Source organism: Lolium perenne, chromosome 6 (genome assembly GCF_019359855.2).
Source record: "Lolium perenne isolate Kyuss_39 chromosome 6, Kyuss_2.0, whole genome shotgun sequence".
NCBI lineage: Eukaryota > Viridiplantae > Streptophyta > Magnoliopsida > Poales > Poaceae > Lolium > Lolium perenne.
Genome location: NC_067249.2, coordinates 149,214,236 through 149,355,848, shown reverse-complemented (window position 1 = coordinate 149,355,848; position 141,613 = coordinate 149,214,236). Strand labels below are relative to the sequence as shown.

At 44.1% G+C, this 141,613-nt stretch overlaps 10 protein-coding genes and 4 long non-coding RNA genes across 46 annotated transcripts in view; 8 read left to right on the top strand and 6 right to left on the bottom strand.

Annotated features, from left to right (window-relative positions):
• LOC127307224 (uncharacterized) overlaps positions 1-4,408 on the top strand; it is a 7,330-nt gene extending 2,922 nt beyond the window's left edge. For 7 of the 22 annotated variants that reach the window (XR_007855313.2, XR_007855316.2, XR_007855311.2 and 4 more), the window contains 7 exons: positions 108-140; positions 239-845; positions 971-1,378; positions 1,889-1,958; positions 2,912-3,038; positions 3,166-3,291; positions 3,888-4,408. This is a non-coding gene — a long non-coding RNA (uncharacterized lncRNA). Of the gene's footprint in view, positions 141-238; positions 846-970; positions 1,379-1,888; positions 1,959-2,239; positions 2,398-2,897; positions 3,039-3,165; positions 3,292-3,887 lie in introns of all 22 variants that reach the window. The other 15 variants (XR_007855322.2, XR_007855321.2, XR_007855314.2 and 12 more) reach the window with 10 other exon arrangements.
• Positions 4,409-8,013: 3,605 nt separating this feature from the next.
• Positions 8,014-8,694, bottom strand: LOC139832528 (uncharacterized). Its single transcript, XM_071822308.1, has one exon. It carries the CDS (start codon positions 8,692-8,694, stop codon positions 8,014-8,016), a length of 681 nt encoding a protein of 226 aa, XP_071678409.1.
• A 27,978-nt stretch (positions 8,695-36,672) lies between these two features.
• On the top strand, positions 36,673-38,717 carry LOC127307226 (uncharacterized). The gene is made up of 2 exons (XR_011747317.1): positions 36,673-37,468; positions 37,574-38,717. It is a non-coding gene; the product is annotated as an uncharacterized lncRNA (long non-coding RNA).
• Positions 38,718-44,281: 5,564 nt separating this feature from the next.
• LOC127310306 (uncharacterized) lies at positions 44,282-45,712 on the top strand. The gene is made up of 4 exons (XM_051340990.2): positions 44,282-44,355; positions 44,451-45,196; positions 45,284-45,445; positions 45,545-45,712. The coding sequence occupies exons 2-4, from the start codon at positions 44,462-44,464 to the stop codon at positions 45,710-45,712; spliced, it is 1,065 nt and encodes a 354-aa protein (XP_051196950.2). The 5' UTR covers positions 44,282-44,355; positions 44,451-44,461.
• A 482-nt stretch (positions 45,713-46,194) lies between these two features.
• Positions 46,195-48,026, top strand: LOC139832070 (uncharacterized). Its single transcript, XM_071821499.1, has 6 exons — positions 46,195-46,609; positions 46,698-46,893; positions 46,989-47,087; positions 47,285-47,550; positions 47,627-47,702; positions 47,825-48,026. Exons 1-6 carry the CDS (start codon positions 46,521-46,523, stop codon positions 47,930-47,932), a joined length of 834 nt encoding a protein of 277 aa, XP_071677600.1. The 5' UTR covers positions 46,195-46,520; the 3' UTR covers positions 47,933-48,026.
• Positions 48,027-48,267: 241 nt separating this feature from the next.
• Positions 48,268-50,483, top strand: LOC127310307 (replication protein A 32 kDa subunit B-like). The gene is made up of 8 exons (XM_051340991.1): positions 48,268-48,330; positions 48,435-48,542; positions 49,341-49,438; positions 49,532-49,573; positions 49,687-49,764; positions 49,848-49,920; positions 50,220-50,314; positions 50,408-50,483. Exons 1-8 carry the CDS (start codon positions 48,268-48,270, stop codon positions 50,481-50,483), a joined length of 633 nt encoding a protein of 210 aa, XP_051196951.1.
• A 23,426-nt stretch (positions 50,484-73,909) lies between these two features.
• On the top strand, positions 73,910-75,901 carry LOC127310309 (uncharacterized; the record flags this gene model as incomplete). The annotated part of the gene is made up of 4 exons (XM_051340993.2): positions 73,910-74,137; positions 74,263-74,369; positions 74,474-75,330; positions 75,425-75,901. Coding segments are annotated over exons 2-4 (1,341 nt in total), but the record flags the coding sequence as incomplete, so codon positions are not given.
• A 15-nt stretch (positions 75,902-75,916) lies between these two features.
• On the bottom strand, positions 75,917-78,898 carry LOC127307227 (uncharacterized; the record flags this gene model as incomplete). Its single annotated transcript, XM_071822306.1, has 4 exons — positions 78,671-78,898; positions 78,439-78,545; positions 77,478-78,334; positions 75,917-77,383 (listed from the first exon to the last, which is right to left on the bottom strand). Coding segments are annotated over exons 2-4 (2,331 nt in total), but the record flags the coding sequence as incomplete, so codon positions are not given.
• A 780-nt stretch (positions 78,899-79,678) lies between these two features.
• On the top strand, positions 79,679-82,603 carry LOC127307228 (uncharacterized). Its single transcript, XR_011747316.1, has 3 exons — positions 79,679-80,192; positions 81,434-81,515; positions 82,165-82,603. It is a non-coding gene; the product is annotated as an uncharacterized lncRNA (long non-coding RNA).
• On the bottom strand, positions 80,995-83,675 carry LOC127307229 (ubiquitin-like-specific protease ESD4). 4 transcript variants are annotated; one of them, XM_051337958.1, is made up of 6 exons: positions 83,375-83,675; positions 81,966-81,993; positions 81,770-81,892; positions 81,557-81,693; positions 81,396-81,472; positions 80,995-81,317 (listed from the first exon to the last, which is right to left on the bottom strand). In XM_051337958.1, the coding sequence occupies exons 2-6, from the start codon at positions 81,966-81,968 to the stop codon at positions 81,298-81,300; spliced, it is 360 nt and encodes a 119-aa protein (XP_051193918.1). In that variant the 5' UTR covers positions 81,969-81,993; positions 83,375-83,675; the 3' UTR covers positions 80,995-81,297. The 4 variants fall into 4 exon arrangements, with proteins under 4 accessions (XP_051193918.1, XP_051193919.1, XP_071678847.1 ...); XM_051337959.1 differs by lacking the exon at positions 81,966-81,993 and having other exon boundaries at positions 83,375-83,674; XM_071822746.1 differs by lacking the exon at positions 83,375-83,675 and having other exon boundaries at positions 81,966-82,169.
• A 5,385-nt stretch (positions 83,676-89,060) lies between these two features.
• LOC127307230 (protein FAR1-RELATED SEQUENCE 5) lies at positions 89,061-92,754 on the bottom strand. 2 transcript variants are annotated; one of them, XM_051337961.2, is made up of 6 exons: positions 92,611-92,754; positions 91,758-92,010; positions 90,994-91,684; positions 90,449-90,906; positions 90,049-90,333; positions 89,061-89,951 (listed from the first exon to the last, which is right to left on the bottom strand). In XM_051337961.2, exons 1-6 carry the CDS (start codon positions 92,640-92,642, stop codon positions 89,262-89,264), a joined length of 2,409 nt encoding a protein of 802 aa, XP_051193921.1. In that variant the 5' UTR covers positions 92,643-92,754; the 3' UTR covers positions 89,061-89,261. The 2 variants fall into 2 exon arrangements, with proteins under 2 accessions (XP_051193921.1, XP_051193922.1); XM_051337962.2 differs by having other exon boundaries at positions 90,449-90,511; positions 91,586-91,684.
• A 3,230-nt stretch (positions 92,755-95,984) lies between these two features.
• On the top strand, positions 95,985-101,248 carry LOC127307232 (uncharacterized). 5 transcript variants are annotated; one of them, XR_007855336.2, is made up of 7 exons: positions 95,985-96,436; positions 96,554-96,680; positions 97,392-97,470; positions 97,564-97,673; positions 99,655-99,812; positions 100,134-100,551; positions 100,836-101,248. It is a non-coding gene; the product is annotated as an uncharacterized lncRNA (long non-coding RNA). The 5 variants fall into 5 exon arrangements; XR_007855333.2 differs by having other exon boundaries at positions 96,361-96,680; positions 100,134-100,343; positions 100,477-100,551; XR_007855335.2 differs by adding an exon at positions 99,120-99,294 and having other exon boundaries at positions 96,361-96,680.
• A 23,648-nt stretch (positions 101,249-124,896) lies between these two features.
• On the bottom strand, positions 124,897-128,291 carry LOC127310311 (UDP-glycosyltransferase 82A1). Its single transcript, XM_051340995.2, has 3 exons — positions 127,742-128,291; positions 126,346-126,459; positions 124,897-125,811 (listed from the first exon to the last, which is right to left on the bottom strand). The coding sequence occupies exons 1-3, from the start codon at positions 128,217-128,219 to the stop codon at positions 124,997-124,999; spliced, it is 1,407 nt and encodes a 468-aa protein (XP_051196955.2). The 5' UTR covers positions 128,220-128,291; the 3' UTR covers positions 124,897-124,996.
• Positions 128,292-132,670: 4,379 nt separating this feature from the next.
• The window catches only part of LOC127307233 (protein ILITYHIA), a 12,358-nt gene continuing 3,415 nt past the window's right edge, over positions 132,671-141,613 (bottom strand). Inside the window, exons 7-24 of one of the 4 annotated variants that reach the window (XM_051337965.2) lie at positions 141,582-141,613; positions 141,435-141,505; positions 141,094-141,170; positions 140,970-141,006; positions 140,671-140,840; positions 140,333-140,516; positions 140,181-140,255; positions 139,850-139,969; positions 139,711-139,770; positions 139,046-139,135; positions 137,665-137,740; positions 137,408-137,586; positions 136,965-137,067; positions 136,549-136,709; positions 135,708-135,946; positions 134,765-135,608; positions 134,513-134,682; positions 132,671-133,116 (exon numbers count right to left, since the gene is read on the bottom strand). The exon at positions 141,582-141,613 is cut by the window's right edge and continues 95 nt beyond it. In XM_051337965.2, the coding sequence (XP_051193925.1) occupies positions 134,524-134,682; positions 134,765-135,608; positions 135,708-135,946; positions 136,549-136,709; positions 136,965-137,067; positions 137,408-137,586; positions 137,665-137,740; positions 139,046-139,135; positions 139,711-139,770; positions 139,850-139,969; positions 140,181-140,255; positions 140,333-140,516; positions 140,671-140,840; positions 140,970-141,006; positions 141,094-141,170; positions 141,435-141,505; positions 141,582-141,613 (2,677 nt within the window). In that variant the 3' untranslated portion in view covers positions 132,671-133,116; positions 134,513-134,523. The remainder of the gene's footprint in view (positions 133,117-134,512; positions 134,683-134,764; positions 135,609-135,707; positions 135,947-136,548; positions 136,710-136,964; positions 137,068-137,407; positions 137,587-137,664; positions 137,741-139,045; positions 139,136-139,710; positions 139,771-139,849; positions 139,970-140,180; positions 140,256-140,332; positions 140,517-140,670; positions 140,841-140,969; positions 141,007-141,093; positions 141,171-141,434; positions 141,506-141,581) is intronic. The other 3 variants (XM_051337967.2, XM_051337964.2, XM_051337966.2) reach the window with 3 other exon arrangements.

The following is a 141,613-nucleotide window of genomic DNA, read 5'->3' as shown; positions in this document are numbered from 1 at the left end:
AGGAGTAATAGTTCTATAATTAATGAATAGTAGAGCCTGGACAGAGGCAGGGTATTGTCATTTAGGAATGCATGCTTGTGCTCACTTGATTTCCTTGTTAACTGCAGTGATGCCCGTTTTCCTCTACATCTCAATCAGAGGTACTTTCAAAAGCCTCACTACTATAGAAAAGGCTTAAAGAGGTTAGAATTATGGCACATATGAATTCACTAAGAGTTCTTAAACTTTGATTTTGCAGAAGTTCTATTTGTACACATGTGAAGTCCATCTTCCCCTGAAGCTGCTAAATCCCATCCCCGGTGTAAGGGAAGTGCATCTCTGTGTTTGTTGCCTACTCTATTACAGTTTAGGAAATTTAATTGGCTACTAAAAGAGAGTAAAATCAGTGAAGATCTACTGCTATGTATTTTTTTTGCTTTGATTGATTTGCTGGTTGGTTGGTAGTTGGTAAAAAATCGTAGTAAGCATCAAGATAATTCAGAAGTTCCGAACTTTTAAAAAAGTGTAGTCCAGTCCGGCGCATGCTAGAAGTTCATCTTGTGTTTGTCTCGCTGCAATTTGTCATCTAGTAGTGTGCATGGCTGAACTATCTTTATTCTACTAGCTGTCCTGATATTCTGTATTCACAAGCTATAGGATGTCATGTTGGTGTGCCAATTCATCTATTATTACATATGTATGAAAAAATCACCTTCACAGGGCATGAGCACTCAAATTATTCCTATTTTACCTCAGGCGATTTCACCCGGGAAGTTCAGCGCGCCCCCATCGGGAGTCCACCGTGCTCAGAGCTCGCGCGCCGCCCCTACGTACGCCCGAGTCCTACCCCCTTCCTGGAAGTGCAGGTGCGTATAAACAGGCAGAACACTGTTCAAATATCAGAATCACACGGTGTTTGACATATATTGTGGAAACATCGATACATAGTGAAGTTTAGATGATGAACATCTGAAGTTCACTTGATGAGCAGTGAAAGTTCATGGAGAGAGATCATGGGGCGGTCGACTATCTGGCTATGGTTTCTACGTTCATGTGAAAATGGGCAACATAATTTTTTAGTACGGTTATTCGCCCCTTTACCTTGATATGGAGCATGTCATTGCAGACAGGAAAGCAGCAGGGCACTTTACACGATGCTCAATAGTAGGCATACTCCAACACTAGACAAATAATCATAGAGCCGCATCAATTCCATGATTCATGCAAAAAGAATCATTTGTTTTTATCTGGTCATTGACTAACAAATTTTTTAAACATCATACTTGCAGTGTTTGGTTCAAAAGTTCTGTTATTTGGGACACAAATCTGACAGACAACAACCTCACCCATAAAAAATGAAAAAGAAGTAGTTCCAGATGGACGCCATGGAAGTTCACTGGTTAGTTAAATCACCTCTCACCTCTTAGGACAGTCCCTTTCTTCTGTATGTATTTGATATAGAGGCAGAGGTGGATCCTTCTACGGAAGAAAGGTAGTTCACATTGTTCACCATTGTGAGTTCACTTGTTATTTTCTTGGAGTTCGTTTTCTGACTAGCGCTTTAGTTCAAAAGCGAAACAAAGAAGATACATTGCTTTGAAGTTCACCTTTGTCTCTCTGAAAAGTTCAGTTTTAAATTACCAGAATGTTCCCCTTTTTGAATAAATAAATTTAGTTTACTATAGAAAGGAAGTCCACCTATTAAACAATAATAGGTTATTAGCTTAAAAAAGAAGTTCAATAGAGTATAGGTTATTAGCTTCAAAAATCACGAGGTTCAGTTTTGTATTCTTCAGAAGTTCTGTTTAGTATTTCTTCTGAAATTCAGTTCAAGGTCATGTAAAATAAAAATTAGAAACTTCACATTCTCTATTACATACAGTACACTTTTTTGGTATTGGTCGTGCAGGTTCATTTGACAGGATGCAAAGTAGTACAGCCGTCGGGTGCTCTTGCTGCAATGTTGCTGATACGAACTGGTAAGCATTACAGCTGTCGGTTTCTTGCGGACCTATTGGTATGAATATTAGTTTCCCAGCCCTTTTTCCCATGTCGATATGGATGCACTAGTAATAAAATGCATATGTATGGATGATGCATATATGGCCAACTCTAGTACTTCACTCTTAAAAGCTCCAGTAGTTACTTTTTATGAAAAAAATAATGTTTCTGTCTTGGATGTATGTGTTGAACTAAATAGAAAAGGACGGTGGTTGCCAAGTTTACATCAGTAACGTCAGTTCACATTTTGTTTTGCAAGGAGTTCATACTTAATATATCGGAAAGTTCACGTCTTCCATGTAAAAAAAACTCACATGTTCTATCATTGGAGCTTGCTTTGTTTGTGTCCAAATATTATTAGTGCACCAATTCGGTCCGAGCGGTACACTCCAGTTGATGGAACTACAACACTCACATGTAAGGAAGTGCACTCTTTTAATTAGCTCAGGGTGTATATTTTTCGTTGGGAAGTTCAACTAATTTTAATCAAAAGTTCACATCATCGCTAGAAAGTTTATTTCTTGCTGTCAAACATTTTACTTCATCGATGAACAAAACTGTAAAGTTCGTTGTAGAAAACAAAAGAAGTGCATTCCCTTCACTATATTAAGATATCGAAGTCTAGATGAGTGTTACTAGATGACAATATGATATGGCTATGAACTACTGGTCAACTATGTGCCTTTATTATAATCCCAACTTTTCTGAGTTTTAAGTTCACTTCTTATAATCCGGGAAGCTCACTTTTTCTAATCCGTGAAGCTCACTTCTCCTAATCTGTGAAGCTCACTTCTCTTAATTCGCGAAGTTCACATCTACTGCTATTTTCATTTTATATATTACTGCTAGAATATTTGTGCCTCGGGGATGTATGATTCTTGTATATGCAATAGTTTTATCTTATGATGATGCAATAGTTTTTATAATGCAGGAACAGATGTTGTCTTCAGCGGGAACAGTTCGCCTGCATATAAGTTCACTTCTTATCTTGATACAGTGACATTGGTGCAGTTCACTGTAAGCCATTGTGCGGTTCAGTTGGTTGCTGTTTGTCAAAGGTACGCTACCTCCTCTGAACTCCAATAGCTTTGCAGCATCTTTTCTTTCCAAAATGAAGTGCAGCATTTAAGAGATACTATCTATGATGTTTGTGTCACTAGGAAATTCACTTTTACTTTTTTCCAGGGGAGTTTGCTTTGTCTGAAGGCGAAGTTCAGTTTTCTTTGCGGAACAGTTCGTTTCATAATCAACAAGCTATATATTGATCAGATATTTATTTATTTATCAGAACATAAGATGCACGGAGCCAAGGTAATGTTGAACCACTTTCCAGGGGCTACTTTTACAAACATAATCAGCTAGCTATTCATTAATCAGCTAGCTATTCACTAATGCGACATTATATTGAACATATCTTTTCACTCTTTGTTGTGATATTTCAATGTTAGTTAGTAGAACATGCTACATTATCTTTAATAGAAGTTTATATAGTTCAAGGAAAAAAGGAGTAAATATCTGTAATGAATGCTGAAGTATTAGGCAAAAAAGTATGCTAGTACTAGGAGCAATACACTTCAACGGCGCAGTATTCTCAATTTTTTTGCTCAGTTCTCTTAAACTGCAAGTAATTTATTTTTAAGAAAGGTACACTCTTTTGTTGCAAAGTGCAGTTCGTTGGCCGTGGAAGTTCATTTTCTTTATTGTGAAAACGCAGATTATTTTTAGATACTAATGCTAGTACTGGTGTTCATCTTGTAGAATCTAGTAGTGCTCTCTCCTTTGAATACTCACCTTTTTCTGATTTGTTTGGAAGATAGCTTCAGCAGTTTCTGATCAACTCTATGTTCTTTCATTATAATCAAATATTTCGAGTTTTTTATTCACCTAATTTTATCATTTGGTGCCAGGTACTTGAGAAGCCCACTCGCATCGTCCGAGCATCACATGCATATACAACAAGGACTCCCTGATCACCGCCAACCCGATGAGGCAATGCCGCAGAGGACAAGGACATAAATGTGGTGCTAGCCTACGCTACTTCTAGGAGGTGGATGCGGCTTGGCGGTCGCTCCCTGTCCATGGCGTCCTTCAAGCCCAAATGTCGCGCCGCGGGGGCGTCTGTTGTAGGAACATTCCCAGGACGGGCACGGTGCTGAGTGAAGCTTACTGATACTAATTTGTGGAGTTAACTTCTCTATTCGTGAATTTTGTGTGTCCTGATACTTCAATTTAGACTATTCCCACAAGATGGATTTTTATTTGAGTCTACTAGATAGATTGGCCGTGAAGTTCGCTTCTGATATTTGGGTTGACGGGTGGATGACTTTTGTATATTAATTATGTGTGAAGTTCACTCTTATGCATCTAGAGCAGTACACTTCTTGAAAAAGATGTTCAGTCACGTATGAAAAAGATTATTTCTTCGGTAGGAAGTTGTGCATTGAGTGAGCGTGTAGTGAGCAGGTGCCAGTTCCCTACTTGGCTATGCATGATTGTGATTTCTATTTTATTCTTAGCATATTGGTGTGTTTGTGCTATTGCTGAGTAGTTGGCATTGTCTTATAAAATTGTGTAAAATGTGCTGCAGTACACATGCTATGCATTCACTTGTCTTTGTCAGTACATCTGGACTTGTGCGTATATATCTTTGATGTAAAATCCACTTGTTTGGCTTTGGTATTAAACAAAGAAGTTATATTTTTTATAGGGAAGTTCGCTCTTTGGACTTCACCAGTTCACTTTAAAATAATGACAACCCCACAAAATAGTAAAGAGAAACAAAATAACCGAAAACTCCATAGAATGAACTTTTCGTCAAAGTATAGTGAATTGCATGCAGCAACTGTTAACTAGTTCAGCATTAGCAAACAAGCTCAAAATTTATTTTTTGTTAATATTAACTTTGAACACGGGGGGAGTTCACCACCAAGAACATACTAGAAATGTGCTTTTGTCAAACTTCACTTTGTGCGCGAAAGTTCACTTTGAACATGTACGAAGTACATTTTAAGCATGACTGAAACTTTTGATCCGCGAGCGGAAGTTCACTAACAGATATCAAGAAGTTCACTTCCATATTCGAGCAGCTCATCTACTCTATTTTTCTAGGAGGAAATTATATGAACAGAAATCATTCGTACAACCTCTTATTACGTAAATCGACCGGCGCCACATACAATTATCATTTATATAACTCTATTAATAATCCAACACACCGCAAATGCCACACTTAATCAATCTAGATGAGCCAATATTGAAATGTTGTCATGTCGGCGTTATATCTAATTTTGCATATTTCTGAAATTAAACTTAAACCGTTTAGAATTTGGAAAAATATTACATATGAAAAAGCTGCGCCTAATCAATATCTTTTCAATGCAATATCATTTGGAACATTCCGACGAGTGGTTCGAAAATAAACCCCAAAAAATAGTACGAAAAACCGAAAAGTTTTATTCATGAAAAAGGTGCGCCTAGACATCAGCTTTCCAACGACATATCATACACATCAATCCGATAAACGGTTTGAAAACTGGACCCCATAAACTACACGAAAATAGAGAAATCCGTGAAAACGTTGTTTTGTATATTTAAAATTAGTTCTAAACAGTATAGAATTTGGGAAAACGATGAACATGAAAAAGTAGCGAAATTTCCGTACGAATCCAATGGTATATTTTACGTATCAATCCGATAAGTGGTTTGAAAATCAACATAAAAATACTGTCCGCACAAACATGCAATTCTGGTATTCCGTCGAGAAGTTCACTAGAAACAACCAGGAAGTTCGCTATATTTTCTGAAGTTCACTTCAAACTAGACTAAAGTTTCGGAAGTTCGCCCTGTACAATATTGAAGTCCGTCGAGAAGTTCAGATTCATGGAAGAAGAAGTTCACATCCATGTACCGGGAAGTTCAGAAAGGGTTCGAGAATACCGGTTCACATCCATATATATATATATATATATATATATATATATATATATATATATGAGTACGGATTTGCTGCAATGGTGGGTAGCTACCCATACTATAGGAGCCGTTGGATGGTTTGCATCTTAAACGGTCACCTAACGACTAGTTGACGGCCTGACTCTAGGTAGCATGCTCCTGATCAAAAGGACGTGGGTCCTACTATATGCTGCTATCCTTTATCACAGTGCACTTGATTTGAAGATCGTTTGGGTAAGAAAAAGATGAGAAAAAGTAACAGATACTTTGTCAGTAAAAAGGAGAAAAAAGATGAGAGAGAGCGACTAGCAAAAGAAAAAAGAGAGAGAGAGCGGCAGGCCTCGCATAGTTATGTCTTGCAATAGAATATTCATGTTTCTTATAATATATGCATCCTGTCTGACCCTCGGTTCAGTTGGCTTCTGATACAAAGTTGTGTTTAACTAAGTATGGCCTAATTAATTAAGAGTCATTATTTCCTAGTACATGCTGTAAGAATATAGTGTAGAAATCATCACGGATTGCTGCCCAATTCCAGTCCCTAACAAAAAAATTAAGAAATGCAACCAATTTTCTTGAGAGAAAAATAAAATAAAATTTCATGACTTGTTTTATTAACGGAACAACTCTATTTTGCCTTTATGACTTTTTAAGGGAAGAAACAGCTCTATTTGTCCGGTATTGCAAACACGGAAACTAGTGCTATCATGACTTTTTTTCAGGGAAGAAAAACGACTATTTCCCTGATACTGCAAACACCAAAACTGGTGCTACTGCTCCTGCCACCGATATACTCTAAGTTGTTTTCTAATTGAATACAAACCTCCTAATAATAAGCTAAAGTGTGACATTAAGGTTTCACATGAACATTACATTACACTGTCTGTGTTAGGCAAGAAGGCCTTGAGTCACCACCTGCTGCAACCTAACAGCTCCTCCGTACTAAAATAATCACCCGACCGTTGTTGTCATCCTTGTAGTTGAGGTTCGGGCTTGGATTTGGCTGAACAGCTAATCGGAATTCCAAATGGTACAACTGACACAAATATTGATCATAGTAGTACACGAGCGGGAGCGCTAATCCAAGAAGAAAAAAGCATTATCACCATATGCGTCAAAGACTCAAAGCTAAAATTTCTGGAAAAAAAGTGCCACAGAGATAAATAAAAAATAATTAAAAAAACAAGAACTAGATTAGAATCTGCTCAGCGACAAGCATGAAATCGCTGCAAGAAACGGGCATAGACAGTCCTGGAGCCTGAGAGCAACAGTAAGGAGATGTTGACAGACTTACAGATGGACGAAGAGAACATTAATCAAATCAAACCAGCTAACAAGTACATCACATATAGCTAATCGAATCAGCTGAGCTAAAGAATCCATCACACACACATCTCGGTATTCCTTACCGGAGCTGCCGATGGAGAAGCATGCTCCATCACCACTACTAATTCCTTTTTTGTTATTAATAGTGGTTTTCATATATGAATATGTGAGCACTATCCATGAATTCCCATTTTGACTTCAAGTGAAGAACCTTGCCAATGTCCTATCCATCTTGACTTCAGGTCAGTGGCGGTGGCAGAACAATTCGTCCACCACGTCATCGCGACCCTCGAGGCCTCGATAAGGTGCTTCGTGGAACAGGGAGCACACCGCCCACCATCTCCCAGGACCTTCGTCACCTCCAGGGCGCTGCGGCGCACCGCCGCTTCCAGTCAAGCAAGAGGTCCCTGATGGTACTATTGGAGAGCAACAATAAGGAGATATATTGGGCTGCCTGAGCCTACCGTACGACAGATCGATACCCCAAAAGACAAATTAAAATGGCATCAAGAAAAAATTGTATGATTAGACCAGCTCAAAAGTCTATCAAAAACTGCTATTTCAGCTCAGCCCAAGAACACATCGCAAAAAAGAACGAATCAATCTCAGTCTCCCTCACCGATGCTTGTGGCTAATTAATATATATTTCTTTTTTTTTTCAAGAATACACCCTGGAAGGTGTATCAATCATATAGAAGAGTGCCAAGATGGCAAAGATTGCGCTACCACAAGTGGGGCAGCTCCCCAAACACACGCCTACTCTCCGTCCTGCCACGGTACAACGGTCGGATCAAGAAAAACAAAGAAAGTGCCACGGAAAAGCTTGGCTAGGCGCCACCGCTCGAACTCCTCCCGTACTTTGTCCCTGATGGCACCATGCGAAGCCACCGCTCCGTTGAAGACCACGTCGTTCCTATGCCTCCAAATGCACCAGAAGACAAGTATGATGGCAGTCCACATGTTCCGTCTGTGAGCTGTCGGACAAGCCCGGGACGTCCACCACTCCAGCAGATCGGTGTCTGGGTCCGGGAGCCACTCCTCCCTGCCCCAACACCTAAGAGCCCATGCCCAGGTCTCCCGCGCCACCACGCAACCCAGCAGCAAGTGCTGCAAGGTCTCCGGCTCCTGATCGCAAAGCGGGCAGGCCGACGGACACGGCAAGCCCCGACGTCGAAGCCTATCCGCCGTCCAACAACGGTTTTTCGAGGCCAGCCATGCGAAGAACTTGCAACTGTACGGCGCCCTAGACCGCCAGATCTCCTCTGAGATGGGGGCCCTCACCTGGCCCGCAAAGAAAGCTCTGTACGCCGACTGGGCGGAGTAGATGCCATCTGTCGACCACCTCCACAGCAACACGTCCTCCCGCTCCGGGACAAGCTGGACGTTCGCCAGCCTCTGCCACAACATGAAGAACTCTGGGAGGGCTGCCTCATCCATTGTCAACACCCGGATTTTTAAGTCCAGATGCCTATTATGCCATACATCGCAATCCCAGGAATATTGTTGTTGCGAGACATAATAGTTGAATATCATAGAGTCATCATTTATTACAACACATAATCGTCTTACACAGGTGGATCACATGATCCAATATTACAATAGTAGTTGATCTATCAATCAACGAACATCACAAATAGCGGAAGCGAAGTAGTAGTGGCTATCTAATCCACAGGCCAATGCTTGACGTCAGGAGCAGTCCTAGTTGTCGTAGACGTCCTGCTGTCCATCTTCCTCGTACTGCTGTTCACCTTCATAGTCTGGCCATTTGAATAGCCAGGGACAAAGCCATGAGTACTTTAAAGTACTCGCAAACTAATACTAGTGTAAGCACTATCAATTTTAGTAAGGGGATACTAAGCTCTAGGTTTATTTGCATAAAGCCAAGTTTATTTCATAAACATTTAGAAAAGACTCTTTATTTGCTAAACTAACTCAAGTGGGAACATTAGTGTCATTCCCACAAATCTGTTGTGATTCAATTCAAAGTCACCATTCACCTTTCAAATTCAAGTCACAGGTCATATGTCACATTTTTGAAAATGGTCTGATGACGAAACAGTATGGCCTTTCCAACCATCCATAACCGTGGACATGGCTATTCGAATAGTTCTACACTCTGCAGAGGTCGTACACTTGTGCCATAACATTTGCAATAATCCGTCAGGGTTAACTGGCCCTGATTTACCATACTCCGTATGCGGACTACCAACCATAACCTTTCACTTACATACTCTAGTATGAGCACCTCTCCCCATGAGCTTGGCCTCCCGGTGAAAACCGCAGTCAACCCGGGAACTGCACAGGGCTTGGGCCGTACATTCACCTCATATTAACATCATTTCTCATCAGTTCTTTTGTGGTAGAGGCAGCCTCCAGCCTAACCCCGATGACGCTTGTTTAGAGGGAACCCATACTAAAGCACATAAATTTCCAGTTAAGCCCTTACCCATGTTGGGTATTGTGGGGGTACTTTCAAATTGGAATGGTATCGCATCCGAACCCAACCATCAGTTTTTTGTAAAATTCACCAAGTCATTCACAAGTCATATTCACCTTCAAAATCTTTCAATAGAATGAATCATCATTCCAAGGTTTTCAAAGTCATTTCACTTCACAAGTTCCCAACTATTGTAGTCACTTTGAATATTTAGCACTAGCAACTAGTTATGAGATGTGCTAAGTATCTTGGAGCTTGCTAGGCTAAGTGTGATGCCCTTGTACTACTCCATAACTAAACCAAGTGAATCATGAATCAAAAAGATACTTTGATAAACAAAATTTGTAAAGCTTGTAAAGTAAAAACTTGGGATAGGAGCATTAATCATAAAATAAAAAGGTGGGGATGCCTTGCTCTTGTAGAGCTTTGCACTTTGCAAGAATATTAGCTTGCCTTGATTGGTGAGGTGATCAAAGTTTTCTGGCTCTTCCTCCTGGTAGAATACCTCCTCTTGATAGTCTCCGGTACTAGCGTCTATAGATGAATACGAGGATACAATCACCAAACAACACTTAAGTAATCTGAATTAGCCTTATTGGCTCACACAATTGATCTAGCACCACTACTTACATTTATTCACAAAGTATACTAGGGTTTCTTTATTTAACATTAGGAAAATAATTTCCTCTCATTGAAAATTGGAAGTAGGGTTTCTCTTTGGTTTGGAGAAATAATTTCCTCTCATTGAATTCTTCTTAAGATTTAATTTCTCTTATGAATAGTATATGACCTAGGTTGACCCAAGTCAACCTCTTCATACTTATCATTTGAGAAAATGATTTAAATGAGGTTCCATACCTCATGTAATTTAATACTAACATGGTAGTGATTTAATGCCACCAAATAATTCAATATGAGATTATGAGACCATGGTCACTACCTCATGTTGAATTACTTGAGAACAAGATTTAAATGAGAGGAATACCTCTCATATGATTTAACACATAGTTGTAACTAATTTAGTAAAAACTACTATTGAGGTGATTCAATATTCTCAAATAACCAGGGATGATCCCATGTTGACCAAGGTCAACACTTCACACTTAGTATTTGAGAAAAGGGATTTAAATGAGATTCCTCATCTCATGTGTTTTAAATACTAGTGCAATTTAAATACTATGTTGGTTTAAATTCTACAAGTGAGCAAGTATGAGCCTAAGCATTTAAAGGTCAAGATATTACTTCACATCACTTGTGAGAATGAATTAAATGAGGTGCTACACCTCATAGATTTAAATTCTAAAATTTGGGTATAGGTTATATGAGCTAGTATTGACTACATAGCCAATATTTTGATTCTAGCCCATGATCATGTACAGAACATATATCATATTTTTACATAATAAATTAGGGTTTGTTAAATGTGAATTATTGCAATTGGAATCAATTCAAAATTCAAATTGGTTGATTTTTAAGATTTATTTGAATACAGAAAAGTATCTGTTTTGTTATTTTTGCTATTCAAAAACTACACAACCTATAGGGTTGAATCCAGTAGGGTTAGTTAGAGCAAATCATAAGCTTTCCAGAACATTTTGATTTGCTAAAATTGAGTTTGTAGAATTTGAACTATTCAAAGTTGAAATTGGCAGCAGTATTGGATTTGAACTAAATGGATTAAACCAAATTTGAATTACTGGGCGACGCGGGAAAACCTAACGGGCCTAAATGAAATAACCAGGGTAGCACGGCCCAGCAACACAGCCCGTGTGCGCGGGCCGCCTGACGAGGTGGGGCCTGCCTGTCTGTGACTCTTAAACGCCGAAGCGGTACCTGGCAACGTGCGCCGTTGGATCAGATGGAGATCGCACGGCTGAGAGTCGTCGTTGTCGACGGGGGAGGGGAGCTCGCTGCGCCGGCGAGGTAGGGGGTCGGCGGCGCGATGGAGGCTCCCGCGGGGTTCTGGTGGGGGCGAGGCGGCGTTGTCGACGGCGAGGAAACGTCTGGTAGCGGTGGTGAGGCCCGGGGCGACGTAGATCGGCGACGGTGAGCTGCGGCCTCCGGCGGCTCCGATCTTGAAATTCCGGCGGTGGAGGTGCTAATCGGACTAGCTAGTGATGCGAGGAGAACCAGGAGTGAGAGGGGAGGAGAGTTTGTGAAGAAATGGTGCCCGGAGCTTCTCTATTTATAGCGGGAGAGGTGATGCCGCGGGTGCTGAGAGGGGTCGCTCATGGCGTGGCGTTTCTGGACGGCGAAGGGGCAAGCTACGATGCGCGTCGGGTAGGCGACGGCTAGGCGGAGCTAGCGCGCGTGATGGCATGCTAAATGATGGTCTGTGGCGTGCTAGCGACGGAGGTGTCCTTGCGGTACCGCGGCGGAAGGTTTTGATCATGGCGACGTCGACTGGTCCTCCGCAGGCGAGTGGGCATGTCTAGCGTGTAGCTGGAGTGATGAGGATGCGTGATGCAGAAATAGGGAGGTAGGGGAGGACGAGGGCGACTGGGCAAGGTGGCGTCCTGGCGCGTCCAGGGTGTCGTCTGGGCGCGCTCACCGCGTGCGCTGGCACGCCGTGGCGAGGTACTGGGCGCGCGCGTTCTGGCCACTAGCGTGCGAGGGTGAGCTCGGGCCGGGTACTGGCAGGGTCCTGGTGCTCCAGGGAGGCTCATAGACATGGTGTAGGGAGGAGGGGAAAGCCAGAGAGAGATGGAGTGAGTGTGGCCGGCATGGGTACGGCATGAGCTTTCTCTCCCCATTTCTCACTTTAATCTACCAGTGCAAGGACAAGCACTGATGCAGGGGATGCAGGAGGTCACAATGATCACAAACCAAAAGTGGTTTGGCCCAAAATCTGTTGGGTAAAGAAGTGTATTGCTATTCTGGATTAATGCCTGCAAGGTGTTCGACTAAATGGCCGCAAGAAAATAAAGTTTGAATTTCGAAATTCTTTTTGGTGCACTTCATTCTTATATTTAAAGTGATGGAATGGTGGTGGTGGTGTCCATTTTGATGAAGGTTTGCAACATTTCAAATTGGGGTTGATCTTCACATTAATTCAAAGTCTCCACTTGGCACCTCTTTGCTGGTCAACCTGGTCAACATCAGTGATGATGGTCAACATAAAAGTTGTTGAACTTGACATGGTCTTGGATGACATGGTCATAGTTGACTAAGTTTGGTTGAGGAAGCAGAAGATAAATGGGTGCAAAGTGGTGAAGATAATAAAATTGGGACATATGACCATTATCATATGTGAATTGAATTTGAGATTTTCTTTGATTTGATTCTTGTTTCTTTGATGCATTTGTGTTTGTTTATCATATCTAAGTATTCTACAAGCAAGAGATCAAGCAATGGTGGCCTTGGTTGAAGATTTGCAAATTTGGCTAAATGTATGTGAGGGAATTTTGGGGATTTTCTCACTATGTGAATTCTCTCCATTTGATTTGACTTTGGTTGACTCTAATGTGATTCTTATGGGTTTAGAAACATTTTCCAACCATTGAAACCAATTCAAATGGTCTTGTTCAAAGATTTGCAAAAATGCCCATAACACATAAGAGAGGATGTGTTAAATTTTACTAAACTTGTAAATTGTTGATCTTGCTTTACTTGGACATTGGTTAGGGTCAATTTAGCATTAGATTAGGTTTAGAAAAGGTTTCACATCATTTGGTCAAGGTTTAAAGTCATAGGGCAAAATTTGGTGAAATGGCTATGTGCCACATATGCCTCTATGCATATGTTGCATTTGAATTTTAATTTGACTTGGATTGGCCCAAATGGTGTTGTTGAGTGTTGAAAGGGTATATGGAAGTGATCCAACCATTCACCACAAGTATTAGGGTCAAGGATCTCAAATTCACAAATTTGCTATTTTACTCATATATGCCTCTATGGCATTTTTAGTTCCTTTTTATTTTCTTTGAAAACCACTTGAATTTGATAAGTGCTAGGTAAGGTGTGTGAAGGTTTTCCAAACCTCTAAACAAAGTGGGAAGGTCTAGGGTAAAGATTTATAATTATAGCCATAGGCACATATGCCTCTTTCTTATTTAATTTCCTTTTATTTTATTTTAACTTGGGTGATGAAAGGAGGGGTGAGGTTTAGGGTTTAAGATCACTATGTATCATACTCTATTTAATAAAAGTTTTTGTTGGTTCCAAAGATTTGGAACTAGTGAATTTTTTTTTTTTTGAAATTCTTGGGATGTTACAAACCCTTCCCCCTTAAACAAATCTCGTCCCGAGATTTTAAGAAAAGTTAGGTTCCTAAGAGAGATTGAGCATTTTGATTAACAGGAAGACATACTTGGCATGGTCTGGGGTGCTTCCTGAGCTTCAGTGGCAGTCATGTGGTAGAGACGGCCATTGTTGTTGTTCTGGTTCCTTCTACCGGCGAAGCGACGCTGTTGCTGGGCAGGTGCAGCGGTGTTGGCGGCAATCTTGGCAAGCTTCTTGGGGCACTCATTGGAGTAGTGACCCACAACTCCACATTCATAGCAGTTGATGGTGGACTTGTCCTTGGGAATGACGGGGGTAGCATTGCTTCCAGTCCTTGGGGCAGTATTGGTGTTGTTGTTGTTTCCATTGTTGTTGCTGTTGGGGTTGTTGTTGTTGTGGTTGCCTCCGGGCTTCGGGGGTCCTCCGTTGTTGTTGGCGTAGTTGGGGCGATAAGTCTGAGCAGGTGGCCTGTTGTTTCTGGGGGTGAATCCTCCAGAGTGGTTGTTGCGGTGTTTCTGGGCATTGTGGGGCCCATTCTGGTTCACCATCCTGCGCTTGCGGTTCTCATTGGCTTGGTGCAGCTTTCCTTCCATCTGTATGGCTGAGTCCACGAGGGCTTCCAAGTCAGCGAACGGGATGTTCACTAACACAGTTTGCATCTCGTCATGCAATCCGTTCAGAAATCTCTCCTTCCTTTTCTCATTGGTGTCGGTCTCATCCGGGGCGTACCTTGACAGAGTGAGAAACCTGTCGCGGTATTCCACCACGGACATCCTTCCTTGTTTGAGTTCACGGAACTCGTCTCTCATCTTCTTGATCAGTCCTTGGGGCACATGGTACTTGCTGAACTTCAGCTTGAAGTCTTCCCAGGTCATCATCTGTCCTGCATTCATTGCACGGGCACTTGTCCACCAGGCTCTGGCAGGTCCTGACAGGTAGTGGGTGGCAAACAGTACTTTTTCTGTGGCTTCAACTCCCGCAACTTCGAGGTTATTCTCCATGGTCTGGAGCCAGTCATCAGCATCAAGGGGCTCTTCGGTCTTGCTAAACATCGGAGGGTTGGTGTTCTGAAAATTCTTCAGCTTTGACCCAGGGTGATCATGATTTCCGTGGCCTTGATTGTTCTGAGCTATCTGTTGCAGTGCGGCAAGGTTTGCTTGGCGTTCAGCTCTTTCGGCTTCCCGGTCTGCCATCATTGTCTGCAGCAGTTGCATCATGGCATCCTGGGTGGCGTTGCGGGTTGGTGGGGCCATCTGGACATTGAGGTAGATGATAAGATAAGAGGGAAATTTCTAGGGTTTGTTTTGTTAAAGTTTAAAGAGTTCATAATATTGAAAACTTGAGTAGTGTTGCGGGGGTAAAAACCAACAACACTTTTTCATTCATACCAAGCATCACATATTACAAAGCTAACACACCGTTGGTTTGAAGAACCATTCATCGCTGTACGATACAAGGGGGATCCTGATACAACTCACACCTACTTAAGTGCTGGGGTGATACTACTCTTCAGGGTGGAATTCTTCGTCTTAATGGGTAATGTGCTTGGCGAGAGGCGAGGGCGTTGTCCAAATCCCTGCGGGTTTTGTACATCCTGAAGTCCTGGTGTGCTACATAGGGGTTCATCTCTGTGTGCGGGGGCATGGTCATCGGTCTTCCCATGGGGTCATGTCTTGGGTAGTAGATGAAGCGAGTGTTCTTGATCTTGTCCTCATTTTGTCCGCACAGACGGAAAATTGCTTCTTGCATAGCTCTGACTAGTCCTTCCTTCCAAGTGTTTCCCGTTACAGAAAACAAGATGGTTTCCCATACCGGGGCTCCAAGCTTTCTTCGTAGGTCAGTAGAAACGTCCCACCGAGGTAGTTCTCCTAACTGAGCTTTGAGGGGTATTCCGAAGAACTCGGGATACGGGTGGCCTAGGTATTCCACTAGTTGCTTCAAATCTTTTTCGAACGTTAGGTCTCCTCCGCGACCAAGCTGATAGAACTCCCATTGGTACTCCATCTGTGAGCAATGAGGAGGAGTAAGTTAATGAAGTGATCAAGTGTGCAAAATTTTATGTACAATTATAAAGAAAAGTAGAGCATGGATTTATTCTTTTGAAAGGATCTTAAGGTAAGGGTGAGAATAAGTTTTCAGAAATATTCACTTTCTTTGTTTTGAAACTAAGTTTTTAGGACGTCCATTCTAACTAGGGTCTCCTAAGGTCAAACAATGGCTCTGATACCAACTTATCAACACCCGGATTTTTAAGTCCAGATGCCTATTATGCCATACATCGCAATCCCAGGAATATTGTTGTTGCGAGACATAATAGTTGAATATCATAGAGTCATCATTTATTACAACACATAATCGTCTTACACAGGTGGATCACATGATCAAATATTACAATAGTAGTTGATCTATCGATCAACGAACATCACAAATAGCGGAAGCGAAGTAGTAGTGGCTATCTAATCCACAGGCCAACGCTTGACGTCAGGAGCAGTCCTAGTTGTCGTAGACGTCCTGCTGTCCATCTTCCTCGCATCTTTGTTCACCTTCATAGTCTGGCCATTTGAATAGCCAGGGACAAAGCCATGAGTACTTTAAAGTACTCGCAAACTAATACTAGTGTAAGCACTATCAATTTTAGTAAGGGGATACTAAGCTCTAGGTTTATTTGCATAAAGCCAAGTTTATTTCATAAACATTTAGAAAAGACTCTTTATTTGCTAAACTAACTCAAGTGGGAACATTAGTGTCATTCCCACAAATCTGTTGTGATTCAATTCAAAGTCACCATTCACCTTTCAAATTCAAGTCACAAGTCATATGTCACATTTTTGAAAATGGTCTGATGACGGAACAATATGGCCTTTCCAACCGTCCATAACCGTGGACACGGCTATTCGAATAGTTCTACACTCTGCAGAGGTCGTACACTTGTGCCACACCATTTGCAATAATCCGTCAGGGTTAACTGGCCCTGATTTACCATACTCCGTATGCGGACTACCAACCATAACCTTTCACTTACATACTCTAGTATGAGCACCTCTCCCCATGAGCTTGGCCTCCCGGTGAAAACCGCGATCCAACCCGGAACCGCACAGGGCTTGGGCCGTACATTCACCTCATATTAACATCATTTCTCATCAGTTCTTTTGTGGTAGAGGCAGCCTCCAGCCTAACCCCGATGACGCTTGTTTAGAGGGAACCCATACTAAAGCACATAAATTTCCAGTTAAGCCCTTACCCATGTTGGGTATTGTGGGGGTACTTTCAAATTGGAATGGTATCGCATCCGAACCCAACCATCAGTTTTTTGTAAAATTCACCAAGTCATTCACAAGTCATATTCACCTTCAAAATCTTTCAATAGAATGAATCATCATTCCAAGGTTTTCAAAGTCATTTCACTTCACAAGTTCCCAACTATCGTAGTCACTTTGAATATTTAGCACTAGCAACTAGTTATGAGATGTGCTAAGTATCTTGGAGCTTGCTAGGCTAAGTGTGATGCCCTTGTACTACTCCATAACTAAACCAAGTGAATCATGAATCAAAAAGATACTTTGATAAACAAAATTTAGTAAAGCTTGTAAAGTAAAAACTTGGGATAGGAGCATTAAGCATAAAATAAAAAGGTGGGGATGCCTTGCTCTTGTAGAGCTTTGCACTTTGCAAGAATATTAGCTTGCCTTGATTGGTGAGGTGATCAAAGTTTTCTGGCTCTTCCTCCTGGTAGAATACCTCCTCCTCTTGATAGTCTCCGGTACTAGCGTCTATAGATGAATACGAGGATACAATCACCAAACAACACTTAAGTAATCTGAATTAGCCTTATTGGCTCACACAATTGATCTAGCATCACTACTTACATTTATTCACAAAGTATACTAGGGTTTCTTTATTTAACATTAGGAAAATAATTTCCTCTCATTGAAAATTGGAAGTAGGGTTTCTCTTTGGTTTGGAGAAATAATTTCCTCTCATTGAATTCTTCTTAAGATTTAATTTCTCTTATGAATAGTATATGACCTAGGTTGACCCAAGTCAACCTCTTCATACTTATCATTTGAGAAAATGATTTAAATGAGGTTCCATACCTCATGTAATTTAATACTAACATGGTAGTGATTTAATGCCACCAAATAATTCAATATGAGATTATGAGACCATGGTCACTACCTCATGTTGAATTACTTGAGAACAAGATTTAAATGAGAGGAATACCTCTCATATGATTTAACACATAGTTGTAACTAATTTAGTAAAAACTACTATTGAGGTGATTCAATATTCTCAAATAACCAGGGATGATCCCATGTTGACCAAGGTCAACACTTCACACTTAGTATTTGAGAAAAGGGATTTAAATGAGATTCCTCATCTCATGTGTTTTAAATACTAGTGCAATTTAAATACTATGTTGGTTTAAATTCTACAAGTGAGCAAGTATGAGCCTAAGCATTTAAAGGTCAAGATATTACTTCACATCACTTGTGAGAATGAATTAAATGAGGTGCTACACCTCATAGATTTAAATTCTAAAATTTGGGTATAGGTTATATGAGCTAGTATTGACTACATAGCCAATATTTTGATTCTAGCCCATGATCATGTACAGAACATATATCATATTTTTACATACTAAATTAGGGTTTGTTAAATGTGAATTATTGCAATTGGAATCAATTCAAAATTCAAATTGGTTGATTTTTAAGATTTATTTGAATACAGAAAAGTATCTGTTTTGTTATTTTTGCTATTCAAAAACTACACAACCTATAGGGTTGAATCCAGTGGGGTTAGTTAGAGCAAATCATAAGCTTTCCAGAACATTTTGATTTGCTAAAATTGAGTTTGTAGAATTTGAACTATTCAAAGTTGAAGTGGGCAGCAGTATTGGATTTGAACTAAATGGATTAAACCAAATTTGAATTACTGGGCCACGCGGGAAAACCTAACGGGCCTAAATGAAATAACCAGGGTAGCACGGCCCAGCAACACAGCCCGTGTGCGCGGGCCGTCTGACGAGGTGGGGCCTGCCTATCTGTGACTCTTAAACGCCGAAGCGGTACCTGGCAACGTGCGCCGTTGGATCAGATGGAGATCGCACGGCTGAGAGTCGTCGTTGTCGACGGGGGAGGGGAGCTCGCTGCGCCGGCGAGGTAGGGGGTCGGCGGCGCGACGGAGGCTCCCGCGGGGTTCTGGTGGGGGCGAGGCGGCGTTGTCGACGGCGAGGAAACGTCTGGTAGCGGTGGTGAGGCCCGGGGCGACGTAGATCGGCGACGGTGAGCTGCGGCCTCCGGCGGCTCCGATCTTGAAATTCCGGCGGTGGAGGTGCTAATCGGACTAGCTAGTGATGCGAGGAGAACCAGGAGTGAGAGGGGAGGAGATTTTGTGAAGAAATGGTGCCCGGAGCTTCTCTATTTATAGCGGGAGAGGTGATGCCGCGGGTGCTGAGAGGGGTCGCTCATGGCGTGGCGTTTCTGGACGGCGAAGGGGCAAGCTACGATGCGCGTCAGGTAGGCGACGGCTAGGCGGAGCTAGCGCGCGTGATGGCGTGCTAAATGATGGTCTGTGGCGTGCTAGAAACGGAGGTGTCCTTGCGGTACTGATGGCGTGTATTTCACACGTTCGTTGGGCAACCCCAAGAGGAAGGTATGATGCGCACAGCAGCAAGTTTTCCCTCAGAAAGAAACCAAGGTTTATCGAACCAGGAGGAGACAAGAAGCACGTTGAAGGTTGATGGCGGCGAGATGTAGTGCGGCGCAACACCAGGGATTCCGGCGCCAACGTGGAACCTGCACAACACAACCAAAGTACTTTGCCCCAACGAAACAGTGAGGTTGTCAATCTCACCGGCTTGCTGTAACAAAGGATTAACCGTATTGTGTGGAAGATGATTGTTTGCAGAAAACAGTAGAACAAGTATTGCAGTAGATTGTATTGCAGAAAAGAGAATTGGACCGGGGTCCACAGTTCACTAGAGGTGTCTCTCCCATAAGACGAACAGCATGTTGGGTGAACAAATTACAGTTGGGCAATTGACAAATAAAGAGAGCATGACAATGCACATACATATCATGATGAGTATAGTGAGATTTAATTGGGCATTACGACAAAGTACATAGACCGCCATCCAACTGCATCTATGCCTAAAAAGTCCACCTTCAGGTTATCATCCGAACCCCCTCCAGTATTAAGTTGTAAACAACAGACAATTGCATTAAGTATGGTGCGTAATGTAATCAACAACTACATCCTTAGACATAGCATCAATGTTTTATCCCTAGTGGCAACAGCACAACACAACCTTAGAACTTTCTGTCATCCTTTGTCCCGGGTGTCAATGCAGGCATGAACCCACTATCGAGCATAAGTACTCCCTCTTGGAGTTACAAGCATCTACTTGGCCAGAGCATCTACTAGTAACGGAGAGCATGCAAGATCATAAACAACACATAAGCATAACTTTGATAATCAACATAACAAGTATTCTCTATTCATCGGATCCCAACAAACGCAACATATAGAATTACAGATAGATGATCTTGATCATGTTAGGCAGCTCACAAGATCCGACAATGATAGCACAATGGGGAGAAGACAACCATCTAGCTACTGCTATGGACCCATAGTCCAGGGGTAGACTACTCACACATCACACCGGAGGCGACCATGGCGGCGTAGAGTCCTCCGGGAGATGATTCCCCTCTCCGGCAGGGTGCCGGAGGCGATCTCCTGGATCCCCCGAGATGGGATCGGCGGCGACGGCGTCTCAGTAAGGTTTTCCGTATCGTGGCTCTCGGTACTGGGGGTTTCGTCACGGAGGCTTTAAGTAGGCGGAAGGGCACGGCACAGGGGGCCCAAACCACAGGCCGGCGCGGCCAGGGGTGGGGCCGCGCCGCCCTAGGGTTTGGCCACCCTGTGGCCCCTCTTCATCTCGTCTTCGGACTTCTGGAAGCTTCGTGGAAAAATAGGCCCCTGGGCTTTAATTTCGTCCAATTCCGAGAATATTTCGTTACTAGGATTTCTGAAACCAAAAACAGCAGAAAACAGCAACTGGCACTCCGGCATCTTGTTAATAGGTTAGTTCCAGAAAATGCACGAATATGACATAAAGTGTGCATAAAACATGTAGATAACATCAATAATGTGGCATAGAACATAAGAAATTATCGATACGTCGGAGACGTATCAGCATCCCCAAGCTTAGTTCTGCTCGTCCCGAGCAGGTAAAACGATAACACAGATAATTTCTGGAGTGACATGCCATCATAATCTTGATCATACTATTTGTAAAGCATATGTAGTGAATGCAGCGATCAAAACAATGTATATGACATGAGTAAACAAGTGAATCATAAAGCAAAGACTTTTCATGAATAGCACTTCAAGACAAGCATCAATAAGTCTTGCATAAGAGTTAACTCATAAAGCAATAATTCAAAGTAGAGGTATTGAAGCAACACAAAAGAAGATTAAGTTTCAGCGGTTGCTTCCAACTTGTAACATGTATATCTCATGGATATTGTCAACATAGAGTAATATAATAAGTGCAATATGCAAATATGTAAGAATCAATGCACAGTTCACACAAGTGTTTGCTTCTTGAGGTGGAGAGAAATAGGTAAACTGACTCAACATTGAAAGTAAAAGATTGGTCCTCATAGAGGAAAAGCATCGATTGCTATATTTGTGCTAGAGCTTTGATTTTGAAAACATGAAACAATTTTGTCAACGGTAGTAATAAAGCATATGCATCATGTAAATTATATCTTATAAGTTGCAAGCCTCATGCATAGTGTACTAATAGTGCCCGCACCTTGTCCTAATTAGCTTGGACTACCTGGATTATCACCGCAATACATATGCTTTAACCAAGTTTCACAAAGGGGTACCTCTATGCCGCCTGTACAAAGGTCTAAGGAGAAAGCTCGCATTTGGATTTCTCGCTTTTGATTATTCTCAACTTAGACATTCATACCGGGACAACATAGACAACAGATAATGGACTCCTCTTTTAATGCTTTAAGCATTTGACAACAATTAATTCTTTTCTCATTAGAGATTTGAGGATATTTGTCCAAAACTGAAACTTCCACCATGAATCATGGCTTTAGTTAGCGGCCCAATGTTCTTCTCTCACAATATGCATGCTCAAACCATTCAACTCAGTGTAGATCGCCCTTACTTCAGACAAGACGAACATGCATAGCAACTCACATGAAATTCAACAACGAGTTGATGGCGTTCCCCAGTAAACATGGTTATCGCACAACAAGCAACTTAATAAGAGATAAAGTGCATAATTACATATTCAATACCACAATAGTTTTTAAGCTATTTGTCCCATGAGCTATATATTGCAAAGGTGAATGATGGAATTTTAAAGGTAGCACTCAAGCAATTTACTTTGGAATGGCGGAAAAATACCATGTAGTAGGTAGGTATGGTGGACACAAATGGCATAGTGGTTGGCTCAAGTATTTTGGATGCATGAGAAGTATTCCCTCTCGATACAAGGTTTAGGCTAGCAAGGCTTATTTGAAACAAACACGAGGATGAACGGTACAGCAAAACTCACATAAAAGACATATTGAAAACATTATAAGACTCTACACCGTCTTCCTTGTTGTTCAAACTCAATACTAGAAATTATCTAGACCCTAGAGAAACCAAATATGCAAACCAAATTTTAGCATGCTCTATGTATTTCTTCATTAATGGGTGCAAAGCATATGATGCAAGAGCTTAAACATGAGCACAACAATTGCCAAGTATCACATTACCCAAGACATTTATAGCAATTACTACATGTATCATTTTCCAATTCCAACCATATAACAATTTAACAAAGAGGAAACTTCGCCATGAATATTATGAGCTAAGAACACATGTGTTCATACGAACCAGCGGAGCGTGTCTCTCTCCCACACAAGCATGATGTAATCCAATTTATTCAAACAAAAACAAAAACAAAAGCAAACAAACAGACGCTCCAAGTAAAAGTACATAAGATGTGATGGAATAAAAATATAGTTTCAGGGGAGGAACCTGATAATGTTGTCGATGAAGAAGGGGATGCCTTGGGCATCCCCAAGCTTAGACGCTTGAGTCTTCTTGATATATGCTGGGGTGAACCGCCGGGTGCATCCCCAAGCTTAGAGCTTTCACTCTCCTTGATCATGTTGCATCATACTTCTCTCTTGATCCTTGAAAACTTCCTCCACACCAAACTCGAAACAACTCATTAGAGGGTTAGTGCACAATATAAATTGACATATTCAGAGGTGACACAATCATTCTTAACACTTCTGGACATTGCATAATGCTACTGGACATTAGTGGATCAAAGAAATTCATCCAACATAGCGAAAGAGGCAATGCGAAATAAAAGGCAGAATCTGTCAAAACAGAACAGTTCGTATTGACGAATTTTAAAATGGCACCAGACTTGCTCAAATGAAAATGCTCAAATTGAATGAAAGTTGCGTACATATCTGAGGATCATGCACGTAAATTGGCATAATTTTCTGAGCTTCCTGCAGGGCAGTGGACTCAGATTCGTGACAGCAAAGAAATCTGGAACTGCGCAGTAATCCAAATCTAGTACTTACTTTTCTATCAACGGCTTAACTTGGCACAACAAAACACAAAACTAAGATAAGGAGAGGTTGCTACAGTAGTAAACAACTTCCAAGACACAAAATAAAAACAAAGTACTGTAGGTAAAAACATGGGTTGTCTCCCATAAGCGCTTTTCTTTAACGCCTTTCAGCTAGGCGCAGAAAGTGTGTATCAAGTATTATCGAAGGGTGGTATTTCTACAACGGGGTGTGGGCTTTTCTCAACCAGGCATAGTATATTAGATACATAAGTTTTAGCATCTCCCTTTTCATTAGTCTTAGGCGTGCTACTCTCATCAAACAAATTTTCAGGAACAAGCCAAGCATAATTATTTTCTAGTGCATCATTCATAGCTAGGAGCTTACATGGTATTGGTGCTTCGATCTCCCCTCCATCATCAATATTATTAGTGTATATTATTCTATCCATATCCATCTTTTCAAGGAGACTAACAAAATTAGTGGGAGAATCAAGCATATTAAATTTAGCAAAGACCTTTCTAGCTTCTCTTGCTAGACCACCAAATTCTCTAAGAAGGGTTTCTAATACAAAATCTTTCTTTTCCCCTTCTTCCATATCACCAAGTGTGAAAAACATGTGTTGGATTATAGGATTAAGATTAACAAATTTAGTTTCCAACAAGCGAACTAAATGCGCGGCAGCAATTTCATAAGTAGGCGCAAGGTCTACCAAGTGTCTATCCTCAAAATCGTCAACGGTACTAACATGGGTGAAAAATTCTTCTATATTGTTTCTCCCAATTATAGACCCACGTCCTACCGGTATGTCTTTTGTGGTAAAATTAAAAGGGAACATGATGAAATAAGTAAAGTAAATGCAAGTAACTAATTTTTTTTGTGTTTTTGATATAGCAAACAAGATAGCAAATAAAGTAAAACTAGCAACTAATTTTTTTGTATTTTGATTTAGTGCAGCAAACAAAGTAGTAAATAAAATAAAGCAAGACAAAAACAAAGTAAAGAGATTGAGAAGTGGAGACTCCCCTTGCAGCGTGTCTTGATCTCCCCGGCAACGGCGCCAGAAAATATGCTTGATGGCGTGTATTTCACACGTTCGTTGGGCAACCCCAAGAGGAAGGTATGATGCGCACAGCAGCAAGTTTTCCCTCAGAAAGAAACCAAGGTTTATCGAACCAGGAGGAGCCAAGAAGCACGTTGAAGGTTGATGGCGGCGAGATGTAGTGCGGCGCAACACCAGGGATTCCGGCGCCAACGTGGAACCTGCACAACACAACCAAAGTACTTTGCCCCAACAAAACAGTGAGGTTGTCAATCTCACCGGCTTGCTGTAACAAAGGATTAACCGTATTATGTGGAAGATGATTGTTTGCAGAAAACAGTAGAACAAGTATTGCAGTAGATTGTATTGCAGTAAAGAGAATTGGACCGGGGTCCACAGTTCACTAGAGGTGTCTCTCCCATAAGACGAACAGCATGTTGGGTGAACAAATTACAGTTGGGCAATTGACAAATAAAGAGAGCATGACAATGCACATACATATCATGATGAGTATAGTGAGATTTAATTGGGCATTACGACAAAGTACATAGACCGCCATCCAACTGCATCTATGCCTAAAAAGTCCACCTTCAGGTTATCATCCGAACCCCCTCCAGTATTAAGTTGTAAACAACAGACAATTGCATTAAGTATGGTGCGTAATGTAATCAACAACTACATCCTTAGACATAGCATCAATGTTTTATCCCTAGTGGCAACAGCACAACACAACCTTAGAACTTTCTCACATCCTGTCCCGGTGTCAATGCAGGCATGAACCCACTATCGAGCATAAGTACTCCCTCTTGGAGTTACAAGCATCTACTTGGCCAGAGCATCTACTAGTAACGGAGAGCATGCAAGATCATAAACAACACATAAGCATAACTTTGATAATCAACATAACAAGTATTCTCTATTCATCGGATCCCAACAAACGCAACATATAGAATTACAGATAGATGATCTTGATCATGTTAGGCAGCTCACAAGATCCGACAATGATAGCACAATGGGGAGAAGACAACCATCTAGCTACTGCTATGGACCCATAGTCCAGGGGTAGACTACTCACACATCACACCGGAGGCGACCATGGCGGCGTAGAGTCCTCCGGGAGATGATTCCCCTCTCCGGCAGGGTGCCGGAGGCGATCTCCTGGATCCCCCGAGATGGGATCGGCGGCGACGGCGTCTCAGTAAGGTTTTCTGTATCGTGGCTCTCGGTACTGGGGGTTTCGTCACGGAGGCTTTAAGTAGGCGGAAGGGCAAGTCAAGAGGCGGCACAGGGGGCCCAAACCACAGGCCGGCGCGGCCAGGGGTGGGGCCGCGCCGCCCTAGGGTTTGGCCACCCTGTGGCCCCTCTTCGTCTCGTCTTCGGACTTCTGGAAGCTTCGTGGAAAAATAGGCCCCTGGGCTTTAATTTCGTCCAATTCCGAGAATATTTCGTTACTAGGATTTCTGAAACCAAAAACAGCAGAAAACAACAACTGGCACTTCGGCATCTTGTTAATAGGTTAGTTCCAGAAAATGCACGAATATGACATAAAGTGTGCATAAAACATGTAGATAACATCAATAATGTGGCATAGAACATAAGAAATTATCGATACGTCGGAGACGTATCAGGTACCGCGGCGGAAGGTTTTGATCATGGCGACGTCGACTGGTCCTCCGCAGGCGAGTGGGCATGTCTAGCGTGTAGCTGGAGTGATGAGGATGCGTGATGCAGAAATAGGGAGGTAGGGGAGGACGAGGGCGACTGGGCAAGGTGGCGTCCTGGCGCGTCCAGGGTGTCGTCTGGGCGCGCTCACCGCGTGCGCTGGCACGCCGTGGCGAGGTACTGGGCGCGCGCGTTCTGGCCACTAGCGTGCGAGGGTGAGCTCGGGCCGGGTACTGGCAGGGTCCTGGTGCTCCAGGGAGGCTCATAGACATGGTGTAGGGAGGAGGGGAAAGCCAGAGAGAGATGGAGTGAGTGTGGCCGGCATGGGTACGGCATGAGCTTTCTCTCCCCATTTCTCACTTTAATCTACCAGTGCAAGGACAAGCACTGATGCAGGGGATGCAGGAGGTCACAATGATCACAAACCAAAAGTGGTTTGGCCCAAAATCTGTTGGGTAAAGAAGTGTATTGCTATTCTGGATTAATGCCTGCAAGGTGTTCGACTAAATGGCCGCAAGAAAATAAAGTTTGAATTTCGAAATTCTTTTTGGTGCACTTCATTCTTATATTTAAAGTGATGGAATGGTGGTGGTGGTGTCCATTTTGATGAAGGTTTGCAACATTTCAAATTGGGGTTGATCTTCACATTAATTCAAAGTCTCCACTTGGCACCTCTTTGCTGGTCAACCTGGTCAACATCAGTGATGATGGTCAACATAAAAGTTGTTGAACTTGACATGGTCTTGGATGACATGGTCATAGTTGACTAAGTTTGGTTGAGGAAGCAGAAGATAAATGGGTGCAAAGTGGTGAAGATAATAAAATTGGGACATATGACCATTATCATATGTGAATTGAATTTGAGATTTTCTTTGATTTGATTCTTGTTTCTTTGATGCATTTGTGTTTGTTTATCATATCTAAGTATTCTACAAGCAAGAGATCAAGCAATGGTGGCCTTGGTTGAAGATTTGCAAATTTGGCTAAATGTATGTGAGGGAATTTTGGGGATTTTCTCACTATGTGAATTCTCTCCATTTGATTTGACTTTGGTTGACTCTAATGTGATTCTTATGGGTTTAGAAACATTTTCCAACCATTGAAACCAATTCAAATGGTCTTGTTCAAAGATTTGCAAAAATGCCCATAACACATAAGAGAGGATGTGTTAAATTTTACTAAACTTGTAAATTGTTGATCTTGCTTTACTTGGACATTGGTTAGGGTCAATTTAGCATTAGATTAGGTTTAGAAAAGGTTTCACATCATTTGGTCAAGGTTTAAAGTCATAGGGCAAAATTTGGTGAAATGGCTATGTGCCACATATGCCTCTATGCATATGTTGCATTTGAATTTTAATTTGACTTGGATTGGCCCAAATGGTGTTGTTGAGTGTTGAAAGGGTATATGGAAGTGATCCAACCATTCACCACAAGTATTAGGGTCAAGGATCTCAAATTCACAAATTTGCTATTTTACTCATATATGCCTCTATGGCATTTTTAGTTCCTTTTTATTTTCTTTGAAAACCACTTGAATTTGATAAGTGCTAGGTAAGGTGTGTGAAGGTTTTCCAAACCTCTAAACAAAGTGGGAAGGTCTAGGGTAAAGATTTATAATTATAGCCATAGGCACATATGCCTCTTTCTTATTTAATTTCCTTTTATTTTATTTTAACTTGGGTGATGAAAGGAGGGGTGAGGTTTAGGGTTTAAGATCACTATGTATCATACTCTATTTAATAAAAGTTTTTGTTGGTTCCAAAGATTTGGAACTAGTGATTTTTTTTTTTTTTTTGAAATTCTTGGGATGTTACATCCATGTCCGGCCCACAGTCCCTCAGCCATTGGCCGGCCAGTCCCTCTCTCACCGAGCAAGCGGTGATCCTCCTACGCGAGACCATCTTGGCCACATTTGGTGCAATCTCCGCAACACTCGAACCGTCCAGCCACCGATCAGACCAGAACCGAGCTCGCTCGCCGTTGCCCAGAACATAACAGGTGGCCGCATCAAAGATAGCGGTGCAGAGGCTGGGGATCTGAATGTTTAACTCTGCCCAGGCCTTAGAGGGGTCCACCTTCTGTAGCCAGGCCCACCGGCAGCGGAGAGCAAGATTAAGCAAGCGGAGGTTCGGAATACCTAGCCTGCCGAGGTCCGTCGGGGAGGTCACCTTGTCCCAAGCGACCAAGCAGTGACCGCCCTTGACCTCCTGCCGCCCTTTCCAAAGGAAGGCCCGTCATATCTTGCGCAGCGCCTCAACAACCTTCGGCGGGATGTCGAGCGACATCATGGTATGCACTGGTATCGCCAAAAGCGTGCTCTGGACAAGAATGGTCCTACCCCCACGGTTGAGGAGTTTGGCGCACCACGGTGGAAGCCTGCTGGCTGCGCTATCCACGATCGGCTGCAGCTGGGCTGCCATCACCTTTCGAAGCCCAAGAGGGAGGCCCAAGTACTTGAACGGGAAGGAGGCAACCTCGCAACCAAGGATAGAACTAGCCAGGGCCACTTGCTCCTGCGAGCACCGAATGGGATGGAGCGAGCATTTGGCCAGATTGGTGCGCAGCCCCGACGCCACCCCAAAGTCCTCCACAATCTGCGTGCAGGTGCGCAGGTCTACCTCGGTGGGTCTGATGAAGGTAACCACATCATCGGCATACATCGACGTGCGATGCCGGAAGCCACTAGCCGAGAGCTCGGTGAGCAGGCCCACATTCGCCGCCCTCTCAAACATGAGGTGGAGAACATCCATGACCGTGTCGAAGAGCAAAGGGGAGAGAGGGTCACCCTGTCGCAGACCCCGACGGTTGTAGATGAGCTCTCCAGAAGCGCCATTCATCAGCACGTGGGTCGAGGCGGAGCTGAGCAGCCCCCCGACCATCGAGATCCACTTCTGGCCAAAGCCCAACTTGGCCAAAACCTCGAGGAGGAAGGCCCAATCCACGGTGTCGAAAGCTTTTGTGATATCCAACTTGAGGAGGATAGTATCCCGCTTGAGCGCGTGGAGCTTCCGAGCCGTATTGTGAACCAGCTGAAAGTTGTCATGGAGACAGCGTCCACGGATGAAGGCACTCTGCTGTGGGCCAACCAGCTCAGGCATCCTCGGCGCCAGGCGAGAGGAGAGGACCTTGGCCATGAGAGAAAGAGATAGAAAACATGGGGGAAAAATCAAATCGCTGTAGTGATGTACGAGAATGTACCTCTCTGAATCCAAGTTAGACCAAAGAAATTCAATGTGTCTTTGCCTGCTCCAATAATATTCGTGGAGCAAAAAAAAACAGAAATAAGAAAAGATATGGCCGATAGCTATGCAACATGGAGGAGAGCATGGAAGAGAAATTCAATACTATGTTTTTCTTACTCCGGCCGGATGGAAGCTAGTGAATCCATGCTGACGCGTGACTGAGAAAGCAACGCGAGTTGCCAGATCCAGCTGCTGGAGACTCGGTAATGCAAGGCCGGACTCGACGTGGTGGAGATGGAGTCACGGTGGCTCACCATGGAGTTGAGAGGATAGAGAGGAAGAGCTAGAATCTTGCCAGAACAAACAAAGGAACGCAGAGATAAAATCGAAAATAAATAACGGAGAACCAGATTGGAAAGTTGCCTAGTAACGGGAATGAAATCTCTGCAACAAAAGGCTAGTTAATAGTCTGAAAATCCCGTTCCCATCAAAATCACAGATATATACATCGTCTGGAATACAACGCGAACAGAAAAAAAAAAACAGGCAAGCTGGGGAGAACGAGCAGTGAAGGCAGCGGTTCCTTGGTTGACCTCGTTCGCAGCGAGCGGACCTAGCGCTGCACGAGTTGGACGGCAGGGCCGAAGTCGACTGGATAGATCCGGTTGTCGGAGGGTCGGTGAGCCTCACCATTGATTTGGCAATAGATACGCAGTGAGTTCGTGGAGAGAGAAATGGATAGAAACCATAACAAGAGAGAAAAGTGGGTACTGGGCAAATTTGGGGCAAAAAAAAGCCAAAGGGAAAGAGATAGAAAGCGACCAGTGGGACCTCGAACGTACCCACGCAGGCGTGTTCCGTGCATATTCTCCATTGAAACGGCGTTAGACACGTGTTGACTTTCTAAGGGGTGGGTAGCTACACCCCTTTGCAGCCAGTAATTTTCGATATATATATATATATATATAACACTATTCTGAAACCGGTGCTCAAAATATTATTCTGAGCATCAGCGAATCATATAAGAAGGCGATCTGGCGGAAACAAAAAGAAACCGAAAACTAGCCCCCATTTTTTCTCACCCACGTGAGGAACCAACCTCGCTGCCCCCGCCCCAACTTCTCCCCGCCGCCGGCTCAGCTTCCACGCCGCCGGCAGGCTCCCGCGCCCACCCTTCCTTCTCTGCTGCCGGAAACTCCTCACGCCGGCCCGCCCCTCCTTCCCCGACCCCGGAAGATCCTCGCGTCGGCGCGTCTTCCTCGTCGCCGGTAGGCTCCCGCGGCGCATGACCTTCCTCACGGCCGCCGCGTCAGCCCTCCTTCCATTTCTCCGGCAGGTCCCCCGCGCCCCCAAGCGCAGCCGCCCATGATCCCACCAAGGTGCATCCCCTCGTGCTCTTGCTCTGGTCGGGCCCAACCGACCATCCGCCGCCGTTCCGCCTGGCTCGGCCTCCCGCGGCCGCCGGCGCCGTGGACGATCCCCGCGCCGCCCAGGCCAACCGCCCGGATCTTGACCTCCCCCAGGGTCCCCTCCGCGGTGGTAAAAAATCGGCCTTCCCCAAGTCCCCTCCGCCGCCTGCATGACCTTCCCTGGCTCTGTAGCGAGCTCTCTGGCCACGCCCTCTTCCAGCTCCACATCGACGCCATCCCAACCTGGTTGTTTATTCTGCTTTTTGTTGACCTGTACTGCTGGAGGGTAAAACGATGACTTGCTCGTTGTTAAAAGGTTGTACTGCCTATGATGCTATCCCAGTTTTTGTTGCTGCTGGTGCCATATCAAATGCAGGTGAAGCCCTACGAACTGAAGTCCATGCACTACAAGCTGTCACAATTGGAATCCCAATCTTTGAAACTGACTGCCAGGTCTTGAAACAAGCTGTCGCAATTGTTGATCACAACTACATGAGCCAAATATAACGAGGCCAAAAGCTATCAGCTGGGATTGATGCCGGGGAATTGCATGGTCCGTCCCATAGAAAGGTTGGGCGCCGCTGGCTTGGAACATGCTTCGCAGGTGCCGCGTCCGACAAAGCTCTCGTTTCTCTCTGTATAAGACTGTAGGAGTGCAGCGACTTTTTTACCAAAGTAGAGTGCACTAGAAGGCAGTGTACCTGTTCATCAAAGAGAAGTACAGATAAATTACAAGTCGATGAATTGATAAATGCCCCTTTGAATGCCCCGGACAATGGGTAGCAGGAAGCATGGCGTCTCTGAAGCCGCCGAGCCGTGCTAAAAGGGAAGCCGCCGAGCTGTGCTAAAAACTTGCTGACGGCGCCCATGTCAACCTGGGCGATGGGGCTGGACCAGGCACTCACGCCGCTGGCTCCCCACGACGACCATCCTTTGTGCCACGAGCCTATCCTTGTTGCCGTCAGGATTTGGTGGCCGCACTTCCTCTGTTCCATGAGTCTGAATTCGTTCATGTTGCAATGTTCGTTTCTTGTTCATGTTTTATCTGAACTTCTGAATAGCATCAACGTGAAATTCAGATAAGCATCAATTTAGACTTCAGATGTTCCGTCACACGAACGTCCGATGATGGCTCCCGACCATGGCCGACTTCAATTTAATTCAATCCACTGAGTGCTTTTCCTGCCTCTTTAATCTCTGTCTGTTTCTCTCGGTACAGGTGGTTTCAAGATAGAGGGAAGTGTTGCTGTATATAAACAAAAAGTGCAACCCGTTTATGAAGTACAATTGTTCTGCTCGTGGATAAGTGTAACATCTGAAACTACGAACTACAAAAGTTTTATACGGGAATTGCTCCTTCAGCGCCGGGCAGTACACATGGAAAAAAATGAAATCATGGAAACTTGTTGGGAAGTGTAGGAATTTTTTAGATAGTTATTTGCAAAGAAGTACGAGATAGCATAAATGCATAGTAAAATACATGGCAAATGTCAGGGAAAAGATCAAAAAACAGTGTACTTGTTGCTGCAATATAATTGTTTTGACAAGAATGTACGTGTGTACTTCTCTAATTTGTTTCTCATGGATTTTTTCACTAGACTGTAGGTAGAAGTAGGTTGTAGAAGCTACCATTACCGATATATTTCCCTAACTCGTGCATCTAAGTGCATAGGGCCAAAACGAGCAGTACATTGTTCTGCAAAAAAGATAACATCCACATTCGATTGTGGAGCAGTACACTGTTTTATAAACGCTAGCGGCCACTATTTTACATCTAGGCAGTTAATTTGTATATTGCCTAGTCACCGTCTTAGACTAGCTCGAGCAAGCTCCACCCTGAACCATTGGCGCCCTCGACGATGTCGTCTCACTGCCGCTGAAGCTCCTCCACCGCTACCCCGATTTGTGTAGGCTTGGATGCCTCGATTTCATTTTTGTTGTAGCTGCATATTTGCTCTATGGTGTTTCAAAATTATGGATGACTAAGAAATCATTTGGGCAATGAAATTTTTGTTCCTAAAAAGACATATCTTTGCTTGGAATTGCTAGAAATTGGTACGGGGAAGTATAAGAAATTAGCGAAGAGAAGTACATACCTTGCTACCAGGAAGTACACCTCCCGCTCAAAAAAATAAATCCAAAAGAAAACCTTCTTCTAATTGTATGCCCATGAGAGACTCAAACTGAATCCCGAGAAGTTCACATACTATTAATAGCATATTACATATTATTTATATTGGCATATCACACCACGAGTACAAAAGAAAATTGTCATTCTTGTGTCAAATATCCTCTTTGATTTGCAGCTACAATCTAGGAAATTCAAAAACACTAATCTGCCCCCACTTTTGTCGGTGTCCATCAAATACTCCGTATTCTAGCTCTGAGAAGTACTTTTTCTATCTTAATTTGGTATGATAAATACATAATAGTCATTTAGAGAAGTTCAACAATGCAGTCAGACAAGTACAACAATTAAACGCAAAGAAGTACAATTACTCGTCACAAAATAAGTATAATTATTCATCGCGGGAAGTACACATATTTGTTTCAAATTAGTAAAAAAAATCCATGAAGTGTACTAAAAAATCCAAATACTTGAGTGTGTAATGCCGCCGCATGGCCCTCTTGTCCACTGCCGCCGCTAGCCAGCTCATGGCGCCGGCAGGAACACCCACTTGTTCAAATACTTGAGTACGATAAGTACAACTTTCCTACATATGCAGTACACCCACTTAATACAGGAAGTACGAGAAAACCAACAAATCAAAATGTAAAAAAACAAAATAATACCACCACCCAGAAATAAGTTCAAATACTTGTTTATGAGAAGTACAACCATTCGACATAAGCAGTACACCCACTTAATATAGGAAGTACAAGAAAACCGACAAAATCTAAATATAGAAAAAACAAAATAATACCACAAACCCGTGAGGAGACTCAAATACTTGAATACAAGAAGTACAACCATTCGACATAAGCAGTACACGCACTTAGTATAGGAAGTATAAGAAAACTAGCAAAATCCAAATGACGAAAAAACAAACTGATTACATCATCCGCGAGGAAGTACAAGCGGTGATTCCGAGAAGTACAAGCATAGACTACATGAAGTACAAGCGGTAATTACAGTAACTACAAGGTGTCCAAAGAAAATACAGGAATTATAGCTGTTTTACTGAACACTTTCATGAAACCGCACCGAGAAGTACAACCGCATTACCTGATAAGTACAAGTTCATGTCGAGGGAAGTTCAGCGCTCTGTTTTTACGGGGCGGAAATCTATTGTGCAAATCTCGTCGATTTGATCACCAACCACTTCAATCATTGTCACCAAAAGCTATATATGGTAGAGTATATGCCTAATTTCATTACCTACAACATTTACAACAAATAAATGGATCTAAGCCATCAAATTCAAACCGTTATCCCACAAAATATACCGGAAACATGATTTACAAACTTCTAAAATTAGTTTTAAACCGTTCAGATTTGGCAAAAATGGTGAATACAAAAAAGATGCGCCATTTTGACAGCTTTCCAACCGTATATCATTTCCATTGTTTAAATACTCCGAATGGAAATCGCGGGGAAATCATTCGGTATCCATCACATAAAACAGGCGAACAGTAATTCGATTTATTCTCTTAAACTGTAAAGAATTAGAGAAAACAATTCGAATAAGATAGTTGCGCCTAGTCCATAGCTTTCCAACGCCATATCATTTGCATCATTCCGACAAACGGTTGAAAAAATTCATCCAAATTACTGTCCGCTCGTTTTTGAGTACGTCCGAAATTCGGTATTTTCAAAATTGTTCAAAAACTGTAAGGATTTTGAAAAAACTTAAAACATGAAAAAGTTGCGCAATTTCATTATCTTTCCAACGGTATATCACTTGCATAGTTTCGATAAGCGATTCGAAAATTGAACTAAAAGTTCGTTTTCTGGCCAAATAGAAGTGTTTTCGTATTTTCAAAATTAAATTTAAACCGTGCAAAATCTTTGAAAAGTGTGAACATGAAAAAGTTGCGGTTTTTCATTATCTATCCAACGGTATATCATTTGCATAGTTCCGACAAATGGTTGAGAAACTCGAGGTATAATCAGTACCTATGAAGAAAACGGGAAGTTCAGGTAAGTTCGACAGAAAGTTGAACCCTGTTATCCGGGAAGTACAACCTTGTGTCCAGGAAAGTACAAGTCGGTGCTCAGAATATTATTCTGCAACTGGTTGCAGAATAGTGCTATATATATATATATATATATATATGATAAATACTTCCTACTCCTGGGTGTAACCCACGTCTCATATACTACCATACGGAAGTATATAACATACTTTATTGGTTTGAGTATGTTCGTACGCTATATCTAAGATACTCCATACCAACTTTGGTGAAAATATCTAAGATACTCCATACGCTACATCTAAGCATGGTCCATCTGAGCCATGCTTGAGGACTGTGAGCTTGCCGGGGAAGCCATGACTTCAGATGATGCTGAAAATAATGTTATGGTTCTGATGCAATTGCCTATTCTTTACAAAGACTGAAAGGGAAATTTTCGCTGCCGTAACGTTTGGTTTACAAAATGGAATATGGTGACTCAAATGTTACACCTAAAACACTTTGTATTCTGAATAAGGTGCAGAAATGTTCCGAATCAGTTCTCCCGAATGACAGTCTAATACCTTAATTTGGCTAAATCATTTCTCCCGACCAACATCGAAACTGCAGCAATTAGCAGGGTTGTTTCTTTACGCAGAGAACTGCACACAAACACCAATTTCAGATAATAGTGTTCAGCTCAGCAGAACAACAGCAGAAATACTATAAAATGGATTGAAGAGTGCAAACCTTATCCATACAGCAGCATCGGCTGGAGCGGCCGAGCTGCACATGCGAACTCCCGCGATTATTTCTCCCTACTGGTGAACATTACTTGGCTTGAATTAGAAAACCATGAAGCTTGTGTTCCAGGCAGTGGCGGAGCCCGCACACAACCATAGGGTTCAGCTGAACCCAATAAAATCCATCAAACCTTGATGTAATCAGTACGTGTGATGTTGCTAGTTAGTGCAAGATTACACAGCACCACCAAGAGTTGAACCCAATGAAGTGGTGTTGGGATAAGGCATATCTGCCCATTTGTAATTCGTACTGCTGTTCGGTTGCTTTAGCATTATTTTTTACTTGGGAACTCGCAGGGCTATGTATTGCAAAGTGTATTACACATACTGCTGTGGATTCAAATTTTGAGAAGTGTGCTCCTGGCCAGCTGCATAAGTAACGGCGTTAGCATGGTCCATTTGAAGAGTGTGCTCCCGAATGTATATCTGGTGTAATATACAGTAGATCGGATGGCTGCTAGGGTGTGCATAGCTAGCCACCATGGTAGCCCACTATTTTGAATATATATATATAGGACATATTCATGCTACACCCGGGTGTAGTTACTCCCACGTGTGTTTCACACAATCTAGGTAGTATCTATCATACCGAAGAGTATATACATGTAGTATGAAGTATATAAGTATATTTTGGAAGTATATATATTACTTTGTAGGTAGTATGTACAATTTTTTACGTACACTATTTTTTTTTACGTATAAATATGCATGTATTTTGTATATATAGTGCAAACTATGGGTGTATTTAAATTTTTTTCACCAAAGTTGGTATGGAGTATCTTAGATATAGCGTACGAACATACTCAAACCAATAAAGTATGTTATATACTTCCGTATGGTAGTATATGAGACGTGGGTTACACCCAGGAGTAGGAAGTATTTATCATATATATATATATATATATATATATATATATATATATATATATATATAGGGTTGCACTATTCTGAAACCAGTGCTCAAAATATTATTTTGAGCACCACCTGTCTCTATAAGGAAGCGACCGCGACCGATCCAGAAGAAAAAAAAGAAAATTTCAACCAGCCTCGTGACCGAGCGCATCCGCCCCACACGCACGACCCCCATCCCCACGATACCCACCCCACTACCGCATCCACTCTCGTCGCCGGCCAGCCCGGCCACCGCCGGCGAGCCGCTGCGCCGCCGGTAAGACCCCCGCCGCCGGTACGCCCCAACCTTCCGCCGTAGCCGCGTCCCAAGCTTCTGCGCCGCTGCTGGAGCACCATGTACAGTCCATCCTCCGACCTCGTCGCCGCCGGGAGGCGCCGCCGCCGAAACGCCCGAGCGCCCCGCTCTGAGGTCTGGCCGCCCCCATATCCTCCGCGCCGGGAGTCGTTGCCGCAAAAACACCCGCGCGCCCCCGCCCTGAGATCCGCCCGCCCCCATTACGAGGCCTGCGCGCCTCCGCCGAAAGGTCCTCGAGGTGCCCCGCCGCTGCAACTGGGTGCTATCGCTGTTTGTGAGCCGCCCCGGCAACCGACGCGTTCCTCCCGCAGCTCGTCTTCACCGGTGACCCGCGCCGCCGAACCAAATTGCAGGTCCATGGATCCTGTGCGGCCGCCTGTACTTTTTAAACTGCAGCGCCTGTATTTCCTCTCTGCAATGCCAAGAAGCGGGCGCGAGCATGAGTTCTGGTGGCCATACGTCCCTTCTCCTGCCTATCTTTCTCCTGCCTATCTTCTATGCAGCTGGTGCGCCCAGCGTTACCCTGCTCTGGTCAGCCATCTCTCCGGTGTTGCTCAATTTTTCCTCTCTGCTCTCCCTCTATCTCTCGGTACAATTGTGCTAATACAGGCAGTGCATTTTATTTGTTAAAACAAGTACAAGAGTGTTGACGCCCCAGGTTCGGTCGTGTTTGTGCCTTTGATCGCGCGGATGTTGGTCGTATTTCGTGGACCTGCGTGGGATGCTGGGCAGGAACTCCGTGAAGGTCACATGTGAGCTCGTCATGCAGGAGCTACGAATCAATTCAGTATCCCTTCCATAACAACCATTGCAGTATCATTTTTTGAAGCTTCCTTGATCAGCAATGTGGTGCTGAATTTCGTGTGGTTTGCGTGTGTGTTTGTGCAGGTGAGCAAGCACTTCAGGCTGGAACTGTTGAACCGACTGAGAGAGATCGTGATCTTTGATCCCCTGTCGCATGAGCAACTGAAGAAGTTGGCTCGCCTGCAGATTTTGTCGAGGCTGCGCAGCACTGGACAAACAGCTTCCATTGGTGCTGCTCGGGCGCTGCCAGAGTGAGCCGCCGTGACACGCCCCGATGTTCGTCGTCGTCAATGTTGGGCGTGACCGGCCGGCGATTGGGCGCGGCGGTGTTTCTACCCCTCCTCTATTTTCTCTGTGTTGGAACGGGCAGCAAACTCCCGTCATCTGGCCGTCGTCGTTCTCCAGCCGGCACATTTCTTCCCGGCGGCGCGGTTCCCAGTCCAAGGACCCCAAGGACCTCCGTGGCTCACGTTCCCCGCCTCCACCATGATCTCTTGCTCGTCCATCCAGATAACGGCGTGACAGTGGTCGGAGCCAGCCCACCAGCTCCTGCACGTTGGCAGATGCCCACGCGAAACCCCTCCTCCTATGGCGCCTCAATTCTATTTTTTCTCTGGAGATCTCTTCTCTGTTCTCTCTCTCAACAGCAGTACAACTATGCTAATAGAGGCAGCGCAAGTCTTGGTTAACATAAGTACAAAGATTGTGACGCACTGACGCCCCGTTTGATCTTTCTTTTGGATCCCAGCATTACTTGTTCGGGCGCGCGGGTAATTTTGTGGACGTCAGCAACCAGCAACTGGATTTTCCTTCATGATTCATTTGAGAAAAAGCGCACTTGCCAATAAACCTCACCGGAAAACTTTATTCATGGTTGCTGCCTTTGGTGTGATGCTGGCAGCTGTCGGGAGGGATGAATAGCCCTCTCAGCTTTTTTTTTGTTTATTAATGTTTGCATCATTTTTTTGTTTGGTAATCTGTGATATTACATTGATGTAGAATAAGTACAAGTGTACTATCGCTGGCAGTACAAGACTATGGTTGATTGCAACACATTATTTCAGAGTGCGCATGCAGATGAAAGAAACTAGGCAAACCAAATGAAATTCCTCCAGCGCTGATTAACCATCCTCAAGCTGCTCTTTATTTTCTGAGGCTGTTTCTCGAGCGCTGCAGCAGGGGCCCAGCGGGCTTGCTAGATTTGCTGGTCAATACGCTAAGCATCCGTCCCCATCTCTCCTCTGTTTGATTTGAATAGCGAGCTAGCTAGGTGGACCTTTTCTTTCTTTTCTTTTTCCTCGAGTCGTGCACTCTGATTTGCTATGGTGAATTTTTCCACTACATGATTGAAGCTTGCAAAAATCCAGATATGTTGTGTGCTCAATACAAGTTTGTTCTAATGTTTATGATCTCGCCTCTGATTAATTCAGAAAAAATGCAAGCCCATAGTCAAACCAATACAAATTTTGATGGAGAATGCGAGTATCGTTTTGTTAGCTTCAGTTTTGCTCCAAATTTGGTCAGATTGTTGGGTGTAGCTTTGTTTCAGATTAGCGATGTTGTTAGACTGAAAACTATAGTCTAAAAACAGTGAAAATTGTAGCCTGTAGCATCATTTTTTTCAATTTACTTGATTACAGAACTGTTTAATTTTTAGTTGATGATTTGACATAGTACATTTTCACCACCAAAAGAAATAGAAGATAAGAAAATGCAGTGCATACGCATAAGAGAAAATTCCTAAGTACAAACCTTCTCCGATTATTACTTTCGATACAGTTTCTCCGACTTCACGAAGTGCAATAATATCGTATGAATCAGTACACACCTTTTATTTGCTAAGTACAAGCGATTGGAGCTGCCTCGATTTCTATTTTATTTTTCTGGAATCATCTCTTTTGCGGTATTATTTGAATAGAAAACACCCGCTTAATATAGGAAGTACAAGAAAACCGACAAAATCCAAATGTACAAAAAACAAAAATAATCCCATCACCCGCAAGGAAGTTCATATACTTGAAAACGAGAAGCACAACCATTCGGCACGGGCAGTACACCCAATTAATATAGAAAAGTACAAGAAATCCGACAAAGTCCAAATATAGAAAAAACAAAATAATCCCGTCATCTACGAGGAAGTACGTGCAGTGATTCTGAGAAGTACAGGCGGAGACAACAGGAAGTACAAGCGGTAATTACATGAATTAAAAGTGTTCAAAGAAAAATACTCTCAACTAAGTTCACATAGGGAAAAACAATAATAATCCCATCACCCGTAAAGAAGCTCATATACTTGACAATGAGAAGTACAACCATTCAACATGAGCAATACACCCACTTAATATAGGAAGTATAAGAAACCCGGCAAAGTCCAAATGTAGAAAAAACAAAATAATCCCGTCATCTGCAAGGAACTACGAGCAGTGATTCTGAGAAGTACAGGCGGAGACAACAGTAAGTACAAGCGGTAATTACATGAAGAAAATACCCCCACATAAGTTCACATAGCAACATTGTGAAGTTCAAATATTAAGATCTGGGAAGTGCAAAATCTCTTAAAATAGAATATAGGGACAATCTAACATTATCATTTTGAAGCACACATGCTAGTTTTTGTAAAACACAATAGTATCAAAACATTTTCAGGAAGTACAACCATGAAGGCCAAGCAGTACAAGGACATGTCGTGGGAAGTTCAGATGCGCATGGTTGTGCTGAGCATTTTGTGTGGCCATGGACCTCAAACGAACACCGTATGAGAAACTTATAGTCATTTTACTGAACACTTTCGTGAAACAGCACCGAGAAGTACAACCGCATTTCCCTAGAAGTGCAAGTTCGGTTCGAGGGAAGTTCAATGCTCTGTTTTTACGGGGCGGAAATCTATTGTTCAACTCTCATCGATTTGATCACCAACCACTTCAATCATTGTCACCAAAAGCTTTATATGCTAGAGTATATGTCTAATTTCATTACCTACAACATTTACAACAAATAAATGGATCCAAGCCATCAAATTCAAACCGTTATCTCACAAAAATATACCGGAAACATGATTTCAAAACTTCTAAAATTAGTTTTAAACCGTTTGGATTTGGCAAAAATGGTAGATACAAAAAAGATGCGCAATTTTGATAGCTTTCCAACCGTATATCATTTCCATTGTTTAAATACTCCGAATGGAAATCGCGGGGAAATCATTCGGCGCCCGTCACATAAAACGGGCGGACAGTAATTCAATTTATTCTCTTAAACTGTAAGGAATTAGAGAAAACAATTTGAATAATAAAGTTGCGCCTAGTCCATAGCTTTCCAACGCCATATCATTTGCATCATTCCGACAAACGGTTGAAAAAATTCATCCAAATTACTGTCCGCTCGTTTTTTAGTACGTCCGAAATTCGGTATTTTCAAAATTGTTCAAAAACTGTGAGGATTTTGAAAAAACTTAAAACATGAAAAAGTTGCGCAATTTCATTATCTTTCCAACGGTATATCACTTGCACAGTTTCAATAAGCGATTCGAAAATCAACCTAAAAGTTCGTTTTCTGGCCATATAGAAGCGTTTTCGTATTTTTAAAATTAAATTTAAACCGTGCATAATCTGCGAAAGTTGTGAACATGAAAAAGTTGCGGTTTTTCATTATCTATCCAACGGTATATCATTTGCATAGTTCCGACGAATGGTTGGGAAACACAAAGTAGAATCAGTAGCTGTGAAGAAAATGGGAAGTTCAGGTAAGTTCGACAGAAAGTTGAACCCTGTTATCCGGAAAGTACAACCTTGTGTCCAGGGAAGTACAAGTCGGTGCTCAGAATATTATTCTGCAACCGGTTGCAGAATAGTGCTGGTATATATATATATATATATATATATATATATATATATATTATATATATATATATATATATATATATATATATATATATATATATATATATATATATATATTATATATATATATCGAAAATTGCTGGCTACAAAGGGTGGTAGCTACCCCGCACCCTATAGCCGTCCGATCTAGTCTCTTCAAGATTCCCGCTTGGTCAAAGTATCTCAAGTGCTATGTTAATTAATTCAGGTTACAGGGAACATGGCTCCATGTTATAGATAATATTCCGTTAGTGGTAACGGCCGTTAGTGAAAAGTGTGGCTTTACACGAGAGGTAGCAGACTTTTGGGCAGATTTTTCCATACTGACTCTAGTTCTATAAGAGACAATAAAGTAATGGTATCATCTTTTTTGAGAGCTACACAAACTTTAGAGCTGCCTTTGGTTGCTTCCATTTAGTTACCTTTAGATTGGAGCTTCCTTTGGTCGCTTCCATTTATTTAGCTTTACATTGGAGCTGCTTTTTGTCATCCTTTGGCCATTGTTTAATCTTTATTTGAGCTGGCACGCTGCTATATAAATCCCTCCAGCAAGACATGCCATGCATTCACGGCTCATAGTTATTGCACACTCCTTACCTTCCATCCACTCAGTTATTGCACACTCCTTACCTTCCATCCATCTATGGATTTCACTACTCTTTCTGTTGACGCACTCCTCTATGCCCCAACTGCTTTAGATCTGAAGATCCCTCGACCAGGTCCGGTAAGCAATGTTCTTAGGGTGGTTGTCTGCAGGTCTGATCAAGAGAAGATGATATCGGCATTGGTTGTGATTCAGTCCATGTGTAGCTCGGACATGGTCAGGGTCTCTCGCAACTACGACGGAGCAATCTATGCAAGCTTCTGCTATGACCACCTCGCTGATGAACTCGCTGGGCACGCGTTCAGATGGGGTGAAGAGCTTGTAGGATTCATTAGAGTTAGAAGCGTGTCTCCGATGCACCCCTTCAGCACAATTTGTGTTGAGAAAATCATCTAGGTCGTTTGATCATGTAATAAAGTTGTTAGCTTCACACTTTCTTTAATATACCAAGTCTTTGTAAGAGAATGCGCAAGGGAAGCTGTTCAACTGATTTGTATTTTTTGTATGAGTTCTAATGTACCCGTTTGATGTCCAATGCCATGGATTTCTTCATAATCCTGTCACGAATATTTTGTGCAATTATTTAACTCCCTTCGTATGTGTGTTATTCGTACAAATGTGTTCTCTAGAGTCAGCAATAACATGAAACAGACCATGATTCAAAGCAAATGTCGAATTGGAAGCCTACAAAGAGAAAAGTTTGTTTTAAACAAATGGCGCTAGGTGCGCCAAATCCGTGAATCCGCGGTGTCCTCGTCATCCTCAATTCTAGAATTCGACACGATATATTTTTCTGGGATACTACAGCAATTTGTAGGCTAATCACCGTGAAGTAAGCTTGTTTAAGCACTCATCCCTATTGACACCGACTCACAATGAACCAATCATGCATGATCCTGAAGGATAGACACAGACACACAGTGGCAGTGTGGTAACACTGAGAAAACAAACTGATTTCATAGCATACAACGATTTACATGGAAGTGTCCAACCATAAGATAGTAATCCAGCATTACTTAACAATATACATTAATTTGTTCTGTATCCTATCCAAGTTACATCAAGGTTCTCCAACTACAGAGGCCTCCTCATTCTCAGTCACAGAACTCGTGATTGGAGTAGCGATCATGAAGATAGTACCAGCTGCCATCTCTAGCAGCAACGTCGGCCAGGCATTTGGCATATAATTCAATCCCACGGCCACAATGCATGTCTCCACGGCCACCAATAGGAGCACAACGACCACTACGGCCATCGTCGGCCTTGACGCCGGTGAAGCGAACACCATGCGCCGCACATAGTAGATGAGCAGGATGGTGCAGGTGTATGAGGCCATGGTATGCGCAGCGACCAACAATTGTCCGCCGCACAGGTACAGCGAAGCAAGCACGGTGAAAGCCATCATTGTCCAGAACCACGCGTTCACCATGTCTGCAAGGAAACTGAAATTCAGCCAAACAGCTATACATCAGAACAGAAGAACAAGCGTTGATTCCTCGATTACCTGTGAGCAGTGTCTTCGAACGAGCAGACACAACAGACGCCATTGGAGCTTGCAAGGTTGGTTCGTGGAGAGGTGGGGGAGGACTCCGGTTTGCAAACCAACGGCCTGTTATGGGGACAGCGAAGTCACAGACAAAGCCAATTTGCACAGGTAAAAGGTGTCTAACCTTTAGATAAGCGGCTTGTCAGATAATCCATCAATTTGCGGCTTAAAGTTGCACCAGGCGAATATTGCACTAACCGACCTACTGGTACACCGCAGGCCATGCAGCACTAGTAAATAAAGTTAGTTCAGATTCAGAGTGACCCTTTGTTTCGTGTAGATTTCAGAGAGACCCAACATAAAGTTGGTTTAGAGTTCATAGTGCTCTGCAGCACGTCCATGGTAGACCAGCTATTGTATAAAGGTAACTTAATCTCAGCGTGGGCCTTGGTTTCAGAGTTCAGACTGGCAATTTTCAGTCTGCCTGCGCGCCAATTTTCCAAGTTTGAATTCAAAATTAGGCAACGTACACTGTATTTAAACAGGGGAGTCCAGAACGAAACCAAGCACATCGACATCTTTCAACACCGGTAAACTTAGATAGGTCTGCCCATTCGGAGATCTACTCGGATCAGCAGTTAACAATCAGGTAAAAATCCATTCAGTTTGGCAGGATTTGTTATATCTTATTCCCTCCTCTTGTTTCGTTCAAACTTGCTCATGTTTATTTGTCCAATGTTGCAGGAAATCTTTAGATGGAGAATGAACAAGCAAGCTGGAAAAAAAGGAGCAGGAGATCTCCAAGAGATGCACCACCATCTGCATCTGCAGTTCGTCCCGGGGGTCATTCAGAGGCATTCGACGATCTGATCGAGTTAGTCGCCTCATTTAATGAGCATCAACTAGCTTTAGCTCGAACCACACCTTTCGCTGTGTTCTCTGAGTGGACTAATAAGATAAGATTTGACCTGAATTTCTCCAAATGGCTGGTCACCCATGTTGATTTCATAGATAGATGCATTCTAACGGGTAGAGAATTTAACATTCCTGTTGATGCACGCTGTGCTACTAGGATTATAGGTTTGCCTAGTTCAGGTGTAGATATCATTTCGGGCGACATTTCACAAAGAGAAGCTGGCCGTTTGACAGTCCGAGAATTTCTCGGTATCAAAGTGAATGATGCACCTAGCATGACTGCCGCAAAAAATGTTCTGTTGCGTCACCGGGAGAAGCCCGACAGCGACGACGATATTATCTTCAAAGCTGCCTTCGTTGTCTATGTCATGGCATTCCTTACAGGAAGCTATGAGGTCGACGGTTCCCAAGATGACCAGTTCTGGCATGCTGTTGATGGTTCTACACCGATTGATAGTTTCAATTGGGGAGCCTACTTAGTTAACAGTTTCGTCCAATTGTGCTCTAAATCTGCGACGTCTATCAAATCTGGTATTAGTAAGCTGCCCCCTCCTGGATGCAACCTGTTTTTTCAGGTAACCCACTAGCTTTTCATTCAGTCAAAATCATTAATTACTTGTCCATATGTAAGGACAGCTTAATCTTTTGTGATACGCTTGCAGGCTCTATACTTCGACAGTATTGTCTGTCCATCTGTTGGCAAGCCAAGGAGCACCGTTCCTACAATTCTAATTTATAACCAGGATCGTATTGCACGCATGATCATGGCGGACACGAAGGGCCTGGAAGGAATCCCACCCAAGAGGGTGTTTGGAGGAGGGAAGGTACTTTCATGTTGCTTAGCTGCTACCTTTACTATAATGCTGTTCGCTCTTGTATTTACGTACAATTTTCACTAATGGCTGCATGTTTACTGCACCCAGCTTGTGAAAAATGAAACCGGAGGTAAAAAGCCCGCCCATCCTGCTATTCAGCACAAACAAGTTAGAACAAGGAACATTGTGCTTGAAGAAGCACACACTGAAGCTGATGTATCGGAAGCTGTCTCTGTTCAGGCATGTTTTAAATTCAGTGTATACGTTGAATTTTAAGATCCAGCGCATTATCATTTCATAATTTACTATCAACAATATTAATTCGTAAGTCTCTGGCAGGCTACTATTGTTGTCGCTTCAAATCATTTCAAGGCCAGATGCCTCAAACACTTAAACACAGCAAGGAAAGCAATAGAGGCTGAAACTTCTTTGTTTGCATCATCGTTGGAGCAAGCAAACAAATTACGTGCTACTGGTACAAACTAACTAATATATCTTTCATGCTGTTCTTGCCGCCAAACCAAAATTTGAATATAATTGGGCCTCAGGTGAAGCTTCTGTACGGCCCATAAGGTCCACCCTTCCACTGAAGCCCAGTTTTTTGTTTTCACCACTGACTCCGGACCCTTTTGGTAAGCACGAATTAATTCTTTTGTTTTTTCATAGTTCTTATTATTCTGTCTGTTAACTTATTGGTGTAATAATTTATTTTTTACTTTTTATTGTACCTGCATAATCAATTAAAGCTACATCCCCGCCATCTAAGAGACCTGCATTGACGGTTTCCCCAATTGTGCCGGGCGATGCATCATGTGGTCATGGGAGTACAGTTTGTCCTGATGAAAACACGCCACCATTGGATGTGGCGGCTACTCAGGATTTAAATCATCGCCGCGTTGGTTTGAAGGCAAAGGCCACAGGTGTTTCGGGCACTGCTACATCTTTTCTATCTAAATCCTTCGTTACCGCTAGGAAGGCACTCGATGCCATAAAGATAGAAACCCAGCTGAACAATCGCGTTGAAGCATTGTTTACCCGACCCAAGGTATTACAAGGGAGTGTAATATTTCAGAAATCTCCATGGATGATGGATAAAAGTCCAGCAGCTGCGGACGCAAAATCTGTTGAGGAGTTCTACGTCTTTGCAACAAGCAACACGAACGGCAACTTCAGGTACATCAGGATTTTGATTCTTATTTAACTATACAATTCTGTTTGGACATAAATGTATGGTAACGGTTTTATAATTTTGCACGTCCAGTATTTGGGTTCTCCATTGTACGCCGAAGATCATAAAGCTTACAGCTGGTGTAATTGGAGCCGAAATGAAAATGGGAGGCGTTGCATCACGGCCTCTTGTTGACCTGGCTTTTAGGCGTTTCAAGCAACAAGACCAATCCCTTTATGGCGAACACAACACCCTGACATGGAGGCATTTCGTTGAGACAGGTTTATGGGTATGTTTTTCTGCGGGATTAATTCCATCCATCCTGGGCATATGCAGTTTTTTCAGCTCAGCGAAATTCCTCTGTGTCTGTTTAAACTTGTACAGGTACTAGCAAACTCCAGCAAATCTGAGGACGATCTTCTCGAGGCTAGCTCGCTGTTTCTAGGAGAACACATCAAGTACGATGTGTGGAGATGCCAGTTGGTCGGTCCTGCATCCGAATTTTATTAATTAATTCGTTTTCTTGTACCAATTTTTTTGAAAGCAAGTGCGAAAAAATTTACCACTATGCATTAATTAAGGAGAAGAGTCTTGACAAGACAAAGTTCAGCAACCAAAAGAAAAGAAACTAAGTGATTACTCTGACATATGTGCCAATCTTTGTTTTCGTTTTGCGACAGCTACTCGCGATGGCAGACCTGGAAGGATCATGGATGGCCCTTGCCTGGGATATGAAGAGGTCTCGATTGACTGTCTTTGTGCCCGGTCTAGTCGATTCGGACGGGGGAGTGATCACAGCAGTCCGGGAGGCAGTGGACCTCATCGACGGCGCCATGAGGACCTGCATTGCCAAGCTTTTCGACGGATGGGCAGTGCAGTGGGAAAAGTGGACCCGCGTGTTCTCCCACGATGCCGTGCGAGGCTGCAAAGATACTCTCGACCGCAGGTGCGTAACCTTTTGTAGAGTTGATAACAATGAGGCATTCAACCACCAAAGTAATTCTGACAGCAATACCTAGCAGGGCGGAGTCTGGTGTCACATGCTTGAAATTCTGTCAGACTTTCACCGGACTGAGCCACGAAGCCTACACTCGCGACGTAAGTAAAGTTATCTATCCCTTTGGCAGCAGGTCTCTTTTTCTTATACTTATCATATAATATGCTCGCAACGTTCTTTCTATCGCTTTGTCTGACAGTGCCTCCGCATAAATCTTGTGCAGCCATCAACTTGCCTGAAGAATCGTCAGGACTTACTGTTCGACATGATGAACATCAAGCAAAATATGGGGAAGCTACCACCGCAGTTCGTGCAGGATATAGATGATTAAAAGATAAGCTAATAGCAGCTTCCCCACTTCAGCTAGAAAGTCGACATGTCTTGAACGCCATTTACGTGTACTGTAATCACATATGTAATCTCAAGTTTCCATCGTATTGCAATAAAGTATTTTGATTTTATTATCTTTTTTTTTTCCTTAAGACCTGCAGCCAGCTGATTTAAAGTTACCCGTATACGTATAAATTTACCCTGCTTACGGTGTTCCCACCTTCTCCCTGTACACCAATCAACACTGAGTCCCCCTTTCTGGCCGAACCAGATCTATATAAACACCCATTTGTAGACAGCTTCTCCCCGCACACCAAGGAAGACTGTCCCTCTCCAATGGCCTCCCTCTTCGAGCCATCAGAAAACTCGCAGGCCAAGCTGGAGGTTGTGCCAAATCCGGTACAGTCTTCATCAGATTCAAGCCAGCCTGTAGCGGTACGTTTAATTAGCGTTATTCAAAAACTTTCTTCAACTTTCGAATATTTATCCTCTCGCCCATCCAGGTGTTCAGTGATCCATGCCTGATGCCCGTGACCATCAAGCAAATCCATGACGCGATGGCCAAGGCAGGTGGCGAGCGCATTGTTATCAACCATACTGCTATTACAAACGTAAGTGATTTCAGAAGCATATCTTGAAATTCTTATAGGACCTGTGCTTCGGTGTCCCAAACCCCCCATCCTACCGTGCGACGCCATGGTCGATTGTTTGCTGAAGTTTTTGAATGTTGCCCATTTAAATTTGCTACCCCATTAACAAGTAAGGCGTGATAATTTTTTTTGTAAGACATCAAGTGTTGGTAACTTCATTCGGGCAGTAGTTATCATTACTGTCTCCATTGTCAAATAAATATAAATTTGGGTATGATTTAAGATAAATTTTGTAATCTTTGGCCAACTCAACAATACGAACGGGAGATGTTTTCGTGTTAAATTTAGGTTAAATTTAAAAATATATGTTTTCCCAAAAAAAACACAGTTATTCACGCAGTAGAGAGGCAAAAGGGCAGCGCCGGGATCACACGCCACACGGAAGCAGGCTGTGAGGAATTTAGAACAAATTGTGAAAGCCAGGATTTGAACTCGAGAGCTGGGGCTCTGATCCCATGTTAAGCTTCATGCACTAGGCACTTAAACCAAAAGTTCGAACTAATGGAAAGGGCTTGGCAATCTATTTGTACACGTCAACAATAACTACTCCCGTTTTAACACAAGCAGGTCCGTATACTTGGAAGGATAGTTGGAAAAGAGTTGTCAGGTGGCAAAGGCAATTTTGACATCGAAGATGGCACCGGACTCATAAATGGAATTTATTGGTACGTGTTTCATCAAAAGTTCGAACTAATGGAAAGGGCTTGGCAATCTATTTGTACACGTCAACAATAACTACTCCCGTTTTAACACAAGCAGGTCCGTATACTTGGAAGGATAGTTGGAAAAGAGTTGTCAGGTGGCAAAGGCAATTTTGACATCGAAGATGGCACCGGACTCATAAATGGAATTTATTGGTACGTGTTTCATATTTTTTTTATAAAATCATCTTAATATTCAGTTAAAATTTGAAAATCCCGTTCCATTTCGATAACCTTGCACTGCCTCAGGGTGGACGACTTTGTCAACATAGACGAATTTACCGAAGTTCAGTAAGTAAAAAAACACAAAAATTCATGACGTACATTTTCTCCAACTATTACTTTGAATGTAAAGAAACATTTCTGTCCAAACTATTAATTGATGCTCTTGCCGTTTAAAACAGACCTGGAGATTATGCATGCGTTGTGGGTAGAATCATATATAATTCCAACCAGCCTGTTGTTTCTGCTTATTCGGTCAGGTAAACATTTTACAGTAACCAATTTTTCCTAGGCCCGCCAGTCAATACTCACTTTTTGCTAACTTTTGTTATCATAATTACAGGAAGATTACGAATTTCGACAGAATTACTCATCACTTCCTTGATTGCATACATTCGTTCTTGCAGTTGGAAAAGGTTTGTTCGCACCAGCGTAAATCATGATAAAATAATTCTTCCTTTTATTAACATAAAGCTACAATTTCTGGAGATGGCTAGAGAAAAAAATGCACAGGCCCAGGGAAGTGTTGCAGATTGTAGCCACGTGGCCTTGCCTTCTTGTGATGAAGATGGAAACGACTTTAAACAACCTGCCACAATAGGGACCCCACCGTCCGTGGCAATCATGCAAGCTATCAAAGATAACGACCAGCCGTAATAATTTAACTCTTTTCTTTCTTAGCTTAACAATTTGTCTTTATATTTGTTGTTCATAGCTAATAGCATACATTTTTCGTTTTAGTGGCACATTAGAAGGTGTTTGCATCAAAGTCATTTGCCAAGTCACAAATACCGATGAGGCAACCGCTAAGTAAGTAGGACAATGATTAAATCACAATTTTTAAATTTAATCTATATGTTTTAAACACTTTCCAGTAACTTGTTGCGGTTCATATGTTTGCAGAGCCTTACTCAACGACCTGGCTAGTATCGGCGAAATTTACAACACGACTGATGAGAACCGTTACAAGGCAACTTGAATCGCCTATGTCTTGTCAACATCGCGGGTTATCTCGTGGATAGTTATAATTCCGATGCATGTTGCGGCCCCAATAAATAGTAGGAATGATGTAATTCCATGAACCTATGACATTATGTGTTATTTTCATATATTTGTATTGGTAAAACTGTAACAAAGATGAATTTAAGTTATTATGTATGCCATAATGTAAGTCATTATGTTTTTCAGTATCTTTGTAATTGTGGTACGAAAAGTAAAACAGTAATTACATGACCATTATATTTTTCTTACAATCGATTCCCATCATAGAAAATGCAATTCCAAGCATGTAATATCTGATTCGCGAAGGGCCGGACTCAATAGATTCGCCCCTTCGATCTCTCCTCTTTCTCTTTCTTGCTCATGGCCTACTGTCCGAGAGCTCCGCCGCCATGGAGCACGCCTGCTTCGTCAAGCGCCACAAAGTCGATCGCGAGATAGACTTCTCCCCGTCCATCCCCACGCCCCCAATTTGGAAAGGACCATAGACAACTACATTCATGCCAATCACCGGTGGGACATCGACCTCTACAAGTCCATGACCTTCGACATAATCGTCTGTCTCCCTGACGCGCGACTAAACCTCGCTTCCGTGCCAATAGCATAGGGTCTCAACCATGATTTCTTCCACTACGGCTTGCAATGACGATGTTGGCCTACATGGCTGAAAGCACCGATGACCGTGCCTTCCTGCATCCGCGGTGGATGATGGAAGCATCAACCGCTACGAGTAGCAACATCGGCGATGGGTGGTTGTAGAACCGGCGATGGAGGCTCGCATCATCGGTGTTGCCCGGTTGTAGCACCGTCGACATGGCTCGCATCATCGATGATGGCAGATGGTACCATCGATGCTAGCCGGTTATAGCACCAGTGAAGGAGGCTCGTATCATCGGTGGTGGCTGGTTTTAGCACCACCAACGGAGGCTCGTATCATCGATGGTGGCATATGGTAGCATCGGTGCTGGCCAGTTGTAGCACCAGCGGTGGATGGTTTTATCACCGCCGATGGAGGCCCACATCATCGGTGGTTGCATATGGTAGCATCAGTGGTGGACGGTTGTAGCACCAGTGAGGGAGACTCACATCATCAGTGGTGCCCGGTTGTAGGACCGCTGCCGGAGGCTCGCATCAAAAATGGTCTCAGATGGTAGCATCGGTGTTGCCCGGTTGTATCACCAGTGACACAGGCTAGCACAATCGGTGTTGGTGGATGGTAGCATTGGCGGTGGCCGGTTATAGCACCGACGATGGCGGCTCGCGGCATGGGCGGTGGCCAGTTGTAGCACCGGCGACGAAGGCTCGCAGCATCAACTCTGGCAGATGCTACCACGGTGATGGCCGGTTGTTGAACCGTAAACGGCGGCTCGCGGCATCTGGGTTGGTCATTCCTACGATCAGTGTCGCGCGGTTGTAGCGCCGACGATGGCCGGTCGCAACACCCGTAGCCACTCACAACCCCGTAAGTGGCAAAAGGTACCATCTGTGCTGGCCGTTGTAGAACCGCAAATGGCGGTTCGCAACATCCATGTTGGTCTTTCGTACGATCGGGAGGTGGATAGTGGTACCATCGGCAGCGGGCGGTTGAACCGCCGATGATGACCGCTCGCAGCCCCCCCCCCCCCCCCCCCCCCCGCAGTGGACGGTGGTCCCATCGTTGGTGCGCGGTTCAAGCGCCAATGATGGCCGCTCGCAACCCTCACGGTGGAGGGTGGTAACATTGGCGGCGCGCCTTTGAAGCGCCGATGATGACCGCTCGCAGCCCCCGTAGTGGACGGTGGTACCATTTGCGTAGTGCGGTTGAAGTGCCAACGACGGCCAGTTGCAGCCTCCTAAGTGGAGTGTGATACCATCGGCGACGCACCGTTCAAGCACCGACTACGAGTGCTCCCAGCCCCCGCGGTCGTCGGTACTGCCACCAGCGACTGTCGGTGGTAGCACCTTCGGTGGCCGATGGTAGTATCGGAGGTGGCCGCGATGGCGACTGGCATGATCATCGATGTTCGATGGTATTATAGGTGCCTGCCGCTCTTATCACCGGTGGTGGTGAGGCGAGATTAGGGTATTTTTTTCTCATGCCAAGGCTGTGTTACGGAGGAAGGTGGGAAAAAAGACGTGTTAATTGGTGGATTATGCCTGAAGTTCAAAGCGCTCGATTCTCCGTTAAATTATCAGCAGTGCGCCAGACCGCCAGTCCCCATAATACAAAGATGGTGACCTAGTGCACTGAGCGGCCGAGTTATTTTAAGTAATATATAGCGAACACGATGGCAATTAAAAACGTAGTAGCGAGGCAAGAACTTAAAACAGATGGAGAAGAAAGGGTACAAAATAGGTACAAGTACGCTAATACAGATTAAACTAACGCAGGGACGCACAACGCCCGGCGTATTATATTATGTTGCTTAAGTTCCATATAAGTCTTCATTCTTCTTCGTCGTCGTCCGAGCACAAGTCAATGACCTCTTTCCCTTTGCCGACGCAGACAGTGGCCGGCTTCTCTGCCTTCATTCTCCTGGAGGATCCCACAGACGATTCCGGTGCATCGGGGTCAGTACATGCTCCCCAATGCTGCATGTCCATCGCATCCTTCCCCGACTCTTCAGTGTCGTCGACTCGTCGTCGTCGGGGCAGCCAGCATCAATCCATGCGAATAACTCTGCATTTGACGCCTCAAGTTCCTCTATGGCACGCCGCGCGCGCTTATAGTCTTGGTGTTCCTGCACCTCCACGTTGATGAGCTTGGACGAGTCAGCTTCTTCTTGATCCACCTCCATGGCCTTCTTCTCCTTCTCCTCCATCACCGGCTCTTCCTCCCGCGGGCGACGGACTCCACGCAGCTCAAAGAATTCGCCTCTTGGAGGCGAAGGAGGCGCTTCATTCATGGGAGCTACGCCGCTATTCTCTGATGGGGAGGGTGCGCGGCCCAGCATCTTCCTTTTGCGCGAGTGATTTCAGATGATAGCTAAGAAGCGACTAAGGAGGTGAGTGCCATTCCCTGGAGAGCCAGCGTCATTTATACCGAAGCATCAACGCACAGCAATTCTTTGGACATCGTGTGTTGCAGAGGTAAGATAAAGCAGCTGGTACTCGGCTGGTCTTATCTCCTTTAGGTGGACATTTCCACCGCTTTGAATAACCTCTGAATCATGCTGCAGTAAAGTAAGCCGAGGCAACAAAAAATTGCGTCTGCTCGTTGCACTGTAGCCTTTATTTGCAACAAGTCTGCCCTAAATGTGTTCTTCGGTGGTGGCACTGCTTTCCGGCTATCTCGAGCAACATTTGCCACGCATGTGAATAGAGAATTCTTGCCCTGTAAGTATGCTCTACCGAAGCAGCATACGAACTTTCCTTTTAAATACATATTCTTCAGACATGAGCACTTACATGTCCTCACACCGCACCCTTCTATCACTACAGGAATGGCGCGATGCGCCGACGGCCGTGGCGTACGCCGACGGCCAAATGTCGGGGCCGTCGGCGTACGTCCGGTCCAGGGCAGCGGCCCAAAGAGCCCCTCGGCGTAGACATCCCCTCGGCGTAGAGACGGATACGCCGACGGCCACCCTCGGCGTACCCAAGGCCGTCGGCGTAGCACGAGCATCTGCTCCGGTCCCGCTCCGGCCGTGACGGCCCGGTCACGGCGTCAGCGAGGCGCCGAGGGCCACCCTCGGCATAGGGCATCACCCACCTATGCCGACGGCCACCCTCGGCATACATTTTTTTTTCTTTTTTTCTTTTTGGTCATTAACTTCATATTATGTTGGTTTTATTTATGTACTAGTATGAATTATGTAAAAATAGTTACTTTTTTAAAGAAAAAAATGGTAGATGGCTTATGTAGATCCCACGAGTGACGCTCTTCGTAGACGGGTCGACGGGATCCAGTAGGCCCAACATCTGCTATCGATGTACATATGTCCTAAAACAAAGGAAAAAAGTCCATTGCTAACCCTAACTCTAACCCTAACCCTAACCCTAGGGGTAGATTTGCGGGGTCCCCGCCCCCTAGGGTTTCCCTAGATACAAACCACCGGAGCGTCCGAATCGCTGGAAACTCCTGCTACGGCTCATCCGGGGCCTATTTCATTCCAAACCTATGGTTTCCATGTGCATATGTCCTAAACAAAGCAAAGAAATTAAAAAAATCCATTGGTGAACCCTCGCACGAAAAAAGCTATAGGGGTAGATCTGCAGGGTCCCCGCCCTAGGGTTTCCCAAGATACAGATCACCGGAGCGTCGGAATCGCTTGAAAACTTGCATTTGTCCCTAACATATGTGTACAAGTGTGATGTAAGGTTTGTCTAACCTTGCATGTACCCGGCGTTGACGATTTCCGCATACATGGGCCCACACTTGGTAAAATCCAGGATTTGTATGTGGAAACTCCTGCTACGGCTCATCCGGGGCCTATTTCATTCCAAACCTATGGTTTCCATGTGCATATGTCCTAAACAAAGCAAAGCAAATAAAAAAATCCATTGGTAAACCCTCGCACGGAGAAAGCTATAGGGGTAGATCTACGGGGTCCCCGCCCTAGGGTTTCCCAAGATACAGATCACCGGAGCGTCGGAATCGCTTGAAAACTTGCATTTGTCCCTAACATATGTGTACAAGTGTGATGTAAGGTTTGTCTAACCTTGCATGTACCCGGCGTTGACGATTTCCGCATACATGGGCCCACACTTGGTAAAATCCAGGATTTGTATGTGGAAACTCCTGCTACGGCTCATCCGGGGCCTATTTCATTCCAAACCTATGGTTTCCATGTGCATATGTCCTAAACAAAGCAAAGCAAATAAAAAATCCATTGGTAAACCCTCGCACGGAGAAAGCTATAGGGGTAGATCTGCAGGGTCCGCGCCCTAGGGTTTCCCAAGATACAGATCACCGGAGCGTCGGAATCGCTTGAAAACTTGCATTTGTCCCTAACATATGTGTACAAGTGTGATGTAAGGTTTGTCTAACCTTGCATGTACCCGGCGTTGACGATTTCCGCATACATGGGCCCACACTTGGTTTTCCATTTTCGGGGTGCCGGAAGGGCTTTTTTTGTGAAGCAGCTACATGGTGCGCATTTCAGTATCGCGCGGGACCTCCGCGCGGCGGTAGGATACCTCCTACGCACCACCTATCACATGCCATATGCGCGCGGAAGCCATCTGGGAATCCCACCCGCTTCCTGCGGTGCCCCGCCGAATCCGCTGGAAACTGTCCGGATTTGAACTGGGGCGACACTTTCCTTCGCTCAATAAATGGAGGGAAAAATGTTTTTAGGTCTAGGACGCGTCATTTTATGTGCTAAATGTTTTCCGTTTCGCGCGTTGGCGGACGGGTGCACGCGCGCGCCGGTGCGGCCATACCGCATGTCCGGCGGCCCCGTTTTGCGCAGTTGGCAATGCATACGGAGCCATAAAATCGAGCGGAGCCGCGTGGCGTCATTTTATGTGTCCTAGTAACCACTGCAAAAGACGGAACTGGGATACGGCAATTATCTTGGAGAACCCTTCACGAACAGGGCTATCTCGTCCGGAGTTCTATGGCTTTTAGGGGAAATGAGTAGGAAACGGCCCGTTTCACCACATAGTTTGTCGGAACGAGGCCATATTTGGCACGTGCGTGGGCCTTAGGATGGGAAGCAAGGCCCCGGTCGCGGATTTCCAATCCGAACCACGGGCGACGGTTTTTCCATTTTCGGGTGCCGGAAGGGCTTTTTTGTGAAGCGGCTACATGGTGCGCATTTCAGTATCGCGCGGGACCTCCGCGGCGGTAGGATACCTCCTACGCACCACCTATCACATGCCATATGCGCGCGGAAGCCATCCGGGAATCCCACCCGCTTCTCGCGGTGCCCGCCGAATCCGCCGGAAACCGTCCGGATTTGAATCGGGGCGACACTTTCCTTCGCTCAATAAATGGAGGGAAAAATGTTTTTAGGTCTAGGACGCGTCATTTTATGTGCTAAATGTTTTCCGTTTCGCGCGTTGGCGGACGGGTGCACGCGCGCGCCCGGTACGGCCATACCGCATGTCCCGGCGGCCCCGTTTTGCGCAGTTGGCAAAGCAAACGGAGCCAAAAAATCGAGCGGAGCCGCGTGGCGTCATTTTATGTGTCCTAGTAACCACTGCAAAAGACGGAACTGGGATACGGCAATTATCTTGGAGAACCCTTCACGAACAGGGCTATCTCGTCCGGAGTTCTATGGCTTTTAGGGGAAATGAGTAGGAAACGGCCCGTTTCACCACATAGTTTGTCGGAACGAGGCCATATTTGGCACGTGCGTGGGCCTTAGGATGGGAAGCAAGGCCCCGGTCGCGGATTTCCAATCCGAACCACGGGCGAGGGTTTTTCCATTTTCGGGGTGCCGGAAGGGCTTTTTTTTGTGAAGCAGCTACATGGTGCGCATTTCAGTATCGCGCGGGACCTCCGCGCGGCGGTAGGATACCTCCTACGCACCACCTATCACATGCCATATGCGCGCGGAAGCCATCTGGGAATCCCACCCGCTTCCTGCGGTGCCCCGCCGAATCCATTGGAAACTGTCCGGATTTGAACTGGGGCGACACTTTCCTTCGCTCAATAAATGGAGGGAAAAATGTTTTTAGGTCTAGGACGCGTCATTTTATGTGCTAAATGTTTTCCGTTTCGCGCGTTGGCGGACGGGTGCACGCGCGCGCCCGGTACGGCCATACCGCATGTCCCGGCGGCCCCGTTTTGCGCAGTTGGCAAAGCAAACGGAGCCAAAAAATCGAGCGGAGCCGCGTGGCGTCATTTTATGTGTCCTAGTAGATGCTCGGAATGTCAGAATTGCGATTGCTACAGATGGCTTCAATCCATATGGTATGTCGACTGCCACTTACAGTTGTTGGCCCGTGTTTGTAATTCCGCTCAATCTCCCTCCCGGAGTCCTAATGACGAGGAAGACCATGTTTCTGTCGCTGATCATTCCAGGGCCCCATTACCCGGGGAAGAACTTGAGTGTCTACATGCAGCCGATTGTGGATGATTTGAACCACTCTTGGCACCACGGGACGTTGACGTACGACCGAGCATCGAAGACAAACTTCTGCATGAAAGTTTGGTTGCAGTATACCATGCATGACATGCCCGGGTACGCCCTAACATGCGGATGGTGTACAGCTGGTAAATGGCCATGCCCAGTGTGCAGGCATCGACTTGAGTTCCTTTGGCTAAATAAGGGTCGCAAGTATGTTGCGTTTGACACGAATCGGCAGTACCTCAAACGGAGGCATCCGTTCAGAGAAGACCAAAAGAACTTCAAGAAAGGCAAAGTTGTGCATGAAGTAACAGAGGTGCCAAAGTTCGATGGTATAGCTGTTGATGCCGAGCTACGTGCTCTCGTGCCAGCGGCATCGGAATCTGACCATCAATTTGAGGGATATGGTGTAACGCACAACTGGACTCACGAGGCAGCCTTAACGAAGCTCGAGTATTACAAGGACCTCGAACTTCCCCATAACATCGATGTGATGCACACCGTAAAGAATGTCGCGGAGTCCTTATTTCACACGTGCCTAAACATTCCCGGGAAGTCAAAGGATAATGTCAAGGCTAGAGTCGATGTTGAGAAGCTCTGTGATAGGAAGAAATTACACATGCAACGTCCTACTGGCCGTCGAAAGAATTGGTTCAAGCCGCACGCCGACTTCTGCCTTGATTCCATCCAAAAGAAGGAGGCATTCAAGTGGCTAAAATACGTTGTGATGTTCCCTGATGGTTATTGTTCGAATATGAGCAAGGGAGTCAATCTTTCGACGGGAAAAGTCACCGGGCTCAAGAGTCACGACTATCATATATGGATTGAGCGGCTGATGCCGGTGATGCTTCGAGGGTATCTCCCCGAGAAAATATGGCGAGTGCTCGCGGAGTTGAGCCATTTCTTCCGCACGCTACGTGCTAAGCGGATATGTCCTAAGGTTATTGAGAAGCTGCAAGTTCAAGTGCCGGAGTTGCTATGCAATTTGGAGATGATCTTTCCGCCAGGCTTCTTTACTCCGATGGCACATCTCATTGTGCACCTCGCAAACGAGGCACTCTTGGGTGGCCCAGTGCAGTTTCGGTGGCAGTTTTGTATTGAGAGAGAGTTCAAGTATATTCGGAAGATAACTGGAAACAAAGCCAAGATTGAAGCATGCATAGCTGAGGCAACGTGCCTTCGGGAGATGGCAGATGCCGCAACAACGTACTATCCTGATGAAGTTCCCACTCTGCATAACCCGGTCTCTCGTTACAATGTCGACGTGCCCATGAATGACCCCAAGCTTCAACTATTCCAATGTCCCGGTGGCAAGGCTGGTAAAGGACAAAAATATAGATTGGAGAGGGAAGAGAAGGATTGCATAATGCTCTATGTGCTTATGAACATGAAGGAAGTGGTGGGGGGGGGACGACGACGATGGCGGTCACGATTTCATTAGGTAACATGGTGTAATGCTTATTGTATCTAGTTTCGATCACCTACACTCAACTCGGTCTAATGCTTATTGTATCCTTTCAGCGAATTCACGGATGAACAGTGGTGGCTTCCGCGCGATCCCACGGGCGCGGAGTTGGAGACTCTATTGAAAGAGGGTGCTCCTGAAGTAAAAATAAACTTTGTGTCTTGGTTCATGAAAAAAGTAATGTCTAAGCTGTCCCTCTTACCTACCAATATGTGACTTGTCCCTGTTATTCCACGTAACTAATGCACACAACAAATTTGAACCGTGATTGTAGGGAGCTGATGCAAACGTTGAGATGACAGATGAGTTGAGATGTGTTTCCCAAGGTTGTAACCGTGACGTCATGAAGTATGAGAAGTATGACGTGAATGGGTTTCGATTCCATACAGAGACACACCAGAAGGGCCGGGCGAATCCAAAAACGATAAATACTGGTGTCTTCACTAAAGGATCCGATACCTTTGATTACTACGGGAGGTTAGAGAATGTATACGAGCTGACCTTCAACCGTACAAACAAACAACTCAATCTCGTTGTGTTCAAGTGTCATTGGTTCGACCCAAGAGGTGGACAGAGAATTACCAAGTCCATTGGGTTAGTTGAAGTTAAGCCTTCCACCACCTATACTGGAGCCGATGTCTATATTGTTGCTCACCAAGCCAAGCAAGTTTATTATTTGCCGTACCCATGCCAGAAAGCGGCCCTCAACGGCTGGGAAGTCGTGTTCAGTGTATCGCCACATGGTAACCTACCGATTCCCTCCGAGGACGATTACAACAACATTGACCCTGTAACATACGAGGGAATTTTCTATCAAGAGGAAGAGGACTTCGGGCACTTTGAGTTAGAATGTGTTCTTGAAGAGGACCTCGGGAACGATGCGAAACTTCGTGGTGAGTCAGTGGTGGATCTAAAGGACATAGATATGCTCGAGAAGTTACAAGTGGAAGATGATAGCGATGATGAGCCTCCACCCATCTATCAAAATCCAACTTACTACTCAAAAGATAGTGATAGTGATAGTGGCAAGGAGAAACAAAATGAGATTGACGATGAGATTGATGACGGCTGGTGAGGGTCTTTTATGTGTTTATATTTCAACATGCTTCTTATTTGTTTAGTATCTTTATGCTTAGTATTTATATTTTTTTCAACATGCTTCTTTATTGTTTAGTATCTTTATGCTTAGTATTTATATATTCTTGAACATGCTTCTTAATTGTTTAGTGTCTTTATGCTTACTATTTATATATATTTCAACATGCTTCTTAATTGTTTTCTCTTTCTCAATGCAGGTGATTGAACAATATGAGCGGCGGCAAGGAGGACTCGTCGAGCTTGCTTAAGAAGATGCAACAACGCAAGAACAATGTTAGAAGGAGTGAGAGGGAACCGCGTCGCAATCCGCGTTACGAGGACTTTGCGGTAGGAGGAGGAGGACGAGGACGAGGACGGGGACGAGGTGGTGGAGGTGGAGGTGGCTTGGGAGGAGGTGGAGGTGGAGGTGGAGGTGGAGGTGGCTGGGGAGGACCGGACTTTGAGCCACCACCCTCGGCTTCAGGCGACGTTGCTTCCGGGTTCTTTTTGGAGGGGACGTCTAGAGAGGAGGCGGAGAAGGAGTCTAGAGCCGAGGAGGACTCTAGCCGCGGGTTTGAGACTCCGGAGGAGGATGGGCGGCCGAAGGCACTGAAGATTCGTGGGGAAGCGAGAGTCCCCGACGAGAGGAAGGAGCCTAAGACCCATGAGGCGAAGACCCTTATTATTCCTACTGGCCCTGAGTAAGTGTACTAATTTGGCAATTTCGATTTTCATGTACTAATGTTTGATTTTCATGTGCTAATGTTTGATTTTCATGTGCAGCAATTGGATATTTCCTCCGGGGGTCAAGGGGCGCCTGCCTAGCAGCATGATTGGAGCTTTGCTTAGGAAGTTCTGGCCGGGCAAGTACTATCCCCTCGGCACTGTCCCAGCTGGCGAGAAGAAGCTAGCCACTACTTGGACGGACTACGAGAGTGCCCCTGGCGTAGGCTTCCCGACGGCTGCTGAGGCCGTGATGAGAAAGTTTTGGGTAAGACATATTTTCTCGAGCTTCGTTCATATTTGATGACCCCAATGTTCTAACTCATGAATCTCACAATTGTTTTTTGCATGATTGAAGTGTTTTTATCGTGTGGCGCCCGAGGTTGAGGAGACGGCCGCGAACAGGACTTTGCGGGCGACTTGTGAGAGGTTGACACCGCAGGTGTGGTACAACCAAAGGATCACGTCCGCGGGTCACTTCTGGGCGGAGAGAGGCGAGAGGGTCCATAAGCCGGACATTGTCGGTAAGAATGCTAAGGCCGAGTACGAGATGACGGTGGAGGACTACATGTCGGTGAGTAAAATGTCAATGAGATTCTACATTGCTACTAAGTTGCGATTGCATTAGATTGAGTTGAGTATTGCATTTTCAGGTTATCCCCGATTGGGCCGAGCCGCATGCCGAGGCATGGGAGGAGATGGTTAGGACGAGGTGGCTCAAGATGGACGAGGACTTTGCAGCCGTGGCGAGGCGGAACGCGGAGAACCGAGGCGACGGTGGCACACACTGTGGGGGAAACCTCGATTCTGAGCGCTACAAGGGGAAGACGGTATGTATACATTTTATTTTCCTTCAGGTTCAAAGTTGGTACTCACAACATTTCCTTTCGCGATGCAGAGGGCCGCGTTAGGACCCGAGGAGGAGATGTCTGACCTCGAGATATACAACAAGATGCGGCTTAAGAAGCCCGATCTCTCGCAGCCTCAGCCCTCGCTCCCTGAGTACTTCGGCACCTACGCCGAGGACGTCGAGAACTACTGCGAGATGGTGAGGCATCGTCACCCGGAGGTGGATGACCCCATGAGCGCGGAGGTCGACGAGGAGTCGTTGGTCCTGTCGTCCGGAGGGTTGCCGCATGGCCGTCTCGCCATGATGAACAAGGCCGTCAAGCATACCCTCACCACGACCTTCACGCGTCTCAAGGCGGGACTCACCAAGGACAGCCCCCCTCTCCCGCCTCGTCGCCGGGCTCGGCAACCCGCATACGACGTAAGTTTCCCTCATTTCCATCCTCTTTCCGACTTTCGTTCATACATTGCTAAGTGCTAACGAGACATGAATTTGTGAAATTGTAGCCTGACTTCGAGGCGGCCTACGTGGCCGCTCATCAAGAATATCAGGTGGCCTTCAACCAGCACCAGCAGCAGTTCATGGAGTACATGGCATATATACATGTAAGTTCCAACCTTTGTTTTCGCAAATGATGACAAGTCCCACTTTCCCCTAGTTTGATGCTTCATTTCTGCAAAGACTGACATGTAAACTATCTTGCAGGCGTCGTTTGTGGGCAATCAAACTGGACAGACAGCGGATTTAGGGCCGATGCCTCCCTTTCCGGAGCCGGCGCCAAACATGCCATCGAAGGAGAATTTCGCTGCGGAGTACTATGGGAGAACAACGGTAAGTTCTTCGCCAAACCGAATACTACGGCTTTCCTTTGCCTCGCAAATTGCTAACATCTCGGGAACATGTGTGTAGGGAACGGGATGTTCCGGAAACCAGGGTGGTGGGAGGGACATGACACCGGTTCATCATGGTGGTCCTTCTCCCGGTGCTACACCCGGTACTTCTCCCGGTACTTCTCCCGGTCCTTCTCCCGGTGGTTCTTCCGCAGCTTCTACCAGAAGGAATCGGCCCGGGCCGGTGTTTAGCGGCGACGAGCTCCTCTAGTAGTCCCATAGTAGCTACTTATGTATCCGCACTATGACACTTGTACCTATGTTATGAGACTACGACTATGTATCCGCAACTATGTTATGAGACTTGAACTTCGTGTTATGTCTATTTGCACTTACTCTATTTCGTGTGAATTAATTTGTGATTTAATGTGCTGCTAATCCTGGGAAACAACCAAACCAGCAAAAAAAAGAAAAAATGGTCATCTCTACGCCGACGGGTTCCCCCTTGGGGTAGCGTCGACATGAACCATATGGCACCCTCTACGCCGACGGCTACCCCCTCGGGGTAGCGTCGAGTGAAACAGGGGCGCGACGCGTGGCAGTCTACGCCGACGGCCACCCGCTCGGCGTAGGATGCGCCACGGCCCGCCAGGACGCGCCGCGTGGCAGTGTACGCCGACGGCCGCGCCCCTCGGCGTAGCGTGCAGCGCAGCTCGCCAGGACGCGCCGCGTGGCGGTGTACGCCGACGACCGCGCCCCTCGGCGTAGCGTGCAGCGCAGCTCGCCAGGATGCGACGCGTGGTGCTGTACGCCGACGGCTGCCCCCTCGGCGTAGCCGTAACGGCCGTCAGCACGACGGCGCCCGTTAGCGTGCTACGCCGAGCGCTAGTACGCCGACGGGTGGCCTGGCCCTCGGCCCTCTCTTTCTACGCCGACGGTCGCTGATACGCCGAGGGCCACGTGGCTTCTGCCGAGGCCAACCTTGCCCGAGGAGCTACGCCGAGGGTCCCCGTCGGCGTACCCTACGCCGAGGGCTAGGCTGTGGTACGCCGAGGGCCGGAGGCCGTCGGCATAGGTAGAGATTCCTGTAGTGTATATAGACGATGCCCACCCTAGAGGAGCAAACCAACACCACAGAGCTACAGATGGAAGAACCCAACACGTCCCTTTCCCTCAGCCTTGCTACGGGTGGGCAACAGGAGCAGGCCTCCAGCTCTCCACCCAAACGGGATACGAACTCACAGCGACCACCACAGTTAAGACAGGTAATTCTTTTCCTTTGTTTCTTCCAATTAGAAAAAAATACGATACACATGGCCAAGCACCCAGGGCATATCTTTCTTCCATTAGCACTTTCTGTTCTTCAACTTCTTCTTATTCAATATTTTAATTAGGGAAGACGCTTCCAACCCAACTCGGATCAGACGCAGTACATCATTAAAGAGCTCCGGGAGGCGGCCAATCATACAAACAATGTGATGAAGTTCATTCTGTCATCGATGGGGTGGCCTGGCAACGGCCGTTCAAGGGGCCTTCCGCCGTCTCAACCTAATGTTGCAATTCAAGGTAACCGATCGCATTATCTAGTTCTTAGTGAGCTTTGTAGCCTTAATCTGAACTTACTGTCGTTTCGGTAAATGTTTTTGAAGGTACGCCAATCCTTGTTGGAGAAGTTGTCCAAAACCAGCCGTCCCATTACGTTTCTCCTATCGTCAATGGACAAAGCTATGAGACTGGAGGCGCACCATTCTACGTCGAAGAGGTGATAAAGTTCGTCAACCGTAGCCCTCATGACAATTGTTGCGCGCACATGATGCCGCTTGATAGTAATGACAAGCCAACGGGTAAGAGGAGGCACGATGTTTTTTGTCGACTGTGGAGATCACGGCGATCGGATAAAGCAGAAGTTATAAATACAACCGAGTGGATCTTGAACAAGGCTTCACCTCTAGATTTAAATGCGTAAGTTTTTGTTCCATAAAATCACTTAATTACCTGCATGTACGTTATATTTTGTACTACCTCTGTCCAAAAATAAGTGTCCTACTTTTATCTAGAGGTCTAGATAACAATATTTGGTTATGGAGGGAAATAGTTATGGTTTTATACTCTGTTTCTGCGCTCGGAAAATAATTTGTTCTTCATATGAAATGGCAGTATATGGGTAAAGATTCAGGGCCCGCCTGAGTTAGAGTTTACTGGCAACGATCTGTACACGTTGTTGATCAGGAACACAGTATATACTACGAAGACGTGTAGTGCACTTGTGAGGGTGCTAAGGGAGACGGATGGAGATTTTTTTAAAGAGGCAGATGGATGTAAGGCAAGGCATTTGGTCGATCCCCGCTGGGCAGTACGATCTCATCCCTGCATTATTTAATTTGTTTTGCTAAACTAGTTAAAAACCTGTATTTCTACAATTAACAGTTACCACTGTATTTACTCTTTCAGGAGAAAGTACTGGCCAAAACTTGCACGAAAGACGAGAGTCTTCTTTTTTTTGTATCACCGGCGCCAAAATACGAAGTTGTCAACTGTTCCGTTGTAAGTACTTTTCCTTATCTTCTGCAGTAACAATACTGAAAACTTCCATCTCATGCATTTTTCCACCGCATAAGCAGGCCCTAGTGCCTGTACCAATCGGCGAAACATGGTCATGCTATGCAATCGACTTCGCCGAAACCACTCTTTACATAATGGATCCGGAGGTTACCTCTCCGCGTCAAGTTGAGTTGATGGCAAAACACTACCAGTACTCCAGCCGTTTAGTTGCCGAGGCCGTGTACTGCATGCGCGCATTGGCTGACAACCAATCTATCGGAAGGGGTACATGGCAGAAGAAGCTGCTACCGGCGGACGATGCATGCAAGAAGTAAGTGGAACTATCCCAATATAATCGGATTCTAAAACTGACTACGATTCCGCATTATCTGTATGCTCACGTGTGGTTACATTCACAAATTTTCGCAGGTGGAATTCTGGAGTGTATGCTATGAACTCCATGAGATGGTTCACCGAGAAGTCCGTTTGCCTACCAAAAGGGAGGGAGGTACAAATAGATTGTAGTTGCACCCTTTTTAATTTTTCATGCTAAAGTTTACACTTTGCATTTTCATATTGCATTTGCAGCAGCTGTTGGTCGGAAACATGAGAAGGGAATTCGTGTATATGCTGATGTACTCGGCTGCGAATGAACAACGTCCTCCACCAGGTGCTAGAAGCTGGACGGACACGGCCGGGAAAAGATTGAAAGCCGTGATGGAGTGATACGTACGGACCCTGACCTCCTACTTCCAACATGTCAGCCATGCATGCCCGGGAATTGTGGCTTCCAACTTTAGTTCGCACTTATCTGGAAAAACAAAAGAATATTTTCTTTGCAATAATCTACCTGTATAATTACAGTCCTTCTAGTTAGTACTAGTTATGTAGCAATAGCCTTGAAGCGCAGTATTTTGCCACCTAAAACGTGTACTACGTATAATCCAATAAAGCTACACTTACGGGCTGTTGTTACGGGAACAGCCTTACGGGATTACGTGGGTGTGCCTTAGTGGTGCGAATATTATGCCTTGCGTGCTGTTCGGGCCGTAATCCTTCTGCCCTCGCTCCACGTCTGCCCGTAGATGTGATCCCGTAGAAAACAGCCCGTAGATGTAGTGTTACTCCGTATAATCATGGTTGCAGTAAAAGATTTCCGCTACTGTAACCTCCCATTCAATTATTTCTATATAATGTCTCGTCGGTTTGCCAACTCTCCGCGTCCACGCCATCGACCCCAGCAGCTCCGTTCATTTTTTTTTCTTCCCCACATATTTGTATGGTAGCATTTTATACATGTTTCATGGTGTGCTCTTCACTCCCTTCCTCCACAACTCTCTCTTCCCCTCGTTCGGCAGAGGTCACGCTCGGACAAACGATTTTATATAGCCGACGGGAGGAGGGCCGCCGCCGCCGTCGCCCATCCCACGCGCGTCTGCTCCGCCAAGCATCGAGGGGGTGGGGATCCGGCCGCCGATCTGCACGCGGCGACGAGGAAGGGCCCCCGCCGCCGCCACGCCCCAAGGGACTTTGCCCCCGGCGGCGCTACCGGCGGCAGCGGCGGCGGAGGGCGGGGTGCAAGAGGGTTAGGGTTGGGGCCGGAGGGTTAGGGGCGGAGGGGCCGTAGCGTCACAAAACACTTTCTGATCTTCAACAAACTTAGAAATGTTCTTACCCAAATTTTAAGATATAACTTTGTAAGATGAAACTTAATTTGCATGAAATTGGCCGAGACCCCTACAAATTATAGGGGTTGCCGGTGTAGGGAACCCCTATGTATCAAGGAAGGAACCACCGGTGCGACCAATAACGTTGTGCGGGTGATTTTGCCAACTGTATATGTAACGCGGCGTTGGAGATGATGTGAATTCATTTCTTTATCTTTGTACTAGTGTATTCGGGGTGTGTGGTAATCACATAAATTAGCATTGTATATGCCGTTTGGCTAATTATTTGGGCCACCATTATTCGAATTTTAATAAACCGGGTTACCAGTGCTCCCCACTTTATGTACTTCCTCGGTTTCATGAAAGTAGTATCTATATTTACTGTCTACATAAATTCGAAGATGACAAATCTCACACATGTTCAATGGGGCCTAGAGAGTTCTAATGTAGCATCATAATAGTTGCCGTCAGCGTCAATGGTGTATTCATTGAAAATTAAATTTCCTCCTCGCTCTCGAACTAGGGTTTCGCCTCACTTTATAAATAAAGCAACAACACCATACAACTTTTCGAAGCGAGATAATAGCGCTGGACCACAGCAAAAATATGCCTGTCATAAAAAAGGAAAAGATACAGAGGAGGCCAACGACATACCGGCAAAACAATGCCGTCCCTGAACATTTAAGAGCATCTCCACCTGCGGCCCGATAGCGGCCCAGATAGCGTTTTGGGGGCCAAGAGAAAAAAAAAGGCTCACACAAGTGCGCCACAAACGGCACCGACGGTTGTTTGAGCCCAATAGAAGCGCCGGCAACCCTGTGCCGCCACTTGGCCAAGGACGCGCCAGCGCCTCGCGGAAAGACGGTTTTCAATGCGCGGAAACCCAAACGGCGAGGGCGGCGACTGGCCACGCGGCGTCCACCTACCTTACCCACGCGCCTTCACAGGCGAATGACCATAGTCCGTGCCGCCCAAAGTCCTCGTCGCCCGCCCTAGCCGACGTCGCAGACTGTCCAATCACGACACGTACAACTTTCCATCCATTGCGCCGCCGCAACATGGCCGGCCCGAGCGCCGTCACGCCGATAGCGATCGACAAGCACGTCCCGCTCTGGCCCAGACGAGCTTCCCCCGCGTCCTCCAATCCAAGCCAGAAGACGAGAGAGCCTCGCCCTCGCATGCAGCCACCGGGCTGTGCTCAGCCGCGGCCTCTGGCATTGGCGAGGAAGAGGGTAGGAGAGGAGGCAACGACGACAGTACGATCTAGGGTTTTCCACCGGTCGACACGTGTCAGCCACATGGGAGGGACGAAGCGTTTTGTCGTGTGCAAATGAGAAAACTTGCAAATTGGTCCGCCGCTTGAGGCGTCGAGCACACACTTGTTCACACTTTATGCCTTTCCATATAAATTTTCTTAAAACATGCTATGCCTTTCCATATGGATATATTCGAAATGTACAAATATTTATGTACTTGCTACAAAAGCTTTACACTCATGTAAATTTTTTCTGGTTTTTATTCTTTACTAGACGGTGTACACACTTTATTACCTTCACTGTCACTGACATGGTCAACAGCTCTTGCCAACCGCTTTGAAAATCTCCGTACCAGGCGCCCGCGATGGCCAAGGGCCAAAGCAAATTTAGTGGGTAATCCTATCGCAAGTAGGAGTACTAGATGGGAAAGCCCTGGCACGCCCATCTCCCTGTTGATGGAGCATGAATAAAATAGTATACCGCTGTCCGCTGAGATGACCAGGAACACAAATAAAGCGAGAAGCATGCCACGTATGCTTCAATGCCTTCTCCGCCCGCTCTAGACAAACACAAATGGACACACGGACTGACAGTTGCAGGCTTTGAGTGGCAGCATGTAGTATGATTTTGGCTGATATATTGCACAGTCTCAAAGTACAAGTAAAGGAGTTGGGTGTCAGGTTGCCCCGCCTGGCCCAAGAATATGGCGGGGATCTTCCGTTCCGGGATCCAACTTTATGGCTCACGGTGGAGACAAAGTGCCTTTTTTAACATAACGGCGGCGCCCTTGTAAGCGTTGACAGGCATGTTTGCTCACGGCCAGAGTCAGAGTCGGTACTCCTCCACTGCATAAAATCCTATCCATAGGGACCTAGACCTGCACATGCATTTAATGCAATGCTACTGTAGCCACCTCACGTCCGATTACACCGAGGGATGCCACACAGTGTGCCCGATATAAATACTCTCACGTCTCAACCCACCCAGCTCTCCTAGACTCCTACTCCAGTCCACAGCTTCACTGGACTGTGACGGAGGAAGAACACCGTCTTCGTCCTCGTTGCTTCTCTCGCCCGCCATGAACGGAGGACAGGTAAAGCTCAGCATTCATTGCAGCGTACTTGCCCTCCCTCAATTAATGTTTCCTGCCATTCCATTCTCGTTTATGTGCTATAGATTACAGTCATGCTCCCTGCTCTTCCTAGTTTCTTTCTTCTATATATGGCATACATCCTTGTCTTTCTTTCGTCTTGATAAATTTTTGTACCCAAAGTTCCCGGCCTCTTCTCTATGTGCCATTGATTACGGTCATAATGCTTGCTCTTCCTAGTTTCTTTTCTTCTATATATAGGATACAGGCTTATCTTTCTTTCCTTTTTCTTTCCAGTTGATAATTTTTTTTACCATGATTTCCCTGCCTCCTTCTCCATGTGTCATAGTTTACGTTTATGCAACTTGCTCTTTCTACTTTCTTTTCTTCTATACATGGGATACATCTTTATCTTTCTTTCCTTTTGATAATTTTTTGTACCAAAATTTCCCTGCCTCCTTCTCATTATGAATCGTGTATGCAGATTTCTTCATGGGCATGCGGAGACCCGCCTTTCCCTCTTGATATGAATGATGCACCTTCCATATTCGACACCGATGGTACCTACAATACTTGTTTCCCAGGACCCCCGCAATTTGATCGTAGCGCCGAGAAGGAAATGCTAGGCGATTTAGGCATTGCAGACCAAGAGGTAAAATTAATGTCTGATTTGCTACCTTGTTCATCCAGTGTTTTTTTCCTTTTCTGAATGCATTCGAACAATAAATTGCCTTTCATGTGACTAAGTTTGTTTATTATGCAGGTTCTAAACGTCGCGCCGCTCGCGGCCGTACTAGGTCCCGACCATGCGTGGAGCAAAGATGGCGGCCTAGAGGACATTTTACGTCATGCAACCGCCATGACACATGCGGACCCACCTGTCGGTAATTCCGCTTGCACGCCGCCCCTACCAAAGAAGGCTCTATTCCAGGAACCTTGCTCAAGCTACACCACCCCTGAGTACAGGAAGTGTTTCCACAAGGTACGTAAGGGGCAGTATGGAAATATTTAATTTGAGACAATATATTTTGTTGTACCACACCTAAAGTTTACGGCATGCAAAACCAGTTTTTAGGGATGGCACTTCAGCTATATCAATTAATTAACTCCTAGAGTAATTTACATTTTTATAATTGCCCAAAACTTCATAAATTAAGATCTACCATTTGAGCTGGCGTACGAAAATCTAGAATTTCACGCTATGCATTTTAGAGCTGTAACATAACCATTAGCTTTGCAGCCACACAAGAATTTTATTATTGGAGTCTAGCTTACAAGCTGCATGCCTGCAAAGTATTAATCCTACAAAAAAGACGGCAATAGCTGTTATTATTCTATATTTGGAAGGATTATATAATACTTTCCAGCTTACAAACTGCATGCATGGAAATTAAGTATCAGAATTTTTTGGTTGCTACACAAATGGTAACCAATTAGTACTGCATGTTTCCCTCCATGCATGTTATTTCCCGGACGCTTCCGCACCCATATCGTTACTAGCTAGGGGACCCGCAGAATATGTTGTGCACCCCACAATTCTGGCACACTTACTTTATTTACCCAACGCCACGCGCGCGCGCTGTGCCTGAGTGATTAAATACCAGACGAGTGACAAAACAGCAGCCTCCAGCCACATTTTCCTTCCAAGGAAGAGCATAACACTCACTAACCAAAACCATGAGCGAGCACAGATCTACAATTCCTTTTTATCAACTAGGCTCGCCAGCAAGTAGCTCGGTTGATTCACAACAAGTAAGCCAATCTTGCCATGAAGGTAACACAGTCTCATCGTCGCAGGGTGAGCCGTCCAGCCGACGCCAAGACCTGAACAGACCGCAGCAAGATTCCAGCCATGGAGCCAGAAGATCTCATCAGGTATGAGCTCGTGAGAACTGCAATTTCTTGAACTATATTACTTAGCTTTTTCCAATTTATTGGTTAGCGATTTGCGCTGACTTTTCTTCTTTTTCTTGCTATCTCAGGGTACTAGAAACCAAACGGACGGCTTTGCTTCAAATGCGCATGAGTTTGAGATTGCTTCTTCTGCGATGGTAGCAACCATTGAGCAATGGAGGAGCAGGACCGTGGCAGCTGCAGATACTTCCTTCAACGCTTTGAAGACCGCCGTTCTGCAGTTTATTCGGAATGTGGCCACTGCCCAGACTCGTGTACCCGCTTCAGTTGCAGGTTCGCCTACTAATTTATTTATTTTCATATATTTTCTGTGTGCACAATTAAAGATTATTGCATCTTCATTACAGAATCGACAGAAGCCTCAACTGCGGCGTCTCAAGGAGGTACAAATGGACAGGGCAACAACTTAGCAGAATCTATACCCTCAGGGTAAGGAAAATTACTCTATTGGTTTATTGCATACTACCCACAAAGTAGATAATTGATTCATGTACTGCCTACCACAGTTCATATTTTCTTACCTTGCATTTCGTACAGAAGTAATGAGTTGAACACTAGGCAACCGTCTGGACATGTTGCCAGAGGTGCTCTGGTCACTACGGGAAAATATGGTTTTGCCGTGTTGGCAAAATACACGGCAAAGACCCTTCGGAACACGGCAAAGCGTTTGCCGTGTGGCGGAACACGGCAAAGTTCACACGGCGAAAAACAGCTCGGCAAAGAACCTTTGCCGTGTGCCTTTCTGGGTGGAACACAGCAAAGCCTTTGCCGTGTGCCTCACTGTCAAGAACACGGCAAAAATTAACTTCACGGTTGCTCCACCTAACTGACGGTGCCACGTCAGGCCACCTTTGCTGTGTGCCTTGGGAGGACTCACACGGCAATGCCCTGCACCCTTTGCCGTGTGCCCTAGGGTTTTCAGGCACAGCCCTGAGGTTTGCCGAGTGTTTTCCAACCAACACGGCAAAGGCTAGTTTCAAAATTAAAAAAAAAACTGCCTGGTCGCGTCGCCAGAGACGAGCTCAAGCCCCGTCTTTGTCATTGACGACGCCGGGTACCACCGCCGGCGACCCACGTCGTCGTTCTGGGACGCATCTCCACCGGCGAGTGTGAGCACCTGGCAACGACAGCGGCCGGCGGAGGGGCGATGGAGGAGCGGCGGAGGTCCGTGGACGGCGTAGGCGCGGCTGTGAGCATCCCCGTCGTTGGGTGCCTCCTTGTCCGAGGCGCGGGGAGGACGGAGGGCAGCCACAGCCGACGGAGGGGCTGGAACGCGGATGACGGGGAGGGGCCGGAACGCCGCGCGGGGAGGGGCTGGAACGCCGCGTGGGGAGGGGCCGGAACGCCGCGCGAGGAGGAGCCGGAGCGCCGCAGGGAGGATGGCGGGCAGCCGCAGGGAGGATGGCGGGCAGCCGCAGCCGCCGGAGCGCTCGGGGAGGCTCACTGACGCGCTCGGGGACGGGGCCTCACGGTCACGGAAGCGCTCGAGCGGGTGGAGGAGGCGAGCGGCGGTCGAGCGCGAACTGCTTGTTGCATGCGGCTGCAGAGCGGGCGGGGGCCGGCGTGAGCGCGAGGGTCGACGAGGCGAGCTCGGCCATGGAGGCCTCACGGCGACGAAGTGGAGGTAGGCGGCGGCCGGAGGCGAATCGGAGGGTCGTGGCTGGGAGCGAAGCGGAGGGCCAGGGCTGGGAGAGATGAGGCTTGTGCGGCTGGGAGAGAGATGGGAGAGGATAAGGGTTGGGGTGGTACTTTTTTTATTTTTATTTTGCTATGTCATCAGATCGATCTCGTCTGTATACATGTTTGCCGTGTTCTACCCTGGGAACACTCGGAAAAGACACCTTTGCCGTGTGTTTTGAAAGGACGCACACGGCAAAGGCCTTTTTTTTAATTTTTTTTAACTATTGCAGTTTCCTACATTTCTTTATTATTAAAGCTTGTATAGCTTGTATTATATAAATGTTGATACTTCTATTGTTTTCACTTTTATTTTTCTTTAATCTAAAGACTTCTTCGCCAGGGTTTCCGTGCGCTCTACCTATCTCGATTTCTCTAAACGACGGCGGTCTACCCCTACGAAACTTTCCAAACGACGGTTTACCAATGGGATACTATATTCGTTTGTGTTTGTTTATCTCACGGCAACATGGAAAGCAAAGTTAGATCCTAAGATCTCGCACGATTCTCTCTCGTGGACCCTACATGGGAGTTTCCCCCTTCAGTTTGGAGGGCAGCGGCTTGGAAATGGGAGAAACCGGGAAACAACCACACATAAAATGACATGTCTCCGTCCTAAAAGTATTTTTCTCAAAAACTTTGTAGCGAACGAAAGTGGACGCTTAGTTTAATCTAGCCCGTTTCCAGCGAAATTGGCAAGATACCGCGGGAGGCGGGGACTCCCAGAAAGCTAGTGTGCCGCAACTGGCATGTGAAAGGTAGTGTATGTATAGGTTGGTCTCTATCAATGTGCAAAGGTCACGCTCAGTTGTTAAAGGGACGAGATGATGTTTGAATCGTAAGTGTGCCTTTTCTCTTTTACACCATCGAATCACCCGATAGCCTCATCCGTTTTGATGATATGTTCAAATTTATTTGACCAGTGATGAAGGAGAGATACCTCCTCCAACTCCGAAGAAACCGAGGGTCAGTTCTGAAAAGACGATGACCACGGGAGCCGAGGAGCCAGTGAAGAAGCATCGGTTCCGCCAGAAGATAGGGCGACTGAGCCTAGCTCGTGCCTGTTGTCGCAGCCGATGTAGTAGTAGGACGTCAGATCCGACGACCCCGAGTCGTCAGACCTGACAAACATCGTGGAAGGAGACGCGGTTCCGCGCGATGATGACGCTGATGACAGGGGCGGAGCTACAGTGTCGGGCCGGTGTCAATTGACACCGACGACCTCGGCCCAAACCCTTATACATTTAGCCCAGTTCGGAAAAATGAACCCAGCGAAAAAAATTTTTTTGACCCCAGCCCGTGAGCACCCAGTGCAAAGTAGTACTTTGGCAGGCCCAAAACGTGAGGAGCTAGCAGCTAGCCGCCTAGCCCACCACTTCGCCGATCGCTAGCAGCAAGCAGCCGATCGCTCATCTTTCTCAGGAAACTACTCGACCCTCTGCTCCTCTGAACCGTCGCCCGTGGCCGCACGCCCGCACTTGTCCCAGCCGCCGCTCCTCTTCTCATCCGTCGAAAAAACTGAAGAATCTCCTGCAATTTTCGAACTGTAAGTGCGAGATGATCTCGGTCAGGCCTTTAAGATTTGATTCCCTCACTTCCCAATTCTCATATTATCTTAGGGTTTGTTAGATCAGATGTGTTGAATACTTGAATTTTTAAAATTACTTGAAGGTTCGGCTGGGTAATCTAGTCACAACATTCACGTGGTTTGTAATTGTATGTGCACAATCAAGATCAGCGAGAGTACTCACATCAGTGCCCATCAGTCACAATGTCAGGTAACCTGCTATTGCTAATAAATAAGATACAGAGTATGTAGTATGTACTGATCATTAAAACTTTTCCAGTTTTCCTATGTATTAATGTCTTGCTAATTTAACAGGTAGTCGAAAATTAATGGAGCGGTTTGTAAATCTGAAAAGAAAATCACCACCACCGAGTACCAATCATGCTGACCATGATGAAGGCCCGTCAAATATTACACGAGCTACTCGTCCTTGTCCTCTGCCAGTGCCTCCAACTTTAAAAGAGTTAGATGTAAATGAGATTCCATATGATCCTGCAGATAGGAAGAGAATTACGCAATATATTGGACCAAAGCTACAAGATGAGATAAGGCGGAAATATTTGATTAGAGGTCCATATAGGCCACAACCAGGATTCAAGTATCCACAAAAGATCATAGCAGGTTACTCACGCCGGTTTAGTACTAAATGGTATAATAAATATGACTGGCTAGAGTATAGTGAGAAGAAGGATGCTGCGTTTTGCTTATACTGCTACTTGTTCAGAGATTCTATTGAAGGTCAAGGGGGGAATGATGCATTTGTAGTTGATGGTTTTGATTGTTGGAACAAGTCCGGCAGACTAAAGGACCATGTGGGTAAATCTCCTAATAGCTTTCATAACACATCAGTCAAAAGATGCAATGATTTGTTGAAACATGACCAATCAGTTGTTGTTGCTCTCGACAAACAAAGTAAAGTCACCCAAGAGGAGTATATGATCCGTTTGAATAATTCCATAAGTGCTGTGAGATACTTGTTGCATCAAGGTTTAGCTTTCCGTGCCCATGATGAGTCAAAAGAGTCTAAAAACAGGGGCAATTTTCGAGAGTTGGCAGACCTTTTGGCGGAGCAAAATGAGAACACAAAGAGGATTGTGTTGATCAATGCTCCTAGGAATAACCAAATGGTAGCTCCGGAAATTCAAAGGGACATCGCTGAATGTTACGCCGAGGTAACAAATTATTTCGTTTGTCATTTTTTTCATCTCTTATTTACATCTTCCAAATGGCGTGAGTGCTTATAGGTACAAACCTTTTTTTGTGCAGATCATAGTAAAATCTATTGTTGATGAAATTGGAGGCGGTGTGTTTTGCTTGTTGGTTGATGAGTCTGCTGATGTTTCTGACAAAGAACAGATGGCTGTAGTTCTACGGTATGTTGACAAGTTTGGAGCAATCAAAGAAAGACTAATTGGTGTTGTCCATGTGAATGAGACATCTGCTGTATGTCTCAAATCCAATATTGATAATCTGTTTGGTAAGTATGGATTGAGCATGAAACAAGTTCGAGGCCAAGGTTATGATGGTGCAAGTAACATGAGAGGAGAGTTCAATGGCTTGAGGGCTTTAATCATGAGGGAGAACAACTCAGCATATTATGTCCACTGCTTCGCTCACCAACTTCAACTAGTTATTGTGGCAGTAGCTAAAAAGAATGATGATGTCAGTGACTTTTTTGACATGATATCTCTTCTGATTAATGTAGCTGGAGCTTCTTGTAAGAGGAAAGATATGAGAGGTGCTTTTCAGCCACGAACCGATGCAGTGATTCATAAAATCATCACCAATGCGATTACGAAGCACTGTCTTCACTATTTTCATGGCTGAAAAGCACCTCTCAACCGATGCAGTGGCCACGGGCAGAACTAACACTAGCTTGAGAAGTTGATATACCAATGGAAATGCCAAATGTTTGTTTGTACTAACCATCAACTTAGCAAGTTCTGAAATAGTTTTCAGATTCGCAAATCTTTCATCTGCCCGCATATTGTCAATGTAGAACGGAAGCTCATGTGCAAGATCCTTCAATTGGATGGAATTAAAATCATCAGAATAGGACTTCGCCAAATTCACCAAGGTCTCATCTTTGAAAGCATCGAAGGAATCCCTGGGACTAAATGCAGCCATTTGGGTAAGAAGAGTTGAGTTTACCTCCGTAAAACGATCATTGAACTCTCCAAGTTGCAAGTCCATAACAGGGTTCAAGCAATCATATTTGTAGTGCTCATAGTTAGTGCGGTTGGTCTTCTTCCTTGGGTTATGCCGGTCTATGTACTGTTCTTCCATGTCCAACTTCGGAATACCATACTCCTCACAAAATGAGTAAGTTTTTTCTAATAAAGAGTCCCAACCATCATCTCTGATTTGCTGAAATTTTTTCTTTATCAACTTCACCTCTAGCATAGCCTCCAAGATGTCCTTATCTCTCCTCTGTAAAGATATGGACAAAGCATTTGCATATCCTAAGATAAGCAACATCAAGTGTAGATGAAACGCGAAGTCAAAATCACTGGCATAATTTAAGAGACCACGAGCTTGACGTTTCTTTGCATCATTTGGTCCATCTTTCTCAACATATTTTAGCACGTCAATAACATCCGGGAACAAGTTATTTATGCTGAGAAGAGTTTTATAGTGAGAGCCCCAACGAGTGTCTCCGGCTCTTTGAAGCGACTGCTCTTGATTTAATCCTGTACCCGTGCTAAGTTGTCCACATCCAATCGCTTTCTTCACCCTCTCCTGTTGACTCTCCCTAATCATATCTTTCCTCTTACAAGAAGCTCCAGCTACATTAATCAGAAGAGATATCATGTCAAAAAAGTCACTGACATCATCATTCTTTTTAGCTACTGCCACAATAACTAGTTGAAGTTGGTGAGCGAAGCAGTGGACATAATATGCTGAGTTGTTCTCCCTCATGATTAAAGCCCTCAAGCCATTGAACTCTCCTCTCATGTTACTTGCACCATCATAACCTTGGCCTCGAACTTGTTTCATGCTCAATCCATACTTACCAAACAGATTATCAATATTGGATTTGAGACATACAGCAGATGTCTCATTCACATGGACAACACCAATTAGTCTTTCTTTGATTGCTCCAAACTTGTCAACATACCGTAGAACTACAGCCATCTGTTCTTTGTCAGAAACATCAGCAGACTCATCAACCAACAAGCAAAACACACCGCCTCCAATTTCATCAACAATAGATTTTACTATGATCTGCACAAAAAAAGGTTTGTACCTATAAGCACTCACGCCATTTGGAAGATGTAAATAAGAGATGAAAAAAATGACAAACGAAATAATTTGTTACCTCGGCGTAACATTCAGCGATGTCCCTTTGAATTTCCGGAGCTACCATTTGGTTATTCCTAGGAGCATTGATCAACACAATCCTCTTTGTGTTCTCATTTTGCTCCGCCAAAAGGTCTGCCAACTCTCGAAAATTGCCCCTGTTTTTAGACTCTTTTGACTCATCGTGGGCACGGAAAGCTAAACCTTGATGCAACAAGTATCTCACAGCACTTATGGAATTATTCAAACGGATCATATACTCCTCTTGGGTGACTTTACTTTGTTTGTCGAGAGCAACAACAACTGATTGGTCATGTTTCAACAAATCATTGCATCTTTTGACTGATGTGTTATGAAAGCTATTAGGAGATTTACCCACATGGTCCTTTAGTCTGCCGGACTTGTTCCAACAATCAAAACCATCAACTACAAATGCATCATTCCCCCCTTGACCTTCAATAGAATCTCTGAACAAGTAGCAGTATAAGCAAAACGCAGCATCCTTCTTCTCACTATACTCTAGCCAGTCATATTTATTATACCATTTAGTACTAAACCGGCGTGAGTAACCTGCTATGATCTTTTGTGGATACTTGAATCCTGGTTGTGGCCTATATGGACCTCTAATCAAATATTTCCGCCTTATCTCATCTTGTAGCTTTGGTCCAATATATTGCGTAATTCTCTTCCTATCTGCAGGATCATATGGAATCTCATTTACATCTAACTCTTTTAAAGTTGGAGGCACTGGCAGAGGACAAGGACGAGTAGCTCGTGTAATATTTGACGGGCCTTCATCATGGTCAGCATGATTGGTACTCGGTGGTGGTGATTTTCTTTTCAGATTTACAAACCGCTCCATTAATTTTCGACTACCTGTTAAATTAGCAAGACATTAATACATAGGAAAACTGGAAAAGTTTTAATGATCAGTACATACTACATACTCTGTATCTTATTTATTAGCAATAGCAGGTTACCTGACATTGTGACTGATGGGCACTGATGTGAGTACTCTCGCTGATCTTGATTGTGCACATACAATTACAAACCACGTGAATGTTGTGACTAGATTACCCAGCCGAACCTTCAAGTAATTTTAAAAATTCAAGTATTCAACACATCTGATCTAACAAACCCTAAGATAATATGAGAATTGGGAAGTGAGGGAATCAAATCTTAAAGGCCTGACCGAGATCATCTCGCACTTACAGTTCGAAAATTGCAGGAGATTCTTCAGTTTTTTCGACGGATGAGAAGAGGAGCGGCGGCTGGGACAAGTGCGGGCGTGCGGCCACGGGCGACGGTTCAGAGGAGCAGAGGGTCGAGTAGTTTCCTGAGAAAGATGAGCGATCGGCTGCTTGCTGCTAGCGATCGGCGAAGTGGTGGGCTAGGCGGCTAGCTGCTAGCTCCTCACGTTTTGGGCCTGCCAAAGTACTACTTTGCACTGGGTGCTCACGGGCTGGGGTCAAAAAAAATTTTTTCGCTGGGTTCATTTTTCCGAACTGGGCTAAATGTATAAGGGTTTGGGCCGAGGTCGTCGGTGTCAATTGACACCGGCCCGACACTGTAGCTCCGCCCCTGATTGTAGCTAAAAGATTTGTCTTTCCATCACTTACAGAAAAAGGTTCTTCGCGAAACGGGCGCTACGGACGAGCTTCAAAGGATTTTCGAATATATACTACACCCATATTATAGCCTTTCACATTTCCCACTTGTTATAATTCCAGTGGATCTTTCCCACTTGGTGCTTCCTTCACAACTGTCAATTCTGGCTGGATGGTCGACATATGGTTTGGACTTCAAGAAATTAGAGCTGTATGTCATGGATCCGAGCATGCCAGCATCAGGTTACGAACAGCGTATGACCGGCCACAAAACTGTTTCAAGCTTGATCATTTATGCCGCATCGGCCTGCATGCAGAGGGCAACAGGAGATACAACAGTTGGCATTGGGAGGTGGCGCAAAATCATGCTGCTACCTTCCAATTCAGTAACCAAATGGTACAGAAATTAATTTAGAGAACTTTTACAGTACCCCCAAGTAAACTGACGCCATCCAATTCTGCCTATCGGGCGGCTGACGCCTGCCCGTACTCCACCACCAGGGCTTACAGTACTAGTCAATTTTTGAGGGAAAACTGGAGGAGTACCTCGTCCGGAGGGTCAAAACATAATTTTAATACTAGTAGGTTCGTCATGGTAGGGGTATTGACATGTATCTTTGTTTGTGTGAGGGCGTTTTTGCATCTTTTGTATTCGTTTGGTCTCAACCTGTCCTGGCCCGTGGGACGAACCCTAGGCGATTTTACTGGCGGCGTCGGGGCGAACGGAGCAGCCGCCGATGGGCGGATGGTGAGGCACCGCGCGGTCGTGGCATGGGGCTGGCGTCGCCGATTCCGCACCTGCCCCAGTACGTCGGCGCCGCGCTCGATTTCGGCATCGTGCCCACCACTGCGTCGCCGGTTCGTCGATTCCGCATCCCCGCCACCCACTGCGCCGCCGCTCGCCTCGCGCCGTCGACTCCGACGTTTTCGCGGCCCCGACCCCCATTGAGCGGCGCTGCTTCTGGCCTTGTTAGCCGCCCCGCGCCGCCGCGTGGATCCCCAGACGGATGCGCTGTGGAGGAGGCGACGCGCCGCCCGGGCATGGCATCCAGGCCTCCGACGAAGCGACGCACGGCGCGGCCGTGGCGTCCAACCCTCGGGTACGTGGGCGGCGACGTGGAGCAAAGGTACGAACGGACGTGGCGCCAGCTCCCTGGACCTGGCGCCGGACGTGCTTCCCAATCCAAATCCCTCTTATTTTTCCATACAATGTATTGCTACCTATCAATTGCTTATATATGAATTGATGTCCCATCCAAATCCCAATCCAGTCTCTGTTTTGCTTTGGTGGGTGACAGTTTCAGTTTTAGAATTGATGTTCTTGTTAGGGATTTAGAATTGTTCTTATCCCAATGCCCTTACATGAGATACAATTTGTTTCCGATAAAGTAAGCTTGGAAGTTGGATTTTGTTTGTGGATTCATAGTTGAGTTCACGACTATTGGATTTGGCGTAATTAAGAAAACACAGAGAATGTACTGTTGGATGTTGGTATTAATATGGTTTTATAGGGCATGTCACTGTTCATCTGCAAATACTTCAATCTGAAAGAGCCAACCTGACATGTGTTTCATGATTAGTGTAATAGCGAATACTTTAATCTATATTTTAGGTGACAATGATACAAACAACCAACATAATTGCTTAATATGCGGTTCCAAATATTTTATCAGGGGCACAAACTTGAGTTTTGAAGTTATGAACTACCCTCACATCAACGGGAAACGACCAATAAAGCAGTTACCTCTTACTGCTTGTACTTGCATCATGTATAGTAAAGAGGAATTGCGCCATTTCTTAAATGGTCTTAACCTTTTTCGAATTGAATTCAAAAAATGTGTAGCATATGTTATGTTAGCTATACAATCCCTTGACCATGATAAATGGGCAATCTGAACATAGTGCATAGGTACGTAAAAGAGATGCAAATAAAGTCACTCTTAAACCACGTCTTCAACTTAATGTTGTAAAACAATTCAACTGGAGTGTTACATAGCTAAGCTTATTGCATAAAATTTAATCACGAACTAATTTGTATGGCCTATCAGGACAAATGTTTGTAGTACACTGGTTTGCTAGCCTTCACCACTCAAAGTCCCAGGAACATCTTCTGTCCTCTTTCTTTTTCTGCGAGACGATCGTCGAGCAGGCACTGCATCTGGTTTTTTTGACATCTTTCTTACGTCGATCTTGTTCTTCCCGCTGTAGTGCATGTCGCATGGTAGTTGCTTCCTATAAATGTCTACATCTTTCTGCATACGAATGAATGGTGCAAGTTAAAATGAAATCATGGACAAAAGTTGTAAGTGCATATACTAATTATTGCAAACCTGTGTAATTTTTTTTTGAAAGTTTTTTTCCTGTCCAGTACTGTATGAACAAGAGCACAAACAGACCACAGGAGCTTCTGCAAGAATTAGGAAAAGTTCATCAGGACTGCATATGTTCAGGTTATTAAACTAAATCACAATGTGGTGATGAATATACGTACTGATCTTTCTGCTTTGGCAGATTCTTAATAGTAGTTCTATTCCAAAGGTGCACATCGTAGTCTGGCCACTTGTGTGATTTAGAAACTTCTTTGAGAGTTTCTTCTGCCATCCTTAAATACGCAGCTATACCTTCTAGCTGAAAGTGTTTGTTCGAGTCAATTATTAATATAACAAAAAACAATTATTATCCGGATGATAGAGTGTAATCTGACCGTGTGTTGGAGTTCATCGCCTGGTTCCATAGATGGAATTGAGTTGAGAATCTGGATATCTCTTTCCTCTGGAATGATTACTGCTGCGTACCAGTGTAGTCCACGGTTCAAGGGTAAGAAAATCTGCATTGCCATAGATGTAAGATTTAGGACAAAATAATTGGTATTTGCGTACGTTTGAAATTTAGTTAGGTACCATGTTAGATTCTTCTTATGAAGTATTCCTGCATGTAGAAGCAAAGAATATAACAGAGAAATTATTAATCTACAGTCAAGACATACTAAGAACTGCTCTGGCTTCATGATCACGGCCAATCTAATACAATATTTTGCAATATCATCTCGAATTGCATTGCACTAACTTTTCTCTGGTGTGATGTGACTAATGTGTGCAGGGCTGTGGTTTATCATTCCGGGAGGATCTTCCCAACAAGTATGTTGAACAGATGGTTAACTACTGCACTACGGCTTCAAACAGTAGTCTGCATGATGCATTGGATTCATCAGTGTACCTTGTGAACGAGAAGAAAAAAAAAATTACAATTGGGAGAACAAACCTGATCATGTATGTCCACAGCTGTATGATCACAAGGAGAAGTACATAGCATATGATAAGAGACTCGAAGACGAGAAATGCAAATATAGGAAATACTGTACACTTTTTTGGTTAATGCTAATATTATAGTATGTAGCTAGAGTACTGATTTCCACCGTGTAGAGTAATCATTATCTATGGTGTAATCTTGTCTTTCAGTCTAGAGGTACATTCAGTTTCGCTACTTGCACAAACGATCACCAATAATTTTGAGATGCAACATAGTGAAGTTTGGTCAAGCGTACAGTTCATGTTTGTATGTTAAGCCATGACGTTATTCTTATATTAACAGTTTTTGGTAAGCGAAACTTGCTACTGATTGTCTCATGGGACCTGGATACAGTCAAGGCTCCTGGATTAGCCATGGGCGCCTACACCCAATTTCAGGGTATTTTCGGGGATTCCTTTCATGCATCCAACAAATATTAAGACAGAACACCAGACAAACCTAATACTTACCTAGCGAAGAAATTGCACATGTTTGGGAAGCAAACCCTAACTTGTCAAAACCCCTGCTAAGATTAAGAGGAATCTTGGATTTCCAAATCCATTTGTTGTTTGGGCCAGACAAATTTCTCTCCAAGTGCTGGTACATGGACTTTATAGTAAACACCCCTTTCTTATTCAGAGCCCAGAAGATAGTGTCTTCCTGTACCGAAATAGTGATGTTTCTAGCTTTCCCCTGAATATACTGCCATTGTTGATTAAGATCATGATCCAGCCTCCTTCTAAACGAAACTACAAAATCACCTTGAGCACAACTCATAAATGAAAACATCAGGAAACATCAACTGATTGGCTATGAATCGAATGAAAAATGTAATATAATTTCTAACATCAGTTTGGTTCAAAACTAGATATGATATATCAGAGACAATCCTATGTGTTCGTATTTTCTCAAATTTCTCACCACTTCGAACAAGCATGGTATTTGTTCAACAATTAAAATCTGGGCAAAGAATGTACTGACGACTGTACTTTTACTTCACAAAGACTGATCAAGAACTAACCAGGGCAGAACGGGGCGACGGCGCAGCGATTTAGGGTCGGCACCGGTCGTTCAGGAAGATGCGATTTCCAGCATCGGAGGCGGCGGCGCGAGGCACCCAACAACGCCTAGATGTGGCGGCGCGAGGCACCCAACAACGCCCAGATGCGGCAGCTCAGTGGGGCCGAGGGCCGCGGATTCGACCGAGACGGCGGCGCGAGGCGAAGCGGCGGCGGAGCGCCGCAGTGGGAGTCGACCATATGCTCTGCCTCTATCGTTCATCAGGAAGAGGGTTAAAGTGAAAATCATGCTAATTTCTCTTTTGGCCCTTTCAAAATAAAACAATATAAGCTAGTCCTACATCACGGACGGTCGGATACGCCTGGAACTCCACCACATCGTTTTGGAGTACTGGGTACCGTAAAAGTTGTCTTAATTTATGATCTCCTAGTTGCACACTTTCAAATTGACTTGCTTACCTTTTTTGCCAATTCTGTTTGCTTGTTGCAGTAATAGCAGTTTGACTCAAGCTATGAACCTTGCTAGATGGTTCGAGGGTGGGAAAATTTGCAATCCAATGAAGTACGAGGGGAGCTACAACAGCAGTGTAAGCATCAGCACTATCCTCATGCACAGTACAAGCATTATCCCTAATTTGTTTCTACTCAGCTAACTTGATTGCCACATCTTGCAGAACAAAGCATGCCGCGGTAAGTGCGACTACGTGTACCAATTGCTGCACCTTCACCGAAACGCCTGTGGCAAGCCACCGGGCATTCAAGACTTACTTAATGCACGCCAGTTAGCCTTAGAGAATACCTTTCACAAAGATGAACATGAAGCACATGCATCAACCAGGGGAAGCAAGCGCAAGTCCTACGACAATCAAGCAAGCTAGTGCAGCAACTCCAGCTTTATCGCTACTTCTACCTGTTATGTATCTGTTTATCTGAACTTTTACGACTTCAAGCAGTTGTTATGTAAGGTACCCTTTAATGTCTGTAGAACCACCATAGACATGTTATGTCCGTAACATGCCGGCAATAAAATCTGTGTGCTTTGTACTTCAGCTACATCTACTCATTTTGTCACTGAAGAAGTTTGGAATTAAGCGGTAATAGAGGCTGCCCTTATAAAGGGAGCCTAAACTTCTTCAAGATCAAGCTTGAAATTAGTGGAGAAACCAATGCGTGAACGCATTGGCGACATGGCCGTTGATATCACGGTTTTGTGAACCTTGATGCCAACATACTGAAGTTGATCGAGCGCAGTCCAGGGTTGAACAATTGATCCACATTGTTTGGCCGAATTAGTGCCACACAAGTTGAGACCATAACCAAAAACCCTAAAACCAAAAACCAACCATAACCCTAAATCGAGAACCCAAAAGGCTGAAACCCCTAAACCATAAATCGAGGACAATGCCAATCTGCGGACAAGCCTGAGCCCGCAAGGCATTATTATGCAGCCGCAATGGTTTATGGTTTAGGGTTTAGGGGGGGTGGGAGGGTTGGTCCATACTTTTTTGAAGATGAACCTTCAAAAAATCGATGGAATCAATTCATCTGAAGAATGTCAATATGATTGTTGGACCGATACATGCTACGAGAAATGTCGATACGGTGTGGACATGAAAGTGCACCGAAGAATGATATGACATCACCACGATATTTGAGCCATCCCTTATAGGGGGACACTTAGCTTGTTCATGAACAATCTTCAAAATAATGGTTAATCCACTGCGTGTCCACATTGGTTCTTGGTCGTTCAACTGATGCATGGCTCGAGAAATTTGACGGCCTTTCACATAATGTATGGCACCCTGTATGATGATCGTGGCCCATCATCGGTCGAAGGGCGGATCACATTGTTAGCCCGAATAACTATCACACAAATTCAGACTAGAACCGAAAAGCCCATAACCCTAAACCACAAAACCATAAACCCAGATAGAGGACCGTGCCAAACTGGGGACAAGCTAGACCCCCTCCTTGTATCATCATCCATCTTAAAAGTGATTCAAGCAAACCTTCAGACTTGGCATAGCCACCGCATTTCGAAACGAGAACATCCTAGGTATCATTCGTTGAGTCGTCCTTAAACTTACATTGTTGATTGATTCGTATGAGTGCACGCTGTTGAACAATAATGGGGCTTCACTGCAATGTCTTGCAGCTACACCTGCCTGTGCCTTCCATCTCAGCAAATCCAGTGTGCAGCCCAGCTTTTTCAGACCATCATCGCATCCGGGGTACAGCGCCTTCCTGTGATCCTCTAACATGCGATCCAAATTCTCCCTCTCTTTTTCAGTTTCGCAGCGTCTCCGTGCATCAGCAATGGTCCGACCAAGATCATCAACGGGATCATCACGTGCCTCTTCTTCACCTTCCCCTTCACCTTCCCCTTCACCTTCAGCATCCTCCATGAAAGTATCACCGAAATGAGAAAGATAGCTTTCATCATTGAAATCATCCCCTTCTTCATCTTCTTCCATTATAACCCCTCTTTCTCCATGCTTGGTCCAACAATTATAGCTTGGCATGAAACCGTGCCGAAGCAGGTGCATGTGAACATCTCTTGAGGAAGAGTAACCCTTCTGATTCTTACACTTAACACATGGACAGATAACAAAACCCTCCTGCTTGTTCGCATTAGCCACTACGAGGAAATCTTTCAAACCCGTACTGAACTCGCCGGAGAGTCGGTTACCGTACATCCATTGCCGATTCATCTGCATTATTATAATATAAAATATATAATTAACCATGCATCATGCATTTGTTAAACTAACTAGCTACAAACAATATGAATTAAACAATGAACTACACACACATGCATATTTTATCAATGACACATCAAAGGTTCAAGTTGCTAACCGCGATCGAGGAGGAAAAAATAAATGAGAAAGCTCAAGTGTGGCTCCAACACTTCATATCATGTTTGTTTCATGCTCTTGGGGCATTTCATCAAACACCTTATGTGCATAAGAGGAACCAAAAGCAAACCTAACACTCACTTGTGAAGTTTGTGAAGAGAATGGCTCCAAATGGCTAAGTGTTGGCTCCTGGATGGGTATATATAGGGGAGGGGCTTTAGTCCCGGTTGGCCTGGCCAACCGCGACTAAAGGCCTTCGGGCACCTTTAGTCGCGGTTGGCCAGCCCAACCGCGACTAAAGCCCCCCACGTGCACCAGCTGGCCACCGTGCGCCCTGGGCCCAGGCCTTTGGTCGCGGTTCGCCACACGAACCGCGACTTAAGACCCCATTAGTCGCGGCTCCTGCAGCATCGCGACATTTGGGGCTCACCCGAAGCCTGTTTTTCCACCAGTGGAAGAGGAGGACCATTTAAAGCGCGCCATCGAAAATTCGCTAGAGTCGAAGTCAAATGAAGATGCACTTTTGGAGCAAGTTCACCCATCTGATGCCTGGTTCTCACGCGGCAGCTCTGGCTTAGAGGTGCGCCGTCAAGCATCGAAAGCTGCGGCGCCAGCGCTGGCTCCGCCAACACCGGCGACCGTTAGCGCGGCCAAACGGAAGGAGGTAATAATCGTTTTATCAGATGACGAGGTCGCTTAGTCAGGCCGTTTATGAGAATCGACATCACAGTGTACTACTGCTATGTGTAAGTTAGAATTGATTATCAGCTAATCTGTGATGTTTTATATTTACGACAAGCGAGTATCTTGCTTGGGTAAGGAATTTGTTAGCTGTATATTGTAAGAATTGCTGCCTTTGCCCGTTCTTCTGCAGTACTACTAGTTATCGTCTTACACTTGCTGGAATTTATTATGTCAGATATACACCAATTTCATTCTACCTATATGCCGGTTGTAACATGCATGAATGAACAAAAATCATAGGGGAACTAATTAACGTTACAAAAATAAACTTTCGAAATTCAAAATCAAACCTGGGTTCTGCACTTCAAGAAAGTCTTCCCCTCGGTTGCTTTCTTGCTGGAGATGTACGTGACTGTCTCGTCCCCGCACGCGCACTTCAGCACTGGCTCTCCTGGTGCAGGCTCAACGAAGGAAGAACTGAAACGGCTGGATGAGCAGCCATTGTTAGAACTGGAGCTTGCCGAATATGCTGCAGCCATAGCTAACTAAGAAGGGAGCTACTGTGGTTGTATGCTAAGATTAGACACGTAGAGGAAGAGAGCTACTGCTCAGACGAAGTGTTCTGTGGATGAGATCGATCTCAACCATGGTCGAGTGCTTATAAAGAACGGCAAGATAACAAAAAAAAAAACCCACCAACGGTACAAAAGGAATCTAGCCCTTGTCAGAAGGAGAGCTCATGATAGAACGCAAATCATGGAAGCAAAACAGTACCCTCCCGCCTTGCCCCGGTGAGGCGACATGGAGGAACCCTAGTACGCACCTCCACCGGGCCACTTTGCTCCGCCCCTCCCCCATCCCCGTCGCCACATGGTGTAGCCGGGCAAAGCTCGGTCGGCACCGCCGGTGGCGAGGCATTTGTCGTCGTCTCCCACGGTGGTGTTGACGCGGTCCGCCCCTGAACTAGAGGTTGCTTATTCCGTCTGGAGGCATGCCGACAGCGCTTGAACTTGGTCCAGCGGCGGCTTGATGGAGTCGGGTTAGTGCTGCACGTCTAGGTGGCGAGGTCAGTGGGCGGTAGAGCCAATGGCTACGCATGGCTGCAATTGCGGCGCGTCTGCGGAGTCGACGATGGGGCCGGCGACAATGCGGTGGGCGATGGATGCTATGGCTGGGGCTGCTGGGTCATATCTAGGCCCGTATGGACTCAATCTAGGGTAAGTTGGCCAAAGCCAGTGTGTTCATCTGGTTAGGTACGACAAGGTGGCGGTGACGACCTTTAGGCTGCAGCGCGAATGCGGACCTAGTCGGGCATGATCCGGGGCATGACTAGCACTATTGTTGCGTCCGGTTGGTGGCCGCCTTGACGGTGGCGAACGGAATCTCCTCGTATAGGCGATAGCTGCCGTCTTAGCGAGCCCTAATCTGCTGCGGACTTAACTAGTCCAACTTACTGGCTTGCGCGGGGGCGTTGTTGTTGCTCCATGTGCTGGAGGTCGTGGATTCCGCCGTGGTGCCCGTGGTAGCTGGATTGCACGGGCGACTCTCGGGCGAGCGACGTGGTGGCGGTGATGGTCTTTATCTTTGTCCGTCGGTGTTGCGGAGTGGACTTCGAGGGTCCTGCTATTGGTGGTGCTTAGGCAAAGGCAACTCCCATATCGTAGTCGGCAGGCCTTACTCGTAGGCACTATGAGGGCAACAGAGAAAGGTCAGCACTTTGGTGCCAACAGCGGGAATACAAGAGGCTATTGTAACCCTCATGGTGCGTTGTTTTGGTTACTTCGCCGTGTTAGGGATCCCAGTGAAAACCCTTGACCCTTCTTCTCAACGACGCAACACGTTGTTACCGTCGGGTGTGTGTGGGTGGGTGGGGGCGTCGTGGAGTAGTGATAACTCTCGAACATGCTCTACTATTTTATGTGTCAAGTTCTGCTTTTCTTGTTTTTTCTTGTTTGATCTTAGTTTTGCTTTTTAAGAAGTTTTCCTCATCACCTTATATCTATTTGGCCATGTGGGGTTATTTTTTTACCTTGTATCGAGTTGCATGTGTGCGGTTTTATTTATATAGCGGGGTGAAAGCTTTTTTTTTTAGAAGAATGAGAGCTCACAATATGCAGAACACACTCTTTTCCCACACACTTGTGAACGGTTCAACGAACATAGCAAATAAGTATTAATTTAAATAATATTACATCATTGGTCAGATAAACCAAACATAAGCAAATTGCATAAGTCATAATTTTAAATTATTACAACACTCTTCGGATATAACAAACATAAGTAAATTCACATCTTACAAGGATGTGTAACATTGTCTCGATAATTCAGCGAAAGAAATTAAACTGGTGAACTAATTGTTGCGAGAATAACTAGACTTTCTTCCACAAGTGCTCCTGTAGTGGCCATATTCGCCACATAGATGGCACTTCCGAGCTGTTGGCCCTGGCAGGGGTTCTTCATTCTCAGGACAGCCAGTAACGTCGTGCTCTGTTGAATAGCAAACACGGCACCTCGCCGGTGGGTTGTTTGCAGCATTTGATAAACCAGCTGAAGATGTCACCTTGCTCCTAGTCACCCTCGAAACACCTTCAGAGGCAGACAATTTCCTCTTCCCAGCCATTGCTTCGCCAAAAGACTTTAGGCGCTTCTCTTTTGGACGTCCACGTGATCTTACTTTTGGGGGGGCAACGATCACATCGGCTTCTTCTTGTTCACCTTCTTCGTGAACATCTGTGCTACCTTTGTCCCTGGAAAGACCAGGGATGGCTGCATCTTTCACGATCAAACAAGATATTGCCTCCTTTGCCTGCGCGAGAAATCCCATGCACATCTCCACACCTGGCCTAGATTTCATGGCCATGCCTACTAGTTCCATTGCAGATGCGTACACAGCACTATGCAACGATGCCAGACGGGCCTCACGGGATACAAGATCAGACACTTTACCATCCATGTCTGAATACCGCACTGAACCCTCCTTGCCCCAACGAGCCAAATACAAACCAATAGGCATGTCTCCAACTCCTTCATGAACTAGGACCTGTGGTGAATATAGAAATATCAACAATAAACTAGTGAAAAGAAACCAACATTTCAGTTAATTGTGCTAATCAAATTTTATTAAAAAAAGTGCATACCTTGAGTATGTGTCTGCAAGGCATGCCAGAATGCTCAAATTTTTTGCAATCACACAAATACTGCATCCGATCTGAGGTGCATCTAACCTTGAAAGATGCAAACCCACCATCTGATCTAGTTGCGTACAGCATGACAACGTCGTATGATTCACCATCTTCTAGTGGTACACATTGGAAAGATCCTGACCGAAATAATTCCTTGGAAAATCGATCAAACATTGCTCTAGTGTAGAACTGAGCAGCTCGCTTCTCCAACGGCACTCCTGCTCGCAACACTCGTCGCACCTGCAATTACAAGTTAAACACCAAATGTAAAAGGAAAAGCTAATGTCATGCGGCAGTGTTTTGGGAATTTATTTATGTAATTTTGTTGCCTTTTTGTATGGAATGCATTTTATACCTGTTTCGTGGCGTGCTCTTCTTTTCCTTCTTCCGCCACTCTGTCCGCTATCATCCTGTTGTACTGTGACAAGAACAGATGCATCGGTGCAGAGCGTGGCACATATGTTTTGAGCATATGGTTAGCACTCTCGCTGCGCTGAGTACTGGTCATTCCAGCACAAAAAGTTTCACGGAAATAAGCCTTGGCCCACATTTCCCGATTCTCGTATGCTCTACCGAGAAACTTGTTGTTCTGCAAGTTGTACTCAACGAGCATGGCCTGCCAACGTTCCTCAAACTCATGAACACTCACAATTTCATCCAAAAGTTCGTGCAGCACCATCTTGAAGCCAGCAACACGACTATATATCGGGCCCAACGATTCTTTAGCTTTTTTTAGGACGTGCCATTTACACCATCTGTGTTTGGTGTTTGGCAACTCGGTTTCAATAGCACCTTTCATCGCCATGCATTGATCTAATATAAAAAATTCGATTTATTAGACCACAGCCTAAATTGACAATACCGTTTTTGGATAATCTAACTTGACAACTAATAACTTACCCGTCAGGATTGTGAGTGGTGCTTGTCCATCCATGGTTTCCACAAAAGAAGCAAATACCCAACGAAAAGACTCAATTGTCTCTTCCGTTAGCATTGCGCCCCCAAAAATGGTTGTCTGAAAATGATTATTAACTCCGACGAAAAGGGCGAAGGGCAGATTGTACAGGTTTGTGCGATAAGTAGTGTCAAAGGTAATGGCGTCGCCAAAACATTTGTAACTATCACGCCCTTTTCCATGACACCAAATTAGAGTTCTCACTCTCTGCTCGTCATCCACTTGCATTTTTACTACTAGTTTTGGGTCCTCGGCTGCCATTTGGGAAAAAACACTCATCGTCTTCTCCATATCGCTTTGGATTGATTCCTGCGCTAACTTCGCACAAAGTGTCCTAATGGACTGGCGACTAAAGGGGACGTATGAACTACACCCGTGTACACTACCTATGATAGAACAAACTCGTGATATCTGCACATTGTTTGCCCGGAGATGCCTAACCAAATTTCTAGTACCCTCATCTATACGGTTGTGTGATTTCCATTGTCGTCGCTCACCGCAGCTTATGGACAAAGGATGATTATGTTCAGTCACAACCTTACTTATGTACCAGCCATCGTCTTCGGATCTGTGCAACCTTATCATTGCTTGACATCCACATCTAGCTGAACGAGATCCTTCCTTATCATCTTTTCCCTGAAAACAAAAAATGCTCGTCCTATTAAGAGGGAATCAGCTCTATCAGAGGAGAATAACTACACTAGGATACCTCACAAGCACAGACGATGTCTTGCATGCTTCGCCCTCCAGAGCCATTTTTTCTGCATCTGCCGTACCGAATGCCAAATCCTTTTTCCCACGAGTACATATTGAAGAACTCGTAAGCTTCTGTAGCTGATTCAAATGGGGTCGTCACGACCGGCTCAAAGATGTTTTCTTGTTGCCGACCTTCAGAATCACGCAAGGCTCTTTCTATTGCACCATAGTTCCACGCCGATGGCAACTTCACACCAACAGGGAAGCTGTAACAACATTAATTGATTACTAGTCTGCGAAATAAATGATAACGAGAAATTATACTCACTACATGGATAATCCAACGGAAAAACCTACTCCATCGCGATCTACTAATACCTTGGTACGTCGCAATACATGATTCACTTTATACTCGCTATCCAGTACATGCCCACAGTTGTAACAGTGGACAGAAAACGCAGGTTCGCCAACCTACCTTGCAATACCAAAACAGTGGCGCAGCGGTGGAACATAATGCTGCGGCACCAGCCACAGGTGCCAGATAGCGCTGCCATGCGCAAATACGCTGCCGCGGCAGCATGCATGGCTGGACGAAGGATGTCCTAAAACGAGCAACAGCTTCCCTAGCGGCGGAAAACAACGAATCTCTAGTGTCCTGCGGGAGAACTATAACGTAATTTATGAAAATTCAGCTATTATTGGTGGTATATTTTATCATTACTTAGCCTATCGATCTTTTCCCATTAATTACATAGACATGGAAGAGAACATATGTAAGTATAGAGATCGATTACGGCAAACTAATAGATCTACGTCGAACAGAGATCGGAAATGTACATGAAAGAAGATCTTTGTGGTACACGTACCTTCCCGCAACATCGTTGCCTCCTTGTGCCATAGCTTGCTGCCTCAAGTTAGGAAGGACCGGTGGTGGGGAATAAACGATACAGATTGTTGTGGCCGTGTACAAGTCCACGAGCGCTGCTTAAATAGGCAAGGGCAAGTCCAAAATAATAACCCCAGAACTCGTACGTTTACTTCATCTTTTTACTAGGCGCTAGGAGCATGGTGCAACTTTTTGTAAGCATCTTTATATATTCCCCCACGATTATTCTGTTCAGCTTTTGATCGTGAAGCTTACAACTTGACTACTTGAGCTGAATTAAAGATGTGAGGGCCGGTATAGTTGACAGAAAAGCATGTAGGATCAGCTTTACAAAAATAAAGTGCATCTGGAAAGCAAAAAGGTAGTCACACATAAAGAGCTTCCTGAAGACGGCCGTCTACCATCCACGTTTGTCGTTACGGTAAGCAGAACATGCCCTAATTAAATCAAATCCGTTAGCCTAATTTGGTCAAACCATGTGAGAGATTCCCTAGGATGGTACGAATCTATCAGCAAGGATCAACGGACCACATGCATGGGGTAGCTACCCTCCTTTGCATTAAATCCACACCCATATATATATATAGCTACCCACTCTCAATGTACCATTAGGCTGCTCATAGTGGGAGTAACATAGGTAGTAACATCACACACTCCAAAGCATTTTGGTGACATGGCATGTCAATAAATGAAGAAAGAGAGTGAGGTGGTAACTAGCTATGTTACCATAACATCACACTTCTCAAGACAAGATGAGTCTACAATCTAATAAATATGGCATGCATGACACCACATATATGTAACTACCCACTATGAAGGTAGTAACATAGGTTAGTAACATACACCATGTTACTACTCTATGTTACTCCCCACTATGACTAGTCTTAGACTACCCACAATGGGAGTATCATAGGTAGTATCATGCATTCCATGCATGCAAAATGCTGATGTGGCAGTGCAATTAAGGATGAGAGAGATGGTACTAGTATCATAGGTAGATACTGTATCATAGCACATACTACTAGAAAAATTAATGTCAAGTAAATCTTGTACATATATTTGCATTGAGATTCTACAAAACAATTAATATATGGAGACTATGATACTAGTATATGATACCATGCATTGTGGAGATAGTAACATGTAGTAGTATCATACGCATGATACTTCTATATGATACTATGCATTGTGACTAGTCTTAGATGGAACACATAAAGATTCGTGCGGGTCAAACCACATCTAGGTTAGCTGGATGCACTTAGCACATAACACACCATCACACCATCGAATTCCTTTTTACTTTCTAGTTGAACGTGAGCCAGTTGGCAGACAGTGTCAGTAGTTGCAGGACTGCACCATTTTTATTCCTATTTTTGGCACAAGAGCGTAGCTAAAAAAGTTAAACAAAGATGTAGTATTTTCCTTTGGAGATTCTTCTCTGCTGGCATCTTATCTTTTCGCTACCAAATATTCCTCTCTCCTGTTAAAGCATTACAAAGCTAAAATTAGACAGATGAATATTGATTGGGTACATTGAATGACTAGGATGGTTTGATCGTGCGCACCACTTTTTATTTCCTAATGTGACCAGAGACTCTAGCAGGCGGTGCCACATGTGATGGAAAAAGTTGCTCCAAACTCTAACTGTCCAGAAAAAGCTAGACCAAAATTCTAATCACATGCATGCAACGATTAGAGCACGCAACCATGTCCTAGTGCAACAAAAAAAATAACCTTTTTCTTATTCAGCTACAGTCAATTTTCCTTCATACGAAAGCTAATTTTGATGCTTTACAGCAAAAATGAGGATAGTTTTTGTTGAGAAGGATGCACCAAAAGTTACTTTTTTAAAACGATAGGCACAGAAAACAAATTTAGTAGACCGCCAATTTTTTCTACAGCAAACGACTTGAGAACTTCGCACGTAGCATCTGTTAAGGCAAGGTAAAGTGTAAATGTAAAAACATGTATGGTCCGTGTTTTTTTTCTCCCTGGCTAGCACCTCAGCCTTACTTTTCTCTGCGTGATTAGCTCACAACAAACTGTATAGTTGCATGTCTCAACGCCACGAAACAACAGCAGCTTGGTCTAATCATATTTTCTTTTATCTCGACACAGTCTAATTTGTTAATAGAATTTTTCAACTTCGATGTACGTGCTAAAAAATAATAGCAACCTAACAAAACATAAACGAAAGATACATCGCCAGAGAGGGAGTGCTGGAAGATAAAAAAAAGTAGTATTCTCTCACCTGACAAATTTTTCTCTCACCTGACAAAAAGTCTTCTCTCTACTCACTTTATCCCATTCAGAGATTCCATGCATGCTTTCTCGAACACGACCCACTTAGCAACTAAGAGAGACTAGAGTTATTAGTGGCACTAACATGGTCACCAAGTGATGGCATGAAGAGAATCCAACACGAATCTAGAGACTAGAATTGACGGCGGCCAAGTATGGGGTAGCTACCCACCATTGTAGAAAATCCACACTCATATATATATATATATATATATATATATATAGAGAGAGAGAGAGTCCAACTATTCTCGAACCCCCCTTAACAGGGGTTCTAGAATAGCTATTCTCGAACCGCTATTCCCGCTTTAGTTTCTTATCCCAAAACCGCCCCCTCTGAACGCCCGAGAAAAGCAGGTACCACCGCCCACGCGGAACCACCTCGGGCTGACCCAAACGCCCCCCAACGCTCGTCAACCCCCACGCGACCCAGTCGCCCACCTGTGCCCCTTCCACGAGCTCCGGCGTGCCGCCGGCGGGTCAGCGAGCCACCTCCCCGACCTCCCATGCCCCGCGGCGGGCCACACTCCCTCAACCACCTTCTGCGCTGCGTTGGCAGGCCACCGTGCACCCCGCGCCGCCCTCCCCTTCTAGGATGAGGGCATCCGTCCCGGCGCCGCCAAATTCGCCTCCAAATCGCGCGCATCCCGCCCGGCGATGCCCTGCCGCGCGCACCGACAGGTTCTCCACTCTGCCTCATGCGCTCCCCTTCCCTGGTAGCCCCCCCGCCCCCTTCTTCCCTGATGGATCCGATGGATCTCTGGCCGGATTACCTCCACGCCACTGCCGCTGGCGCCCCTCCACTGCTAGGAGTTCACCTTCCCCTGGCCCGATCTGGAGCACACCGGCATAGCCCACCCTTCCCTCCTCGTCCACATGCCCCGGAGCCTTTCTGAACCCCCGTGGTACTTGCGCGACCAACGACCATCCCTGGCCATCTGTGTTGTTGCTGGATGCACGACGCCTGCCTTTGTGGCTGCCCCTATTCTGCTTTTGGGCCGTGGGTGCGGCTCCTATCCCGCACGCTGTTTCACTTCCTTCTTTCCCTGAACTAATGCGTGAAGTCTAGAAGTTCAGCTCGTCCTAATGCCTGTAGTTGGCTTTTAAATACTTCAGGTTATTCACTTCTTACACTGTTGGTGGATGACTCTGTTCCTTTTCTTTTAGCCGGTATATCATGGGTGCACTGCACGGTGTGCATTTCTTTCGTGAGGGAGTTCGCCTCTCTGTAGGATTGCTTTAGTTACTTTTTTTTGGATAAAACCATTTCCTGCTAGTTGATGTAGAATTGTCGGCGATGCTTAAACTTCTGAATACAGCTGCAGGTGTGCTGAGATTTTTATACAAATGGTGTATTCGTGATTTATATTCGCCAAAGTTTAGATAATTACATCACACAAACTAATTTCATATTTTTTTTTCATCTGGTCCACCAAGAGAGCCACCGCTAGGAGTGCCTGCACCGTTGGGTGCTATTTCTGACTTGCTCCAGCTGCTGAACTGAACTGGTGACCTGCTGATATGAATTAACTGCTGCTATTTTGGATAGTTTAACAATTGTTATGCAAGGAGTTATCTCCATTTATTTTATGTTACAAATAAATCATCTCTAAAATTAATTACAGGCAGTGCACTTATGACACCTATGGGGAGTTCACTAGCGCTCATCGCTAGATTTCGCCAGGAGCCATGGCGGGAGTCCAACTTGAAGCGCAGCACCCGCAGGTTGTGGGTACTATTCTGATTCTCGAGGTAGCTTTCTAGTTCTTATGGTTACTATATGATCAAGGTACTATTCTGAATATTAATTCACTAAGAGTACTTGAACTTTAATTGCGCGGAAGTTCTATTTATACATATATGAAGCCCATTTCGCGAAAATATTTTTGAACTTCACTGAAACTTCGTTCGGAAGCTCACTTGGTACTTGCACGAAGTTCATTTTTGTAAGATGAAAAATGCATGTGCGGTTGTGATGTTCAATTCTTTTTGCCGGGAAGTGCAACCACAACGTTCCTGACCAAGTTTGGTTACCTGCTCTTTGATGTCTTGCTAAAAGCTTTTTGATGTTATGCTGCCGGTAGGCACTCAAAAGTGCCCCTGTTTGAATTCATATGTAGATGGTTACATGGCAGGTGCACGAGCAAATTCCCCCATGTGACTGATATTTTCTTCTAAAATTTATGTGCGATAATTTGATTTAACAACATTGGAACAACCTATCTAGGGTCTGAAGTATCCCGCACATTAAAATGAACCTCTTTAGCAAGAGGAGCAGCATGAATCTGCATCTATTATTCTCAAGGATTATTACACTAAAAAATGATTGTTATGCAGTGCCATGTAATAATACAAAGTATATGTCTGGAAGTGCACATAGGATAAAATAGGTAGTTCATTGTATGTAAAATAAAAGATGTGCTCTTCTTTTTGTAACTTTACCTTCTTCCGTCCAAATAATAGAGGAAGTTCACTTTGGATTGAAAAATAGTTCTATCAGGACGCACATGGAGCCCTCCAATTGAAGAAGTTATCTAGTCAGGTGTTATTCCTCGATTTGTGTAGTTTCTTACCAGAGAAAGGCCTGAACCAAATAGACTTATAACTATGACGTCTTTCTTTTTTACTTCTGTAGTTTGAAGCCTCCATCTGTGATGTGCGGCCCACGACTAGGAAGGCTTCCATGCAGCCGCAGGGAGTCCTAACCATTTGAAGTGTGAAGAATAGCTGGACTCTCATGCCCAGGTCAGCCTGCTCCTCGCATTGTCGACTATGGTTCTTGCTATGCGAAATTCTATTGCTGCATGTGGTTTTATTCTTGGTCATACTTGCTTGTTTATTTACAGCATTGAGCGGTTCACATGTTAATTATGAGCAGCTCAATTACGCCAAAATAGGGAGTTCACTTTCCTGTTAAAAAAGATAGCAGAAAATGCTCTCGGGTCACTTGTTAGTTTTAGGAAGTTCATTCGTTTGGTTTATACAGTGCACTTGCCATTTATTTTCATCTTAACATTAAATATTTAATAGAAGTTCTGCTCTATTGTTGGCAGGATTCATTCCAAGTTAATTACCTCGTCCACACATGAAGTTTACTTGTTTTTTTAATGGAAGTTCGCTTTGTCCAATTTTTTTTTTGTTAAAGCCCACATTAAAAAGTTTAGCATAAAAACATTGATGCGACATGGGACGTTGCCTCCTCTAATATGCATAGCTGGATAGATGGCCAAAACAACACATGGAGCAGTAGGCAGCTCCAATAACTTCATTTTCTTTGACTGAATCAACACATGGTATTATTATAGGATAAATAATTGAAGTGAATACCTAGTGAGAGTAAGTAGAAACGTGTTGTGGTCTTTGTATTTGTTTTATGTCTCTTCTAGTCCTGACCATAGCCTTCCCATACTGGTCCAAATATAATAATTACACCGATACAACGTACGTCGCCGGTCCATTTTCGCCTGGAGACAACAACGATACTACAGGGGCAACATGGAGGAAGTTCGCTTATGTTGTCCCATGTTTCTCTTTTATTTCTTCTTAATTAGTGCGTCCACAACTGCTAGTCCGGCTTCCGTCTCCCTTAATCTGTTTCCATGGTGGCAACACTCTCGTTCGGGCTATAATTTCACTTCATGTTTGGATTGATTTTGCTGCTGGTTGATTTTAGAATTGTTGGTGAGGTTGTAATGCTTCTGAACTACTGTTGGTGTTGCACTATATTTCTTAACTGCTGCCTTGTATGAATTTTCACATAAAGATTGTTTGCTAGCTTTGTATTTGAGCAAATGTTAGACGATTGCAGCACATAAAACAATTTAACCTATTTCACATATGAAGTTTACTCATTTGTTTTTTGGAAATTTATTGTTTCATAGACTGTGAAGTTCGCTTTTATTTAAAATGCAAGTTCGCTTGTCGAACCTAAGTATGGACTAGTATAGTTCACATTATTCAGAAAGGGAAGTTCATCTTTATTATCAGGAAGTTTATTTTGTCTACCTTTTTAGTTAAAACCACAAACATGAATTAAATAAAAAGTATAGCTCGCCTCCATATTTTTATTTTCTTTCTTGGAAGTGCATTATTTGCATTCGGGAAGTGCAGATGGATAAATTTGATATTTCTGTTCAATATTCGTGATAATTTATCTTCATTTCTGGAAGTTCACACTTCATTCCGTAGCAGATCAGTGTAGGTCTTCTTGGGGCTGACCGAGCACCTGGCTGCCGCATTGGGGTTCAAATATAATCAAACCATCTTCACTTTTGTTGGGAAGTTCACTTCGGACATAATGGGAAGCTCAATTTGCACACCGTGAAAGTTCATTTCATTTTATTATGAAACAAACTAAATGGTAATGGTGAGTTCACTTTTGTAAAAGTGAAGTTCACTCCGCAAATAAAATGAAGTTCATTTGAAAAAAAATGCATATTGCTGAGGAGCTCAGAGCAATCTTGTTTTGATGTATAAAGCATTATCTAGTATTTTGTTTGCTCTTGACCATCTACCACTGTCTACTAGTATATTTATACATTTCGTTTGTTGAGGAGCTCAGAGCTAATAATGATGTCTATGAATTGTGTTAGATTTTTTACATTATATGTAGGGAGTAGTAGCATTCTGTTTAGGCAAAGTTTGGATAATTGCAACACACAACATTCGTTTCTGAAGTTAACTTTCCGATTTCAAGAAGTTACTTCATTGCATCTCGTATGTGCAGGTGTATCTTCACAAAATACATTTTCTGAATGCTTTTGGATACTCCATTTTTTGATATTTGTAAGCCTATAAGATCTGAGAGAGGTGGAAAAGCAGTGGAGTTTTGATAAAACACAGGAATGAAACATTGCAGTTGTATTATACTATTATGGTTAATAGGTAATGGCAGTTCTTGACATACTTTTTTTTGTATCATAGACTAAGCCTTCTCTGCCAGCACTCAAAATTGTAGGAAGTTTATTTTGTTTTAGTAGACGGGTAATTTTTGACAACTGAGCAGTTCAATTAGGCCGAAGGAGGGACTTCACGTTCCTGTAAAAAACAGAGAAAAATGTAACCGATACACTTCTTTATTTTTGGTTGGCTCTATTCTGAAGTTCTGCTCCGTGAATTGACTAGTGTAAACAATTTTGCTGCAAGTTCACGTTGCTTGTAGATGAAAGTTCAGTTATTATATCTGAAGTTCCTCCTGTGTTGCAGGCAAGTGAGGACACCATGGACCTGCCGTGTGTGGATGTAGCAGGGCATGAGGTGGAGCAGGAGAGTCCCGTGCCGGTGTTGCACAAGGCTCGTTGGAACTCCGGATTAGACATATGCAGTAGTTCACTTGCTCATCGTGGGAATGCCTCATTCGGCAAAGACAGAAGTTCACTTACACGATGAAGTAGGGGTGATGCACCAGGTTCTGGAGTTAAGTTCTGCCATTTTTCTGCAGTTTAGTTTATTTGTTTCTCAGTTCAGTTTTTCCCTTTCCTGAAGTTCAGTTCATCATAATGTGTCAAGTTCACTTGTCATAAGCTATGTGTTGTACTGTTGCCTGCAGGATGACGTGCAATTTCAAGGAAAGTATGATTTGTGGCAGGCTGTGAATGGTAACCAGTAGGCGTAGTAATAACATGTAAGTCTCTTCCCCTATACTAGGTGATACTGATAAAACATAGTGGCATAGTTATTCTACTATTAATAGCGTTTTGGTGCTTTGTTGCTTAGTATAAAAAACACTTCTGGCAGTTAAGTATATTTTCTGAGAAATTCATTGAACTTCTGGCAGTTCGCTTAGTACTGGATTTTTGTTCTTCCTTTTGACAACAAAGAATTATTGTTACCGTATTTTAAGATGTGTAATTCCATGAAATTCACTCCTGGGTTCGAAGTTCATTTCTTGCCAATTTGGAAGTGCAGGTATATCGCGTTTGACCTCTCTGAACCACCTTCAAGATGTGCGCCTTACCAGCTTCAGGGGATGACTGAGCGTGGCTCACTGAGTACTTCGCCAAGAGTTCTGCATCCTGTTCTAGTTTGACCTCTCTTTAATTTTTATTTTTACATTATGGCGTGATCTCCAGCCACGGCACATTGATGGAGGCATGCGCCACAGCCTTGGACATGCAAGTATTTACAAAATAATGATTATGTTACTTGGCAACCTAATGGTACTTCCAAATATGCATCAAAACAATGTCAGTGTGGGAGTTTTCTTTCATTTTTTTGTTGTAATAATTTCACTTTGATATGACAGGCTGATGTTTTTTCTGTCCTGGAGTTCACTTCCTACTTATTTTTTATCAACAATGTCACTATGTATTTTCCCAAAAGTTCACTCTCCAAACATCAATGGTTCACTATTCACTATTTATTATTTGGAGAAGCTTAGCTTATCTGACGTAGGAATTAACTTTTTTGGTCCGCATAAAGACTCAATTAATCCTCTTCTCAAGAAAGTTCACATTTTTATAGCATGAAGTTCACCAAAATTCTTATACAAGCTCGCTTCGAACTATCCACCAAGTTCATTTTTATATTAAATGTGTAACGTGGTTGTGAAGTTCAATATTGTTTTAGAAAATTAGATGATAAATTTAAAATGGTCTAGGAAGTTCATTATTTTGTTGTTGCATGGTTCATTTCATGAACATTACACCAAAATTCTTCTAGAAGCTCGCATAGAAAATACACAAAAGTTCTCCCAGTGAATATTAGTAGTTCAGTTCATATAATATTGAAGTTCACTATGAACAATAGTTTGAAAGAACAACGACAAGTTCTAAAAATGGAGTTTTATATTTTTAAATCTGCTCTCAAATTGTTAAGAATGTCGATAAATCTTCTAAAAATGGAGTTCACTTCGAACTGGACTAAAGTTTCGGAAGTTCGCCCTGTACAATATTGAAGTCCGTCGGGAAGTTCAGATTCATGGAAGAAGAAGAAGTTCACATCCACAGAAGTTCGCTATAATTTTATTATATGCCTGAAACTTTTATACCGCGATCGGAAGTTCACTAATAGATATAAGGAAGTTCACTTCTATATTCGAGCACCTCATGCACTCTGTTTTTCTGGACGGAAATCATACGCATAGAAATCGTCCGTACAACCACCGATTGCGCAAATCGACCAACTCAACGTACAATTAGCACTAATATAACTCTACTAATACTCCAACAGATCGCAATGCCACACCTAATCAATCTAGATGAGCCAATTTCGAAATGTTCTCGTGTCGGCGTTATCTTCACTTTTATGTATTTCTGAAATTAAACTAAAACCATTTAGAATTTGGAAAAACATTCAACATGAAAAAGATTCGCCTAATCAATATCTTTTCAACGCAGTATCATTTGGAACATTCCGATGAGTGGTTCAGAAATAAGCCCCAAAAACAGTTCAAAAAACCGAGAAGTTCGAAGAACGTAATCACGTATTTTCAAATCTGCTCTTAAACTATAAAGAATTTAGAAAAGTGTTCTTCATGAAAAAGGTGCGCCTAGTCAGTACCTTTCCAACGGCGTATCATACGCATCATTCCGATAAACGGTTTGAAAACTGGAACCCCAAAACTGTACAACAATAGAGAAATCCGCGAAAACGTTGTTTTGTATATTTCAAATTAGTTTTAATCAATATAGAATTTGGGAAAACAATGAACAAGAAAAAGATGCGAAATTTCCGTGCGAATCCAACGGTATATTATACGCATCAATCCGATAAGCGGTTTGAAAATGATCATGAAAATACTGTCCGCACGAACATGCAATTCTGTTATTCCATCGAGAAGTTCACTTGTGAAACACGCGGAAGTTCAGAAAGGGTTCGAGAATAGTTATTCTCGAACCAGTTCGAGAATAGCATATATATATATATATATATGTCACTATGGGAATTGTAATTAGAGCTAGGTTCGAAGATTTGAACTATTACTGTGATCACAGAAAATTCTAAATACAATTTATTGCATGTATATTTTCATATTGAACAATAAGAGATATGGGAAAGCTAACCTTGTCCAATCCAATTCGGGTGGAATTGGTAATTGTTAAGAGCATCTCCAGTCGCGTCCCCCAAACTGTCCCCCAAACCGCGCCGGATCGAGCGTTTGGGGGACGTGTTTTGTCCGTGCCGCGTTTGGGGGACGTCGCTCCCCAGCCGCGTCCCCCAAACGCCGCCCCCAATTAGAAATTCAAATAGATGCATTCAAAAGAGATCGTTCCCGCCGATTCGTCGCGATCAGAGTAGCGGCGATCAAAGTACTGGGCGCGCGATCATATTACAGACCGGTGGTGCATGCAAATTAGAAGAAGGGGTTGGGCGACGGCGTCGTATCCTGAGTCGACGCAGGCCCGTCGAGCACGATGACCTCGTCGCGATCTGCCTGTTGCTGTGCATGGTGCGTCTGCTCCGTCGCCGACGCAGAGGCCGACGCAGGTGTAGCAGTAGAAGACGCGTCAGCCTGCTCTTGATGCGCTGCCGCCGATGCCGCTGCCAGGGCCGCCGCGTCCGCCGCCGCCATTTTGGCGTCGATGTCGTCGAGGATCTGGCCTTTGAAGAAGTTGTGCGCCGCTCGCGTCCGGGGAGACATTCCCTCTGTCGACGTTCTCAGCAGGGACATGTCGTCCCTGCGTTTCTTGAGCTCCAGCTTCTCCTCTTGCCTCTTGAGCAGCTCGGCCCACCTTTGGTCGGCCTTCTTGTCGCGGGAGATAAAGGTCGAGGAGACGTCGGCGAGGCATTTCGTGATCGACGCCTGCGTCTTCTCAGACGACGCAGCGTCGGCCAAGGCGGCCTTGGCATCCTTGTTGCCAGTAGGACGCCATGTCGAAGTTGCCAGCGGCGCGTCCAGATCAATGGCGTCCTTCCCCTTGGATAGCGACAAGCGCGTCAACCGCCATTTCTCATTCATTTTGAGCTTGCCATAGCAATGCATGAGCACAAAAGACTTGTGACCTTCCGAATTCTTCGAGTACAAATCCATGGCCCTATCAAACTAACCAAAGGAAGCGGAGTCATTTCATCGAACACAATGTAGGCGCTACGGATTATGGAAGAAAGAGTCGTACCAGTTGGGCGACGTCGGCGCCGCTGTCGCCTCTGGTCTCTAAGTCCTGATGGTACCCATGGAAGGAGTTCACCGACGCCTGGATGATGGCCCATCGCGTCGACATTGCCTTCTGGCTCCTCTTCATTGCCACTTTCTTGTAGTCGCTGTTGATCAGCTTGCGCTCATCAAACTCGGCCTTGATCCTCGCCCAATACTTCCTGCTTTTTTGGTTGGCGCCGATGATGGAGTCATGGCTCACCGTCGCCCACGACTCGCACAGACAAAGATCTTCCAGAACCGTCCACTTCGGGCCTCGTGTTCCCGACGCCTTCTTCTTCTTCTTCTTCGTCCTCACGCCGTCCGCGTCTACCTCCACGAGATCATCGTCACCGGCACCCTCGTTGTCCTCTTCCTTGCCGCCCTCTTCATCCTCATCGTCGTCCTCCTCGTCGTCCTCCACCCCGTCCTCTTCCTCGTCGTCCTCCTCCTCAACCCCGTCGTCCTCCTCAGCACCGGCGCCGTCGTATTCGAGCGGACCCCTGCGGCCGGTGAAAGGGCCGTCGTCCGGACCGGGTCCTGGCTCGCGCTGCTCGTACGCCGGGGAATAGAGGTTGTTGGGGTTGAAGCCGCCGTGCGGCAGCGCATCCTGGTAGTGCGGCGACAAGTTAGGCGTCACGCACCCGGGAGTGGCGGAGGGGCCGTCGTTGTAGAAGGCGGCTTGCGACGGAGAGATCACTCCTGGAACGTACACCGGCACGGACGTACTCCATGGGCTCGGGTTGGTGGCGGCGATACACCCGGCCATTACGTGCTGGTGCTGGAGCGCCGCCTGAGCCTTCTTCTCCAGCTCCGCCGCCCTCCGTCCTTTCCGCTCCGCCATCGATAGCTTCCGGCGCAGGCAATCTTGCTGCCATTGATCGTCGGTCCATCCTTCAGGCTTCTTCTTCGCAGCCGGCGCCTTCCGCGGCTTCGCGAACGGCGCTTTCGCCCCTTCCGTCCCATTGCCCGGCGGCTTCTTGGCCGCTTTCTTCGCCATCTTTTTGGGGGCTGTCGGCGGCGCCATGTGGAGAGGGTAGCGGCGGCGGGTGGACGGCGGGAGGGAGAAAGAAATCGGCGGGATAGGAGAAATGAATCGGCGGCGGGATATGTTTTGGGAGGCCTGAAATGCGCGGCGGTATAGGCGCGATTTGGCGGGAGCGGCGGGATTTGGCGGGAGTGTGAGACGAATTTTCCCTATGCCGCTGACGGGTCGGGCCCGCGTCGGTTCGCCTCGCTTTTCGTTGTGTCCGGCGTGCCCGGAGCGTCCCCTGTGGGACGGGGACGGGGTCGGGGCGCCGGACACCGTATCGGGGCGCGCCGGACAAAAATGGGCTTTGGGGGACGCGGCTGGAACGCTTTTTTTTCTGGCGCGCCCCAAATCCCTTTGGGGGACGCGACTAGAGATGCTCTAAGCTCCTCAACTTCTCTTCTTGCTTCCATATCCCACGCGTACTTGTTGTACACGTGCTATTTTACTCAAGTAAATATTTGATTTCTTCCAATCTGAAGAAATATAATAGCAAATCATAGGGCCATATCATTGCCATAATATTTCGATATGAAAGTTAGTCAACGTCAGAATATCAAATAAGCCTGCCCACCCAGTTCAGCCAAACGAACGAAATTTTAAAGTAAAGTCATCGTTTTTATAAAAAAAAAGTTAGTTCATTTAGTTGACCTAATTAGGGTTTCAGGGTATTCTAATATTGAGCTCTTGCATCTTTAATAATATTGCAAAATTAACACTTTTGACATGTAGTGCAAATAAGATGAAGTGTAATACGTCAAAATCCATTGAATTACTAACATGTCTCTTACGGAGCTTTGCAGTGCGTACTATGAAGTTGATTACCTAAAATCCATATATGTTTTCGCACATACATGACCCATGTATCTACAGTAGTACAGGCAATCAGTTAGTTTGGCTACCAAGAGAATTGCACATATATTACATCACATACACCTCTTCGGTTGTACATACGATCAGTTAATTCTACATACGATCAGTTAATTTGGCTACCAAGATAATTAATTGGTCTGCAGCAAGCGCGAGCGTGCACACATGCATTGTGCGCCCAAATCAATAATGATCAAAGTAAATCCTTGTATACCAAGTAAGCAACCAATGTTTGTACCATGGATGGACGCAGCTGAGCGATGCGATCAGTGACGACTCTTCGACATGATCAGAAATAAGCAGCCGCCTCCGATCCAGTCATCCAGGTAAAGGTCTTGCCGCTGCTCCTCGTCCAATCCAACACTGCCCGATGGGACTTTCGGCAGCTGCTCCTGCTTTCGCGTGCAGAGGCCTATGAGACCGATCGATGCCTCGATGGACGGAGTCCGAACTATCTGCACCGGCGAACATCGGATGCACTTCAGGCGGTAGGCCGGCGGACGCATAACTCGCAAGTCGCCACCGTGAGATTAGGTAGATGCGAGTTTTTTTCTATTGTGGAAGGAGACGGGAATAGAGGAGCCACGTCTCAAGCGGGTTGAAGCCGTGAAAGGAACGCCATCCAACGGTAGATAATGTATCATTAGCGGATCTGATGGACAAAAAGTTCTTAATCTCCAGGATTAACGTGGAGTCTCGTTGGGAGTCTCCAATTAGTAAATATATATATATAAGATATAAGATATAAGATTTACGACTTACGAGATGTTTCCCCGTTCCACCACGGATTCACAGTCCGACAGTCCGTTGACTAAAGTTAACACTTCAAAATTCAATCACAAAGATTTTTCTCGAAATGGGGAGTTAAAACCCCGGCTTCTGCAACGTCTCAAATATTTGGTCTTACAACTCAATCATCGCCTACACTTGATACAAGAATCAACCAGTGAAACAAATAGAACATAGTCTCATTACACATCACTGTAGCCTCCTAGTATGACGCCAGCCAGCCTGGCACAAGATATCCTGAGCGACCGTCTGGAGCCGTCTGCATCCAGAAACCATAGCATTCCGCTGTCCCTCCGGTGAAAGGAGGGCCCATAACTGAACCCAGTGTGCCATCATATGGATAACCGGCAAGAAGTGAAAAGATTGTTTTTTGTTTAAAATAATATCATTTCTTACCCTCCAAATAGACCACATAAAGCGGAAACCCCAATTCGGATGAAAACTTTAGATTGTCTATCTACTTAATTTTACCAATTACCAAATATATTCGTAATATTGGTTGGAGGTGGAAGATTAAAAGTGAAATTGACCGTGCGTTAAAGAAGTTTAGCTAAGAGACAATTAATAAACAGAAGTTCGACGGTTTCCTGTTCTCCACAGAAAACACATTTCGTACACTCATTCTAATTCTGTTTAGCTAAATTATCTTTAGTTAACAAAACCTTGTTACTTAGAAACCACATGAAGATTTTAATTTTTAAAGGAACGTTAACTTTCCATAAATATTTTCTCAGATAAGGGGTGTGATCACTCATAAGTTCCTCATACATAGATTTTATCGTAAACAAACCATTGGTTGTCAGTCCCCAAACAAAGCGATCATGATCATCATTTAGATTTACCCTCATTAGTTTTCGACATAACTGTAACCATAAAGTCCATCTGTTTCCCAACAACGCCCATCCAAAAGTAATATTCAGCGGGGTTTGGGCTAACACCAGAGCTACCGTTACGTTTTTGTGATGCACTATATTATATAACGATGGGTATTGCTGCGCTAAGGGGGTATTCCCTAACCAAGTATCTTTCCAGAATCGAGTATTCATTCCATTGCCAACTTTAAAGAACCTCTACTAAAAAACTCATCCTTCACCTTCATTAAACCCCTCCAAAAGGGTGAATTTGTTGGTTTAGCTTGCACTGCCGATAAGATCTTTTGACTTAAGTATTTATTATGCAACAGCTCCTGCCACACCCCGTCCTCATTAAGCAGCTTAAAGAGCCATTTACTCAATAAGCATCTGTTTTTGAGTTCGAGCACCTCAATACCCAAGCCACCTTGATCTTTAGGCCGACAGACTATATTCCATTTTGTAAGCCTATATTTTCTCTTATTTTCATCAGACTGCCAGAAAAACCTAGATCTATGGAAATCCAATCGTTTCCTTAACTCAACAGGTATCTCTAGAAAGGATAACATAAACATAGGTAAACTTGTTAAGACTGAATTAATAAGGACAAGTCTATCTCCATATGATAGTAATTTTCCTTTCTAGCAGACCAGTTTGCTTTCTAACCGTGTCTCAACTGGATACCAATCAGAGTTCCTTAGCTTTCTGTAATGGATAGGAATACCTAAGTATCTAAAGGGAAGAGATCCATCATCACATCCAAAGATCTGCTTATACTGATCCACTTCATCCTTTGCCTTACCAAACAGAACATCTCACTTTTGTGGAAATTAATTTTAAGCCCCGAGAGTTCTTCAAAAATGCATAAAATCAACTTCATGTTTACAACTTTAGGGAGGTCATGTTCCAGAAAAAGAATCGTATCATCAGCATACTATAGTATAGAGATGCCACCCTCAACAAGATGAGGAATAACCCCCCCCCCCCCCCCCCCCAACCTGACCATCATCTTTTGCTCGCTCAATTAAGATGGCAAACATATCAACTACAATATTGAAAATCATTGGGGACAGAGGGTCCCCTTGCCGCAATCCTTTCTTTGTTTGAAAATAATGACCAATGTCATCATTTACCTTCACTCCGACACTCCCTCCTTGCACAAATTGCTGAACTAATTTACATCATTATGTGGCAAAACCTTTCATTCTCAAAGTTTGTTGTAAAAAGGACCACTTAACTTTATCATACGCTTTTTCAAAATCAATCTTAAATAACACCCCATCTAATTTCTTACTATGTAGCGCATGAATCATTTCATGAAGAACAACTACCCCTTCTAATATATTTCGACCTGGCATAAAGGCAGTTTGGGTTGGTCTAATGACCTTAGGGGCAATCCCTGTTATTCTGTTTGTTCCTGCCTTAGTAAATATTTTGAAACATACATTAAGTAAGCAAATGGGTCTATATTTTTGTATCTGTACCACATCCTTTTTCTTGGGTAGTAACGTGATGACACCAAAATTAAGTTTGTGAAGGGAGACATACCCTCCACTCAACTCATTAAAAAGCGCCACTAAGTCCACCTTTGAAAATTTTGATAAAAATCCGTCGGAACACCATCAGGGCCGGGCGCTTTATTATGTTCCATCTGTGAGATTGCCTCAAAGACCTCCTCTTCAGCAAAAGGAGTTGTTAAAATCTCATTTTCATCTGATGAAATCTGCGGAATGTCATTCACCACCTCTTCTATTAATGAAATATTGCTTGGAACCGGAGCCCCAAATAACTGTTTATAGAATTCAGTGATATACACCTTAAGATTATCCTCTCCAACAATTGTTCCTTCTTGTTGTTCCAATTGAATGTTTTTCTTTTTTCGATGCTTACCATTTGCAATCAAATGGAAATACCTCCTATTGTTCCCCCCTTCTTGGATATGCTTAACTTTGGCTCTTTGAGCCCACTTGGACTCCTCCTCTCGTCTTAATTTATTCGAACTCTCGTTAGCCTTCTTAAGTTTTTCTCTTTCCGGCGAACTCAAAGGAGTTATTTCCGCTTTTAGGTCGAAATGATCAATAATTGATAATAATCTCTCTTTCTCCTTTGTATAATTCCCACTTTGATTTTTTGCCCATCCTTTGAGAATTTTTCTAATATGCTGTAATTTATTTAACCAAACATCTATGGGATTCATCCCTGCCACTACCGATTTCCACTCCTTCTCTATCATCTCAAAAAACCGTCTTGTCTCAACCAATGTAGCTCAAAATAGAATTTTGGTTTATTACCCAGGTGTGCTTTAACCCCTGAGTCAATGAGAATCGTTGTATGATCAGAATCAGCCCTTGTTAATGCACGGACAGTCACTAACGGCAATTTCTGTTCCCAAGAGATGGATGCTAGAACTCTATCTAACTTCTCATAAGTAGGTTCATCTCGACGACTCGCCCACGAAAATTGTCTGCCAGAAAGAGCAATTTCCTTTAGATTCAAATGTGCAATAATCGCATTAAACACATAAGGCCACCGAGCTTTGAAATTATTATTATTATTTTCTTCTCTCTTCCGTATAATATTGAAATCACCACCCACCAACATAGGTAATGTTTCATAATCACATGTTCGCACTAATTCTGCTTTTGTGCATGTCCTGGGCAGCCCCATAAACCGGCACCAGAATCCATTCAAAACCATCTCTCTTACATTTTATGTGAAGTTTTACACAAAAATCTCCAGTAGTCACCTTTATCACATGTAGGGTATCTGAGTTTATTCCCATTAGAATACCCCCAGATTGACCATGAGGAGATAAACAAAACAATGAATAATTGTACCCTGCAGCAAGTTGATTTAGAAAATGAATAGAGAAATTTGATCTTCCAGTCTCCAACAAGGCTAGGAAATCTTACTTATGTTCCCTAATCTCCTCTCTGACGAACAAATGCTTTGCAGTACCCCAAAAACCCCTGGATTTCAATTCATTCCTTTTAGGTTCTACATTATGAATACTGTTTTTTCATTCTCCGCCTAGTACTTCTGCGAATATTGTTAGTGTCATAAGTTTTCCTCTGCCTAGTTTTATTTTCCTTGACAACCGGTTTTAGATGCTCCAAATGATCATCTAATTCCAGTGGGATGCCCATCCTCAATCAAGTCCTCACAAAGTATAGATACTTTCGACATTACAAGAGTGGCAGGACCCTCCTCTTTATTTAAATTCTCATCCACATTTTTTTGCAAAATCGTTAAAATACGTTCCTCCTCTAACATTTTAATACATTTGATAGATTTTACCACCTCTATTTCCGTTTTTCCTAAAGACACTCCTAGACGCTCAGCTCTATGAATAATATCAGACTCCGGAATATTAACAATAGAATATTTCGGGATTAAAGGATTACCCGTATTGAGAGGAACATCACGCAATTGTGCCTTCTTTATAGCTTTTTTCCATCTATGGCAAATCCACATCTGCCTGACTCCCCAGCCGGGTACTAGACCTAACACCAGTTGAAGGCCTCGGAATACCCCCAAAAGCAATAACCTCCTCCATAGTAGGACGAACTGGCACATTATCAGATGAACTCGCAATTAAAGATAGAAAAAAATAGAAATTCATATCATTTGGTGTAGACCGAAAAGAAGAGGAAATTTTACCATTGGCCATCGGAGGTGAGGCAATCCCCACCATATTCCGATCATCCATACTAGATAACCCCTCTCCTTTATGCATCATTAAGTTTTCTCCCTCTTTTCCCTTTGCAAAATCCAACGAACCAGGTACAGTAGGCTGAAGAACATAACATTCCCTGTATCAAACAAAATGCCCCTGCCATCAAAGTCTCATTCTCATACACATCCGAAAAAATAGAATTTGTTGAAATATTAGAAACAGGTTGCAACCGATAGCTACACGTTGTCCATGCATAGAAGATCCGCCGAAATCAGCAACACCTGGCAGCAATGATTGGTTCCAACAACATCCTCCAGCGTTGGGCCATCTCCAGCAGACAGTTGGATTTTCTGTGGCCAAGATCTCGCATGCACGTTCAACGGAGACACCACTGGCACAGAGGATCCGAGCCCCGCTGCTCCCCCTGCAACCAGCTGCCGCTTGGCTGGCCGGGCCTGGTCCGCCTACTGCATGCAGCAGCTGTCTCGCCTGGCGTGCACACGCTCGCTGTCGGCGGACAGAGCAGCATCAGTTGATGCAGGTCTGCACTGCCGCAGGCTAGCAGCACCCTGGCACGCCACACGAGCTCCGACCGTCGGAAATTCCGAGGTGGATCTGCTGGGCAGTGAATTTGCATGAAAATCAGTGCAGTTTTTGTTGTTTAGTGGCAAAATTCCAACATGCGATATAGACATATAAAACGGGACTTTTTTGCCCAAATATGAATAAAATGAAGCACTACCTGTAGGGGAGAGCTGCACCTTCATCGTCCCAATTTGAATTTCATCAACATGTTGACATTGTTCTTGCATCCCTTCGACACCACCTTTTGTATTATGCACATCTTGTCCATTATTATTTGAAGTTGCATCATCCTCAGCTCCTTTAGTATCCATATCCATAGCATTTCCACCATCATTATTCCCTGCACCATTATGTGTATCTCCACCCCCATCTTTGCCATTATTTGCATCCACCATATTCACCTATTGAGCTCCATGGGCTGCCTCCACCTCAAAATGAAGTTTGAATAAACCCCTCGTAATGAACACATCACTATCCGCAGGAATAAGATTACGGTTCAAGCACCCAATCTTGATCCTAAGCATCTTATTCTTGCGAGTAAAAGGCATATCCACATCCAGTGTTTTCTCAAAAAGAGATCCAACTCCCCATAAGGACAAATAATCATATCTCATGTCAGAAGGCACCCCAGAGACACGGACCCAAACTTCTAGCAGCATATATAGTGGCTCCTCCACAGAAGACCAAAGATCAAAATACAAACAAGTTTCCCTCTCTGGACATATATAAGTGCCAAAATTATTGCGCCTCTAAACTTCCTGCTTACTTGGTAATTTCACTATGTAGATATTATCCTTATAATGAAACACTTCCCAATGAAATTTCTCATAGGGTACTATCTTCTTCAAATGTTCAATTATCTCAGGTATAGTCATTACCTCCCCCTCAACAGTAACTTTGGCTAGCTTAGGATTCTCCACCTTGGCCTTGAAGGCTCCACATGGCAACTCAAAAAATATAAGAGCTTCATTGGCATACCCATGAATAATGGCAGTAGGTTTTGGAGCTTGCAGAAGACGACATGCCGAAGATACATGATGAATTGACTCACATAAATCACAAAAAGGTGTAGTGCAATCATCAATATAGTGCCCAGGTTTCTTGCAACGAAAACAAGCAGTCTTGTCCTCTTTCTTCTTCTTTACAGGTCATGGTCCTTCATTCTCTTTTGCAGTTACTCCAACCACTTGAGGCTCCACGACATCCTTGTTGATCATGGTTGACTGTTGCAGAGCCTCACTAGGTGCCACAACCGGCATAACCTGACCTTGTGTAACAGATGCCCCATTGGTACTTGCTGCATTGCTCGTTGCCACCCCTCCAACAGATTCAGGGACCTTTTGGGCTGCCATCACCGCTGCAATGATGGCTTGTACAGTTTGGTGAAGTAGATCAGCATCTATAGAACCCCTAGCAGCTGCACCATCGCCATTACCACAGAAGCGGTTCTGAAAACCACCTCCCCTTCCAACATTATTGCTATTGATCCACCTCTATTGATTGTTCCCATATCCGGCTCTATTGTTGTTATGAAAATTTGAATTGACATTTCTCGGTCCACCCCAATTCTCTTCTCTGGAACCCGCAAAATTACACATGCCGGCCGTACCACTAGACTCGCAATGCACATAGTTGCGGCCAAAGGCGATATTGGTATTACCTTGATAGCCACGGCCACCAGCGTATCCTTGCCCTCCTCGACCACCTCCCTGGCCTAGACGACCACGTGCCCCATTGGCAGCACGCCCATTGCCAAAGCCGCCATGAGCTTGAAAGCCCCCGCGACCATTCCTGAAACCTCCCCGGCCAGGATTGAAGCCCCCATGGACTCCATCGTTGTTCATCAGCGGGTTGGAACTCCGCCGCTGCACGACCTGCTCACCCTTCTCAAACTTTCTCCACGCAAACTCTAGCAAACGACGAAAGTCTCGTCCAGCGATGGCGCTCTCGACTTTTACCTGAATCGGCCGATCAGCACCATCAGATCGATCTGATTGCGTGGACACGGGCCTAAGATGAATCAGCAACGTTGGACCACCCCGGACCAAAATCGAGGCTGCACAAGGCTGTATGTGAAGTGGGCCCAAGCCACGAGAATTTGAACATCCCGTAATCACCGGATCAGGCGACCTCTTGCCGGACGCCGGCGGCCAACACCTCCGGCGAAGGACGGTCCAACCTTCCAGACCATCATCCTCAAAGACAAATGGTTCTAGAATGGACAGATTCACTGGTTTACATTTGAGAACAGACCTGCCCAACGACATCGCGATCGGAGAAGACGACGTACATTCTGTCGACATGAGCTCCATGGCAGCTCTTCTCTGTTGTTTCTGCCAGTTGATCCGCTTGAATGCCCTCCTCGCCAGCTCCTGAGAGCATTCCTTGAGATCCATGTCACTTTCCGCTGCAGGCGAACGACATAGATATCGAAAGGAAGCACTGTCTCCGAGCGGCGAGATCTCCTCCAAGTCTTCACCATCTTCGTCGTCCGACGACTCCAACACCCAAAAGCGTCCACCGAGGAGATGCTCTGGTGAGCTGCCGCCGTTGCTTCCTGCCTGTGCCATTGCCGGCAGCGGCGTAACGGGATCACCACCCGCGTCGTCATCCGCGTTGCCAGAGCACCCAGTAACGGTCATATCTGGTGTTGCATAATGATAACAACCAACAAAAAGTCGTCATCTTGCCCAAGATTAAGCCCCAAAATGTATTACCAACACCATGCAGTAAGTTACCGAACATTGTTTGGAAGAGTGTCAAGGTATGGTCGTTTTTTTGAAACAAGACAAAATATTTGCCATTTTCATTGATTAAGAAAAATGTTTTAGAGATCTTACAAACCAAAGCTCTTGGCATAAAAGGCCAGGAGTAGAACACGAGCCCAATACCGACCCATGGCTTAGCCTCATGGTTCTACTCATCCCATAACCAAATACGAATGGCCACTCATGGTTGTTTTGTATACACTGTGATCGTGTATGCCTTATTTTAAATATGGTTCACATTGCAAACGGGTTAAATTAAGCACATGATAATAATCAGAGCAGATAATTTTACCTAGCTAGATCTATGAAACATTTACTTCCTTCAAGAAATCATGTCAAAGATGCATAACATGATTTTCTTACTGGATAGCTTTTTTTTACTCGAGGGCAATGAAATTAATTTTCACCAAAATATCCTGGTGATCTATGTATATTACTACCAGAGAAATTTCAAATGACATTTCAAATAGGTAACATTTATATCCTAAAGTTGTGCAAAGCAGTCGTCAGCGTAGTGATTGTTAGCATTCGCTGCCATGGACGTGGTCACTGCTCTGAACCGTTTCATCCGTGAATCATTTTTTTCTTATTCTCAGCAAAGGTTGCAACATTGTACATATAGTAAAAACCATGAAACATTAATGATGTGTTTGGTTGCCCTTTTTGTTTGCCCCTTGTTCACTTTGGCGTAATGAAATTTGGTTAAGAAGAAGCGAGGCATGGGCCATGTTCCGTATCTTGTATGGTCATCAACATTGCTTCCAAGCAGGCCTAGTGAAAGACCAAGAATTCTGCCTAGATGGGTTTGTGGGGGGGAGGGGGGAGTGCGGAATAAAAGTAATGTTTAACTTGTCAAACACAAAATCTACAAACTAGGGTTCACTTATGTGCACAAACAACCTATGCTAAGCAAGACAAACAAACAAAATGGTAGCAAGATATATAACTTCAAGCATGAAGGCTAACACTGCATAAGAAAATGAGCTTGAGTTGAGGAATAACCAAGGCACGCAGAGACGGTGATGTATCCCGAAGTTCACATCCTTGCAGGTGCTACTCTTCTTTGGATCGGCGTGGAGGCACAAGCCACTCCAAATGCCACAATGTCGCACCGTATTCTCCTCGAGCCTTCACACCAAAAGGGAAATAATCTATCCACTATGGGAATCTTGAGGATGGTCATCAAACCTGTACAAGCTTGGGGCGACCTCCACAAATTTTTTTTGAGGGGCAAACATTGGGAAAATCCCACTGCAATTTTTATTAATTAATAAAGACGAAAGTACAAAGTCATTATACCAGAGGTACAAAGATCAAAACTGGAAGAAAGGGAAAAAATCTATTGTAACTAATCTAAGCTGTAAAAAACTCTACATTGTGATTACAACCACTCTCTGAATGAGTTAGCATGCTTTTTCTTCATTCTGAGCTCATTTGTGTATATAGCTTTCCAACTCTGAAAATTGGGGTTTGATTCTTGAAAATTTTGTTGTTCCTGACAATCCAAATCCCCCAAGCAGCTGAGATGATAATTTCCATAGAAAAAAGCACGTTAAGCTTATTATTGACATCATAGAATGCATCTATTACTGAAAGGTGTAAGGTTCTCTGAGGACAAATATAGTTCCAGCATAATTCTGCAAATGGACATGTCCAGAATAGATGCACCAAAGTTTCTTCTTGGTTGCATTGTAAAGTGGCACACAAGTATGAAGGGAGATTGAAAAATTTCCTTGCCAAAAGATTCCTTGTATTCAATCTATCCAGTAACAGCAACCAGAAGAAGAAATTGTGTTTGGCCCGACAAGAAGATTTCCAGACCCAAGAAAAAATCTCAGGAGTGCGTCTACGACCAATCATGACATTATAAGCATTTTTTTTGTTGAGAATTGGTTGTTTCCCCAAATGTAGCTCCAAGATTCCTTATTTCAAGCTTGAGCAGTTACCAAAGCATTGGAAAAAATCTCCTCAAGTTTTTCAAATTCTTAATTGGAGGCTTCCAACTTAATTAGAGGCTCCCAAGTAATCTCCGCGAAGGTCACAAGCTTGAGGCAAACTCCACAACAATCGGAGGCTCCCAAGTAATTACCACCAATATCACAATTCCACAAAAGTCCAACAAGCTTAAGGCGATCTCCACAACATAATTGGAGGCCCAGAGAACACCACTAAGGTAACAACGCCACAAAAGCCATCAAGCCATCTAGGATCCATAGATCCAAGAGGAACAAGCTACGGGTTCAAGCACCAAAAGAAAGTAAACTCACAAACACTCACTTTCATGTACCACCATGGAAAACTCAAACCGATGCATGGCAGGTCCCACACTATCAAATTACACTGGGAATAAGATAGGAAGAACAAATGAGGATTCCCTCGGAAAGAGGAGATTTTGATTGGTAGGATACTAGATATAGATCTCCTCTCTCTTTTCCTCAAATGAGAGCAAGAATCATGGAGGGAATAGCAAGCTCAAGGAAGATCAACAATTGGGCAAGAAGGAGTTGTGGAAGATTGGATACCATTGGGGAAGAAAGCCCATTAAAAGGGTAACACGAAAATCAACCGTTAGGTGCAAGAAACATAGGACCGGGACTTCCGCCCCTTTGGGGCGGTACTACTAGACATGAGGAAAAGCCTCTCACCAAAAATAAATAGCGTAGTTGAGTGGGTGGAAGTCCAGCGATACTACTGGCCAAATTATGACCAACTTTGGGAAACCCAAATTGCTCCAAGAACCGATTTGTAACCCAAAAACAAAATTTTCGAATTTGACTGGAAGTAGGGAGGTACTTGAACGGTAGTACCGGGCAACTTCAGGTCATACCAGTTCGGGAAGGAGGAAATGTGCAGAAGCCGAGCTGCTCGGCGGTAGTACCGGCCAGAACTTCCGACCATCGAATTTGTCTAGAAATATATTTATTTATGAAAACTGCAATATATAGAGTTTGGAAATTCCAAATTAAGATCAATTTTGTTGAAATATAACAAAAAAAGATACCCCATAAAAGTAAAAATATTGAGAACAAGCGGGGTAGATTTTTTCCATGAATTGAGAGGTGGAACCTCTTAATGCGAAGAACGGGGAAAACCTCCAATATCAAAAATGCAACAAGCTTTTATACGAAGTTGAGCTAGATGTTCTCATGAGAATGAACACAATCTCTAAAATATCTGACGCATGTTAACGGCATACATGAACTTTGTACTTTATTAACACATATTCCCACATATTTGTAACATATATGATGTTATTTCCATGTTCAATTTATATTGATTTATGAGGATCTACTGATGATCTCCTTTATTTGGGTTATAACTCTGCAGAACAGGAAAACATGTTTTGTGTATTTTCTCACTTTGAGAGACCTATACGGAGTCAAATTGATCTAGGATTTTTGGAGGGTCATTTTTTCATCGGGAGAAGCAAACTGGGCCCTGGAAGCACACCTGGAGAGGCCTGAGGCCAAAAAGAGGCCAGCTGGCATGCCAAGACATGTAGGGTGCGCCACACATGCTCTTTTCGCCGTTGATCGTCCAAATCGCTTAATTATTTTCACCACCGACTTATTTTGACCTAAAAATCACTATATATATGACCCCCGAGGGTTCTCTAGTGGAGAGCGCCTCAGAAACACGGAAACATGAAAACAGAGGCACGGCATCGAAGATTGGAGGAGGAAACTCCGCCGGAGGGATCTCCACCCTCTCCAACATGTTCCTCATCATCACCATGTTCAAGGGGGAGTACTCCACCTCTGGACTACAGGTTTGTGGCAGTAGCTTGATCTATTTCTCTCATGTTCTTCATAGTTCTTAGTACCATATGAGCTGCCCAACATGATTATGGTCATATTTGTAATACATATCTGGTGGATCTTTATTCTATGATATGATACTATGAGGTTTTGCTATACTTTTGTGTAAGATGTATTGATAGATGCATACTATGGACCCATTCTTAAGTATTGGTTCTGATTTAACTTGTATGCAAGAACATGTGTGGGGTGATGTGTGTGTTAGATTGAATAACATGATTTTAGTGATTGAATAGTGACAACAAATTCATGATCTATTATGGCTTTGCCTTTTCTTTTGCTATCTCACTAGGGATAAAGTGAATGCATGTGCTATGTTCATTACGTGACAAAAGTAATGATCTTGTTTGTTCAAGGTAGCATATTTTATATTCAAACATCATGTCGAAGTTCTTATAGCTATACTCTGTTAATTCTTAATACAAGATTGCTTGAAGTTATTTCTATCTTGTGGAGTGTAAGAGAGATGTGTTGCATCATCTCTATGTTAGGACATGATGCCTATATAGATGCTTATCTTGTATATGTTAATGTTATTGTCTTCATATCTTATTGATGAATTGTTATTGTCCACTACAACTTAAAAGAGAGAATAGTCAAGTGAACGCATGAACCTCGGCGCAAATTTAATCATAAGAAACACATTTCCATCACTTTTATCTTACTTTTTATTTGAATCACTATTTTAATCCGAAAATAAAAAAATATTTATCTTTCTTATTTTCACTCAAAACCTCAAAACAAACAAACCATTACCGCTTTTACTTAGTTTATTTCAGTTGCTTATTTTACTCTACTTTAGTTACTACTTTACTTATTTTTACTTACACGAAACCTTGTGCTTGACAAGCACACGGTGGAGTTGGGTACACAAGGTTTCTTTGCAGGATTGCTAGAAGAAGAGAGGGAGAGATGACTCTTTACGTCATTCCTCGAGAGTTCATTATAAACCCTCGAGTCACCCTTGTGGGGAAAATACTCTGTTGGCACAACACTCTGCACTTGGATTTCCAACGTCATCAGTGGTTACGTGCGCGCCAATGGTCACTCTCATCGCTTGTCCACATGATGAACTTACCTCATGCCACCACACTTGTAACAACTTTTCCAGCGAGACTCAAAATTAAGACACAAGCATGAAGATTTTGTGGAACAAGATGAAGCTAGTGGTTAAAAGGACGTGTATATCCTTTTTCTTATCCTGCGCAAAGTTCACACCGTAGAGATAGTAAAAACCGTGGAACATTAAGAACATGTTTGGTTTCCCACACTTTTTCTAGCCTCATCTACTCTTGACCCAATGCATCCTAGCTAAGAAGAAACAATGCATGTGCCATATTCTATAATTTTGTTTGGTCGCCCGCATGCTTTTAACTCGTCCTAGTTGAGATGCAAGTCGGCGGTGTTTGGTTGCATCTGTGTGCTCTTCATATGCAACATTCGATTGTATGGTTATGTGTGCACTGATAATCACTGTCATCTCTTGTCTACATGGCGAACTTACCTCATGTCACCGCACTTGGAAAAACTTCATCTATGCGACTCAACATCAAAAGCATAATCATGAAAGTTGTGTTTAATGGTCAAAAAAATTCTAATGGTCGATCGTGTGAAATGAATTTAACAAAATTCTTCAAACTCGAAAACAAAATTGAGCAGTTGTAGTTAACGAAACTCGGAATTGATTGCCGAAATGTAATCATATAGTGTCGCAACAAAACTACATGTGTTTACCAATTCGTTAGGACTCTGAGCGTAGAGTGATGCAGCAAGTGTTTCTTTTCCCCATGAGGGTGACTCGAGGTTTTATATCGAACTCTTGAAAAAAATAGTGATTATATCTTCTATCCACAAAGGGGGAGTGGGTGGGTTTCAAATTGGGAGGTGAGAGTGGAGGGTAGAAATAGGGGAAGGTTTTAGCGCGAGGTGCCGGATGCTCCTGCCATCTCCATGGTTTACCAAGCTCGTGCAGGAAACCCCCCTTTTTGCATCAGGTAAGCGCACAACGAGGATAGCTCGCTAGAAATGGATGTATCGACACTTTCTAACGGGCCTTGCTCATAGGTGCTTAAAGGTTAATGTTGACCACAATGCATGTGAAGGCCGACCAGGCAACCAATCAGGCCCAATTCATCTACGTATGGCCTGGATGGACCTCATTGGAGCTAACAAACATGGTTGTAATGTCATATAGAGAAACACAAAAAACAATTAGGAAAGTTAAATCCAAAATATGAAAGGTTTGACCTATCTAAAAATATGAATCGACAAAACGTCCAACACCAAAACAAGCAAAAGGTTTTCATCTGAAATATGTGTTTTGATAAACTTGAGATTTTCTTAACCTCATATGAGTAAAACGCAAATAACAACCAAGAAATATTATGGAAGTGATGTAAATGTTTGGAATCTATACACACGATGCGATCAAGTTACTCACCCGAGACCCCCTCCCCCCTTGATAGAATGACTATCTATCTTCTAACTATGTATCTGAGCTAACATCATGAGATAGGTAAAATAGAAAATATATCAAGGTAATACCTTTGCCTTGCGCATATTGCACTTTAGCTAGATGATGATCATGATCATGCCCGCCTCAAGTTGAAACAACTTTCTTGATTGCACTTGTTTGGTGAAGTTTTGCAAATTTCTCCTCCATTCTCTACAATAGGAAAACCCCATTTAGGGATATCTTCACATGTCCATCATCACCACATGAACAACAAGCTTCAAGCATATGATATTTTCAAGATAGCTTGTCTTGGAACTTGCACTTGATTTCTTTTTTACTTACTATGTTGATGTCTTGATGGTACATATGAGAGCTCACTCAATCATTTTCTTGTTCTTCAAACCATACTTTTCATAGGCTCAACTCTCTTATGACTAATCTTCGGATCACTCCTCGAACAACCCCTTGATCATCATTTAATCTTCTTCATTTTTTTTATTTCAACCTTGAAACCAGCATATGGTTTAAGCATTGCCTATGTAAAAAATCTTCAAGTATAAATTAACGCAAATATTTATCCATATATATTGTCATAAATTACCAAAACCACACATAGAGGCCCCATGAACTTTCACCAACCATTTGACTATCCCACCTAGTGGTCCTGGTTGGGCTGCATGCGAGCTACCAAAAGTGACCTAAACAAGCGTTCTCGATCCCTCAACCTTAAAGATTTCACCAAAATATTGTAGCGCCATGGGCAAGCATCGTTTGCGAATACATTCCATTTAAACTCAAATTTATCAAATTTGGACGATTTAATTTTCAAACTTATCCAAACGTAAAGTTTAGCAACCATTGGCTTGGCTGAGAAAAAAAAACACCCTGAATCTAGCTAGGTGGCCAGATGCCCAAACTCAAGACTATCTCTCTTAATTCCATCAACAAAGAGCTCGAGGTTCCTCTTTGGCACATATATTGTCTCACCCATCATAATTACCAAAGGATATGTAATGAAAATGTTGAAATGCTATTGTTGCATCTATCTTGCGAAAATAGCACTTTCATTTCATATATCTTTAATTTTGCATACATGCATACATGCTATAATTGCGAATCACAGTTAAAGATGTATGTTGTTGACCAAAACAAAATCAACCCGGTGTTGTACTTTGGGAGCAAGGAATACTATCATAAACCTTGGTGGCTAGATGCTCAAACGGATTTTGAGGCCTTGAGGTTCCTATTCGCTACAAACCTTGCATCACCCACCATAACCCTTTCCCTCAGCTCATTCATCTTGTGCTGCAATCGTTTTGTACCAACAATATTTATATGTTTAGAATAATTCTTAGTTAAAGAAAAACCATGGAAAACAAGGGCGTCTTATTTATTGGAATGGAGGGAGTATATTTTTACCTCCTAGAATGGTGTTCAATAATGCAAAAGTTGCATTCCTTCATAGTGAAAGAGCCATCACGTGCAATGTGTTTAATTAGACCAAACTATGAGAGTATTTCCACATGAATAATTATGTTGTTTATTACTTGAATGTGTTTTCTTGGTATCTGAAATATGAGTTTGTGGTCTTATATATAAAAACAGAGGAAGTACTTGCATTTCATATATCTTTACTTTTGTATACTTACACATAAACATTCTATAATTTAAAATCACAATTAAAGATGTACATTGTTGACCCAAAAAAAAGTCAAGCTGACACTACAACTTGGGAGGGAGGAGTATAAAGGTTGGCGGCTAGATGCTCAAACGGAAGATCATCTCTCTTAATTCCGTCTACAAAGGCCTCGAGGTTCCTCTTGGCTACAAACCTTGCAGCACCCACCATAATCCTTTCCCTCAGCTCATTCATCTTCTGCTGCAATCGTTTTATACCAACAATATTTATATGTTTGGAATAATTCTTAGTCAAAGAAACACCACGGAAAATGACGGGACCTTGTTTATTACTTGAGTGTATTTTCTTCATATCTGAAATGCGAGATTGTGACCTTATACATAAAAACAGAGGGAGTACTTGCATTTCATATATCTTTACTTTTGTACACATACACATATACATGCTATAATTGAAAATCACAATTAAAGATGTACATTGTTGACCAGAAAAAAGTCAAGCCGGCACTACAATTTGGGAGGGAGGAGTATAAACCTTGGCGGCAAGTTGATGAAACGGAAGATCATCTCTCTTAATTCCGTCCACAAAGGCCTCGAGGTTCCTCTTCGCTACAAACCTTGCCTCACCCGCCATAAGAGCATCTCCACTCGTCTCCCCGACTAGGCCCCCGAGCGACGTTTTTCCAATCCGGACGGCGTAATTCGGCCCAGTCGCGCCCCCGGTTCCTCGTTTTCGTCCGGATTTGGGCCTAAATTCATCCGGCGATTCCGCGCCATCCCCGGCCCCCCGGGGAGCGGTCGGGGACTCCGGACGAAACGAAAGCGCGCGAAACGTCGAGGAAACTTCCCGCGCGTCTGGTGGCCCCAACTTGTCGGCGAGAGACCACGATCGTCGTCCTCATCGCATCGTCTTCCGCGCGCTGTAAGAGCCTGCCGCCGGTCAGTATTCGCCGGCCGCGTAGCTTCCACGCGGCGAGTTAATGCCGTCGCCTCGGTATCACGCGCGCCTACCTCTATTTATCGCCGAACTACCGCGTCTGCCCCGCATTCACCTCTCTCTCGCATTCCACCAAATCTTCCCCGAACTCGAAGAGGTAGCAATGGCGAACGACGGTGCGGCCAACAACGGCTTCGGCCGCCGCTCTCTCCACCAATGGGAGGGACGGCTCCTCCACGCGGCGGGCTACCCGGCGCCGCCAGACTTCCGCGCACCGGGGGGATGGAGGCTGAGCGCAGGCGGCGTGCCGATCCCGCCGCCGCCAACGGGGGCTCACTCGAAACGGCGATCAACGAGGTGCTCGTCACTCTCAGTGACGAGCAGCGCGCGGATCCGCGTTTCTTCCCCGATAACCACGAATCGTGGATCGCGTTCTTCCGGCGCAGTTATGAACGCGAAATCCGGGCGTACGACGGCCCTCCTCCTCCTCCGGCAAGGAATAATGCCGCCGGCCACCGCCGATGGTGGAGCGCGCCTAACCGCACCCTCGAAAATGTGCTCGCGCACATCGAGGACGGGAACTCCCCCGTCCTGGGGATGCCGCCGCCGGTGGCGGCTACCGTGTCGCGCCGGCACGGTAGTTCCTGGATGCCGAGGAGGATGGCGCCATCCTCGTCCTCGTCTGGCTCGCGGTCGGCGTCCAGGTCCGGCGGGTCGACGCCGGCCACCGTCAAGCAGGAGTGGGCGTCTCCTTCGACCGTCAAGAAGGAACCGGCGTCGCCACCACCGACCAGAGGGCGCAGCAGTGGCGCCCTCGTCATCCGCGACCAGCCTTCCTCTCCGCAGAGCGGGCGGAAGAGGAAGTCGTCGAAGAAAGAGGCCGCCGCAAACCAGCTCGCCGAGGAGGAGGCGAAGCGCGGGGAGGACGCCGCGATGGCGGAGGCGATCGCCAGGTCGCTGAACGACCTGGTGCCCGCCGACAACAGCCTCCCCATCGACGCCGCACTGGAGTGGTCCAGGCGCGACTGGGAGCGCGAGGAGGCGGAGCAGCAGCGGCGGCTGATGGATCTGGCCGCCGCGCGTCAACTCGCCGCCAGACCATCCGCCGCTAGGAACGCCGCGCCCAGGTAGGTGGTGAAGCTCGAGGGAGCAGCGATGACGACATCTACCGTCCGTCGCCGCCACGCGCCGGCGACGCTGGCCAGGGCACGAGCCGCTGGTACGAGGCTCCGCCGCCCCAGGACAACGCCGGCTCGAGCGACGACGACGCCGGCGGTGACTACACGTCCTTCTACCGCTGTTTCGGCATGCAGTAGGCCGCTATTTAGTTTAAGTTTAGTTTGCCAATCTCCGAATTCAAATATATGTACGAATTCGGCCTATTTATGTACGAACTCGCCTCTATATGTTAAATATCGTTAAAATTCTATATGTTAAATATCATTAAAATTCGCTTATATTTGAACGAACTCGCCAATTTTGTCTGAATTCGCCGAAGTCCGTTACATCCATACTGGGCTCGCGGCTGGGAAGATGGGCCTCCCCAGACCAAATTTTCCTCCAATCCGGACGACAATATCACCGGATTTGGGCGTGGGGAACCCAAACGGCTGGAGATGCTCTAACTCTTTCCCTCAACTCATACATCTTCTGCTGCAGTCGTCTACCATCATCTCCTTCCATGATTCTCCCGATGCCGTCTTTCACATCGCATCGTCTAGTGCTCCGCAACCTGATCCCTGTCTCCCACATCTTAACGATGAAGGCAGAGTTGATGAAGTGGTCGCCGGACACGGGGTAGCACAGGAGACGCACCCCGTGCTGTATGGCCTCGAGCGTGGAGTTCCAGCCGCAGTGCGTGAGGTAGCACCCGACGGCCTCGTGCGCGAGGACGCCTCCCTGCGGCGCCCAGGCGACGACCTTCCCACGGCCGGTCACCGTCTCCAGGTACCCGGCGGGGAGGCCGGCTCGCCACGACGGGTCGTTCTTCAGAACCCACAGGAATGGCCGCCCAGTTGCCTCGAGGCCAAGCGCGAGCTCGCTGATCTCGTCCGACCCGATCGGCACGACCCAACTCCCAAAGGAAACGTAGATTACTGATCCTGGACGCTGCTGGTCGAGCCAGTCCATGCAGGATCCATCTGCCTGCCACATGCTAGGGTTCGTTCCTGGCAACTTCAGTGAATTCTCAAGTAACCCGTGTATAGACAGTGGCCCAACATGGAGGATTTGCAGGCTCTGTGACGCGTGGAGCTGGTCGGAGTCTTCATCGGCGGCTTCGCTGGGGAAGGAGTTGACGAGGAGGCAGCGGAGGCTCCTCGTGCGCTGTAAGATCTGGAGCCAGAAGGCAAATCTTTTTTCTTGCCATGCTGTGCAGCCGACGAGCCATGGAACACAACCAGAAACCGAACTTTTTCTCTCGGCTGGCTATTTTCCTGTGAGGCCCGGATTAGTCCCCAGGAAAAAATATAATCCTGACGGGTTTTCTATGGACGCCAGGAATATACTGCATTTTGTTGTGAGCTGGCCCGGCCCGCCAGGATAAGACATTTTCCTGTGTGTAGCTCAGCCCACAGGAATTATTTTACAGTTAGCCCGCCACCGGGTATCCGCGAAAGGCGAGTTCGCGGGCCAATTTCCATCCCCGCGCCAACTCTAGATTATTCGCGCCATGGTTTCACAGGAGAAAAAAAGAACACTAGATAAGGCAAGCCCTAGAAAAATTCCCCATTCTTTGTCTTCTCCACGTACTCAGTATTCGCCGCCGCCGCCCTTAGCCTAGCTCGTCTCCATTGCCGGCCGCTGATTGCCACCATATCCCTGCAGGGATAGCTCCCATCTCCGACCTGTAGATCTGCCTCTCCCACCCTCCCCCACCTCCATCCACGAGCGCCGCCCCTGCCTCCACCCTCTGCCTCCTCCTCGAAGCAGCTCTTTGGTGCCAAGTTGCAATTCTTCGGGTAATATGTGCAGGTTGTTGGCGGTCCGTAGGTCTGCGTTTTCTTGATCTTTGTCGAACCCATCTGTCAAAATGGGAATGCCTGTATACCAATAAGGCAATAATATTCTAGTAAAGACTAAATCAAATAAAATGGCGGAAACTTAATTCTTGAGCAGGCGCGCACTAGCTATCCAATCAGTGGAAGCTGCCATGGGAAAAAAGAAATTGTGTGACTGAGCTGCCATAGGAAATTAATTAGGTCACATTCAATCTAAAATAACAAAGGTCACATTCAACTAAAGTATTAGGCGGTGATGAGCTGAGGCTAAAGTGAACTTTGCTGCTCGTGCAGGACCAGACTAGGCATGCAAAACAGCGGGTCTGCGCTACAAATGATCTAAATTTGAAGGGATACTTTGATTAATAGGATAGAAAAATTATAGGAATAGGGAAAATATGGGATTAGTATGACATGCCTAGTTGAATCTTATAGAAAGATGAGTTCTCTTTGATTGTGTCAAAGAACTTTTTCATGAGATAAGGACCTCATGTTTTTCTATAAGATTTGCAGCTAGTACAAGATTTCTATAAAATTATTTCTATAGCATATGTTCCTATAAATCAAACAACTAGTATAGGAAAAATCACTTAGGATCTAAATCCTAAACAATTTCTACATAATTACTATGAATCAAAAGAACCTGAAGTAGAAAAATAAATAAAGCACGTCTAGATTTGTAACTGACTGGGGTGGGCGCCGGGGGGGGGGGGGGGGGGGAAGAACTACCCACGCCACACAACAAGACATGCTAAATTCAGGTGTGTTTCTGTGCCCTTGCAGAATGGCGCCAATTGTAATCGTGACAGGATTTAAGCATGCACGTTCCAATCTCCCCCTTGCAAGTCTTATTTTATCCGTGAGAAAGATGCCAGAGCTCAACTGCTCAAGCTAAGCTACAATTGGAACCTAGCAGTGCGTAACATAAAGAAAGACGCACAGCGAGCAGTTCAGCTCTAGGGTACTAGCAGGTACCTCAAACCTATCATTAAGGATACAATAAAATGCATGTATGAGTATGGATATTACAAAAGTAAGTAAGGATAGTACATACATATCACTATATAGTAAGGGCAGTACGAACGTCTATTGAGTACGTAGTAATTAGTAGTACGTATATAATTTTTCTCTTGCGAAAGATATATGGTCCTTCCTTCCGTTGTACAGATATAGGACCATTGTATAGGATTGGATTTGGATCTCATATACAGAGCCATGTGAGTGCCAGTGACGCTGCCGGGCGTAGCTTGACCCGATCTTCCGAAAATAACGGCCGTTATATATTTGGAAGTTGAAACAAGAAAAGGGGGACCTGGATGCATACCGGAATCTGAGATGAACCGCTGTCGAAGAAGCTCCGGGATGGCAGCCACGACGCGGAAGCTCGCCAGCATCGCCGGCCAGAACCCCACGGCTGGCACGCCGCACCGGGAGGCGACCGGGATGGCCCACGACGCGAGGACGTCAACGACGACGCACGCGGCGTGCCCCCGCGTCAGCATCCGCTCCAGGTGCGCCGGCATGTGGTGCTCCATCGCGTGCGCGATGCTGGCGAAGCCCGGGGGCTCACCGCCGTCGTCAAAAATGCCGCTGGGGATCGACGCAAGCCCCACGCCGGCGGCGGCGACGTCGGCACAGCTTCCCATGCGGCGGTGGACGAAGTCGGGCACGGCCAAGGTGGACGCGACGCCGCGCGGGGCGAGGGCGCGCGCCAGGTGGAGCATCGGCGTGACGTGGCCCTGCGCCGGGAACGGCACGAGGACGACGGCGGCGAGGTCGGCAAGCTCTGGATCCGCTCCCATCCCAGTCGGCGGTTCGAAGCAAAACAAGCGAAGGAACAATGTGCGGGTTGGCCGCTACGATCGAGCGGTACTGGAGCTTGGCCTTCGAACGTGGTGTGTGCTGGTGTGTATATTTAAAGATGTGGCAGCGCGCGCGCTCGCGCGGGGGCGTGGGATTTGATTCGCCGGCTGCTTGCCTACTGGCCGTGTCCCTCTCCCTCTACATTTGACATTGGTTAACTAAAGTTGTTGTTATCTTTTCGGCCACTGTAAACGCTATACTATCGCATACGTACTATATTTATTATTCTCATTGGTTAGCTGAATCTGTCTGTTACCCTCCATTTGGGCTCTGTCAGCTTGGATAATCATCTTTTGTTGATGGCAGGCGTTGACTTCCACAATCTTGAAAACTAAACTGAACATACTAGGAGCAGAGTAATTCACCGCATGTTTCGAAAGCAACATATGCCAGATGATATGAATTTACTGACAACGCAATGAATATTGGTTAAATTACACAATGCCACGAGATTATATACAGAGTATCCTAAAACAACGTATTTAAGACGATTTCATGAAATCACTTGCTTGGGAACGAATCATATCACAAATCGAAGTTCATACAAGTTTACGCCAGATTAAGCCAAATCCGTACAATTATGCAGTTACGACTCAAGTGTATGTCATAAAACTACTTGTATGTGTGTGTGTACGGTTTGTGCAGGTTAAGTTTGTTAAAAGAACGTATCATAGAGATGTACCACCTCCATTCCATGTTCATTGTCACGTATATTCAGATGTATCTACTCACAAAATATGTCTAAGTATATCCAAATTACCAACAAGAGTTATGGAATGGAAGGAGTAGCTATGTAGCTCCGGGATACACATGGTCCCTAAATAAGGACTTTGAAGAAAAAATATTTTAATTATTTAATTTCGTTTCATTTTATTTGGTTAATTTAGACACATATTTGACTACTAATTACCTCAGTAATGTCTAATATATGTCATATAAGTATATAACTAATGCCAATAGGCTTGTTTTCAAAAGTATTTACTTTTATTGTGATTTTTCTATCATGTCAATCAAATTCTAATGGAGCAACTATTGGTCGAAGTCATGTGGAAGCAAACAAAATTACTCTACTCATTGCATTTATGGAGGGAGAAAGTAGTATAATTGGTTCATGCAACTATATTGGTGACTTGGTCTTTGGATGCGCAGTTTAATGCTGGTTTGTACATCACACAAATAATTCATGTACTGTATTAATTGAAGAACAAAGTTAACTATTTTGAGGCCAAATTCATTAAGTAACATGCTTGGTTGACTTTGGGATAAGATAACATGAAGTTGATGCATGAATTCTTTGTTATCATTATGACATGTTGCTTTCAACAAAGAACAAGGTGTCAATTTGGATATGTATATAGAGTGCAAGAAGTTGGATATCATTGTTTAAATTATTTTATCTTTAAAATGCTTACATCAAAGAATAATCTGGTACATAGTTGACAGAATGCAGCATATTTGATTATATTTCTAAGGTTTTGTTCCAACACGTGCGCAAAACGTTATGTGGAATTGTTACAACACACAATGATCGCAGCTAATGTCTGCTTGTGATAGATTATGAATAGATTGGTGCTGAACTAAAACCTATCTAACAATTTGCCAACACAAGTTCCGGTTGGTAAAATATCATATTTTGTTAAAAAAATGTTTCCCAAAGTAATGGCCGAAATATACACTTCACCAATCTATTTTTAGACGTGCTACCAAAAGCTATGCAAATAACACCATAATCTTTTTTGGGTACAAATATGTAAAGTAATTGGACATTGACATAGAGAAATAGTTTTTAAAATTCAGATTTACTAAATGTCGCCCATTTGACAATTTTGTAATTAGTTCTGAGATGATACTGTGAACCATTATTCCAATGCTGAGATCCACGCAAGATTTAACATTTTTTTTGAACTATGTGAACAAAGAGTACTCTTTTTTCACTAGATTAACAAATTGTTCCAACATTGTGAAACTTTTTTATTTACGTGGAAATTTGTAAAGTTGATCGAGATACTCAATCGGCTCAGAAAATAATAGTTTGTTTTGCATGGACAATTTGTTGCAACATAGAGATTTTTTTTAAATCTTATCAACACAGTCACACATCTTCGTCTCATTGGTGGTTGTGTGGGTTTACACAAGGTTCACAATACTTACACTAAGTTCGTTAATCAATTAGCACAAGAGTTCAATTGCCAAGTGGGTCGCATGTCGTTTACTTACCTTGGATTGCCCCTAGGAACTACGAGACTCACTATCACCACGTAATCAATCGCAACGCAAGCCAGCACGAACACCCATGGAAGCAAAGGAACTGAGAAAAAAATGCAGTCGTGCAGGCCATGCCGGAACCCGCCTCCTCCTCATCCCGTCGAGGCCATGCCACCGGTCCTTCTTCCTTCGTTCTAGGCATCCAGTAGTCCACCAACGTCGACCTCAACCCACCGCTCCCCTTCCTCCGAAGCATGCGGCCGCCGTTCGCTGCACCATCCTCGCTGAGAAAATAAACAGGCTCCACCGTGAGCTTAACATCAATATGTGCCTCTAACCACAAACTGTGAAAAGCACCTAGAAAAACAAGATGGAGACAGTAAATTGATGATATATGTGCTAGCGCATAGTAATCAGATGGTAACAGACGTAGCAAATGAACAGGTTGGCTCGTACCATTTGGAATACTGAATCCAGTACTCATTGCTACTTCCAGCTTCAGGTGATTTACTTTCAAAATCGCTTTAATCCTGTTTAGGGGAGATCCATAAAAGGGTTAGGTTAGGTACTCCGGCGCCTCTCCACCTAGGAGAACAACCAAAATCTGGATGGCCACGAGCTGCTTCCCAGAGCCGCCCCTTTTCTTCCTGACAAAGAATCCACACAAATTTTCGATTGGCGTACCTGGCGCTCGCTCTGCCTAGGAGCCGCGTTGTGCTGCCTCCTTCCACCCATGGAGGAAGACGGTGGCAGGGCCGGGGGCCGGGGGAGGAGGAGGACAGAGGACACCGGCGCGGATGCCCTCATGAGGGTGAGCCACCCGGCACCGTGTAGATGGAGATGAGGAGGTTGGACCTCTGAGCCGGCCGACCGCCTCCTCAGTCCCCGTGCCGCCGGCCTCCTCCGTGACGCCGCTCACCCTCCGCGCCGCCACAATTCTTTGGGACGAGCTCACTCGCTGTGCATGGGGATGGTGGGAGTCTGGGTAGCAAGAACACGAGAGAGGAGACGAGTGGGAGGCGGCCAGCCACCGCCAGACTACCGCAGTTCCTCCAGATGCTATGCGGAAGTGAGGCGTCTGATTGGAGAGGAGAGAGGAGGCGATGATTGCGGAAGCGAGGCGTCTAATTGTAGCTCGTTTCACTCCACGGAACAACGAGTGAAACGAGCTACACGGAGGAGCGCCTGCTGCTGCCTCTGGCTGTCGGTCATGCACGAAAACGGGCCCAGACGTCATAGACCGGGAACGAGCTGTGGCATGTAAAAGAAAATTTACCGCATGCAACGGCTGTGGTGAAAACCGGGATTGGAATTTACTGTGGCTGGTGAAACGATCGAACCAGATTGTTTTGCCCCTCTCAGACCACTTGGATGGCCGGGTATTCTAGGAACATTTATAGGAAGTAAAGTAATGCAACTAAGTTTACCTCAAAAGGTGTTTTCTTGTTGTATGAAATGTGAGTTTTCCTTATGCCGAAGTTGTGCACCATCATGGCGAACTTGCTTATTGTCGTGCCTAAGTCGCCTACTAGTAGCACTAAGTCAGGTAACATCATTGTTGTAGAGTTGCGAGCCATTGTCGTGAATGCCTACCGTTGGACCTAAGTTGCGCATTGTTTGTCGTGGAGTTGTTTTTTCTTTGCTACTAAATTGCTTGCCTGAAAAATTGCTAGTAAAAGTTGTGATTCTTAGTAGTATGATGTTGCTGACTCTTGTTAAGCGAGTAATATCAATCTAAGTGTAAGCAACTATGTGTACAAAGTTGTTTTGCCACAATACTAGAGTTGTTTAAAAAAATAAAAAAGTTCGCTGAAACATATACAAATGTGATATAGTTTTAAAAAAAGTTTGCTAAAACATATACAAATGTGATATAGTTTTGAAGATCTTGTTGTCAGGAGGTCAGCGGTGAAAACAGATCACACTTCTGACAAACTTCCTAAAAGTTATGGCTTTTTGAGATTTTCCTAGTTGGGCAAATAGGTGCTAGGCCTCTTTCTCCGGTTCGGTGGGTTGGGTACTTTCCGTATTAGAGGTGGAGGCAAAGGTAGGACTAATCGGCCCTAATTGCTACCTAAACGCGTCCTTCAAAAAAAGGACAGCCAAAACCATCCCCCATGACCTGGACGCGCAGCTACAGCAAATAAAACAAAGTGGAGGACTATCATACATTCATTTCAGCAGCTGAAGTAAATATGCATCACTTTGGCAAACATTTCTCAAACTTTCGCAGCACATGACAACACTGGGTTTTGGCGACGACAAACCACATAAGAAAGATCTGATTTAACAGAACTACAGGTTCGCATCACCAGAAGTTTGGCATCTACCATTAGCTGACTCTGTAACATTTAGGTATTAAGCATTACAGCAGAGAAAAAGCAGTGGTAGCCAAATCCTAAGTTAACACTGAACTACAGACCAGTCGACAGATAACTGTCCAGCTTACGGTAGATAGACACAGCTCGAGTTTGGTAAATCAACATAGATGCAGATTAACCTGCAGTAGATATCATGCTCGAGAGACACTTTGAGGCAGTTTCAGTTCATGATAACCTCTGTTTCTTCTTAGCAAGGTTCTTAAAGATAGATGTTACATGTCAGTGGTTTAGAAGGATCACTGGATTCCTGCTTAAAGTATTAAAGAAAAGGAAAGAAGAAACATCAGGCATATGAACAAAAGAAAATGTATCATATGCAAGCATAAATTATTACAACCTTTGAAGATAAAAGAAAATGACATTAAGTTTGACATTACGAGATGGTATTGCTGTGCACATATAGATATTAACAATGAAATGGATCTGTTTCTTTTTAAAGAAAACGTCATAGAAACACAAATTCAAACATAACTGAAACGAAGAAATTTCAGTTAGATGCACAATAACATACTTTTTACTACCCATTACGTTGGCCACAAAAGTAACATGAAGATCTTAAAAAAATACACACAGATTGACAGATAACAAAGATAATGCTGAAAAGTCAACATAACTGCAAGACCTCAAGATAGAAGGATGTGGGTGTTAAGACAGCATTTGCTTGTACCAATCTCAGACGTATACAGGGGCGTACCCACGTTGAGCTAGCAGGTGTCACATGACACCGGGTAAATTCCATTTTCTTTGATGTATTGTGTAGATTTTCAGTGTATGACACCCCCAGCTATATGTGAAAAATCTGTGTGCTTCATACAATGACACCGGGTGGATTTTGCTCTAGGTCCGCCCCTGGACGTATAGTCACGTTCATATTAAGTACGTATACTAAACCAATGGCTAGCAGATACCGACTTAGCGAGTTACTATTATCCATTAGTGATAGTGACTATTAGCCATTTACTATGTAGTTTCAAGTGCTCAATAACTAAGTGGACACTGAATGTTTTTCTCTACCAATGCTACAGGTCATCACTAGATAGGACATACTACAACATAACCATTCAGCAGATCACACCTCATATCTAAAAAAAATAGTGCAGATTCGTTGAACCCAATATAGTTAATATCAAATAATACAATTTAGAGAATGAATGGCATATTTGTCTCAAGCTATCTTATATGGATACAATTTAGTTATGGGGGATGCCAAAATTATTAAAAGAAGAGTCACAATCATTCCTAGCAAAATAAGACTCATGTTCAAAATTGAAAACTGTGAGCTCCTTCCTACATAAGGAGACGCAAGAAAAAAGAGAATGCTCTGATTATCCCATGGAAGCACAACAGCTCTCACTCTTTGAAGATAAAATCTTCAGTACCTGATTATGAACCTAAAACTAAACAGTCGTTTAGTACTCACCACCACTAATTACAAAAGAAGAATCCAAACATCCAATTCTCCTAACAATAACTTTTAGCAAAGAATGTCAAACAGTTGATATTAATCCAAATTAACAATTAGCTACATGAGAACCAAATGTTTAGGTTCTCAAACATACGTTCAATAACTGTTTAAGGAATGTAAATAAATGTTCATTTGTGGACTGATAATCATGTAAAACATACGAGTTATTAAACGAACTAACCATTCTGATTATCAGTCCATGTCAATTATCTGCTTTACTTTTGCACGATTTTGCTCCTTACCCACATCTGGGGTTGGATCACTGAACTCTTGAATTAGCACTCTGGGAACATGAGCAATATCATCAGCAAACAGAAAGCTGAACAAGGCTTCCGCTACTTTCTCGGACATCTGCAACATAAAACAATTGTCCAATTGAACCATTGATAAGGTTGGTTATTCATTATTGTCAACTTTAAAGAAGTTAATATACCAAATGCTTCTTTGAATGCTTCAGATGATTATGTCCGCACTCCCACAAAGAGTATGTGCAGTGATCATAATAGTTTTTCTTCTTTGTAACAAAGTTCTCTATGCCCTGGGTCTGGGTGCTCCCTTTGACATATATTTCATACTCGATGACTGCTTTCAACGAAGGAACACTGTTTGCCACATGTTTCCAAAGACCTACATTTGTTGTATTCATCAAAGCTCTTATCCTCGTCTGTAGATGTTGTGGAAGATAATCCTGGAATAAATCCACTGCAGACAAAATGGCCATTCGCCCAGCACTACTCTTCCCTGCAAAGTCTAAGCTGTAAACGCTTCTCCATTGTACATTCTTCCCGTCTAAAGGATTCTTTAGTGCTTCAGAAACTGAAGTGTCTATCATCTTTTTTGCATGACGAGTCAATATGCGAAGATATGGTGGGAGCTGGCCAGGAACATGGCCAGATGCTCGTATATCAGCCAAGTTCGCCGCAACCTTATCAGGGTCATAACAGCAGTAGCCCATAACAGATACAGCATCATGGACGTTAAAACGGTAATTCTCCTTGGTGTACGGAATAACCTTTACCCCGGGAGCTAAATATAGAGAATCAAATGTTGGGATATACCGAAAACTCCCCAGTGCAAACCGCTTAATACAACCATTCCGAATATGAAAAAATTCAAGGAGCTTAAATAGCAAGCGGTATACTTTTCTTGCAATCTCACCCAATGATACAAAATACTTTCCCGCCATAGTGCCATCAAACCGAACGATATCAAACAGCAAGTCACCAGCACTTTCAAAATACTCAAGGAGAGACATAAAAGATATCTCGATTGTCTGTCTGCAATAAAGTAAAGGATGCATTTACAAATCTAAAATAATTGCAAACTTAGAACAAACAGAAACAAATAAACATCAAAATAATTTTTAAAAAACTTACTTTAATAGTTTTGGAGGTGGAACGCCACCTCGTAACCTTGGTACAATAATGAAAGTTGAATTCACCACACTGATAATAATTTCAGCCTCTGGGCTAACAAGCCGGCCATCAGATGTTACGTACACATCACTCAGATGTATGCCATGTTTAACCATTGCAATAGCTACCATATCACGGACTGAGCTATTACTTTCAATTTGAATAGATAGGGAAGGATTGTCAAGGACTTTGACAAAAATCTGCAATTAATGAGATATAACTGAGAATAGCAAACACCAAGGCTTGCAGGAGAACTTAGCAGATGGACAAAATCATCCAAGCAAAAGTCATAAGCATTATTAGCATAGATATGCAATTACGGCAAGTTCTTATTTTCTTCCATGAATTGAGACAAAAAACTGAAACGTAAAACCATATGAAAATTTATTTATCTATATCAACTTACAGAAGCCTAGCCATACTGAAGCTGATTTATCAATACCATTTTTAAAAAAAACAGAAGTTGTATTTGATAACAATCAATCCACATCATCCCAAAAATAACTGAGCCAACAGGTAAGAAATTTTCTTGAAAATTCGCGCCCCACGTGATCTCGAAAGTGAATGTTTAAATGGAGGATAGAGTATGGATGGTGTAAATTGCTCTCTCAGTAAGTTGGAGCATTTTGGGAGAAAATCAAAGTGGCGGAGACGAAACTCAGGGATTGCAGAGTTGCGGCTGATGGAGAATGCATAGATATATAGATGCTCATTATTTTCACTAGCTTCGGACTTTGCAAGTTGTATTGTATGCTGATCCGGATCATGAAAGATATGGAAAAAAAAAAAGATAGGCTGTTACCTGTACAATTTCATTAACAGTTTCCTGTGACATAGTTTCCTGCCTGCTGCTCCCAGCTGTTGAGACACAATCAGAAGAGTTCATATTTGGAATCTGCCGTTTGTTCACAGACTCTTGGGGTAAACATGCCTTCACATTACTGACACAAGTTGCTCTATCCCCTAATCAGTTGTAGAAGAAAATATTTAATCAGCATTTTTTTTCTAGGTAACAACAATGGTGAGAAACATTAATATGTTATGCAATCAATTTATGTCCAATTCAGATATGCATCCCATGTCCTACATTCTATTAATAACAGAAAACGAATTAATTAAAACATTTACCTAGCAGATTATGGATTAAGTCCACAATGAATGTCATAAGTCTAATGTTATATTGAACAGCATAAAACAAAGACCAAGACAAGCAGCTACCTTTGCAAAGAGGAGGGGCTGTGCAGCGAGCCAACCTCGACATTGCACAAAATGCAGCATCACTTACAACAGGAGAACTCAGCAATGGTTCAATATACCTTACCTACATGGAACACCATCAAGCATTAAGCCACAACACATAAACGCAAATATATTCACAAATAGATCATATCTTGGAAAAAATGAAGTTAAACACTAACTAGTACTTAAAATTATATGCTTTTAATATAAATGAGCAGTCAAATAGACACTTTTCAGCTCTTTTAGTTGCATATGATTTCTGCCTAATCCACCCAAACTGATTATTTATTTACAATGTAATCAACATCTTTTGGCACCTTTCTGGGCTTCCAGATAAATGCACCACAAAACATTTTTTGGCAGTCATCCTTGACATTGTGGTGAAGCACATTAAAAAATGGCGACTGTGTAGAGTTGCTAACCAGATGAGGTAGTTGACCATGAGTGAATGCTGGATTAGCAATAGCCAATTCACCAAGAACATCCAACATCAACACAAGTTTCCTCTGCACATGTCCAACCTTCTCACGTACAAATGATTCTTCCTTCAAAAGCAACTCTCTGGCATCATCTTTCGACGTCTTGGATTTGTCCACAGGAGCTGGAAGATTGTAAACATGAGTTTTTGTCATAGAGAACTAAGCTTACAACTTAAGTAAGAATAGAGAAATTGGAATACCAGTTCCTTTTGTAGATTTCCCAGTTTCTCTCTTGCCAATGCTAGACGATTCTTTCCAATCACTCTTTGCAGGGTCCTACAAACCATTGCAAAGCCAAAATCAAGACTCGTACAACAATAATAGAAAGGGATTTGGTACACATGGTGGCGACCGTGCATTAAGTCTAAACCACCCATTTTTGTTGAAGATCTGTGTATAATAAAGCAAATTTTCATATATGGAGAAAATACTGGAGGAATACAAGATGCAGAGTCACAACGCAGTTGACTTTATAAGCCAATGCAATAATGAGGGTGTGTGGTCCAGAATGAATTCTCTCTCACAGATCTAACATCAAAACATTTTTCTATCATGCAGTTCAAATTTTCTCCAATCAGCAACAAATATTAACACTGCTGCAAGCAATTAACACTATGTAGGACTAGTGGGACTACATGTTAATTTGAGCAAAAGAGTAAAAACGCCAATAGAGAGATTATGGTCGTTAATCAAATTCTTCTTTGTTGGGGGTTATCGGAAATACAGCTCTACCTGATTGCAGAGATTTTCACAAGCAAGAATTTCAAAGCTATTCAAATTCAAACGTTTGCATGATTTCAAAATGTTCTCAAATATAATACTATATTGTTTGTTCCATATAATTCACATTAAAACCTAAGTTCTGGTACTTCAGAGTTTGGATATTCATATTCTGCATATGTATTTCACAGATTTATGAAAAACCCACAAACTCTAATTTAAAAGTATGCAATCTTTGAAACAAAAATTATATATGCAAGAACAAAGATTGCTTATAGCGTTCATCTTTCTGAACTATTTAAATACTGTGAAATAGTTTAATGCTCTTTGTGTTAATTGACTAATGGCTGGGATGGGAAGCTATTAAACGTCATGTGCTTTTATAACATGAATGTCTGGTTGTCAGGTCCACCCATCCAGTTAGTACTTGCAGAAAAATAAACGGCAAATAATATGTCATATGCACTAATAAATACATGACTTAGTACGAATCTTAAAGAAATGAGGAGCTTCAGTTCCGGAGAGGCTGGCCACTGGTGTATTTCCGACAATAAGCAAACATATTCTAAGCCAGAAGGTTGCAGTTCCGTGACATTTCTAGTGAAATAAGGTGCCAGCTTGATGTAGTTTTTAGCTATATTTTCTCTACCATACATAATTATTTCACAGGCTCACACGTTACATGTTCCAAATAAAGTTATGTGAAAAATCATGTCACAGGAACTCAAAGAGAAACACAACAGACTACTGAAATACAAACTCTTACAAGACATCAGTTTTGACCAACAGGACCATTCTACTCTGCAGGATGTAAAGAACGAGAATTACCTCATCTTGAACATCGTATGCATGAAAACATACCTTTGCAAGTTTTGTATTTCTAGAAGCAACAGCATCAGCAACATCAATTCCTTGTTCAGTTGATAACAGCCCCTCTGAAGTAAAGAATATCTACAGTGGAGTAAGAGTAACTTTTGTAAGCACATCCTTAAAGTGGGATTATCCACCCTAAAAAGATACATAAAACAGGCTAAAAATTAACCTTTGGAGGACGAAATATACAAAAGTGCAGAGTTGTATGTTATTGGATGTGTAATAATACAGGAAGAGCCATCAAGAGAGAAAGGTCAAATATGTCTCAAAATGATCACGTACATAACAAGTGTAGCGATTGTACATCCACATTTGGTAATGATAATACATGATCAAGGTACTGTGAAGTGCATATGCAGAATATTTAAAGCATTAATCCTCCTTTCTTCATCTGAATGACAAGCCTGATGCAGAACAACTGGAATGATCTCCATGGAATAATTGCTTAGGTCCAAATGAACCATCATTAGGTATGGTAATGCATGTACAGCAAGATAGGTCATTTATGAGAAGTTGAGAACAGAACAAATATGATAAGTAGGCATGACCTTACAAACATGTTCCTATTATGAACTGAATAAATGGGCTAATCATCACAAGGTGTTGATATTTTCTTAATTAAAAATAGTTATCATAAAGTTAACAAAGTGCACCTTGATATCATTCTCAGAGAAGCCATCGTGCAGAGCACGGTATGGAAGCTCTATGAAGTGCTGGAAAATTAAAGTATGAAGATAATTTTAAAACAAGATAGTGCAAGTTTCATTGGAAAGGGTAAAAAAGAAAACACACCTTCTCAAACTCTGTAAATGTATCAGTTGGGTATATAGTCATCAGTGTTGATAACGAGCATAGTGCTGCACATTGTTCTTGCTTATTAGAACTAAATATACCATCATCTGAAAGTAATTCCTGAAAAGAAAGTATACAGGAAAATGTAGAATATTAAAATATAAAATACTACAAATGTGCTTTGCATAAGTAAATATGATAAACCATGTATACATGCACCAAAATTATAATGGAATTCAGCTGTTTTTATTAGCCTGTTACATTTATAAACATTTCATTAAAACTTGAAAAGGCTAAGTACATGCCGTTAAATTCCAAATTTCGCAATTACCTTGGATATAACCGAAATGTTGGGGGAAATTAAGTCAGTTAAGAACTTTTGTTGCTTCAACATTTTTTGTAACCTCTGAAATTGAAATTGGACAGATAGAACAATTAGACAGATCAAAATGTGGACAAAAGAAAGGTAGTAAAGAATTCAACCTTCCATACACCAGCAGGAGAACCGATGCTTGAAATATAAGGGTGGTGGGAGCACAATATAAGTCGGGAATATGATCTCCGACTATGGTCAACCGCATAAGGTGCAATCAAAAACAAGCATTTAACAAGGACCTCAGTAGATGGAATGAATGGTAGTTGTGAATCTCCAGAGCTATCCATATCACTGATTAAAAAGAAGTGTGTCAGCTTATGCAAAATATTTAGAAGGACAGGATGAAAAAATAATATTGAGTCTTGCAAAGTGCACTAGCTCCAAGAGAGCGAAGAGATGCGAATAAATAGGCTATCTAATCACGAATAGGACAAAAGGTGCAAACCTTTGTTTCAATATTGACATTCTGTCTTCTCCAAGTAATGACAACCAGTCAGTGAACAAGAACAGAAAATCTACAGCCAAGAACCCAGAGCTTGAAAGAACTTTTTTAGTCGCATCATAAGCTATCTTCCTAACAGCCCAGCTTGGATGGCAAACTAGATATATTAGAACCTGCAGCAAAAAAGGAAAAGGCAGATTAGAACAGACGAAAGCCACATAACTGTGGTAAATACCTCTCTTATATACTACAAAGGCGATTCAAACTTAACAGTTTGGAGCATTTTTTCACGTTATGCATACCTGTAGCAATGAATGGATAGAAAAATATTCCTGGACCCTGCAGTTCAAAACAATGATAAGTCAAGAGAAGCAAAAGGTGCTGGTCTAACACAGATAATGCAATTTAAGAACACGAGAGCAAAACCGGAAAGGATGATCCACGAGCAGTGATTGAAAAAGATCCACGCATGTTACGCAATCTTCATCTGTTAGTTTGGAAAGCTGCAGGGAGAGATGCAATGTTAAGAAAAATGCAATAGTTCCATGTAGCATCGAAAGATCAGAAAAACTAAGAACTGTTATAACAATGTGCTGATGATCACCAAACCATTCATAATCATTTGATTCGCAGACTTGGTATACTTAAATAATCAAACTACTTGAAGACTCATGCCATGTACAAGTAGTGCTAAGGATATAAATTATGGGCTATATTGAAAACTATATTTTTTTGTTTGTGGAAATTAAAAAGGCCACGGGAATTACCAACTGAGCAGAAATCACTGAGGGTTCACTTTGAGCAATCAATGGCCAGACCTCCTTCATAACTGAACCATCTGCATATACATTTAAACAAAATTTATGAGATAACATACTTAAAATATAAATAAAAACTCATTGTTATAGACATACCTGCTTTGGCATCAATAGCAGCAAGCTTAGAT

Excerpts from the sequence above, each read along its gene's own strand:
- LOC139832528 (XM_071822308.1), bottom strand. The coding sequence starts at position 8,694 with ATGGATGAGGCAGCCCTCCCAGAGTTCTTCATGTTGTGGCAGAGGCTG.
- LOC127310306 (XM_051340990.2), top strand. The coding sequence starts at position 44,462 with ATGGAGAATGAACAAGCAAGCTGGAAAAAAAGGAGCAGGAGATCTCCA. Across the intron at positions 45,197-45,283 it reads GATGCAACCTGTTTTTTCAG|GCTCTATACTTCGACAGTAT; the intron begins GTAACCCACTAG and ends ATACGCTTGCAG. Across the intron at positions 45,446-45,544 it reads GGGTGTTTGGAGGAGGGAAG|CTTGTGAAAAATGAAACCGG; the intron begins GTACTTTCATGT and ends TACTGCACCCAG.
- LOC139832070 (XM_071821499.1), top strand. The coding sequence starts at position 46,521 with ATGATGGATAAAAGTCCAGCAGCTGCGGACGCAAAATCTGTTGAGGAG. Across the intron at positions 46,610-46,697 it reads AACACGAACGGCAACTTCAG|TATTTGGGTTCTCCATTGTA; the intron begins GTACATCAGGAT and ends TTGCACGTCCAG. Across the intron at positions 47,551-47,626 it reads AAAGATACTCTCGACCGCAG|GGCGGAGTCTGGTGTCACAT; the intron begins GTGCGTAACCTT and ends AATACCTAGCAG.
- LOC127310307 (XM_051340991.1), top strand. The coding sequence starts at position 48,268 with ATGGCCTCCCTCTTCGAGCCATCAGAAAACTCGCAGGCCAAGCTGGAG. Across the intron at positions 49,439-49,531 it reads CTCATAAATGGAATTTATTG|GGTGGACGACTTTGTCAACA; the intron begins GTACGTGTTTCA and ends GCACTGCCTCAG. Across the intron at positions 49,921-50,219 it reads CGTTCTTGCAGTTGGAAAAG|CTAATAGCATACATTTTTCG; the intron begins GTTTGTTCGCAC and ends TGTTGTTCATAG.
- LOC127307229 (XM_051337956.2), bottom strand. The coding sequence starts at position 81,904 with ATGGCAATGCAGATTTTCTTACCCTTGAACCGTGGACTACACTGGTAC. Across the intron at positions 81,473-81,556 it reads CTGCCAAAGCAGAAAGATCA|AAGCTCCTGTGGTCTGTTTG; the intron begins GTACGTATATTC and ends TAATTCTTGCAG. Across the intron at positions 81,318-81,395 it reads TTCAAAAAAAAATTACACAG|AAAGATGTAGACATTTATAG; the intron begins GTTTGCAATAAT and ends ATTCGTATGCAG.
- LOC127307230 (XM_051337961.2), bottom strand. The coding sequence starts at position 92,642 with ATGGCACAAGGAGGCAACGATGTTGCGGGAAG. Across the intron at positions 92,011-92,610 it reads GGCAACGATGTTGCGGGAAG|CTTCCCTGTTGGTGTGAAGT; the intron begins GTACGTGTACCA and ends ATGTTGTTACAG. Across the intron at positions 91,685-91,757 it reads ACATCGTCTGTGCTTGTGAG|GGAAAAGATGATAAGGAAGG; the intron begins GTATCCTAGTGT and ends TTTTGTTTTCAG.
- LOC127310311 (XM_051340995.2), bottom strand. The coding sequence starts at position 128,219 with ATGGGAGCGGATCCAGAGCTTGCCGACCTCGCCGCCGTCGTCCTCGTG. Across the intron at positions 126,460-127,741 it reads GCGGTTCATCTCAGATTCCG|GCATTCCCATTTTGACAGAT; the intron begins GTATGCATCCAG and ends ATTGGTATACAG. Across the intron at positions 125,812-126,345 it reads ACTTGGCACCAAAGAGCTGC|TTCCATGGCTCGTCGGCTGC; the intron begins TTCGAGGAGGAG and ends TTTCTGGTTGTG.